This window comes from Ictalurus furcatus, chromosome 17 (assembly GCF_023375685.1).
Source record: "Ictalurus furcatus strain D&B chromosome 17, Billie_1.0, whole genome shotgun sequence".
Taxonomy (NCBI): Eukaryota; Metazoa; Chordata; class Actinopteri; order Siluriformes; family Ictaluridae; genus Ictalurus; species Ictalurus furcatus.
The window spans coordinates 18,018,001-18,162,179 of NC_071271.1; the positions used below are offsets into that span (position 1 = coordinate 18,018,001).

The window sequence follows — 144,179 nt, forward strand, 5'->3', positions numbered from 1 at the left end:
GTTTATTTATTTATGAGCATTTATTTTTAAAATAAATAATAATAATCAATTAAAAATAATGACATTTTTTATTAGTTTTTATAGACAGTTCATTAAATTAAAATCCACAATTCATGAAATAAATCATGTGTGAAGATAATTAGAACATGTGGAAATAAAAACATGTTAACTACTTGTGAAAAATGTAAGTGCGTAAAAACAACCACGTGTAAATTTCATGCCATTATTCATTAATTATTCATTATTCTATGAAGTGAGGCTGTGTCTGGTCTGATTTCACTAAGTAAGACTTAGTGTCTGGGTTTGAAACTCTTTCAAAGAAATAAAAGACAAAAGGTTAAAGGGATTGGAAGCTCGGTTGTGCAGCAGGTAGCGCTGCCGTTTCATAGACCGAGGGTTACCTGCTCAATCCTGAGCTTGGGGTACTGTCTGTGTGGAGGTCCTGTGGAGGTTCTCTGTGTGTCTGGGTTTCTTCCAGCATCTCTGTTTTTCTCTGTTTGCCCTTATGTGTGAATGCGTGTGTGTGTGTGTGTGTGTGTGTGTGTGTGTGTGTGTGTGTGTGTGTGTGTGTGTGTGTGTGTGTATAGCGCCCTGTTATGGCCTGCCGTCCCATCCAGGGTGTATTTCTGCCTCATGCTTCTGGGTACCAATCTGTCCCTGACCAGGATAAAGAAAGTGACTTACTTAAAGTTAGTGAGTGAGGTTAAAGGTTATTGAAATGACACATACTGTATTAAATAATAGTCAGCACTAAAATATGTTTTTGCAGCTGAGTCAGAACTTTTGAACACTGTTACTGTTTTGTTAACTGTTAATGCTTTCTGAGGCTTGACTCCTTTATTACACATGCATTCATCATTAAAGGAAAAATATTGTGGATAAAATGCCTGGTTAGTCACACAAGGGGGGAAATATGCCAGTGTATATTTCACACTTCCAACTGATTCACAAACTGATTCTCTAACAAACGCCTTTAAATGAACCTTTTGGTTGAATATTTTAATCTACACTGCTGAAAAACCCATTTTTGTAAAATGGCAGATTCAAGACTGGTACTGACTATAGTAGTAATCATATACTGTAGAATGTATGGATAGTAGAAAAGAGCGTATAGAAATAAAGAAGAACATGTAAAACAATTTTGGGGTTAAATTCCAGTGGTTTTTATTATTTTCTGCAGATCCTTTTCCAAAACCAGTTGCATGCACAGTCATCACCGGAGGTGTAGATTGCTTGAATAACTGTCTTTAACACTTTATGGTGAATATTTACAGTCAGCAGTACTTCAGCAATAATCCCCTGCTGTGTAAATCATCTCTATAGCGAGGAAAGAGGGTACGGAATATTGCCAAACTGAGTGTTAACACTCATGCTTTCCTTCTGGCTTTCATGTCCTCTTCTACTTCTCTCCTGTTCTGAAATAATAGCTAAAGAATACAAGGACAAAGAGAGGGCACTACAGGTCAAAATCACAAGGTTGGAGATGAACTTCCTGAGTTGTGGCTGTACATTTATCTAGCTGTATATTATACTGGGTCTGTCATGTGGATGTGGTCAGTAGTGGCAGCGTGGGTTTTCTGACCCAGCCTCCCTCTCACATTACAGCTCTATTTATAACACCCCCCCTTGCATGGGCTCCCCGCCCAGCCTGCATCTGGAAGCCCCAGCCCAAATCATAGCCCCAACTCTGAGCAATGGCAGGAAGCTCCTACCACTCCCATCTCCTCTGCACTCTCCTCCAGGCCGTCATCTGAGCTCCTGCTCCTGCTCAGCTCAGCTGCTGCTGCTGTTTATTCAACGCCGCCTGGCAGCTCGCGCCCGCCGCACGCTCTGGATTATCACACACACATGGGCGTGCTTAGATGCACACACACACACACATGCACACACATGTACATATACTTCTTGAGCTTTTTTCCAGGACATCTTTTATGAAGGAGTGGGAATTGGTTTATTAATTTTTGACGTTTGCTGTGTTTGTTGTGCGGAGATAAAGTTCATTTTTCGCTTGCGATGGATCACACACTTTTTGGCTGCCTGCGTGGCCCCCACACTCCTCCTCAGGCCCTGCACCCGGCCTTCGCCCTGCACAGCCGCTCTGAGCACCTTTCGGCCTACCCTGACCTCTCATCCTCTTCCTCGTCCTCCTCTCCCTCTTGTGTGGTCAGCTGTTACCCGGGCGAGGATGGGCTCTTCGGAGGGCATGGGCACCAGCGTGGACTCCAAATTACCCAGCAACATCACCCTGTAACACCCCAACCACAGCAAGGCAGCTGGCACATACCCCAAATGTCCAGTGTGTCAAATAGCAATGTGCGCTTAGGCCTGGGAATGGCAGGGACGGACTCGGGCTCCTCAGATATGGCACCTGGTGGCCCGAGTCTCTGTGCCAGTACACCCAGTCTTGGTGGAGCTGTGCCCTCAGGGGTCTCCTGTCTGCCTGGTGGCGACTTTGGGCGTCATACGCTGTCTCCAGCAGAGGCAGAGAAGAGGAACGGAAAAAGAAGGAGTGATAGTTCAGGTATGAGACTGCATGAAGTCAGACTGTAAAACATTTAGCATAGTGTATATTAAAATATTAATTTTAATGATTGTGAAATGCTCAAAATTACACTATATACTCAGTACTGCTAAAATGTTATTATTTATGAATATATATATATATATATATATATATATATATATATATATATATATATATATATATATATATATAACTACTTTTTACATACGCAAATGTTTATCATAAAAAGAAACACAGGATTGGAAGCTTTTCCCTTTGTTACCTTTCCTTTCATGACTCAGTGGCTATTAACACATTGTAGCAGGCTGTGGGATTATTCAGAGTCGGTTCTGTAGTAACGTTTTTGGAAAATTAGTCTCCTGCTGCTCGGAAATGTGGAGCTGTATTTTTGCGAAAGAGACTTTTGTAGGTGTTGGCTGACACGCACAGAAGCAATTATTTTGACTAGAGCCAGGAGCAAAGGCCAGTCTATAACTCTGTGTGGGCATTCGACTGTTCGTATGTTTCACTTTACACACCATCTGTTTCGTCTCTGCGCTTTTTAGGGAGCAGAAAATTAGGCATACTATAAAAAAATTAAAATAAAATAAAAAATCACAGATAATCAGGGATTTCAAGGATTGCAAAGGAGAGAACAGCAGCACCTATAGAGAGATGAGAGAGGGTAGACTCAGAGTATGCAAAGTATTATCTAGATTTTTAAATTTTTTTATTTTATTTTGTGATGTCAGAATGGGAGAAGTAGAAAATATATTTAAGGTGCTTAGAGAAAATATCTATAAAAAAGTTAAGTAGTATCTAATAGGCTTTAATGTCACATATTTCAGTTGTAATTTTTTTCTCACATATTATTATTATTATTATTATTATAAAACAAAATATTTGAGCATTTATTTATTTATCTATTTATTTAGTTATTTTAGCATTTATTTCAGCAGTAAGTATGCGTCGAGTAGTTAATTTACAATGTTATTAATAGGACGTTAGGGCTTTTACATTCTTTTTTTTTTCAGCTCATAAGCCCCACCGAATGAAATGAAACAGCAGGTGTTTTCAGTAACAGTAAATTGTGATTACTGTTTATGTCAATCTGAAAATCGATACATAGAGCTAATATACATTACTAACATTTGAAACAGAGCAAATATGCATTAGAAACACTATTTGTACAGGCACAAAATGTAAGATTTAGACTTAAAAGACTTTTCTTTTAAATGAATCCACAACTCCTTTATGCTTAATGTCAATTATAATATGCAGTCTAAAATACACATAGAAATTTTAGCATAAAATATCAGTGTCTAGCTTGGACCTAATCTTTATTGATTGACAATATCCAACAATTTCCCTAATCTTCCTAAAATAATCATTTGACCAGTGGAGGTAATTTCCTTGCTACTAACCGAGCATATATGTCGATTTAAGTCTATGTAAATTCCATTTTATGTGAAGGACAGTCGTAAAAAAGCATTTCACTACACGTCGCACTATGTATGGTTGCGTGTGTGACAAATAAAATTTTTATTTGAATTTGTATGTATATATATATATATATATATATATATATATATATATATATATATATATATATATATATATACAGAGTATACTGTACATGTTTATTTGTATATCTAAGTCATAATAATTTCCTTTGGATTGATATATAATAACTAACTCTTCTGCGTTTATGGAACAAGTGCTCTTCTGGCCCTTTGTAGGTTTAATTAGGCATGCTGTACATAAACTGGCTGTAGGTGGAAGGACTCTAGTGAGCATTGATTGAGATTTCCCCTCTGAAATGACCTTCTTTGCTCTCCTGTAGTTCAGCATGTAGTACTGCAGAATTATTTGTGACAAATGGCTGCTCACATTATCAACTGTGATTTTCTGCTGCTTCTAATAGGACTCTGGGGAACTATATGTAGATTATGAGCACAACTGCATTTCTAATACTCACTATTCAATTCAAAGATGTGACAGCAGTCTAATTAAGATCACATCCAATTTAGATGCTGGGAACTATGTAATGCTTCACTTTCAATTCCTAGAAAATGCTTAAGTATTTTCATTGGTGGTTCACTTATATAATTTGACCTATAGAATTACACTTTATGAAGTCTAATGTCTTGAAGAAAAGTGCCTTAAATCAATTAAGATACTGCATTAATTTTTTGTGACTGAGTTTCATCTTCTATATGTGAGTTTATTCATTAAGACAGTCCAAAGAAAACAACAGCAAACTCCAATATTTTTCTTGTGGAGCTGTAATGGTTGGCTTGTCACTTTCACTCAGTAACACTACTGACCTCTTGTTTTTTAAAAACTGGGCCTTAACCCAGCCCCCAACCCCCTCACTCTCTCGCTTAGATTTTCAATATAAGGTGAAACCTTTTTTTTTGGCATCATGTATGTTTATTTATTCTGGTCACTTTTAAGCAAGTTTTGGGATTTTTCATAGACATATTTTATATTTTAATTTTATTTGTATTTATTATTATTATTATTATTATTATTATTATTATTATTATTATTATTATCATTTATTTATTTATTTACAAAAGAATACTTTATATTGTTTGTGCTGATATCTGCATACTATCATTTGCTAACTATAGACAAGAATAAACTGGAATAACTAAAATGTGACTTGGATATAACATGTAAAGCTTCCTACATGCTGAAAAGTAATTATGATCCATTCTGGCTGGGGGATAAATAAAAAAATAAATGATTTAAGGCTTGTACAAGCGAGTTTGTACTCAATGTCACCATATTATTAGGCCAGATAAACTATTTCCACATTGGGACATCTGGATGCATACTACAGTGTCAGAATTTCTTTAATAAATCTTTACTTCTTCACAACGGAATTCAGTGCTGGGCAGCTGATCCATATACAACACTAAACTAAAACAAATCTGGAAACAAATGACTATTTGACACATTTGTTTTCAGTTAACGTCTTGTATCTGAAATCAATCTCAGTAATAATGACACTTTGTGATGTAATTAATGACAAATAAATGATAAATCATTTCTAACTAATGTAGTGCAGAGAACTTCAAAAATCATCCAGACACGCAGACTGTCACAGCAAAAACACTGCATTTTTTTTCCAGCGCTGCTTGTGTTTTTGAAGTGAGATGAAAGTTAAGGCGCAGACCTAATTGCTGCGGTGTAGCCGCTGTATCGTAAAGCTGGGGAAAAGTTGCTTTAAGTTGTGGAGCTGTTCGCAAACAACTTCACATGTTAGTCTTTCTTCTTCCACAATGGCTGTGTTTAGCCCACAGTAACTGGCTTTCTCCAGGCCTCAATCAGAGGCAAACACAGCCAGACGCCCAGCAGCCAACGAAGTCCTTCTAAAATTACAGACCACTCCGAGCGCTTACAGAGGTCACAGAGAAATGTGACTGATGAAATGGGCCGTGCAGAATGGAAATGGTGTAAGAAATCAGTAGTTCCACAGTAGACTTTGCCGGATCTCTGTAGTAAGCCTGTAAAGTGCACTTCTGGCAGTCTTTTTCATAATTTCATGACCTTTGTCTGTCTAATTAGTTAGTTTCTGCTATAAGAAGAATGTGATCTTATTTGTTTGTTTGTTTGTTTGTTTATTGTTTTTTAGTACAAACATACAAAGGTGGTTGGATTTTGTTCAGTTTCATACATACTGTATAACATATTTTAAAAACTAACTTTTTCTACAAAATGAATAGTGCAAATTGCTCTGATTTTTAAATATAAATAACTAATGATTTTATACTGGACAAAAGCACATTTCCCCAATCTTCATAAACTTTTTTTTTTTTTTTTTAAATTGCACACTTTCACCATCTAGCCAAACGCAATAGGAAGTGCTGTTCACCCCAAAATAGTGTATATTTGAAATCAGTTCCTTTTGGAAATATGTGTGTGTTGAAATAGTAGAGTTGTTCCCATGGCTTGTGGATGGGGCCTCGTTAAAGTGGGCTCTATTTACAGCTGGGTTTAGGATTGCCAGTTGGATTAGCACAGACCGGAGGTTTTGTTGCCTTGATGTGCAATTTGCCACTGAGGCATAGCCTTAAAAACATACCGCAAGATCTAGTCATGAGAAGGACAAACAGTTCTCTGTTTCTACCAATAAAACAAACACCAAGAACTGAATTTCTTCATTGCGGTGTAAAAACAGCAGAGGTCAAAATTTCTTGGGACGACTTTTCGTCTTTCGCTCCGAGTTTTCCAGTCCAACGTTTGTCATAAGTACTAACTCAATAGCCAAATAATATAGAAGCTTAAAGCTTAAATGGTAATTCCACATATACATATGGGAGAGTGAAATGTAACAAAGAGAGAACGACAGAGACATTAACACAACTGAAATTTATTATAGCTTGTGAGTCATATAGGGAAGAAGCCTGTAAAATGTTGAGGTAAATAAAGTAAAGAACCATATTTTTACACGTTATCCAGACTTGTTTTATTCCATATTAAAACTTTAAAGGTCCCTAAATTCATTAAGAGGAAGACAAATGAACTCCACATTGGAAAAGGCTTTTGTTAAGAGTGAACACATTGTGAGAGGTCCAGCAGCCAGAATATGAACCATCACCATCGAGAACGTCAGTGCTATAAAACACTGCAGTGCTTGCCCTACTTTTATTAACGATGGCATTTTATGTCAACCACAATGTCACAAGGCAGAAATCCCTTTTTACACCAGTTTCTGAGAAGGTATTAATGCCTTGTGATATGGAAATGGAAACTCTATAGTCATTTAGCATCACTTGGAAATTCTGGTTTTTATATATCAAGTGGAAATATTTTTCTTCTCTTTTGCTTCTCTCCAGAGTCCCAGGATGGAAATTACAAATCGGACACAAGTAGCAAGCCCCGGAAGGAAAGGACCGCCTTCACTAAAGAACAGATCCGGGAGCTTGAGGCAGAATTCGCCCATCACAACTATTTGACCCGACTGAGGCGTTATGAAATAGCGGTAAACTTGGACCTTACGGAAAGGCAGGTATGACAACATGCAACCTCAAGCCTGAACATTCAGCATTCTGTCTAAAACTAAAGTGTTGGATTTAGTATTCAGTTTGCGTGCTTCTCCATGCTGCTGTATCTATGGACAGATATTATCACGGGGACTATCATATTCCAGATGTTTCAGCAAGGTCCCTTCATCAGGCTATAGTGAAGAAATGGAGGCAGGCTAAGGATATGCTCGTGTAGTTAGGCACTTCCTGCACAATCTCCCAAATTGTTCTGCGTAGGAAGACCTTCTGTGTAGCCAAATAAATATCGTGGGACAGTCTAATTGGTGTGAGGGAAACTGAGATATCCGAAAAGATCTGATCAAATATCATGGTTCTGAATCATTTAAACACTGATAGCTTCATTGTGCAAAACATTCAGAATTTAAACCCAGTCCCAATTATCCTTCCTTATCAAACATTAATGAATAAATCTTAAAGAAAAAAAAAAAAAACCTCTCTCCAAGTCTCAACGGCTCTTTAGCACAGCTCGTAGTGAGGGTTTGACATCTGAAGTCTCAGATTTAGGCACTTTTTCTGGGGTCACATTCCCTCAGCATAACATTAACCTTGCCACACGACGGAGTAAGCAAACCCCTTCTTGCTATGTGATCCCTGTGTGAACCAGCAACTACTGAAGTAGGCCATGAAATCTCTGGACAATTATCACTGTACTGCAGCCACTGAGGCTGAAGCTACTAATTACATAATAATAACAGCAAAATTAGTAATAATACCATGCGTTAGTCATAATATCTTTAAATATAATTGTAACAGCTAGTGTCCTAGCTTACTCAGATTACATTTTTGGAAGGACTGACTGCCTGATAGGATACTAAGAAGACGTAATAAGTACTCAAACCTGTCAGGAGTGACGTGGAGAGCTCTCCGTGCTGTGGGCAAAAGTGCAAAGCTTGCAGATGTATTTTAAGAACAGTCGTGACAGCAAGGGCCACAAGTGGCAAATCATATGGCAAGTTTTATCACAAGGAATACACACACCATTAACCCCAATGTTACCAAGATTATGTTTGATTCTAAAATATGTCATCAAAACAGCTAGGTTTGTTTTGTCTGTTAGCTTAGTATTTGCCTAAAGGAGACAAAACATCCCTCAACAGTGATCAATATTGAATGTTCTCATTTGGGTTTATTTGTGAAAACTGTCTGAGGAACCCATTAGGATCAATAGCACTGCATTTGCTGCCCAGGAGCAAACACCAACATTTGCGAAGTAGGATGACAGCCACATCACATGACTCATTTCATCCGCATCATGACCCACCAAAAATAAATTTTAGCACAGTCTGATCCGGCCCCTAGGCACCAACGTTCATGACCAGTGAAGCCTCCTTCACATAGTGGTGGCCATTTAAGAAACTGCTTACTCATCATCCCCGGAAATGTAAATGATTGCCCCCACTTGTCAAGAAAGGAAATAAGGGAAGCATTTGATACAACTGAACAGATGCACGCTGACAATTTATTATCGCTAATATGGAAACAGTCCATTTTGGGTAAGGTAGTACCTTACCAAGTGAGCCCCAACTGACCAGGGGCATCCATGAAAGTCTATTGAGATGACTTACATTGTCTCACATAAATATAATGTCCAACTTGGTATGCTAAATATTGTGTTTTTGGTCCATCTTTGCTGAAATGTCTAGACCCACACCAGTCACTGCCTAAATCTAGACGTCTAGCAGAAAGATCATTTTCAAGTCTTAGTCTTTTACTCTCACTGTTGTTTGTTTAAATAGCTTTAACAGACCACATTAGCAAATTTTGCATATCAACCTGCAGAAATAAATAGCACATACTCATGTGACCATGTTAAATAAGCAACTGTCCACTGACCAAATGTTACTAGCTTACTTGTGGTTGGTGAGTCATGGATGTTGTGTAGATAGCTCATACAGTACTATGCCAAAATGAAAACTCATCAGCAAACCATATGGCACAGCACACTGTTCAGCATTCACTCCTAGAATTTACTGAGTCTGGTGTGTATTTTCAGAGTTGTTTTTTTCCCCTCTCCAGGTGAAAGTATGGTTTCAGAACAGACGGATGAAGTGGAAGCGAGTGAAGGGTGGACAGCAGGGGGTGGTGGCAAGGGAGAAGGAACTGGTGCATGTGAAAAAGGGGACTTTGCTGCCTTCGGAGTTTTCAGGCATCGTCGGACTCCACCACAGAGCAGACTCACTGATTAACGAGGACAGCCATGATAGCGATCAGAGCTCTGAGCATGCTCAATTATGATATGAAGATGATGCCCCTGAAATGCAAAACTGGGGTCCTATCATACCCTAGTGCTATCACAGTTGCTATTTATGAAGAGGAGCCGCATATTGGGTCAGCAGTCCAGGACCTTTAATCTCCATTGGCTTCATTACAAACCACAACTGGAAGACCTAGAGGAGTAGAGGGAATGTCCCTATAAGGATTTTTGGTAGCTGATAGCTGAATGACAGTGCTCAAAATACATGCACATATGTACAAAGGACTGACATTTTTTTTTTTTAAAACAGACTTATGATTATGTAAAATATGTGCATGTGCTTTACTAAGAAAATCAACAACAAGAACAACAAAGTTCCTTGCTGTAAATGAACAGTTAAACAGTTTACAAGTGAAATATTGTAAGAGTTGGGAAGTATAAATACGTTACATGCCTACAGGGTTTCATTAAAAAAGGAATGTGGGACTTGTCAGTGTTAAAATGTTATTTCTAATTTGGTCAAAATGTTGAACATTCCATAAAACATGCCTTGTGTTACAAAGTGGGTCTATGCTTTGGTTTAAACCATCATTAATTTGTTTATACTGTATATTCGACAAGTCTCAATGTATACAAAATTAGGATTCAATCCAGATTGTGGAAGAAGTAAAAAAAAAACAAAAAAACAAAAAAAACGTTTATTTTAACTTTTAAATTTGTGTAAATATCAGTATGACTATTTTCTTACCACCCATCTCACATCTGCTATTTTCATCATAAATAAAAATGTTGTTGGCTTTTTTTTTCAGTCTGTAGTTTTGTCTGCAAACTTGGCCTAAACCATGATCAACAGCAAATGGATTTTGACTGCTTTGTGTGATCCTGTCTGTGCCTCATCATGGCTAATATATGCCAGGACGGAGAGTGTGGCTAACATGAATAAATCATTGAGGAAGCAGCAGTGCACTAGCTCTAGAGAGAATGCTAAACTCAGTGTCTCCGCTAGGCAGGGTCAGGACTTCTGCCAGAGGCCTAAAAGGAAGTGTGCAAATGGATCATATTCTATTACAAAAGTGCATTTCAGATATTGTTATGGGATCCAACTTGTCTCGCCACAATGTGAGCATGCATCCTAATTTGTAAAGAAAATCACAGTATCTAAACACAGGTTCGCCCACCAAGACATTGAATCGAGCGCGTCGGCCACAAGAACCACATGGATGTTTGGTGGTTTAGTTTCAATTAGCAGAAACTAAAAAAAATAAAATAAACAGAGAAGAAGAAAAGAAGAAAAATAAACAGTAAAGGCAAAGTGTGAAGGAAGTATCGCATGGAGCACTGCATAGATGCAAACAGTGAAGATTAAAACTGTATGGCTGTATAACTACTTATCAGCATGTTGGTCAATTCAAAATGTATCATTTAGGTTTGAGCTGTGGTACACTGTGCACTTTATGGCATGATTTTAGTCCTGTAACCCAGTCTTTTTTGTTTTGAGGAAGCGTTCCTTTAACCGGAAAAGTAATATTGTAAAAATGGTCTGAGCCAAAAAACAGGCCTACTCACTTAATGCTTCTCCGAAATGTGCCGAGATGTTCCTGCTGACGTGAATGAGGTACCTTAACAGGATATGCATTCTTTTTGTGACCTTGGGGACATGACCAGTGATGAGGTAATGACTCCAAATGGCCTTTTACTGTAGTTCTTGATTTTAGTGCACAATATAGTTGAAAAATAAATGATACTGCTTTCAAATTTTTTTCTTAAATGTTACGTTAGAAGTTATTTTAATTGAGTTCAACAGGTAATTCATTAACTTAACTTAATTTCATTTCATTTATGAAATAATATAAAAGGTCTCATGCAATGTATAATACTTGCAAATTCTGACACATAAGAATATAGACTGATTTATTACTAGAGTTTTTTGTTTTTATTTAATAACTCACTCACCTCTCTTGTTTTTCCTTTCTAGAATGTAACTGTGAATTGTCATACACTCTGTGTGTCGTGTGTGTGTGTGTGTGTGTGTGTTTGTGTGTGTGTGTGTGTGTGTGTGTCACACAAATCAGGTGAAACCAGAACAAAAAGAGCAGAAAGAAAATTGTTGGATATGAGGTAAAATCTGTCCAAATCAATTGGACTCCTGGAGTTTGTCAATATTCAGGACAGGGCGGTGGTAGTGGTAGCTCAGTTAGACTACTGGAGGAAGGTCATGAGTTAAAATCCCAGTACTACCAAGCTGCCACTGCTGGGCCCTTGTGAAAGGCCCTTAACCCTCAACTGCTCTGGATAAGGGTATCTGCCAAATACCATACATGTAAATTACATTCATGGTAGAGCTCATAGTTGGTCTATTGTTCTAGAACTACCGTCTTAACTGCTGAGCCACCACTGCCCACGTTTTCTTTTGTTCTACTGATGTGATTACAGTGGAGATCATCAACAGCTATCAACGACTATTAAAGTTATTATAGTTATAGTTGTATAGTATTTAGTTATAGTTCTAAGCTAAAAAAAAATGCCACTATTAAGATTTAGATGTTTAAGAAGTTAACTAATTTTATATACAGCAATTTAAAAACAACTAGAAAAGTTGCTAAGGTGTTAATAGGATCTGATACAAATGGTTTTGAATTGACATTATTCTTAGCCAGTGTTTGATGTTATAGTTTCTTTTCTTTTTTCTTTTCTTTTTTTTTACAGCCTGTCATAAATGATGCATATGCACTTTATGTAGGCCATCTGGAGTTACGCAATTCTTGTATAATATTAATCTTTTAAGAAGCGGAAGTTCAGATAGCAGAGTTCAATGTCAGAGTTACTTCTGATCCGTGTGTCCTTGAATATCTTGATAAACATGAGGATTTGATCACATCCTATCTCTCAGAGTCGCACTGCAAACATTCCCCCCGGAGGACAAAAGTCAGCTCGGTGTTTGTGAACACAGCAGCAGCTCACACTCACACACACACACACACACACACACACACACACACACACACACACACTGAAAACACAGCATGGCACAGGTGGAGGACATGGACGACACCATTGTGTCCTTCTCTCAGGGGACTCGCATGCTCTTCTACCTCATGTCCCCCAACGAGACGTTGTTTGCGGAAGTAGAGCAGGTTCCGCAATATGTCAAACAGGTAGGTTAAGTTTTCATACTACAACACCGGCTTGCACGCACGAATGCCATCGCCTTCTGCAGTATAAGGCCATTCTACCAGTTTCTTAAACTTTTTATAGTCAGCAACTCCTATAACTGTGAAATTAATTCACATTATAAACATAATCCAACTATTGAAATAGTTGTTTAAATGTGTTATTTACTCATTATTTAAATGTGTGCAATAATATTTGATCTATTCATTTGCCATTAGAGAACTTTCCACCCATAGAACACAGCAGTTACAAACTGACATTATTTATAGGTTTGGATTAAACCCATTCAATTCAAGGGACAAGCCAAACCAACTAATAACAACACAAACTTATTAATTATTATATAACTTTGATAACAATGGGTTATGATTTCCAGCACTAAAAATAAATAAATAAATTCACAGACCCCCTGGTTGTCCTTCATGGACCCCTGGGTGTCCCAAAGCCCCATGTTAGAATCACTGCTATAGAAAGTGTAATTTGACGTGATACAAAAGGAATAAAACACTTAAGGATTTGCTGTTATAGGAAAATAATCAACAATGGGGTGGCATAATGTAATTTAACATGAAACGGAGTTACTGTTACCACCTCAAAGGTGATTATTTTCCTACATCCACATATTATATTCCTTATCTTGCTTATACCTATAATCACTGGCCATTTTATCTGGTTCCCCTACCATATAGTCTAGGTGCATTTTCCAAGCAATTACTGATTGTAGTACCTCTATTGCTATGCAAAATATGTCCTTTCAACAGTGGACAGAGGACCAACACTGAGCAGATATTATTGAGTGGTGGGAGATTCTCTGTAAAGCAGTGACACTGACACAGTATTGTGTCTGGGTCTACACTGCAAACACCAGTGCTAAGGTCATCAAACTGACATAGTTAAATGGATAGAACACAGTGTACACATGAGAACATTTTGGCTCTGGTCTCATTGGTCTCCCTACAAGGTGGACCAGAAAGGTAGGTATCTAATGAAGTGGCCTGTAAAGTACACTAAAATACACAGGGCTCATTTAGCATTTAATACCGTAATTGCCTCCATTTTATACCAGAATTGATCTTGATTTCGATCAGTAATCATTGGACTACTGATCAGAAGGTTGTGAGATCAAATCTCAACACTGCTCATTCATGTATCATTGTATTAGTCTTTTTTATTTTTCATTTTTGTCTTTTGCATTTATAAATGGTAAATGGTCTGCACTTATATAGCACTTTTATCCAAAGAGCTTTACACTGTGTATCATTCACCCATTCACACACACACTCACACACCAATGGTAGCAGAGCTGCTATACAAGGCGCTAACTTGCCATCAGGAGCAACTTGGGGTTCAGTGTCCTGCGCAAGGACACTTCGGTATGTGAAGTCATGTGGGCCAACCCTACGATTAGTGGACACCCACTCCACCACCTGAGCCACAACCGCCCCTTAACATAATCATATTATGGTACATTGTGTTCTGTTTGAGAGCAAAAGAAATGTTTTTTTTGTTTGTTTTTTTTTTTTCAGGCTTAAAGACAAGTGCTTTTGTTTAAAGGCAGTGGTCTAGATATTATTGAAACACCCTGTTTTGGTCTACTCATGAAAACCAGAAAAAATCTGGCAACCTCATAGGTGTTAACTACACATAGTGATTTGCATAATCTGAAAGGTGCACCCAGAAAATTGACATACTGAGTCAGGTTCCAGAGTAACCGGACTCTGAATACTCATAACACCTAAGCAAATGTTGACATAACTTAACTTCAGTCTCCAGCTCTAAATATGGCCCACATTGCTTAAAAACCCCAGCAAGGCTGCTGCGTCTGATTCACTTGTACCAGCACCACTCACAGACACAAAGAGGTCACCTTTATATCAGTGCCTCTGCTGTGATGAGAATGGTCCACCACCCAAATAATATCTGGTCTAATGGAGGTCTGTCAGGAAAGACCTGAGAGACCTGGAAGCAACATACAGTGCTACATAAATGACTCAGTGAGCAAAAAAGTTTTGCCAGAATGGGTTTTTACTTTCCCTCTAATATTTGGTTCTTCAAATCATGTTAGGCTGCATTTGTTTCTAATTTGCAACTTCTGTACTGGTTTATGCTTTAGCATTCATTTGATAAATTACAGTTTAGGCTGGTTTATAGTGAATTGGGTGAGAAAATCAGTAACTCCCCCACACCTGGGCTCTCCATAATCACAGGTATTTGAATAAAGTCACTTGGGATATCACAGTGTTTGCACTAGGTATTATGAGAAATGAACCTGTTGAAATTTCCAAGAAAGTGGATCATAGGCCATTTCCAATGTGTTCACTCACATAGCAGTGTGTATGTGTGAGCTTTTACCTAGCTTATTTCATACATTTTATTCCAGTCATGGCAGATCTGACTGACCCTAACACCATTAATAGTAGTGTGAGCTCACACTGAACTTTGCTTAGGGCTGTAAATCCAGGGCTTTAATTTGCAGGAAATTATCTCAGAGCAAATATGATCGATGTTACATGTTAATCTCCAAGAAATCTTAAACAGAAGTGTTACTACTTTTGCTCTTTGGCTATTTAGCTATTTGAGGCCATCTAGTTGCTAAAGCATTTAAAATACTGCCAGTTCCATCTAAGCTGAAATCTGAATGCTGTGTAATGCTTTCTTGTATTAGTTGATTTGCATGAGAGGGCAGCAACATGATATGATAACATGGTAACGTGGCACTCTTAAATCACTAGACGTAAACTGATGATTATTACAGGAATATGATGCACGGGTAAAATAGCCATGTTACTAAGAAAACAAATATATATTTAAAAATGATAGATCCCTAAATATAGTAGTAAAACTATTACTACTTTACCATTATTAGTAAAAACAAAAAACAAACAAACAAACAAACAAACAAACAAACAAAAAAACAGCTACATCAAAAGAATGCGATTGTCTAAAATGGCCAAGAATGAATTGGCACCAACTTGAGTCATTTTCTGAAAAAAAAAAAGGTTTTAATTAAGGACTTTATCCTCCTTCTAGTCTTTGTAGTAGGACTGTATTTCTATTCTGAAGCTGTAGCAGAAAACTGGTGTGTGAAAATATGAAAACATTCTAAAAACGTTTCCTGTTCAGATTATAACTGATAAAAGAAACCTTATTATTCTAAAGATTCACTTCAGAGTGAAGTGTGAGCAGAACTGACTCAAATAGCTGACTTGTCTATTATCACTACTTTTATACTACCTGCAATTAAAAAAGACTTCATCAGCATGAGTAAATGGTGAGGACTAAGAAAATGACAATGTAAGATGTTTGACCTTCTACAGTAGTTTTCATTTACATGCATTTTTTGGCATTTATCAGATGCTAAGATACAAAGAGACTTACATTTATCTCATTTATGTAACGTAGCAGTTGAGGGATAAGGGCCTTGCTCAAGGGCCCAGCAGTGGCAGTTTTGGATCAGCATACAATTAAAAAAAACTAAAAGCAACCGTATCTTTGACAGTAGAAAATGCTTGAAATGAATCTGTATCTCAGCTGTAATTGCTGGCTGTGTGGACTAGTCGTAAATCATTACACCACATCTGGGCAATGTGAGTATGGGGTTTGAAATGAAACCGTTTCTGAGCGTCAGAACAAGAGCAGAGGATTCTCCCTGCAGTCCAAAACTTATCTGAGGTCTGCTGCAGTTGCTTTGCATACTATAACCATTTTTTAGCCTAAATTGTAATCAAATTCATTTTGTTTTCAGACATTAAGACTTCTTCTGTCTGGAACTGTTTATGTTACAGTCAAAATTCGCCTAGCAAATGCAAACTTGTGTACTTTCTCACATTTAAAGCCCCCTCACATTTTAATTGTGGGTGTGTTTTGGGTTTGGCTGTAACCAAGTCAACACATGTTTATAATTTGAGGTAGAAAGGTTAATCTTTCAATAGACCTATATAAACACTTGGGAATGGACAATTAACCACACAGCAGGGATCTGAATTGTTGTAATGTTGCCACAAACACACACTGATTAACTTTGCACACTATTGTTCAACGACTTTAATTTAATGCCTGTCTGCATGCATCTGTATGTTCACATGTGTGTGCATGGATTGGCTTTTATAAGACACAACGTGAAAAAGACATGTACGTCAGGTATTGTTGTATATCATTTTAACCACGGTCAGAATTTAGGAAATAAAATGAAACCTCCTGCTATTATAAAACACATTTTGATGGGAAATGTGATCAGATCTCAAAATGAAATCATTTGATATTTGTACTTTTAGTGTAAAATATCATCCCCAAAGCAGAGAGAAAGATTAAAAACCCTGACATCTGCTTCACAAATGTAATTTTCCTGACAAGATCAGCATTCACAGACAAAGCTTTCTATAAAACCATTAAGATTCACTCAACTATTTTCACAAGCCCAAAATATGTTACTGCCTGAATAAAAGAAACTATCACACCACCAAATAGAAGTGATCTATGGGATAAAATTTAAACTTTATGGGATAAAACCTCATGAGGACGAAAAACTATGAAATGTAGAAATGTGTCTCAAACAGTCAAAACTGTTTACTTTTTTATACTGACACTTTTGGGTCAATATAAAACTTTGGCTGTAATAATGCAATATGATGTAGCTTTAATAAGTGAAAATCCTGTTTGTACTAAACTCCAGATTGATACAGACAGACCTCTGTTTGCAGGTTGTGCGGTGCTGACTTGCAGTCCACAGCCAGATGTGGGGCTGCGTGTAATGTTGGGGGGTCCCAAGTGGTATATCGTGCCCTGGAGTGTTTTTATACACACACACACATACAGTCACACATTTGTAATTCTATGTTTGTGGGGTATTTCATTCATGTACACATGAATCTAACCTTAAACTCAGTAAACAAAAAAGTTACCTTTCATTTATTTAATGAAGTTGCAGATTTTGTAAATCAAATATTCCACAACTCTTCCATATTCCTATTATTATAGGAAAAATTGGTCCTCATAAAGAGACTTAAACATGGACACACACACACATTCAACATAAGAAAACAGTAAGAACAGTGCAGGCTGTATCTGCTGTACCTCACAGTGTGTGTGTGTGTGTGTGTGTGTGTGTGTGTGTGTGTGTGTGTGTGTGTGTGAGTGTGTGTGTGTGTGCATGCATATGTGTCTCACATTCCACAACGCAAAGAGGGACCTGACACGTTTTTCCGAGTTGAGCCAGTTTGCTCTCAGCACAGCTAACATTGCAGCAGGAAAGATTTGGAATGTGCTAGCTGGCTGACAGCTGGTTCCAGAAATTGCAAACAATAATCATTGTTTCAATTTATGAAACACACTTTATGTCCAGAAACACACCACTTTATTTAATATATTCATTAAACTCATTAGGGAGTTTTACTGTTTTATAATAATGCTTTAAAGTATAGCGTAGAATATCAAGTGCACTAAAATCCCACAATGCACAGCAGGTTAAATGAAGCCTAGGGAATGTAGAATACACATAATGCACTTATTATCCATTTACAATGCCACTCTCTGTATCTGTATCTGGATTTTAAGCTGAAGTGGGTGTGGCCTAATCCAGTGTTGTTGATTTTTTTTGGTGCTTTTCTTGATTATTTTTATTATTTAAAATATTTTTGTATGCCCTAAATCTATGCCACTAGGAACCCCAAAAACCTAGGACAAAAAGAGAATTAAAATGCCAGCAGTGTCAACATGGTGTGTGAATTCTGGCTCTAATAGTTCCTAAACCTCAGCAACTTCACTCGAAGTCATAATTTCATAACAAGAGGAATGTGTGGGAATGCATTTTAATCCCGTTTATGCAGTTATTATTTTTGTTTAATAAATAAGTAGCCTAATTTAAAGCATCACACTCCTGACCAGGCTGTTACTAAGGATGAATGAATGAATGCCTTATATTGTTGTTAATGAATGAACTTCGGACAAACTGATTAGTGTTACTTTATTACTCACAGACAGAAAAGTGACCATAACACACTACTAACTGAGTCAATATTAGGGGTTAGTGAGTAAGGACTGTATTTACATTTAAGTGTGCAGGTGAGAGACCTTGCTCGACTGATATTTTGCACATTGGTATTATTGAGAATTACTGAGGGACTTAAGCACTGCTTCGACAGTTCCCTTCACAGTGCGGTGTTTGTCCAGAAGTGAAAAGTATTTTGCTATAAAACTGTGGACATTTCTCTGGCATGAAGTCCACATGTGTGAAGTGGAATATTATTATAAGTTCATCATCTAAATTGTTGTAGACAAAATATTTATAGGTGGTTGATATTTCATGCTTTCAGCAATTTAAATACAATAGAAACTATGAAATGACATTTAGTGTCAATATTAAATAATAATAGTAATAGTATTATAGTAATAATATAAATAGTTCTATTAACAGTAAATAATTCTTTGGCAACTCCCACCAGCAGCTATACCATCTTTTCAGCAGTAGCATGAAAAGATTCAATGCTCAGATGAAACATGTGTTAGCACTTCCCAGATTAATAGCTGTTGTGCAATAGAGGAAATCTAGCCAGTGGACAGGCATGGGGAATGGCTAAACTGGGAGATAATGAGCTAATAAATAAATAAATAAAAAGTGCAATGATGTCTGAATTATTGTCGTTCCTTCCTGTGAACAGTGCTTGCAATTATTAAGTTCAATAAAGGCAAGAAATTGTTGTATAAATATTAAACATGAATATTGGGTCAGCCTGTCCTTTAATCTAGCCTATAAGCCTGTGGGACAGACATGCTCTAAATACACTTTGCAGTAATATTTTGATTTTAGGAGTGCATTTACCCACATTTTTAATTTAACACTATTCCTGGCTACATACAATTACTGTTGGTTTGCTGTAAATTTGACATAAAAAGATATCAGTAGAATAACATCAATTAAAATGTTAAAACATAAAATGACAATTTCTGATGTTTGTGTCATGTAGGCCACTCCATTCTTTGTTGGAATGATCTTATTGGAGGGACTGCTGGGTTGGCTGAAGACTGGAGACCTTCTCATCAAAATTAATGATGGGACCACATCTCTGTCAGCAGGCATGATGTCCCGACTGCCCGAGTGAGTTAGTCACATTGCTTTACCTGTACCTATACACCTATCGCTTTAGCTCAACTTTGTGCTACTTTATACTCTATAGCTTTGTGTCAAAGTGTGTGATTTTGCTATTTTTCAAAAAAAAAACCATAGTGAGGTTATTGAAAAATTGTTATTATTATCATTATTTATTTATTTATTTATTCTTTATTTATTTCAATATGTTCTTTTTTTGTCAAAGGCATTCTTAAAGGCTATCTGAAATAAAATATATAATGTAAAAAAAGTCTGAAAAATTTTAGAGGACATGTTTGCTAAAAAAGTATTAATTGTATGTATGGAGACATCCTATAGAATAAAATCAAATACACTACTGTGCATAAGTCTTAGGCACCTACATTTCAATACTTAGATGTTTATTTTATGCATTTTTGGGTCAGTAAAATGTTTTAGATTCTCAAACATCGCTTTTTCAACAACAACAAAAATGTTACAGACAATTTTTGTTGTTGCCTTATTATGAAATAGACAACTTTTCAGACAAAAAAAAAAAAAAAGAATGCTGGCTGTCAGGCTGTATGCTTACATACAAAAACAGAAGCATGTGTGACAGATAAAGTCTCCAGAATAACTGCATCAGACTCTCTAATATGCTTAGAAAAACTTAGCAACCAATTTTCTGCACAAAGTGTACCTCAGAGTACTGATGTATTTTTAAAGGCAAAGTCACACCAAATATTGCCATTCTTTAGTTTACTGGTATTTACTTCTCTTTATAATAGATTTTTTTTTATGTAGAAAACATTTAATTGCATCATTTTAAAAAATAAAAAAATGAATGATGTAATATTTGTATAATGAAATAAAAACAAAATGAAACTATACTTGTCAGATCAGAGGAAGTGTTTTCATTTGAAGTTGACTGTTGATGTTTGTCATGACTGTATTTTTTATTGTGAACAGCATAAATGCTGACTTCTTCACAAACTAATCTTTGTATTAATTTCATATTCTGTTTATCTCAGGCTCTTTATGAGAAGTCTGGAGGTTTCCAGTTACATATATGTTTGGAATAACTTCCACATATTGGAGTTACCTTGGGATTCAGCTTGGACATGGTGGCTAGCATTCCTAGGTGTGGACTTTGGATACTACTGGGTTCATCGATGCAGCCATGGTATGTCATGTAACTAAAGACCATACCTACTTTGATGACTGCAACATTGAAATACATTTTCCCCCAGATTATTATATTTGACTTCCAGTAGTGCAAACTCTTCCTATTTTTTCCTATCTTTATTCTGTTTCATAATTTTAAGCATGCTAAAATGTCTGATATTTCACTGCACTCTATACATAGCTAATAATAGTAGACCTAGTTAAATCCTAGACCCATATGCCAATTATTGCAATAGATTCCATCCATCCATCTTCTATACCACTTATCCTACTGGGTCACGGGGAACCTGGAAACTATCCCAGGGAGCATCGGGCACAAGGTGGGGTAAACCCTGGACAGGGTGCCAGTCCATCGCAGGGCACACTCACATACACATTCACACACTCACTCATACACTACAGACACTTTGGACATGCCAATAAGCCTACCATGCATGTCTTAGGATGGGGGGGGATGGAGTGCCCGGAGGAAACCTCCACAGCATGGGGAGAACATGCAAACTCTGCATACACAGGGCTGTGGTTGGAATCGAACCCCCAACCCATATAAATTTCAAATATAAAGTTCTACCAGTCTCTTCTTATGTCAAATTTGAAGCAAGCCAACAGTGACTTTAGACAGGCTGAACCAGTGTTATACTGAAAATGTGTTTAAAGTTAGTCCTACAAATATGATTAAACTATAAAACTTGCAAACATTTCTAGAAAATATACTTGAAGCATTTCTGTCTTATAGGCTTATCAGGTATGTTAAAGGATCATTCACAGGAATGAATGGCAATATATCAATGTTGAAATTAACAAAAACATGCAATGCCATACTAGAGAACAATTAAAGGAACTAAGTGCAGGAAATGACTTCAGGAATGTTAAGGAATGCTGAGGATATTAGGTGTTAGCCATTACAAATTCAATAAAACCATTGTCTATAAATCCATTATGTCGAAACTCATCTATAGATCTATTTTTACCACTACAACCATGTTTGGTGAATTTCCTTTAAGCGCATGTGATCTAGGCTTAAAGGTATGTTTAAGCGGAAAATACTCCTTTAAGTCGCCTTCAAAACAGGCAGCATTCCTGAGCCAATACCGCTGCCCATTACAACATTTCTGTTAAAGAGAAATATAATCATTATGTCAAAGGCGAGTTTACCGACCTCATTTCTTCCCGGTGTAGCTAATAGGGGTCACTGATCTCCCTTGTGAGGGTTAAGTGCATGTTTATGTAACATCAATTTAGGCTAGTTCAGATTTAATCATAATAACACACCAGTACATTATTAAAATCATGTCTCTCCAGACGTCACTGAGACAGAGTGGAGTGATGAGGTGCTTGTGGTTGTCATGTTGTGTTTTCCACTGTCCAGAGTGCTTGTTGGTGAAGTAAGAAATGTCATTTATATCAGCGGTCTCCTGTCTCCAATTTGTACATTTTTTGAAGTTGAAGGAAATTATTTGTCTAGCTTTCCTGTTCCATCATCCTTCCTGAATATCACAGGGTTGGACATAACTCCCACTAAAGACATAAAGGCCATGGCCTCCGCCTTTTATCTGTTTAATATCAGTGCATGGGATTATTTATAGACTATAGACTATAGCATAAGTGCATTAAAGCCACATGTTCACAATAACGCAGATGCAGATGGGACGTTACTGTATATGATGAAGTGTATGATAAACTCTATTACCCGAATGCTTTCTTATTAAGAAAAACATTGCACTAATTTCATTTATATACAGGAAAAAGGAGCTTTTTTTTTTTTTTTGTGAATGGACTTTATTGGTGTGTTATTTTAAGCAACCAATTCAATAGACACAAGTGTATGCCAGGTTTGCTAAAATCTAATCCTATGAGTGTAGTGTTGCCATTTTCTGACTTTGACACAAATGGCTTCAAACTGGTTTTCATACTCAATTTAGCCTCCGGTGAAGCATGGGAATATTTATCTAAAATCCTATTCTTTTTGCACATGCAGGCAATAAATCTTTATTTTGAGCAAAGCAACAGACAAAAAGCAGAAATATGACTATCATAAAACCACGCAGACCCCAATTAGTGCCATTGTGAAATATGAACACTTATTTTATTTATTTTAATGGGAATTTCATTTTCCTCCCTTCATGTAAAACACTTAAAAGTGGCCCTTATTTGTTTGGAAATGGAAAAGAAAGGAGGAAGTGCTTTTAAGTGAAACCCTCTCTTTTCTGATGCCATCAGTATTGAGAAGACATTACTGTAATATGAGCAGTACTCTAGGGTACAGTTGGGACTCAGTTTGTCATACAACCTTTCTGATAATCAGTTCTTAATGATAAACACCAAAATACAATGTAGATGCAAATTCAATACTGTTTAACATTAGGAGTCTAGGGTTCAACTCTGTATTTATGAGGTGTATATACAAAGCTTTTTATTCCTTAGAAACCACAGCAAGTTGCCAAAGATTGCAGTTTTTGAAAGCACAACAACATGTGTGTTGTTCAATTTGTAGTTATATTTAATGTTGTGAAATGTATGTGGAACACGTTAGTTCTTGTTATCTTGTTATAGAAGTTGTAAACAGTTATTTCCTCACCAGGCACACTTTTTGCTTAATTTTGAAGTCAATAAGACAAAGACTTGAGAAACTGCAAAAAAAGTTCTGAAGACTTTCCAGAGTGTGAAAAATTACAGCTTTACCCCTGACTGCTTTAAAGCAATGAAACTGGAGACTCCTTCCAAAAAAAGCTAAATAATCATCTCCTCGTTAAAAAAAAAAAAGAAAAAAAAAAAAGAAAAAAAAAATTCTCAATTTCAATGATTGCATACGTTATTTTGTGAATTGCATCTGCCATACAGGTCCCTGTGTAAGTTACTATTAAAAAGATAACATATTAGAATGAGTGCATTAATGGTGCTGTTATAGAAAATGAATCAACACCATCTGACTAACCAGAATCAAGAATTCAACAGTGCTGTGGTATAAACGATTTTAATGTAAAAATCTATGATCAGTCAAAATGTCAGTATGTTTATTGCATTTTCTATTTGTAGCTTTGGAATATCTGACAAGTTAATAAGTCATCTGTATTATTTTCCATCTGTTACATGATTTTCCAACTGCTCTCGGTGTATATTTCAAATGTTCTTTTTATTGGTGCTTTCCTTGTCGTCTTCTTCTGGAGCAGATCTGAGTCATACACCATTGCAGCTGCATGTCTGTCTGACCCATACACACTCTCTGGTCTGACCACACACTACCTCTGGTTGCATGCAAACCTAGAGCAGCACGCAGGACAAACAAGGTTTATAGCTTTGCCTGGAATCTTCTCAATGCTTTGTTGCATTTCAGGGTTGATTTGGTGCTTTGCCTTGTTTTCCCTGTCAGAATTTGGACAAATTAAAAAATGTTGTCAGAAAGACTCAGGGCCCCAAACTGCATGGCATTTACTCTGGATTGGGTCAGGAGAATTCAAATGGAGTTAAGTATGACTTGATGAGAGCTATGCTAGTTCTGGTTGTTCTCTCTCTTATGCGGCCTGACAGGGACCAGCTCTGCTTTCTGCCTACTTCTATTTCCAGAACGCTCTCTGGAGACCTCGGCACAGTGACCTGTCCAGAAGGAGCAATAAAAAGGAAAGCCAATGTAGAATGAAATGTTGTTGAAAATCAGAGAAAGATAAAAGTGGGAAAATAGGGGGAAGAATTACTACATCTTAAGTCTTCTTCAAAGCTTACTTAAAAGTGTTCTTTTGATGATAACATTTAGTGGAGACATCAGACGACGGACTGCAGAACCAATTCAAATCTTCTGGAAGTTTACATTCATTTTGAGTGTTGTGAGTTTGCAAGCTTTGGACTAAAGTTAGGTCTTCAAGGTGTTAGGATATGTGCCTTGTCACCTCACCATGACCAGGTTAAACCGCAAATAAATTTCACAAAACCATGATGTGATACTTTATTATTCATTAAAGTAAAAGCAATGTTCCTTTACCAGCATATTGCCCAATAAATGTGTTGAGTGAATGTTAGACACAGCTGTGATGTTACAGTGATCTGGCTTTTACCTCTGCCAACAACTTTTATCTTACACTACATGGCCAAAGTTTTATGGACACCTGACCATAACACACATATGTGAACCTTCCCCAAACTGTTGCCTCAAAGTTGGAAGCATGCAGTTGTCTAGAATGTCTTTGCATGCTGTAGCATTATGATTTCCTTTCACTCAAACTAAGACGCCCGAACCTGTTCCAGCATGACAATGACCCTGTACACAAATTGTGGGTAATAAAGATAGGGTTTACCAAGGTTGAAGTGGAAGAACTTCTTGGTGGACATCATTGCCCAACCTCTTGTGCTCTTGGGGCTGAATGTGCATAAATCCCCACAGCCACATTCCAAAATTTAGTGCAAAACCTTCCCAGAAGATTGGAGGTTTTTTTATAGCAGCAAAAGAGGAACAACTCAACATTAATGCCCATGGTTTTGGAATAGAATGTTCAATACTCAGGGGTCCGCATACTTTTGGCCATATAGGGTATGTGCTGAGCAATTTATTATTTAATAGCAGAATGCTTTTACAATGCCTTATAAAAAAAATGTTGTATAACAATTTATTATGGCCAATTCTCACAGAATCATTTTTCTGAAGTGTTTCTCTTTTACATGCCTCATTTGCATTTCATGAAATGGCCATCCTTCCATTATTCCAGTATTTTAATATATCTTCACCATATTTTGTTTCTCTAGGTTATATTGTCATACATATGAGTTTTTTTTTTTTTTAGTTTAAAAAGAAGGCACACTTGCTTTATTACCATTGGTTGCTTTTGACTTGTTTATGTTCTCTATCAGAGAGCATCATTCTGTGTTTGACCCACAATGATTACATCATAATGTCCAATGGTCATTAACACAAAAGTAGAGTGACAACAGGAATATAGGTCTCTGTAGTTGCTCTTTTCTTCCATTCTGTTTATTTTAGTCATTTTAGTTTCCGCTGTGTCATGGAAAAAATCTGTAGTGATTTGGTATACCAAACTTACAATAGGTCCACTTTCTCATCACAGAACAGTCAGAGTTTACAGCATGCCCAGGCTGCTGGATTGTCCAAATCAAGACACAAAACATGTCAATTAATTTTTAAAAATTTTATTCAGTAGTTTACCTGAGAATTAGGTCTGTGACAGGAAGAATATAAAGTTCCAGCTTGTAGAGAACCTTATACCAGGTTCCTTCACATAAGGTACAATCTTAGAAAAACATTTTGCATACTACCCTTACCCTTAAGGATTTTTAATAGAAACAAAATAAATAACAAAATAAAATCATTCACAATAGTTACCTTTTTCTAAGAATGCAAATCCTCACTTGTACACTTGGCTTATTTCTTGTCATTGAACAAAGTTATTTATTTCTAGGCATTTTTCTATTACAAATGCTGGAAATGTTTGATTAAAATCTTCCTGCATAAGATAACACCCTGTAATTTTGAGTGTGGGGAGATTTTTCCTAGCTGATATGACGGTGACAGCGATCCGTTAGCGACTGCAGACAGCAGCAATCACTAGAACAAACAAATCACGTCACTGGCACTGTGGGGCGTCCCGGAGGCCAGCAGGTCTGGATGTTATTGTTTTCAGAAGGAATCCTTGTGGTAGAAGGTGGCGGGGGTTAACCCTGGGTGACAGGGGCTTCATAAATCTTCTGCCGCCACTGGAAGTCCCCGTGTGCTCAGGTTGGAGGGCGTACAAAAGAATTAAGCCAGTCAGGATGTGGATTCTGGGCTTTGGACAAGTAAGGTGTACCTCTGGGACACTGAAATAATATCAACAATCAGCCACTTTTCTGCACGAATATGTGTGTGTGTGTGTGTGTGTATGTGAAACCTAGGCCAGCACAGTCTATGGGATGTATCTTGCTGAGTTGAAGGTTTAATGTCTCTGTAGACAGTGTAGAAAAGTCTGTTGGTCATATGCATGTGATTCCACAGTTATTTTTAAATACAGAGATCTTGTACATGCTGTCCAGATCATTAACTCAGTATCTCCTTCATAGCCTGGACAAGAAATACAATATAGAATGCTTTATTTCTATATTGCTGCATAAAGCTGATTAAGAAGCTTTAATGTTAACAGCGATGCATATATTTCAAAGACAAGATGCATCCGTAAGTGGCAACCTACGGGGTCCAAGCACCCTTTGTGCATCATCATCACATCATCATCTAAAATCCATTTAGAGTTTAACACAAATATGCAGAAAGTTCAGCTTGATCAGACCTATGGTTCCAGAAAAACAGTTCTATGAATTCAACCCTGCTCTCTATGGATGAGCATGCTTTACAGACATAAACAGCTGTCTAAGCTGTGCTATACCAGAATTAATTGGCATATGTTGCCCATGCCCACTCTGATGAGTAATTTGATACAAGTTTTCTGAAAATACACAAAAATCCTTGGACTGGTTTGCAAAAGTAAGTTTTGCATGTTATACAAATTAGCTCAAAATATGTAAGTGAGTTTTTCACAGTAAGACTTATGGTTCCTGAGATATGATCCAATATGTAAAATGATATGTAATCCAGAGGAAAAAAGAATAAGAAGAAGCAGAAGAAGAAAAGAAGAAGAAGAAGAATCCTGGTATAAACTTTGGTGCTTGGACCCCTAAATAATATGGGAAAAGATATTATTGGGAGATTATTTTCAGTATTATTTTGAGGCCTACATTTGCAGAAATTAACATTATTACCACTTCACACATTAACAAAAGGGACTCTAGCAGGATAACATCTTGTGATCATGAGACTTGAGGGATTTTTTTTAAGGAAAGTAAATTATTAGTATACAACCATAAAATGTTCTTTCTAATAATATATATGTTGGTGTCATTGTTGCAGATCTTGTAAAATTGTGTAAATAAAACAAACAAAACAACAACAATACGACAGTTGCTATTTATTTCATATTCATTTGGCTAGCTGCTTGGAAAAAAAAAAAAGGAAAATCTCAACACACCTTTCAGTTTAAGGCTTGGAAAATATTAAATTTGAAAGATACTTGAGCCTACTCCATAGTTAAAGTATGTGTAGGAAACATGATAACCAACTCCTTGTCCTTCTCAGAAGTGTATTTTTAGTCATAAGCAAGCTTTCAGCAATTTCACTGACAGCTCCTGCCCGGGACACAGGATATCACTGTAGTGCACGTGAAGCCTGCCGGCTACCAAATGAAACTACTTAAAATAATCCCACAACACAAATCTCTGTAGGTAGGCCCTTTACCTTATTGTGTGTATGCTGGCAGTTTGAAATTTATCACACCTTTAAACCATCCTCAACATCCAGCAGGTTCGGCTTGTAAGTGGAGACAGTGAGAAGTATTGCGGTGACAGGCGAGGGATTGGCTGGCCCAGCCGCCTGTTTGTGTTGGCATTTCTTATTAGCACTCGGCCTGTCCTTTCCAGCTTGCCTTTCACAGCCCATTGGCAGTGTGAGTGACGTGGCATGCAGTCTCTTGCCACTCTGCAGCAAAGCGCCTCATTTAGTACACCGCTGCTGTGTAGGGTGGCGCTGTGGAATACATGCTGGTGGTTTCTCACTGAAATCTCACAGCGGGTGTTCTTTATGTGAAACAGAACAAATAGTGTAGGGGAAATAGTAGGTTTTGGCTTTGTTTGTAAACCGTGAATGTTGGCCTTCTACAGACATGAAGCCTAGTAGTAAACCTGAAGGAATGTTCACTGGTCTATCTGAATTATATATATATATATATATATATATATATATATATATATATATATATATATATATATATATATATATATATATATATAAAATTTTGGAAAATAATTCTATACATTAGTACATAAAAAAAAAAAACTTATTACTTAACATGTTTTTATCCATTAATAGTCATTTATAGTTTATTTAATGTCAATTTAATTTAATAAAAAGGTATGCAGTTGTTCCTTCAGCAGCCACTTGTTATCTCTTTTGAAGTTAATAGAAAAAAACAAAACAACAACAACAAAAAACACTCACAACAAAGCAGCTTGTCATGTGATGTTACTGAGAAAGCCTCTGTCCTCTGTTCTGAAGACTTTCCCATTGTGGAAAACTTACTGACATTTGAGACTCCTTCCATAAATATTAAATAAATGTCTTCACTGTGAAGAACTTCACAATTTCAATGACTATACTTTTTTCTTTGTTAAATAACATGTTTTTTTTTTTCAATCTGTTTATTACATGTAGTTTATGTAAAGCGTGAATGAGCATCCCTGTGTCTGAACTGTTACTATAGAAATTATATATTAGATCTAATACGTTAATATAAACTTGTAGTTTGAGTTACAGCCAGATTTATTGGTAGAGCTACTGTTATAGAAAAATAATCGACACTTTTTGACCAATCACAGTTGAGAATTCAACAGCACTGTGGTATGAGTGCATACATCACAGTGCACTGAATTTTGCCACTTTGTATAATATCCATGTACTAATTCTACATTTTGTTTGGACTAAAATGGGACAAAATGTATATTTATAATTAAACCTCTCTCCGAGAAGAGCCATATACTTGTTAATGACTGTGCTTTACCTGAGCTTTAACTAAATATTAGCTTGAGCAGTCTTCAGCAAAAGACTGGCCCTAAAAACTGCTACCTCCTTGCTTCTGAGAGATATTGCCTTATAATGTATGCAAAACAAATTGAAAATTGATTGTACAGAGCTATATGACAGTCTGTGCAAGCCTGCATTAGGCTGGACACATCTGTTGGGTTTAACAGTACTGTAAATGAGATAAAAGTGATAAAAATATGATAAAATGTGCTAATGCACAAGAAAACATGCTGTGCTCAAGCTTTTAACTTTTATTATTTAAAGCTCACTGAATAGATAAAGAAAGTAAGTGTGCCTGAAGAAGGGTCAACAGGGATCTCAAATCGACAGCTACTTTCTGAGAAGCAGGCCGAGTCAGTCAACTGAAGTTCAACAGCAGAACAAAAACCAAAATCTGTAAGGCATCAACAACCATGTCGCAGCAGAGGAAGAGCGAGGCACAGGTGAACAACCTGAACCCAGCCCATTGCGACCTGCACCGGAAAAGATCCAGGGACAAAAACCGTTGATCAAGTGGCCAAAGTCCTGCAAACAGGCAATGTGGGAGGAGGTCAACACTGACCTCTGCAACATCTTAGAGATGCTCAAAAGCATCACCATGAAGAAGTTGGAGAGAATGGGGGAATTAATCTATTTTGAGTGGTAGAAAGGAGGAAAGCTACACTGACGATCCCCATTAAGTCCAGGAGGCAGAAGGAAATAGATCATCAGAGAGAGGAGGCAGCTGAAGAAGCAATGGAGAAAGGCCACAGAGGCGGAGAAGAAAGGTATAAACTTGTTGCAAGCAGGAATCCGGAGCAGGTTTGTGACACTGAGGAGAGCTGAGAACCTGGTAAAGAAGCGTAGAAAAAAGGCGCAGACAAGAACAAACTTCTACAAAGATCCCTTCAAAGGGTCTCTTCACAAAGGAGAAAAGTGGAAGTCTCTCAGTGTCCAAGGCAGACCTTTAAAAGCAACTGAAAGAGTTGTCGGGATACCTGCAAAGAAACCATTTCATTGATACATCCATCCAAAAAGCAAAGATATCAGGCTTCTCCGGCTGCTTGGAACACGCTAGCACCATCTGGCATCCAAGTTGCTTAGAAAGAGGGAACTGACCTTCATGTGGTGTTCCTGGACCTCACCAACACCTTTGGCTCAGTACCTCATAACCTCTTCTGGACAGCTTTCGACTTCTTCAGGGTTCCAGTAGCCCTCACAAGCCTTGTCAAGGCCTACTTCCAGGACATCCAGCTATGCTTGACAACATTAGTCTCAACCACAGTGTGGCAACATCTGGAACATCTCCCCACTGGCCTTCACCATGGCTATAGAAGTGATAATTAGAGCATCTCGATGGGTGGTGGGAGGACAGAGCTTGAGACCTGGCCTGAAGCTGCCGCCTGTCAGAGCATACATGGATGGCCTCACGGCACTCACGATGACCAAAGCTTGTACAGTACAGCTGTTGAGAAAGCTTCAAGAGAACATCGAGCTGGCTTGGATGACGATCAAGTCGAGCAAGTCCAGAAGAATCTCCATCATCAAGGGGAAGCAATCAGACCAATGCTATTACATAGGTGATAAAATGATTCCAACAGTCTCTGAGAAGCCTTGAAGAGTCTAGGTCGATGGTACAGCACATCCCTCAAAGACACAGAGCAAGTAGATCAGCTCAGGAAGGATGTCATCAGTGGACTGAAGAGCATCGACAGAACCACACTTTCTGGCAAGATGAAGCTCTACTGTATGCAATTTGGGCTCCTTCCATGCCTCATGTGGCCACTAAGCCAATATGCAGCTCCAATCTCGAAAGTGGAAAATCTGGAGAGACTGATAAACTCATACATAACTAAGTGGCTCAGTCTTCCTAGGTGCCTCAGCAGCTTAAGGCTCTACGACAAAGGAGTCCTAGAGCTACCCATTTCCAGTCACTCAGAGGAGTACAAATGCACCAAAGTAAGACTGGAGATGATCCTAACAGAGTCGAGTGATCCGTTTGTAGCCAAACTGCCCCCATCCTGGCTATTGGGAGGAACTGGACCCCAGCAGAAGCATCCGAGCAGGCATAGGCAGCGCTCTAGCACAGAGATGTCATGGGCTGATTCGAGCAAGGGAGGAGTGGTCTTGGCCTTGGGACCAGCACACCAATCTGGAACAATGTAACTCGCTCTCAGAGATGCAGGTTTGTGGTGCAGGAGATACGTCAGCAGGAGGAGGCAGCATGGTGCCTAAAGGCCATTGCTCAGGCAAGGCAAGGGCAGTGGACAAGATTGGAGGGAGAGGAGAAGAGAAAGATCTCCTGGAAAGAGCTGTGGGAAATGGAGACATTCAGAACGAGCTTCACCATCAAGGCTGCCTATGATGTCTGTCATCTTTCATGAATCTCACCCAGTGGTACGGAGAAAACCCCACATGCTCCTTCTGTTTGAGTCCAGCAACAATAAAGCACATCCTGGTGGGCTGCAAGACCAGCCTCACTCAAGGCTGATACACCTGGTGGCACAACCAGTTGCTATGATGTCTTGCAACAGTGCTGGACATTCAGCAGATGAGCATCAACACCATTCCCCCCTTCATCCCACCAGCCGGCAAAAGCATTTGTCTGGGAAGGTGAGGGTCAAGCCAGACTCACCTCTTCAAGACCAGATACTGTGGCTATGTGGTGCACGCGATAGGAAGATTGTGGCAGACTTAGGCCAGAGGCTCTGCTTCCCAACTGAGATCGTGTCAACCAACCTCAGACCAGACATTGTGCTATGGTCGTCCTCACTCCAACTTGTGTACATCATTGAGTTTGCAGTGCTCTGGATGGATGGAGTGGATGAAGCCTATGAGCGCAAGCAACAGGTAAACTGAGCTTGCACCCAATGCACAACATCGCGGCTTGAAGTAGGCTGCAGAGGGTTTGTGGCCACATCAATGTCAAGGCTACTCCGAGAGTTGGGCGTATGAGGGAGGCCCACCAGCAAGCAGTCAAAGATCTCTCCAGAACTACAGAAAACTATAGTCAGTGGCTCTGGATGAAGAGAAAGGACTCCACCTGGGCCCTCAAGTGAGTAGATGGCATCAAGGGACTGAGCTCGGGACACTGGGATTCATGGCTGAACCCTCTGGAGGTGTCATGTGTCATGGGCCTATCAACGAAACATAAAGGAAGGAGGGTGCCCACTTGATAACCCAGAAGATGCCAACACTCACTTGACCAAGCTTAGGAAGCATGTCTCACGTGTACAATTAAGGGATAATAACATCAAGTCCTACATAACAGACCAGTGTACAAATAATTTTGCTGAGCAATTTAAAGTAATTATAATAAGTTTGTCCTACAGTGTCTGACTCTTTATACAGGATTCACAGTGATGATCTGTAATTCTCAGACTGAAGAGATGAGAAACCAAACTGGAACAGTTTGGAGTTTATTATAGGTTTCTAGTAACAGTGTGTAGAAAATGACAGAAGTTTTCTCCTGTTCTGTAATCTGACTCTGTCACAGGTCACAATAACAAGATTTAACAGATACAGAGGCTTTCATCATCTCGCATTCACCTTTGATCCTTTGAATTTTAACATCAAACTTCAAGGGCACATCTTACATAAACCTTAAATTAAGTTCAATTTAGGGAACAGCAATGCTGAGTCAGCACTTTCCCTTCAGTACACCATTACAGCCTCACAGGAATGGTGCTGTTTGCACCTGGGTAAAAACAGTTCACCCCCCCCATTGAAAAAAAAAATAAAATAACAATATTCCACAAACCTAACAGAACTAACATACAGTATTTGGCACTCTATTTTTTTTAGTACAAACTTTGTTATAGATTTTTATTTTATGACTTCTACATTATCGAATCAGTACAAAAACATTTTAGATTTCCAAGCATTAGTTTTTAGCACAAAATTAAATGCTACAAAGAAAATGTTTGTATGTCAGTAATGAAGCAGTATATTATGTAAGAGACCACTTTTCAGACTAAAAAAAAAAACATAATGAAGGTTGCTGGATTTTGCTGCAAAAATAAGAAGCAAATGCGATAGTCAAAGTCTCCAGAAGAACCGTGGCTGGTTTTGCAAGATTACCAGTTCATTTCCTTATAAAACTGCACACACTGTATCTGAGAATACTATTTTTTTAAGCAAAGGGTCATCACACCATATATTGACTTTGTTTCATTTATTACTGTTTACTGTTCTTTATAGTATTTTTTTTAAATGTAGAAACATTTAATTAAATTATCTTTGAAAGCATAGTAAAACTAGTAAAAATTATCTTTGAAAGCAAAGACTTTTGCACAGTACTGTATTTAGCAACATTAGCTTAACTATTTAAATATGGCACTGCACAAATTTATGGTAGCTAAGTACAGTAGTTAGCTCAGCTAATATTACCACTTTAGTTTTTCTTTACACCAAAATAGGGTGGTAACCATAGTTTCATTGGCATGATAAAATCATGGTTTATTTATATTTTAGTACATTTTTAAAGTGTACTATGGGTGCATTAAGTAAACAGTACAATGAAGTTTACTACTTGATATACTATCTGTGTAATAGTTCTAGACTTTGTTTGGACTAAAATGGGACATACTGTATACTGGTAAGTAAACTTACTTCAGTTCAGAGCCATATACTTGAATGTTAATGACATATTTGCTTGAAAGTGTACTTGGAAGTAAGCTCCATTAAAAAAAAAAAAAAAAAAATCTAGTTAGTTCTCATCCTATCTATCACACAAAGCTGATCAATCTGAGAGAATGATATTGCTTCTTAAAAAACATGTAAAGCCATCACATTTTACTGAGAAAGGAAGGATCTTTTTTGTAAGGAACAACATGATTTAGCTTAAGATAGGTTTAGAGCAATACTGTTTATTTTTGGGTAGCTAGTTTGCTAGTGCTTGATTTTAATTACAAATTATAGTGTGCTGTAGGAAGAAAACCCTGCTGCTATGGTTACTATAACAGCCCATAATATAACCATAGTGAAACATAGTGAATTTTCTTAAGCGTTACAATATGCAAACTATAATATTATGTAAAGCAGTAGCCAAGTCTGAAAGCACGTTACCTAATTTCACATTTTATTGGATAAAGCAGTGTTCAAGTTTGAAAGGACGTTAGCTAATATTAGGATATTATATTTTGTAACTCAGTGGGCTAGTAATCTAGCTAACATTAGAGCATTATATTGTGTAAGTGAGTATCCAGGTTTAACAGAATCCTAGATAACAGTGGGATATTATATTGTGTAAATCAGTAACTATGTTAGAGAATATGCTAGTTAGCATTAAAATATTGTGTAAACAAATAATCTACATTGCTGGTAAACCAGCAGCCAAGTTTGAAAGTAAGTTAGCTATCATTTGGCCAACCAATACATAATTAAAGCTAATTGACCAGGTAGAAATTGATATTGACTACTTTGGCTACAAATAATACACATTTTCATTGTAAACTAGCAGCAAATATCCTCAATCTTAATTTAATTATGGTAATACAGCACAGAAAGTTTGTGAGACTATAAGCACTTTTCAAGTTACACAAGGACACTTTATAAAAAAAACACAATGGAAATTCACAATAAAAAAATTAAACTCTTGGAAACTATGTAGATGCAAAACCAAACATTTTCTGTTGCAACCAATCACTTGCACTTTTCATGACTATTTTTTTATAGGTCCATTTAGAAATCCATGCAGTGCTATGCAGCTTACATGCTTACCCTCACTGTCAGAGAGAAGAGGCAGTGTAAATGTGCAGGCCTCGGTGCTCAGATTAGATGAGAAAAGCTTTTCTGTGGCATGGGTTCTCATCATTAATGTGCTTCCCCTCTGAATACAGACTGCCAAACTATGCAGTGTCCAGCCGAGCCTCACGCACAAGGACACGGATTGCAATGAGGCCTAGCTGTACACACTTCCTACCAGTGACACCCAACATCAATCTTCTTTTCTTCCACCCCATAAGGGGAAACCGAGGACTCATACACTATCAAACAATGGCTGGATTATTTGCCAGTGTGTACTTTTTTGATAGCACATTCATCTGACACATGACAGAAGCAGGAGGTGGAAAGTATAATGTAATGGCTTTTGATTAGTCTGTCACTTTGTTAATGACTTGGCATGCTGGATGAGTGCAGCACATATTCTTCAACATGACTAGGACCAGGTGTAATGATCATTCGGCATTTTAGGAGGAAATCAGTGCAATCAATCAAAACACTCAACAGTCTAGACAGTGCCAAAATTTTTACCAGCCCCCCCCCCCCTATATCATTTTAGTGAAACACGCAGACACAAACACATGCTCTTAACTTGAAGCGCCACATGTAGCCTTGACAAGAGGCCTGGTGGCTCAGCATCAATGGCCTGATGAAATTTTCTGAATGGAAAATGCGCTGCTCTCCCCAGAGCTCATGCACTCCGGCTGCTCGTCTTGGCTTCATCCAGGTGATTTTGACATCTTGGCTCGGTGCCGCTGGCTGCTGTAGAGCAGAATGAGAGGAGAGGGAGTTATTCTTACGCCCTCACAACTCTCTGTTTGTTCAGCTGGAGTGCAGGGAACTCTACCGGCTCACCTTTTCAATGGAGCTTACGTTGAAGCAGAGCTTCTCATGTCTTATTCTGACAGTGTTAATACTGGAGGTGATATTTAAAATGTGTTAGACATCAACAATATAACATATGCCCCCCCCCCCCCCCCCAGGCTGTGTGTTAATATTTTGTGCAGGTAGAACTGGTGCTAGAAAGGTTGCAAGTAATTAAAATATTGTTACTGAATCATGCAGGTAAAAAGTGTTAATATTTCAATGTCGCACAATTGTGCCTCTGAAGCCACACCCTGAAAACACATGAGGTGTAACTTTCTGAATTAACAGGCAAATAGAGACACTTCCTTCTCCTGAATGGCTGGATGTTGGTGGTCCACATTATTTCATTCATTCATCTTCAGGAACTGCATATGCACACGCATTCACACAGGGGCAATTTTAGGATAGCTGTTTCAACACTGGCATGTTATTGCAAGAAGGAAGGAAACCTAAAGAACCCAGTGGAAACCAGTGTGGACATGAGGAGAACATACAAAAATCCACACAGACAGTAACCTGAGCTCAGGATCGAACAAGGGACCCTTGAGCTGTGTGGTGGAAAAGATACTCACTGTGCCAGCCTGTTTCTTGTGTCAATGATTGTTTGATTTTGTGCAATATTTTTCCTGAAAGTAAGTAAAACAGACACAGTGATTTGATGATAAATAAAGTCCAGTTGTATACTGAACCGCATGCCAGGTTTCATCTACAGTAGCACCCATAAAGTGTTTTTGCTTTGTCCCTCTCTGGAAATAGAACCCATACATGCCGCATCATGACGGGGATCAATGTATCCATTTTTGGCATTGCCATAGAAATCACTCATTTCTTGATTATTATAATTCTGTAAAACTTACCATTACTTGAAAGGAGTTACAGTTTCAGTAGGCTTTCACAAGGATAAGTCTTTGATCTTTCTTAGTTTTAGCACAAGAATAGTTTAATTTCAGTTAAACGTCTTTTTACAGCCCATTGTGCCATGTTAAAGCATTACAGAGCCATCTGGGTGGTCTCAGAACAGCTCATAAGATCCTTTGAAACTTAGCAGGCATGATTCTGTGGATCCAAGAATGAGGGCCAAATCAGAGCAATTAATGTTGTAGAAGCAACTACAAAATGGCGAATATAAACTGGTGTGTTGCAACTGAGCACTAGCTTTTGTATCCTTCACCAAAGCTTATTATCATAGTTTTTATCCAAAGCAAACACAAAAGCAGAAGTGGATATAGTTTGACTTTGAGTTTTCTCTCCTCTGTCATTCACAGTTAGGTGTTTTGACATGTGTTTGGTGAAAATGCATAATTGTGTGTGTGTGTGCGTGTGTGTGTGTGTGTGTGTGTGTGTGTGTGTGTTTTGTAGAGCTTAATATCCTGTGGGCTGCTCATCAAGTTCATCACAGCTCTGAGTACTACAACCTGACCACAGCGCTCCGGCAGTCTGTAACACAGCAATTTGCTTCATGGGTAACAATCACCATCTGATAGAGACTCTCCTTTAGAACCCATTGTAATTTTTGAAATGGCTCCCTATTTACTATATAGTGCACTATATGGGGTGTAGTAATTAGTAGTTTTGTTTGCATCATATTCTCCCCATTGTGCACTATATTGGTCCATCATAAATCCAGTTTAGAACTGATGCATACTACTTTTACACTAAGTTCAATGCATAGCAGTTTCAGTTTCTGTTTCATGACCATCAAGCTAACAGGTACTTGAGCATGTTGTATTTAACACAGATTTAATACAGATTTCTGTTCTTGGCTGACAGTAGTGGAACCTGGTGTGGTGTTCTGCTGTTATCTGCCTCAAATTTCAACAAGTCGTGCATTCTGAGATGCTTTTCTGCTCGCCACAATTGTAAGGAGTGGTTATTCGAGTTACTGTAGCCTTCCTGTCAGCTCAAAACAGTCTGGTCATTCTCCTCATCTTTCTCATCAACAAGACGTTTCCACCCGCTGAACTGCTGCTCACTAGATGCTTTTTGCATCACTCTGTGTTGTGTGTTATGCGTAAACACCCGAGGAGAACAGCAGTTTCTGAAATACCCTTTCATTCTCTCTAAGTGAATTTGATTTCTACTATCTTCTCTCAACTGCACTTTGAGCCCTAAAATATACATGGTGCAACTTTATCAAGGATGTCCTCAGTCCAAAACATGAGCTTCACATTCATAATCATGTGGAAACTTTCTTTGAATTTTTACATTGAATTTAGTGGTATAGTTCTGACTAGGTTTGTACAAAGTTTTACAAAGAAAAGTGAAATCTGTGTTAAATCTGTGAGGCTATATTAGCAGAGTGTATACTGGTCCTCAATTGAAGGTTGAATATTTTAATTTTATTAGTTTTTTAATAATGTATATAAGGAGCTGATTGTGTGTTCTCAGGTGTTCTACCTCCCCATGGCATTAATAATTCCACCGTCAGTCTTTGCTGTACACATTCAGTTTAACTTGCTCTACCAGTTTTGGATCCACACTGAGGTAAAGTGTTAATCTGTTCATCAATCACATTTAATCTGTTCATCAATCACATTTAAGACTTTAGCTTGGTGTATTTGTAACAAGTAGCCCCATGATATATAGTATGCCTAGTGTACATATATAGTGAAAAAGGCATATGATCCATAATTGAGACTAATTCTGGTTATTTACTTTAACCATCCCAATGCTTCATGCACCACAAAATACCTACTTTATGTATCACTTTCCAGGTTTGAAACTCCAGACCTATGTTCAATAAGAAATAATGAGCTTTTATGAAATAATCCAAACAGAAGCATAACCATACCCTTGCCATTTGAATGAACATTGGCCCATCGGTTTTACAGTTTGGGGGAGTCATTTGGGGAGTCGTTTAGCAGGAATGGATTTGGAATCATTTCCATCTTTTAGAGCACCATTAGTGAAAACAGTCTTCACATCCGCAAGTTCCTGAAGGATATAATTTATGCCTGTTTTATGAGCTTTTTTGATGTTATGTAATTTATTGGCATGAAATTCCCAGGCATAATCCAGCGTTAAAGCCTCGGCTAAGCGGCGAGCAACCTTTTTCATTCAAGATGAAATTCAGCTGGAGCCAGACCAGTCATTATAGTGAAATAATGACCCACTGAAAAATCATGTTCACTCGCACAATCCCTAGCTAAATCTAGACTTCAGCAGGTTTACATTTATCCATCAAAATCATTATTTCCTTCAAACACCTGAGGGCAAACTAAACACCTGTGTAATGTATAACTTTAGTAACTTTAGAGATTGAGTTATAATGGATTGGTGTGGTGGGAAATTAAGATACTGTATGTGTGTGCGCATATATATATATATATATATATATATATATATATACACACACACACACATATACATGCAAACATGCACTATAGGTGCATTTGGGGAAACTTATCAGCTTTTTGCCCTCTTTTTAAAGCCATTGTAATTCCCTCCAACTTTGTGTTTGCTTTACTTCTAATCTATATTGTTCTTTCCATGTGGAAATCTGGCTACTTCTCTCTTTCCATAGTTAGCGGAGCTTCGAGCGAGCTCATCAGACAAGAAAACACATAAAATTAATGATGTTTCGTGTCAGAATCCATTAGCAAGCACGTGAACCATGCAAACTTTTGGGTCCTGCACAATTCCTTCTCAGTAATATTGGCCAAAACAAAGACAAGGCAATCAATAGGAGAGATTAATCACATGTGTGAGGCTAAAACTCAGACACAGTTTACATCTCTGTTTAGCAACAGCTGGCACTGCACGATACCCCCAGGCTGGATGTTTTTTTTTGTTGTTGTCAATTGATTACATGACACTAAACAATCACGTTCTAGAGGCACTGTTTATTAATATATGACACAAAATTTAAAATTGCTTTTTTCATTAGTTCGTCAGGGATCTTGGTCCTCTGGAGTGGATCTTGAACACTCCGAGTCATCACAGAGTTCATCATGGTGAGTAACACCCACGGTAGACCACTTTTAAATATATACGTTATATAATTATATATAATTGTTTGCAATTATAAACAATATATATACCAAACAATGTTAGTTGTAGTGATTTGCTCGTAATTTATTCTGTTTGCATCATGATGCAGGGAGAAACCACTACTGTATTGACAAGAATTATGGAGGGACTCTCATTATTTGGGACCGGATGTTGGGTAAGAGTGTGTGTGTGTGTGTATGTGTGTGTGTGTGTGTGTGTGTGTGTGTGTGTGTGTGTGTGTGTATACAGTAGAGTAGAGGGCTTTTATTCTTATTCTAGATTATATGAATATACAGTAGAATGAAACAGTACACTATAAGACCTTGGTGCAGAATATTATAGGAAACTGACAACAGTGTGGTACAAGATAATCACCAGACAATATGCAGTGCAAATTAGAAATGTTACACTGCATATAGACAAGACAATAAATCTATGCTGAGGAAGTGAATCCAGTATGATACAGTAAATACAACAGTGTAACAATGTGGAACATACAGTACATACAGTAAACATAAATACAGTGTGAGTGTGGACATGTATTTCGCTTTTAGGGACCAACTTTTGCACACATAACCAGGTTGAAATTGTAAGGAAGAAAATGTAATTTAAAAACAACAACAACAACAAAAAGAAACATTAAAAATTAATTTTAGACATAAACATAGTTATTAAACTGTTATTAAGTCAATGTGTCTTTGTGTATGCAGTGCAAAAGACTGGCAGATACAGCACCCTTTATAGTTATAAACATTAAGATTAACATTAAAAACATATATATATATATATATATATATATATATATATATATATATATATATATATATATATATATATATATATGTTACAGCATCTGCCTTTCATATATGTTTAAAGCAGTACATGTGAGTGAAGTATTTATTAGTGTATTATAAATGTTCTCTTGTAGGAACCTTTGCTCCAGAAGATGATAAAGTCATCTATGGACTCACACACCCCATCAACACCTTTGACATTCTGTCTGTTGAGGTATGTTAGCCACAAATATATCTTGAGTTCTTGCCCAGCGAGGTCTATAGCTCAGAATTTCAGAGTGCTATGTTAAATGTAAATATGAGCTGTGCATTCTCTGCTGCTTTCACTCTTGTTTCCTCACCAGTGGGAAAGCCATACCATAACCATAACATTAGCAGTGCACTTTAAACAAGAGAGGCGAGAGTGTCGGCAAGAAACCATGTGCAAGTTGCCTTTGATTATTTTCTCTGCACTTTCTCTTGGAAGCAAATGACAAACGCAATCTTATCTGTGGCATGAAACACTTAGACACTGGTTTCAATGTTAAATGAAATAACAATAGTGTTTCTCATACATTTTTTGTTGGAAGAACTTAATAACACTTGGCTATAACTCACTCACTGACACAACATTTCACTCACAGGCCTTTACTACTCCACCAAAACTAATACAACAGACTAATACAAGCCTCCACCCAAATACAACATTGCTAGAAAAATATATGCTGTTAACAGATTTGAAACATATATGTTTTATAACATTATACTCCATAATGGTTAGATTACTGCAATCTTTTTTTTGAAGACTGGGGCTTTGGAACTGATTTATCAAAAGTAACACTTTACATTAAGGATCATTTAACTATTGTTTACTGTATTAGTTAATATATATATAAAATTAAGCCATAAGTAATGTTAGGAAAGTAAGTTAAGACATATTAACGGACATTTGTTTAAATTACACCTGTATAGACTAATGTTTATTCAATCCATGACTATTATAAGTCTACATACATGAGCAAAAAATAATTATAATAAAAAAAAATGCAGAATGTTGATAACATTCTGAATTTTTTGGGGTGTAAATATTAAAACTAAAAACTTTTTATCTTCACTTTTCAATTTTCAATTAAAGTATTTGTTCATGTTTGTGTTATCAATAACTCTACTAGTTTTTCCACTGTATATATTTTTTTAAATTCCTACTCAGTTATTTTGACTCCTTTTTACTTTTACTTTGAGACAATACTTTATTAAAGTACTTGAACAGAGTTCTCCAGAAAAAAACACTTCTGTTCAGTAGCAGTAGCACCAATAAACAGATTATTGGAAAATTGGATTTCTTGTAGTTATGAGATTACTTTGCTCATGTAAACAACTCACTGTGAGTTTTTGTTGCACATATGCTTCTGTATGATGAGTTTTTCAAATCATGAGGTTTTGTTTTTGCTCTGTTTTCTTTCTGAAGTTTGATTACTACACATATCTGTTGAAGCAGTTCTTCAGTGCTAATGGTATTAAACACAAGCTGTCGGTCATCTTTAGTGGACCAGGCTGGACACCAGGCAAACCGAGGCTTGGAGATCCTGAAGATCTACCCGAGGTTGGAAACATCTCTGTTTTCTCTCATCTCCTATATTTCTAATTATACAATAAGGTCTTGATTCTAACAACCTGTAAAAGCCCATAATTTAACTCATGATGGACAATCCATATAGAGTAAAATTCTGAATGTAGTTCTCTTTAGGTTTGTGAAGTAGCTTAACTCATATCATAACGCTGTTGAATTCTCAAATCTGATTGGTCAGAAGGTGTTGATTAATTTTCTATAACAGCGGCTCTGACAACAGTTCTGGTTACAAGGCAAAAGACAGATTTATATTATGTGCTTTTTCTAATACAGTAAATTATCGTTTCTGTAGTAACAATTTACACATGTACTTTAATGGTGGATGCTTCATTAAAACATACTTTAATTAACAAATATGTGAAATTGTTGATATGGTCAAGTTTTCTCTAAGGAAGGAGTCTTCAGTGTCAGCACTTTGTAAGTGGTGAAGCTGAAACTGGATTTTGTTTCACATGGGGCATTCTTCAAAACAGAGGATTTTGTGCTTTATAGTTTCTTGGTTCAAGACAAGCTTAATTTTTTTGTCTTTTTAAATTCAAAAGTGACTATTTATATCTGCTATAACATAATTTATAACAGGAACTCACTTGTTTAGTGGATGGTCCACAACATGAAACATAACTATAAACAGATAAAAATATATAATGTCATTCTTTAACAAATAAAAAATGGTCACTGTTGGAAAATTGCTCTTATATAAGCAGAGTAAAACATTTCGAGAGCTGCTGTTACTGGAAAATGATCAATTTCACGATGGTAACAGTAAACAGCTATGCAGCATGTTGGGCTGTAGTACACTAGCCTGTTTTTGATTAGTTAATTTCCCGTCATTTTTATTCCTGGCTTTATTACTGCTGGAGGGCAGCTAGATGGCAAGTTTACGCTTAAATTTGTATGAGAAATCTTGTTATTCTTGAACGTTTATATCTTGTTTGCCATCCATGGCCTACAATTTCAGTGACAGAAAAAAGTCGTGACAATGACTCTTAATATAAAATGACACACTTTACAAGTACAGCCCAGTGCCAAAAAAAGTCCCACATGCTTTTGAAGCACAATAAGCTCAATTTTCACATGTCTTTAAAAGCCAGGCCCACGACATGGGATTGAAGTCTCTCCATCAGGAGCTGCGGCGGTTTACTTTGAAACAGCAATGTGTGTGTGTGGCACATTTTTAGCCATTCTTACTTCACACATGAAACAAAGCCTCTTTTTTCCCCTACACTGCAATTAAAGCAGCTCTAAAGAGAGCCTGGTGATGGAGAGCATGTGGCGAGTGCCGGAGTTTGACTGAAATACCTTGAAAGGTGCTGGACTGCGAGAGCTGGGCCATGCCTGTTCATACTCCTGCAAAGGAGGGAGGGTCGTGCTGGAGGAGTTGAGTTTTGAGGGAAAACAGAGCAGTGGACTGCTGAAGCCAGTAGGTCAAACCCACATGCGGCTGCACATGAGAGAGTCTTAAGAATTCATATAAATGAATGTAAGATTATTATTATTCACTGCACATTCAGAATACATTTATGGCATTTATAACATATTAAAATATATGATAGTGTACACAAGTTTTAGATTACTACCTTTGTTGTTTCAAATCTTTTTAACATATATTAGAGGCAAATGATGTAGGCCTGTTGGATAATTAAGGAATAAATTATGAAGGGGTGTACACATTAAGAAAAATTCTCCATGACAGGGGTGTGATGTAACTCAGTGTTACTTTTACTTCTGCAGAGTGGATTATTTTTATGAACAGTCCCAAAGTTTTATTCCTGTTATACCAAAGCTATTTGCCACAATTTTTAATTATTAATAAATGGCCTGTCTTGGTTTTTAACCATTTATAGCTACATCTTATGTTATATAATGTCTGCAAGACCAGTTATAACAACTTATCTTATAACAGCTATAAACAATCATTCCCTCTCCAGTCTCTCTTTGTACTCTCGCTTAAAGTTAATAAGATTTTTAAAAAATCAGATGTCCAGATGTTTATGAGAAACCAGAAAGACAATGTTGTCTGTCCTGCAGACTTTCCCGTGTTGGAAAACTTACTGATTGGTGTAAAGTGCTGACACTGGAGACTCCTTCCATAAATGTTAAATAAACATTTCCTAAAAGAAAACATTTTCTTTGTTAAATAGCAACACATTTTGTTAATCCATTTATTATTAGATTTTTAGATTATAAGGAGCATCTGCCAGGCAAGTCAATGTGTAGCTGTTACTATAGAATCAATAATGTATTAGAAGGAGCACACTGATATAAACCTATCATTTAAATTACACCTGAAACTATTGTCAGAGCAGCTTTTATTTATAAAAAAAAAAAAAAAAAAAAGCAACACCTTCTGGCCAATCAGAATTGAGAATTCAACAATGCTGTGGTACAAATCTAAAATAGAAATACAGTAAAAACAGCATTGCCTTTTGTAACTTTTTTTTAACTTAGGCAATTAATGAAAGCCAGTCCACCTACTGCACATGCATGCTTTTGGGAGGTGGGAAGAGTCCTGATAAAAATTGCAGACCTGCTTTCCATCAATATGCATTATAGTCCCTTAAGATGTAGTAGAAGTAGATGAAGTAGAAGAATTCAAAAGTTTATACATTTATTTGAAAAGGTTTGTGATATGACTATTTATAAGCCATTGAACTGTGCCATGAAGACGAAAAGCTTGCTTGCTGCTGTGTTGTGAATAACTTTTACCAGAAGTCTTTGTGCAGCTGTTGATGAGTCATACACAATATTTAGGAGGAATTTTAGTTCACTTGTCAAAATATGCTCACTTGCATGTTTGAGGTGTTTCACTAAATGAGCCTGCTTTAGATCATGCACGGCAGTTTCACGGGACTGAGGTCAGAGTTAGTCATTTATAAATATGGACTTTCTTCTTGAAGCTACTGTGTTATTGATTTACTCCTGCATTTTAGACTTGGGCCTTGTTACCACTAAGCCTTTCAGACAGACAATGAAATTCTTCTGTAAATACAATTTGAAAGCATTGGTCATGTGGGATCTGCAATTAATCCCAAGCAGCTTCACACTGTTTTACCTCATCCATGATTCCCAAGCTTGTATGTTTGTAAGCAAGTGTTTCATTTTCCCCAAAGCAGTTCTATGTACATTTTCCAAAAACTTTACCTCATCTGTCCATAAAACTTTTTCCAAGTAGCGAGCTGGAACATCCAGGTGGTCTTCAGGGATTTCTTAGAGAGCATTGATTTCCTGTGTGGTTAAGTGCAAGCAATGCTAAGAGAGCTTAATAGGATTCTTGTTACTTGTTTAAGATTTCTACAGCATGTGCTTACAATGATCCTCAAGGTTGCAAGGAGAGAAATCACAATCTTGAACTACTGCTGGAGGTCCAAGTTTCTAAAAATTATTTTGTGACCCTTTCTAGTCTAATAAGCTTGAACCGATTTTTTTCTGATTTCCGCTGAAATCATTTTGATTAATCCAAATTGCACTTGCTGTGCAAGCTGGTAACAAAAATGATGTGTTTTTTTTTATAAATGGCTCTAGAGGTCAAACCCACACCTGAACCGACTGGAACATCTGGATCTAATTAACCTCCTTTCATTGGGCCTTACATCAATAACCCTGATTCTTTAAACCATTTGTTCAGCAGTAAGGCAAGTTCAAATGGTGTGTGTGTGTGTGTGTGTGTGTGTGTGTGTGTGTTCTTATACTGACTTTTTCAGAACATGTTTTAGAATGTTGTGCAGACATCCAGGAAATTTCAATGGTTTCCCAAACCTTTTTAAAAAAATTTTTTTTATAGGTACCACCAATTTAATGTAGGTGTTATTTAATGGACAGTCTTCGTGGAGATTGGGTGACATGGTGGTACAGTGGGTAATATTGCCACCTCACAGTTCTAGGGTGTCAGGTTTGCTCCTGAGTTTGGGTTACTGTCTTTGTGGAGTTATGCATGTTTCTTCCAGGTTCTCTGGTTTCGTCACACTGTCCAAAAACATGCAGATTGGTGGATTGCTACAGTGCCGCTGGTTGTAAATTAGTGTGAATGTGTGTGAATGGTGGGAATGACATCCCATCCTGGGTGAAATGCCCAGTGATACCCATGGTACACCGTGACCCAGACCTGAATAAAGTGGTTATTGAAGATGAGTGAATGAATGTTTATGGAACTGTGATAAAAACAGGTTTTGATATTCATTCTGAGGACTTAACTATAATTTAATAGCCAAACCTTAAATGAAAAGCATGTAATCAAAGCATTTCTCTACAAAGCTATCATTATTGTGACCATTATTGTCACATCAAAATACTGTATATTATGATATACAGAGCTGCTGAGTCACCCTGAGAATCCTGTAACAGTAATTCATAGTAGTCAACACTGTATCAGGGACATCAGGGGAATTGGCAAGACATTTGTATGAAAGTCATACAGATGTCTCAGATTCATCAAACCTTTGGTATGATAGAAGTCTTACTTTATAGTGACAGGCAAGAGTCAGTAACCAATCATGAGAGAGAGAGAGAATAGGAGTGTGGGAGTGTGAATGAATCAATCTAGTCAATGAGGACAATGGATTTAGGAGTGATGGAGCTTTAGTTTAGATTTTCTGACTGAACAGGTAAGGTACTGTATTTATTTGTTCTCTAATTTATTTGTTCTCTAAAGCTAGTGAATGATGGTGATGTGATTCATTTTTGTTGGGGAATTTGTATTGTTATGCAGTTGCGAAGTTGTTTTAGTTAATGATAATTACTGATGAGTGGATATTTAGTTGTGTTTGGTATGTTTCTGTTTATTTTAGTACTTTACTCTTGGTTATATGTGTATTACACTGATCTGTGTCTTGTAGTTACCGGATATTATAGTTTTTCTCTATAATGTTCAGTGGGCTAACTTACTACCACTATCCCCTATTATGATTTCTTGTTGAGAAAGTAACAGCTTTTTATCTTTTAGCTAATGCTAGTTAGCTAATTACCCAATACTCACTAAATGTGACAGTCATGCTGATCTGCACAATACAATTTTTATTCTCAAAAACTATGGTGTTTCTGTAATACCATAATTGCTGATCAGTAATTATTAATTTGTGAATATTTGGACTATGCCTCAAAACTGAATACTACCATACTAAATAACATGACAGGCATGCCACCAAGTTCACAAGATGCTAGTTGGAAGACAGCCTTAAATTTTTATTGAATAGTGATGAAGGACACAGAACTGATTAACTGTTACTGAAATACTATTCATATTTCATAAACATACTGCATCTTTTCAGATCACAGGAGAGGAAGTGCCGCACAATCCACATTGGTCATCTGCACTTCAAGCTTATGTGCATGTGCAGTTCCTTCTTGTGCTGGTCGTTTACAACAACTTATTTGCAACAGAACATGTAAGGAACTTAAATGTTTATCGTAGAAAGACATTTGGTCCTTGCCTTTGCTAAGGCTTTTATGCCCATGCAAATCTTTCATTGTCTTTAATGGTTCATTGAAAGCTTTTAATTTACTCAGTGCTTAATATTATAACACATGGCCTGTTATCAAACAACAGTCAAACTCTCCCTCTAATTACCTCGATTATATGGCCTTTCACTACAGTGCATGGACAGACATCGTTTAAGCAACCTTTGCGTATTATTTTCTATCTTACTCCACCTCCCTATCAAAAATGCAGACACTATGTTCCCCTATTGGTATCATTGGAAGTGTGTGTTCCCCAGGCATAGTTTTGGTTAGCCAAACTTCATGGACCCACCCTGCTTCCCTGCTGAAATGAAACAGCCAGTCTTCCTGTGATTCCTACCTCAGTGGTGTTCTCTCGACAGTGCCTTACTGTGAAATTTGTAGATCCCTCTTTCCCCCTCCCTTCCCTCCCATCACCAACCAATAAAACAGCTGCCGGTGGTCCAACAACCAATACAAATGTTCTGAGAGCCAATTCAACTATTTCCCATCGCCTAAAAAGCCTTCCTGTTGCATCCATCAGCCTTTCCAGAGAAAATAACTAAGTAATGCCCTTGGGTCAAGCAATAAATAATGTCAAAGTGTGTATTTATACCTCTATGTGCCATGCACATTTATTTGCACTGACAAGTGATGCTACAGCACAGCTTAGTGGTACTTCAAAGCTAGAAAAACATTTATTTTTAAGACTTGGCAAGTTACCTCTCAACTGCATCACCCATGTGAGACTATCATTCTTGCTAGTTGTTTGACTTGCTGTTAATTATTGAGGTTGCAGAAATTGACCACTGCTGAAACGTTAACTGCTTAACTCGGCAGAACCAACACAGTAGATTAGTTTGCACTTTGTTCTTCAGAAATTAATAGTAGTGAGGACAATAATGTTAGTAACTTAATCTTAGCCTTGGGAGGAGTAGAAACACTAACACAGTTCGACTGTTACTGCAGTGACTAAGAAAACACCCAGATGGTTTAATGTTTTCTGCACTTTGGCTTGGTGTTATTGTAGAAATAGGATAGTGGGACAAATTAGAAATTAGCATGTTGAAAGGATTTTAAAAACATAAGCCAGACCGTAGGAAACTGACTCACAGTGTTTTCACAAAGTTCCCTCTGAGACCTGGGCAATGTCACACATTGGTAATTCAAGAAACATCACAGTCCTATCAATGATCTTATGGAACCTAACCATCTGATGTGGTTCGTGCATGAGAAGTCCTCTCATGCTATTTTCAAATTACTGCTCAATTATCAAGCTCTTGCTGTACTTCATTTTGTTAAATGACATTTTTAAATATATTCAGAATTTAAACTTATTTTTTCATGGGAGACCTTCCTACATTAAATCAATTCTGATAGTACTAATATGGTAATTATGCATGAGTTCAGTTTGTGCTTTGGCAATCTAATATGCAAATTAATAGAGGATGATAGCAATAGAATAGCTAGTCACTATTATTAGAAATTTTCAAAATACAGAGTGTTATGTGTTGACAGGTTTGGCTAATGTTAAATAACTAATTGAGAATATGACAAAACCAAGATGAAATCCCACATATGTCTATCTGTGTAATCTAATATCATTAGCAGTTATGTAGTTGGTTTATTTGTGTTTATGTTAATTGTAGAGTATAGTTGCACATTATCAGTGAGCAAGTTAATAACTTCTTTCTGAGATATCGACAATGATTAATAATACTAATTAATTATTAAACTTATTTTAGATTATTTTCAGTGCTCTAACATTACACAAACTGTCTTTTAAGGGTCCAACAAAAGAAAGAAACACAGTAGCGCCAGCAAAATATATTACATACAGCATGGACAGCTCAGCTGCACTACATGTGGTGACTTCTAAATGAGAGTCTAAGCTTTGAGGACTTGTACTGTACCCAAGAGAGAAATATTTTTGAAGACTCTGCATATAAGGTTTAAAGAGCAAACATCCACCAAATGTCAACCATGTAACTATAGAATTTCTCATATAGTAGACGGAGGGCTCTGCACTGTAAGTTTAAAGGTCAAACAGAATAAGCTGCAGTTGTCTGTGCACCCATGCTGGCTGGTCTTCATAATACCTACCCTAATGAGATTTTCTCTGGCTAGTTTACTTTATAAGGGTCATGAACATAAACATGAGGAGGTTGTGGGTGGGATTCTGAAGTGAACCTGAGCAACTGAGTTGACATCCACTGGTTTTGTATTGAGACCATATTGTTCTTCTATTCTACTTTTGTTCTCTAGATGCTGTCTCAAACAACTGTGCTGCTTATCACTGGATACATATTACTCACACTTACCATCCTTGGGTATATAATGGACCAAAGGTACTGAGACTTTATTATATACAGTATGTTGCTTGGTCAATAATGGAGCTTCTTGGGAATAAAACATTTTGGAAAATGATGTGTATAATACAGCATTTTGATACTTGTTACTATTGATGTAAGTTATAGAGCTCTGTCAATGACAGCAACATGGCTATAGTAAGACATTACACTTTTCCATATGGTCATTAAAACGTAAGCATGCTATTTTTTTTCTTTGGATGTTTTAACACTTGGCCCGAAACCTTGTGTGTCCACTCAAAGATCGATTCTGGGTCCGTAAATAATTTTTTATACATCTGGATTCCTTCCAAAACAAAGTTCTGCTTATTAGTTTATTATCTGTACATTCCTTTTTTAAACAAAATGATAGATAATAGCTACAGCTCTTATTGTTCTAATTATTTTTTATTTAGTTTACTTTACATTTGGTCAAGTTTTGTGTACTCATTTGTGTTTCAGGGTCTTCGTTACTTTATGTAATCAGAAGGCATTCTGTCTTTGGGATAGAACCCCGAATTTTTTTTTTAAAACAGATACAAATACAGATATGAATAGGAGGCACACTATTCATATGAGTATTAGGTTTTTACTTTCATTCAGGCATAAGCAAGTAATTAGATATTAAGCTCAAACATAGACAGTTAACATGAATGTGCAGTGGTCCTTGTGATTAGTAACTGCCTGGTCTGGGTCATGGTGGTTTCAAATAGGTTAGTAATTTGTTTATATTTTGGGAAATAGGTCTAACTATATTCATTAGAAAGTATTACCAGCAGGTGCAAACAACAATAATAACTTCACAAACAGGATTAAAAACCTCATATTTTGAGTGATTTGAGGTTGATGAAGTGTCACAGCCAGAATTCACAAATCATACTGACATTGCTGGCATTTCTATCGCTGTGTAGAAAAAAAAAAGATGCAGATACACATGATGTAAATGGCAGAACAGTATTTTTAGGTAAACAATAGTGCTTTGCACTGGGGTTCAGTTTCACACTTTCCATGCAAATTCTCTAGTAAAAAGAACAACAGCCTTAGACTTAATACTGTATGTTGTTCTGTTTTTTACAGTCCTAATGCTGCTCTATGGGAGATGTCACGCTGCCTACTAATGTTGGCACTCAACAGGTTTGGTTATATCAGCTCCATGGTGCCTCTACTGGATCTTGCAACAGAGGTAACTGTCTTAACATTTTACACAAAATGGATGACACAACATAGACATTATCTCTGTGAATTCAGCACAACAGTGCACATATTATATACAGCATATAAACAGTGCTTAAACATAAGTTGTGTCACACTAGATTGCTTAATTAGTGTAACTGCAAGTGGCAGGAGCTGACTTAATGGTAAGTGTGGGCGTGGGTTTTGTGAGTGTGTGGCTCAGCTGTAAAGCAGTATAGATGAAGCATATCAACATAGCATGCAGCTGCCTATTCTGTCTGAGAGTGTGCATCTGTGGCCTGCTCAGAGTGTGTATGTGTGTGTGTGAGTGTGTGTGAGAGAGAGAAAATGCGGTGTGTAGTGGGCCCTGGTGTTAGTTCACAACCACAATGATGTATAACCCCAGATGCATGGCTCAATTGACCATAAAATTGCCATGTGTTCCTGACTCTCGCGACAGGGCTATGGATTGCGACTGACCCCTCATTACAACTCCAGCACCTCTAACCCTCCATCTCTCCCTCGCTTAATTTCTCTTTCCCAATCTCTCCATTTTGCTCCACCCCTGCTTAAAGTAGAGGCAACACTTCTGGAATCAATTAGCTCTGTCTGTGGCTAACTGGAGAGAGATGATGAGATTTACACATGAGAGTAAAATTGTTCGCTTTTTTTCTGTGTGTGTGTGTGTGTGTGTGTGACTGTACATCTGTAGACGTAGGTGCTAAAACGCCCACGATTCTGTTCCCCGTAGAGCTGCAAGGAATAAAAGAGTCTGAAAAAGTTCCCACATGTAGTATAGAGAAAACTATTGTTTATTTTGGTCCTGTCTGTGTGAAGACAAAAACAATGTTCGTTTACCAGCTTCAAAAAGTTGGGAGTTGATCTTTCTAAACAGTCAACACTGAAGTAACATAAAATAGAATACATAATATATGCTCAGGAGGAAGTATAATGAAATGGCAGAACATTGAATATGCATATACTGTATGTATGTGCAAGATTTTAAAAGACCTACACAGGACAGTACAATGTTACAGTGAAATTGTGCAGTGATACATTAATAATTACTATATTATTGTACAGTTGATACAATTGGGACGAACGGTATAGAGTGATTAAGTAAATTACTAAAGTGTTGTTGAGGGCTGTGGTTGACGAGGGCCGTAGGTTTTACTTTGATTAAAATAAATATTCTTGTTAACTAGCTGTATTGTGTTATGACTGTTTTGTGGCCAGAGATGTTCTACACCTTTAAGAAACATTTTGACTAGTTTCTACCCTCCCAGCAGCAAACAATTAAGCTGTTACCATTGGGCAAACAGTACCGCTACATACACTTTTAGGGTAGGGTATGGAAGAGACACTTCGAACCAGCTTTGTAAAAACCCCAAAACATCATTCATGGCACAAGCTACAGTAAAGGGTTTATGCCCAGTGTTTTCCAACATAGTGAGAAAATTTCCCTAGTAGTGAGCACAGATGGCCTATTAGTAATATTAACAACAGGTGTAACCCTGGTTTGTTTGACCTGAATTGGGTTATCAACACACTGGTTAAATAGTCAGTCAGATCCACTGCAGTATCATCTATAGCAGTGGTATTATAAGAAAATCATATAAAAAACTATAGATTTGGCCAGTTGTATGCCAACACATCCTGGATAACATCAGTCTGTGATCCAGAGCAGGCAGTGAATTATAAGTCTGTTCACAGACAGATCAACTTCTACTCTGCTGTTGGTGTTCCACATTACCTGAACTACCTTCTTGCTAATTTTCTAATACCTGGGCACAGGACTGATACAGTATGTCCCCTATCTGTCTTTATCTGCCTAGTAGGTGGCCAGCTCTAAAGACAGAATAGGTATGTGCATCTGTTTACTTTCAGAGCTTAGTAGCCCACCCTCAACATTTCTTGAGATTTGTGTCGTCTTGATGGTTGTTCATGACTGTGGTGTTGTCTGTTCACTACTAGTATGACCCCTTAAGGGGTCCTGAAAATTTTGCAGCACTAGCCATGCAGCTTTTCATTTAGACAATGTTAACATGCTGATATCAAGACTTGTTTTTCCCTATTCTATTACTCTTAAGCCTTAATAAACCTTAATATCAACCTGCAGTACATCCACTGCTCCTGCTGAGCTGCACTCCTGCTTCACTCTGCTCAATAGATGCTCCAGTGGTGGGCTATCAGCTCTCCCAACCAGGGTGGGCTCATTATTCAAGTTTAGGGAATAAGAAGTAACCAAGAAGGGTCTGTCAATAAGAAAGGTCTGTTTCTGTTTAAGTTCCTCAGAATTTTGCACTTCATTGCACTGTTGCATTGCCACTAACAGCTCTTGCATTTCTCTTAAGCCCAATGCCAACTCCTTCAGTATTTGTTCCAATGTTATGAAGGTGATCCCTCTTCTCTTTCCCAGGGGGCTGAGCAGCCAAGCCTTCTGTCCATTTCTGTTCCTGCTAACACAATGTAGCAAAGGATTACTTACCTGTTTCTTCCTAGAGGGAGCCACAGACTTGTCTGCTGTTTACATTGTACTCTGCTGTGAATTACAATGTCAGAGGAATGACAATGAATATTCAGTAGTATTTACATAACCCACAAGCTTCATCTATCACTATTGGCATTATGCTTTAGTGAGGACAAGGCTCTGTAAGTGCTTCCTCAACTGTTCAATCAGTCCCATGTAGGGTCATGGTGAAGAGTTGATGACTTTGCTACTGGTTCTCAGCAGTACTACTACACTAATGGTAAAGGAAGCTGCCCTGGTAATCTGGAACGAAACGTGTGTTCCAGAACAAAAGGAACCCAATATTTAACATATTTGATTGTTTTTAAGACCAGAAATTGAATATTTCACTATTTATATGGTACTGACCATAGGTCCGTACAGTGAGCCTTAGTCTAAAGCTTAAGCACATTTGAGGAAAAACACTGAAAAGTCATGTTAACTTTTGTCAACTACGTGAATGTGATTTTCAAAAAAAATTCTGAAAACTCTTCAACATAAATCACTGTTAGTAATATGTTTAACTAAAGGACATAATATTTCCAATGCTAATGTATCAGATTCTCAGATTCTCTGCACATATATACTGCATGCTTAAGCTTAAGCTTACGCTTAACTCTAAATCTTAAATTTTTCCAGGTTAGTTTCAGAACATAAGTTGACATGGTAACTGAACTTGATCTTTATTTAATCCTTGTGTCTGGAATGGAAAAAAGGCTTAATTACATTTGAGACAATGGAAATCTCAGCTAATATTATCTAAAATTCTGGAACATATTTCAGATATGCTTAAAGTCAGCCAAGTGTACAAAACTGTACAGGTCAGTGGTTCCACAGGACTGGAGTAAATAATAATAATAATAATAATAATAATAATAAAGCCTGCTATAAACTGTAAATCCATAATTTTTCTTCTTATGGCTTAATTAAAGAATATTAGTAATCATGAAATAAAAGCAATTCTTTGATTTGGCTGTCATATATCAGGACCACTACAGTAGAAGTCTTTCTTGTGATATATAGTGGCTTTTAAACCACAGGCTGGTATTCATTATTGAGAGAGCTCCTCATTAAAGCAGCAGGATTTGCCTATAAACTCAGGTGGCGAGGTCACACTCCCAGCACACAAGCACAGCCGTCTCTTACGCTCTTACAGTTACGCCCACACTGGCTCTTTTACACTTGTTTACAGTTACACACTTGCATTTTGAAGAGCCATGTGGATTCACCTGAATTGCGGATAAGTGATGTCACACATGGCTGAGGGTTCTGGATATGAGACATTCCAGATGTTGCATGCCTTGCAGTAATTAAGGGAGCTTCTCTTCAGACTGTGAGTGGTGAGCTCATAGCAATTTAAGAGGAGCGCTAATAAATATACACCTGTCTCTGAAAGGAGTCTTAACTTTGCATTGCTCTCAACAAGAGCACTTTCTACCCTTGCATTGCTCTCTCACACAGTATGCCATTGTGATCAATAAAACAGTGTATGATTGATCAGATATACTGTAGTTCTTTTCTAATAGATTTTGAGGCTCACAGACTTCACATATGCTGTATATATAATGTACTAAGGTGTAATGACTGGAAATATCAGTACATCAAAAGTATACCTCAGAGCTGGAAATCTTGCATTACAGGTTTGTACTGTTCCTTCCTGAGATCTTTCCATTTTATTATTATTATTTTTTTTTTTACAAATTAAAGATAATATTTATGCACCTCATTTCTCAAGAGAGGAACATAATTATACATTTTAAAGGGAAAAGGTTATGACAATATTATCAAGGTCACTCCATGTAAAAGCTCCACTCAGCACAGCATGGCCTTATCTTTCTATAGCACCTGACACACTTTGTACAAAAGTGGAACCTACAGGTTTAAGTATGTTCCACTGTTTGTCAGAATATGAAGTTTGCTTGAGACTGAATTGGGGAACACTATGAGCTTTCTCTTTCCATAGTGATATAATAATCCAGGAAGGAAGTGAAGTGCTGTGAAGTGAAGAACAATAAATGTAAAGCAAGTTTAATTGCAGTATAATGCACTAGACAATACAGTAGGATATCAGCTGTGCAATACAAAGTACTTCTAAAGCTCATGGAGATGAAATAAGTTAACATTCTAAACAATAGATATTTCAAATATGCAGTAACATTAATTGTGTTGTAAATTTGTAAATGACTGTAAATTATTTGTCATTAATGGTGTGTCCATTAAAAAAACTTTATTAAAAAAATAAGATATTACATTAAGATATTAAGATTATTAAGATATTTACTGCTTAATGGTATAGGCCTGATTGAACTTGTCTTAAGTAAGACAATGTGTGTCAATGTGTGTGACTGTTTGTCTTCATCAGACCCCTTAATGAGCCACAATGAAATACATTAACCAGAGCATGACAATAGGGATTCATACTTTTGACCTTGCTAATAAAAGTAACTCTCGATGGCACAATTTTATGTACACGGCTTTGATTAACGTATACTACCTTTAGATTGCATTAAAAGTTTATAAGAGTTATACAGCAAATTTATCCTGTTAGCAGAGAATGAAACACACTACAAGTGTACATTTTAGGGAGCAAATGTCCCTGCAACAACAGGAATATCTGACCATTTTGACCTTGTGGGAACATTTGTCTGGGTCCCATTTAAAAAAAAAAAAAAAATACGAAACACCTTTTATTTTTTTTTAAAAAACCTAAACAAAAAAAAAAACTAAAAGAGCTAAAATGTTTCCTTTTGGTTACTGAGGTTAAAGATGAGTTAGATTTAAATGTATTAATTGTTATATCAATTGAAGGTCTCCACAAGGAGAATAAGACAAAAAAGCATCTATGTGCATGTGTGTGAGAGTGAGAGCGTGCCTCAGGGAGCTCAGGCCACAGGTTTAGCTTGCTAAGCCGACCGCTGTAGGTCCCTTACAAGTCCCACAGGAGCCATCCATCTTTGTCCTTCTCTCAGGAATCCCACTGAAGTGGTTTACATAGCGTCTAGAGAGACGTGTATGTCGTGGCCGCGGCCTCCTTCATTACTGCATCAAAGTGCTGCGGGGCTAATTTGGCCCAGTGCAGCTCCTTCGGCCCGATTCATCCTCTCCAGACATGGCTTCAGAGAGCTCCTGCTCATGTGGGGGACTTTGAGAGCTTGATCCATATAATATAAAACTGAACTTAGCATTCAAAATAGTTACCACTTTCTTCTTAAAAAACAGTCTATGGTCTGGGAAGCTATAACTAGTGTATGCTATAAAGGTCCAGGGCTTTTATTTCTTACCCAGCTGACTGTGTGAGAGAGTGTCATTTCTACAATGCCTGATACGATATCGTGCATGATGCTGTGCTACTCTGAGTTTGATGAGTTTTAATCTTGATTACATCTGTACTAGTGTGAAGGGTGTCTCAATAGTTTATGATATGCAGGAGGCTCAAATTCTGTTTTGTTTTACTATAAATTAACTTAATGCTCCAAAGCAACACTCCAGTGTTTTTCCAACCTGATCTCTAGTCCCTTCATAGTTTATCTATTTTTGTTATAGAATGATTTCTTGAAATTTTCAAGCAAAATTCAGTGAAAATGAAGTTCTAAATCTGTAAAAATTGTATTGAGAAATGGGAATACATTTTAAAGGGCCTAATTTCTGGTTGTCTGTGGTGCATGGGATCCCACAGAACTTTCAGGAAAAACGTAATTAACCAGAATTAGTTTTACTGTTACTCCATTTTTTTAAAATTTTTTTTAAAGAAGAGTCTCTGTCTCATAGCAAGGAGCGATTGTTGGGTTGCACATGCACTACAGATGTGGTGATTAGGGATTAGGTTGGATTAGATTTATTTAATCCAACAGAGGAATCCACATTAATGTGTGTGTGTGTGTGTGTGTGTGTGTGTGTGTGTGTGTGTGTCTGAAAACAGTGTGTATGTTGGCCGTCCATGTGGACAGTATAGATGGAAACCTCCTATTATGAGCTGTATATCATCGAGCTGACAGCAGTGCTTCAGTCCTGTTTTCCTTTCAGTCAGCAGCTCCTCTAGAGACTCTGGACTGAACACAAAGTTCACTATCTACTCTACAATTCTTCCCTTGTCTTCTTTTTAATGTGTTTGTTTTGTATGGATGCATGTAAGTATTGAATATATGGCTATGAGAAGTTTTGCATGCACATAAACAACGGTCATAACTACAGCATTATTAGAGCAAATTAAATGGCATACTCCCTCTCCCTTGTCAATCACAGCGACACTAGCCAATAGTAGGCGTCTCTGAACTCATGTATGAGGAAGAGGGCAGATAGTGACTATCTTATGCTGCCCTGTCATGCAGCAGTTTGAATAGATTTGATTGGTTGATTTCATGTGTGGAATGCACGTGTTAGCCTTTACCCTTCCAGGTTGGTAGCTGGTGTATGATTGGGGAAGGCTGGATGATGGGTGAAAATTGGCAGGTGAACAAATTGGGGAGAGAAATAAGGGGGAAATTTAAAAAAAATGCTAAGAGAAAAATACAGGAAGCATATGTTGTTGTTTTTTTCTAATTATTAATGAGGAGTATATTTGTATGGTAATTTTTCGTATTCTACTTTAATTTCTAGATTTCTCTGCCATTTTATGTGGGTCAAAGGCAAAAATATTTTTTTTCAAAACAGCCAAAAATTAATTGCGTTGTTTTTAAATATATTTTATGTTTTAATGAAACTAATTGTAATGCAGGTCATCTTACTGCATGACAATTTTTGTCTTTAGAATTGTCTCTTTTTTCGTCCTGTAAACCCTTTTATTATACCAGTAAGAATAAAATGCTAAAATAATATCATACTACATTTACCCATAGTTAATTATTTTCTGTTGAAAAGCACATCTGTTTTCGACATCTTGACTTTAAAATTTGTATAACAAATTTGGTTGATAAAACTAATTTGAAACTAATGTTAATCTGTTTGTATTAAGTAAGATATTTCTTAGGTAACATATTTCTGAATATCATATCTTCTTGGACTCGCTGATTATCTGATTACAGCATGTTTTTTTTCCAATCACAAGCTGAGGTGAGGTTTTTTTTTTTTTTTGTAACTTGTAAGGCCATGCTGGGTGATTCAGGTAGTGAGGGGTCAGGAATCACAGGGACATTCCAAGCTCTGCGTCTCTGTCTCTCATTCTCTCTGAGGGAAACAGCTGGGGAGCTCAGAGGAAGCATTCTTTCCCATCAGAGGAGAGGAGTAGTGATGGACAGGATTCGCTTTTGGCCCGAGTTAAGAACGCGGATGCAGTTTATGGTCTAGAACACAGGGGAGGAGTGGTGGTTCCACCCGGGACACTTTTTGGCAGAACCCCCTGACTTCATTCCTCAGTGACCACCACCATTAACCTCCTGACACAGAGCTGTTGCATTATGGGAGATTCTTTGGCCTTGATGTTAACCTTTTGTTATTCTTTTTTCCCCTTCATGGCCTACTTTCACATGTTGGTTTTTACAGAAACACAGGAGTACACATTTTGAATGTAAGAGATTTGTAAGTTTATACAGTACCTACAGTGTTCTTCATGATGGTGACCAAAGTATAATCTTGAATGTGCTCTTTGTTTCATTTACAAGTTTAGAATTCTGTTAATCTATTTACACTGCAGGACAACTACAGACAACATGGTTGAATATTTCATGTTAACATTTTGCCAAGAGTTTGACCTAAAAATCTTTTCATGCAGGTTTTTGCTACTCTTTCTGCAATCTACTGGGCTCTGCAGTGTTTCACCAAACTGACTAACAAGGAGAAGAGTCACTGAATGTAAGCTAAATGGACAAACACTAAATGTATTTTGCTGTGCAGCATCCTAAGTTGTCTACAGTCTTTAATTAGAAGACCAACTACCTAACAAGTTAATTAAAAAGTATTGTGCATTGTGGAATGGGATTTATCAATTAATAGAAGTTTTTGCGTATAATACTAAATGCACAGAATTTTCTTATATATGCAATAAATAATAATAATAATAACAATAATAATAATAATAATAATAATAATAATAATAATAATAATAATAATACAGAAATATGTACTACTACTACTACTACTACTACTACTACTATAATCCCGTTTTTCATTTTTAAAAAAAAATAAAGTAGAATTTACATATAGAAGGATAAACAAAATACACTATATGGCCAAAACTATGTGGACACCTGACCATCACACCCATATTTGGTCTTTCCCTAAACTGTTGCCACAAATTTCGAAGCACACAACTGTATAGGAGGCCTTCTATGCTGTAGCAGTAAGATTTTCCTTCACTGGAACAAAACAGCTCAAACCTGCTGCAGCATGATAATGCCCCTGTGCACAATGCAAGGTCAAAAAGTTATGGTATGCCAAGATTGGAGTGGAAGAACTCTAGTGTCCTGCACAGATCCCTGACCTCAACTCCACTGGGTTGAACTGGAATGCTGACTGCACCCCAGGCCCCCTCACCCACTGCCTGACCTCATTATCTGGAGTGGACTGATTTATCTACATAAAATAAGGAAAACAAAATGAAATTATAATGACATAATGAATAAAACAATGTTATAGGCACATTTATATGAACTATTCCATTGACAGTTTGCTATCTTGTTTAACAAACATATATTTTACTACCTCTGTTTACTTTAATCATTTTAGCAAATTGATATTTAAAACCTATTTGTGATTTATGACTCAGTAAATCTGTCCATATTTAATAACCTGTCCTGTCCTAACTTTAGTTCATTTAGCTGAATATCTGATTTTTTGTTAGCTTTGTAAAAGATTTCTATCATAAAAGTATCAAAGAGTCATAAAGTACAGTCTTGTGTTTAAAAAAATCATCCCCATCATATGATGCTTTTTATAAATTAAAAGTTGTTAATAGGTGCATCATATTTAATCTGTTTTTACCCCCCTTTGGATAGCAGTGATAACATCTGAATTATATTGTACGATTTATTAAGATTGAATATTTCCCAGCCCCTGGGTGTTCTTTACCATGTAATGTAATTTCAATTACATTTGTTTACTACATCTTTGAAAATAAATTGTTGAACCTACTTTCATCGTTTCAAAGTTCACATGATCATGCAATTGTGTTACAGACCACAAGGTGGCATCAAAACTTCAGCACTTTCAGTACAAGATGGCTTGTAATTTATATTGGGGGGATAACTGAGCAAAACACAGTCAGTTGATTTACACACAGGACAGCACATGACAAAAATTTATAAACAGCAGTGCACTCATGTGTAAGACCAGTGTCCATCGTCCACATATATATACGCTGAAATAAATATAAAAATGGTCTGCACTTATATAGCGCTTTTATCCAAAGTGCTTTACATTGTGTCTCATTCACCCATTCACACACACACCATTGGTAGCAGAGCTGTCATGCAAGCCGCTAACTTGCCATCAGGAGCAACTTGGGGTTTAGTGTCTTGCCCAAGGACACTTCGGAATGTGGAGTCACGTGGGCCAGGAATCGAACCACCAACCCTACGATTAGTGGACAACCCGCTCTACCACCTGAGCCACAGCCACGCATTAAACCCTACTCTGATTCTTATTAGTGTGATAGTCTGACCTTTTCTGATTAACCCAATCATTATTCAAATAAATCTTCAAAATGTAGAATAAACTGTTATTTGAGACTAACTGAAAACATTCAGTGGAAGCACAATTAGAATACAGACAAACAATTGCATCATCGTTTTAACATGTTTTTCTTTTTACCAAGTTATTCACTGTGGTTACATCTATTGTAATATGATACATCTGTTGTAATAATTTTGGGAAGAACTTCATTGTTAGATTGGATGCTGAAAATTCCACAGATAAAATTCTGCCAAAGTCAGACTCAATGTCCTCATTTGGCAGGCATTTTTATTCAAAGTGGAGTACATGAGAGGATACAGTTTGCAGTGAACTACTGCAAGATGACATTTTCAGCAACTGAAAAACAAGTGTAAGATAAAAAAACAAAAACAAAGTGAGAGGTTATTGTTATTTACCATACTTCAACTTTGCACATGTCTTCTGACTTTCTAATTAGAACTACATACAAAAATATGTATTCATAAGCAAAGATATGTCTTTAAAAAACAACAGGAAAAGGGATATCAAAAGACATATACATATACAGTGCCTTCCACTAATATTGGCACCCTTACTATATATGCAACGCAAAGAAGGCTGTGAAAAATTGCCTTCATTGTTTAACCTTTTGATATTTTGTTTAAAAAAAAATTCACAAAATACTCTGCTCTCATGGATATCAAACAATTGCAAACGCAACACGGGTTTATGAAAAAAAATCTTTGTTAAATATAGATGTGCAACAATTATTGTCACCCTTTTAGTCAACACTTTGTGCTACCTCCCTTTGCCAAGATAACAGCTCTGAGTCTTCTCCTATAATGCTTGATGAAGTTAGAGAATACATGACAAGGGATCTGAGACCATTCTTCCATACAGAATCTCTCCTGATCCTTCACATTTCAAGGTACCACTCTAGTGGACTCTCCTCTTCAGTTCACCTCACAGGTTTTCTATGATTTGACCTCAAAAATTGTTATAGACCACTAGGTAATGTTTCAACATTTTATGCCATTTTTATTGCATATTACTCAACAGAAGGAAATCCCTGGAATGAGCTTTAACAGCTCTAATAGCATGTGTCTGTGCAGCCATAGGATGTTTTATCTGGTGTTACTTTCATTTCTCTGCTCCCGTTTTGCCCGTGACAGAAATACAGGATGCAGACAGAGAAAGCAATTGCTCATGCTGTGTAATTGTTATCAGTGTAGCAGATACAGTATGTATCTCAGACTGTTCTTTTTAGTTTAATTAGCCTCCCGATGTGGTTCTCATCTTCCACTCGGTTGCTTTTACAGGTGAAAATTATCCCTGCTTTTACTTCCATCTGCCTGTATATGCCTTTAATTCTGTCATTTTTAAACTGAGAATAAACTCTGACGAGTGCTGCAGTGTCCATGTCCTTAACCTTTATGTTCTGTTCACTACTTAGCACTGGACATCCGGTTGACCTAGAACAACACAATTCTGAATTTTATGTATTTTAAAGATCTTGATATTTTCATATATCTAATTATCTTATTTATCTTATTATAAAGAATATTTCAGGATATTTACAAACAAAAGCCAGAGATCCTGCAGATAGAAGTCGTGCATGCACAGACACTGAGGAAACTTTCACAAAGTGTTATATCAGTCATATTCACAAAGACCAAATTGACTTAACCACGTTCTGTATGTAATATAAATATGTTTTTTTTAATGTCATGCTGCTTAGAGAAATTGTACTAAGCACAAAAATTTGCTTCAAAAGTAGTTGTTCTTGTTCAATTAAAAAAATATATCAATATGAACTAAATAGAAAGTGAAGCTTAAAGAAATTGATAAATGTGTAATTATGAAAGTTATTCTCATTTTTTTATATTGTATTTTTTGTTTCTGTATTAAATGTCATTGTCTCTCATTGTAAATAAGGTCATGTTTTGTAAAAATATATATTCCAGTTAACACTAGTGTGAAAGTTATAGTAATGCTTATAGAAAATAATACATTTAGATTGAATATTTGATTCATTATGATTTGATTGAGTTCTATTTCATTTTCGTATTTGTCTAAGACTATTTTATTTTATTTATGGCAGTGTGCCCTTGTTTTAGTTCCAGTGCTGCCCCCACCAATGTCTTATTATTATTATTATTTTCCCCTAATGTGTGCACCTGTTCTATGTTCAGCCCTTATGTATACTCTGTTTTCTCCCTTCCTTTTTGTGAAGTCTTATTGATTATTTTTTGTTTTATGGATCCTCTCTCTCTCTCTCTCTCTCTCTCTCTCTCTCTCTCTCTCTCACACACACACACACACACACACACACACACACACACACACATTTGTGTGTAACTCATAACTCATAACACATAACTCATATTACAAGTTCCTGGACTTTATGAAAAATACAAACCTCATCCTGTACATTTTTAGTGTCTGTGTTTCCACTCCCATAAACTACTTTACTGTAGATGTAAGGGTGCCTAAAGGGTTTGCTGAGTTTGTGGGAGTGCAAACACAAGCATTAAAAATAATATATAGTATATTATAGTAAAGTACTTCTTTATGTATTAAAAGCCATCACAGCATAAAAAGGCATTTGTCGCTGTATTTTGATTGAGTGTGAGTGCAGTATGTCTGAGATCACTCTGAGGAGAACTCTAGCAGTGATTCTTTTCTTTGACCTCTTTGACTAATCCATATCTAACTGCATCACATCATCTCCACCCCATCCTGAATTTTGTTCTGTGCTTAAAGACTTGACCAAGTTACACTTTACTATTCTGCAGAAGATCGAGTGTCTTGCCACACTGGGGCAGTAATGCTCTTTAATTTAGAAACCTGCAATATCTATGTGTCCTCTAGATGGCATACAAGCTTTACTAATTTGGTTTTCATATCTAGATAGAATCTACATACATCACTTTATACCTGTATGGCATAAAGCTACTAAATCAGTCTTATAAGTTGTTTTAATATTCCATTATTTTGCATAAATTACATCAACATTACTTCAGGTTTCTATTAAACACAAGTTTGAATTTCATATACACTACATTTATCCCATTATTTTTTTCCACCCCAGGTTTTTCTATGTCTAGTATAAGACATCTTGCATTTTCTATGTGTTGTCTCAATGAAGTTTATGACACTGCTTAATTGTGGATTTTTATATATAGAACACACTAGGATATTTAAACTCAAAAACAAAAGTCATAGAGTTAACCTTACAATATTATAAATATTATAAAATAGATGTCCAAGCCTCCTTCTCCATCCCTCTGATGTATAGTATGTATGGAATCTAAAGCAAGAGTATGTTGTATTGGAATCTCTGTGTAATATTTTTATGGTAATAGTAGACGGTCGAAATAGAGGGCACTTCTGCTGCTCCTGTTTGTCTGTCAGCAGGAAACTCGCAATAAATGCTTTAACATGATCAGTGATTATTAATGAGTGTATTTATCAATTTGTTAGCAATCACTTAAAAATCATATATAGAGTCACACTGGATTCAGAAATGTTTAAACAGTGGTGCATGTGACAGAAAAAAATATGTTTGTTACTGAATTGGAGGTTTTTTAAAAGTATCATTTATGTTTGTTATTTTAAGTTGTTGATTTTTTTCTAAAGGGATAATATTTGTTATATATATTTCTTGCATGCCCATTTTCTCTGCACTCTAAAATTTTTTACATTTAAAAATGCATTGTTGTTTTTACATTAATTAATATATATTTTTTTTACATTAAGACTTTAAACATGCATGTAGTGCATGACTTTATTTTTTCACGTGATCACATACTATTCACCGGATGTCACGTGTTTACATGAATGCACGTGAAATTTCGGGGCATACCATGCTGAAATGCAGCTTTACATGTTTTTCCACATAAGATCATTTTAATTACACTAAAATATAAACAAGAAAAAAAATCATCCATTGTTCATTTTGAATAGGGCTGCAACAATAAATGCTCCAAAATTGTTTTTTTTTTCTAATAGATTATATTTTTTTATAATAGATACATAAATAGATTTCTACACGTACACATTATGTCTTTTTGAGAGTAGACTACAGTGTGCACGTACGCTGTGCAGCTCACACACACCATCATTATACATTAAACCAACACCAGTGCAAGAGAAGCAGCGATGTGCATCTGATTGTAGTATTTCTAACTCGACTTGCTTGGATCAGCAGTGAAGCATAGAGACTGAGAGCTCCTTTACACCGAATTGCATTACAAACAAATTCTCTGTGTATTCATTGTTAATTAACAGATTAGCTTAGTTTAAAGAGGTGCTTTACAACAATACAACTTAATCAGCTCTCTTTCTTTTTCTTTCGGTTGTCTCATCAGCTTTGCTCGTTCTCTCTTATTTAGACCTTCCAGCATACTTAAGTTGAAGAAACTCTAAAAGTAAGTGTGATAAATGCTTCAGATGTCTCACAGGACTTTACTGTGTCTGCTATCAGATGACTGGAGGGATCAGTGTTTCAGTTTATGCACATTCTTTATAACACAATTCACAAGCTATTGCAATCGTTGCTTCATAGTAAAGCATGAAAAGCTTATTGATCATATTCAGTCATTTAAACGGCTGATAAACAGATTGAAGTTTCAATCAGGTGCCACTCCCAGAGTGATTTGTTTACCTCAATATGATCATTTTAATATAAATATGAATGTGCAATGTGTTTTCCATGCTGGATTCAACACTGGCTTTTAGAGCAGGTAAGATATTTGTCTTTGGATTCATTTGTCTGTATTTTGTTTCCTCTCCTCTTTTAGCACACCTTCTTCTGTTGCAGTCCGACACTACACTCTCAGAAACATGGGTACTAAACTGTATCTTTCTTTGTCACTATTACAGTATCCTCACACGTAAACACACCTTTAGTGTGTATCTTTTACCTGGACAGGTGCATTTTGGGTACCTTTAAAGAATTACTCTAAAAGCTAATTAAAGGTGCTAATTAAAGAGTGGTCTTTAAAATGTAAGCTACATTCACGTTCAGTGTAATCGATACACACTAAAGGTACAAATAAATAAATTAAAAAAATCAGTGATGCTATCACAACAGCAAGGCAAAGGTATATTCCGAGAGTGTTGGCTGGGTCATAAATTGTATTAATATTGAATTTGCTATGCTCATGATGTGATCAGTAGATTGGGCATTTGATCTGTATGTAAAGTAAAAATATTTTATTAATAAAAAAATATAGACATTATATATATATATATATATATATATATATATATATATATATATAAAATCCCGTCACAATAAGGGTGCTTAAACCTCAGTATGACTGTGTACCTCTGGAGTATCACACACTCTGTTAGCTCTAGTGAGTGAATTGAATGAGACACATTTTTTCCACAGGGAGCTTTGGACAGCTTCATCAATTAAGGAAATCTCCAGATGTTTGTCACCTCTGACCTCCATCAGTTCGAGTCAGAAATTATTCTGGATCAGGAGACCTGACAGAAATACAGTATGACAATATTTGGACTTTACAGGTTCACAGATAAATCAATGTATAAATGAATGAGTTCTAGACCTAAAGATGAAAAACAATGTACAAATTGAAGGAGTTTCATACAGTCGATGTACATAATGTACAGTTCTGTTTGTCTGATGCTAATTAATTAATAACTCATTGAAACAATGCGTATAAGTCCTGCTGTGACAATGAAGCACATACATTACAGTTTGTGTGATTTGGAGTTTAGATCACAGTGGCCTGCTGATGATGCTGGAGTGACTGGATATCCATATGAAGTGTTGGGGAAAAAAAAAAGATAAATCATGTCTTGGGCCATCCATCTCAGCTGGTGGCGGCTAACCAGTGTAATAATCAGGATTATTATTTATAATTAGAGGAAGTAATGGATCACTCCTTGCTGGATTGGGGGAGGATTCATTAATTCACCTGGGCCTGCTGGGATTGTTTCGACGGCTCTCACTTTAAGTGCTTCATCTGTGTCACAGTCCACTGGAAGGTGTCCCTCACTCAGAATGAGCTTTGGACACAGACGTCCAACTGCCTCATCCTCCTCTTTCTTCCTCTAAAGCCCATATGAACTTTATATGATGTGAATTTTTTGAGTTTTTAGATACTATAAGTTTGTTCTTTTTGAGTTTTTACATAATATAAGTACTATAAGTTAGTTTTTCACATGTAGTGCATGGATCTTTGTTTATCTCACACCAATCTCAGAATTAATTTTTTTGTTTGTTTTTTTTTGTTTTGTTTTTTTTACATGAGATTGGCATTTTTCTTCATATGTGATATTTCTTATTTGTTGCATGATTCTTTTATTTTCATATTATTTGTTTACACAATTCCCCCCACACACATTTTACACAATTCATTTTCTTCACATCATTTTTCCCACATGATAATTTTATTGTCACATTAGATTGTTTTTTACACATGATCTATTTTGTTCATGTGTTTTTCCCCACAAGATTAATTAATTTAGACATGCCTAATTTATTTTCATGCAAATTTCATTTTATTCATATTTTATTATTTTTGTTGTTGTTGTTGTTGTTTTTTTTTTTTTCAACACCTACTTACACATTACTCAATAATTACTTGATAATTTGTGAAATGTATGCAATTTTTACATAAGTGTTCTAAATTATGGGTTGCTGACGAAAATACTACAGGGAATAGACTAAAAATACTATCTACTACAAATGTAGTATTGCAAAGTGCATCATGCTGATTTACATTAGTTGTCACTCAGCTGAACTTGCTATGTTAAAAATTAATGAGTGAATTTTAGACATAATTTTGAAAAGATGCTGTTCATCAGTCCCTGTAGCATGAGTTCAGAGAGCTTCATGGTTTTTTGTCAACTCTAAAATGGGAGGAACTGTGATGAAAATCAAGTTATAGTGCTTTCAAATTCCTAATCGTTGGAACTACTTAACAAAACATATGAGTAGTTATAAAAGTTAACGTTAGAGTTAGCATTTATAACTTTTCTTATCACTTCATTCATACCAAATCAAACAAAATTCAACCTCATCACACTCGCTCATTCCAACTCAGATCAGATTCCACTGAATATATTGTCAGGTCTTGTGAATTTGATCATTTGCAAGTACATTGGCTTTCTTTTGTTTTCCTGAAACTTCATTACCCAGAGTGTCAGCACGGTGGCTCTGTTGAACTGGTCGCCTTCTGACTCACACACAGAGCTAATTGGGTTTATTACTCATCACATTAACCCAGGTCCTGATTACTCTACTTCTTATTGCTTTACATTATGCACCTCAAATATGACCTGGCTGTATGATTGTTCTAATGAACACAGAAGTGGAAAAATAAAAGAAAACTGATCCTGGAGATGTTCATAGAAAGGCATTCACCTTAAAGCCTTAAAGAAAATTCTAGATACTGTACCTTGAATAAATGAGTCATTGTTCATTAACATGTTGATTGCTTGATGTTTTATATCTGTTAAAAGTTATATTATATTATATATATATATATATATATATATATATATATATATATATATATATATATATATATATATATATGTAATCTAGCTTAAAAACATCATATACACATAGGCATCGACTAAAAACATACAAAGTTAAAACATACAAAGTTTTTATCTAATAATATATTTTTTTAATTCAGCAAAACTGTATACCAAATTTGATTATGATGCATTCAAGTATACATTATTTTAAATCTGTTTTAGCAGATTAATTAAATTGAAGTATATCAGAATATCCTGTTTGCACACAATTTGCTTAATCTTTTTTTCACATATTTAATTAGCAAATTAGTAACCTATTGTCAAATATTACATGTTAATTGAGTGCTAATTATTATTGGTGATTTATTTAGTGCTCATATCACTTCAGTACTTTGATCAATACCCCAGAATGTGCCTTGAAGTCCCAATGTCCTAATGTGAAGTGTTATCAGCATGTTTGCACTGTAAAATATAGTTGTTTGTAATGAACTGATGCAATTATTATATTGTTATACAGTTAGTTATATAGAGAGCAATATAAAGTAGGATTAGGAGAACACGACATTTGGCACTAATAAACTGTTAATGTTGCCAAATAATTACTTTATATGCACATTTTTAGCTATGGACTTACATATAAGCAGTCTGTACAGGATTTCACTGAGTTTTTTGTGATTGTTGTGGCCAAAAATAGTTGATTTTGTGGCAGCTTTTTTCAAGATTTGAGATTTTTGTGCATTTTTTGCAGAAAACTACTTGAATTGGCGAAATTGCAATTGAGGAAATTTTTTTGCATGGTCTTTCGCAGTGATATTTGTTGGCAAATGAGACCTTTTAGCTGTACTCATGTTCGATGCACATGAATTGAAGAGGGCTTTGGCTGAACGTGCGTAGTGTTGACGTCACATGACACGTCTTGGCCCAAACCTGTGGAAAATCTCCTCCGAATATTGCGGTTTCCTTGATTTTGCATTAATTTCTGAAATTGTAAAATCCTGGAGGGACTGTGTAATATGTGATCCTCTGTAATAAGTAGAATAAAACATTTGGGGGTGTGCTGTTATAGCAAAATAAACAAAGATGGAGTGGTGTGATTGAGCGGAGTTATTCTTACCATACCAAAGTTGCTTATTTTCCAATAACAACATATCTAAAAGTGTCTTATTCCTCTTATACCATAGTGGTTTCCCAACAATTACCAATTTAATTGTTTAATGAATGATGCATTGTCCTTTTAAACTGCTCACAGTAACATTTAATATAGTGGAACACAGCTTGTCACGTGACTGAGAAACTGGAAAGTGCAAACTCCTCTGTCCTGAAGGCTTTCCTGCGCTGGGAAACTTAGACTGAGGTTTACGAAGCACTGACTCCTTCCATAAATGTTAAATAAACATTTCCTTACAGAAAAACATCAACATACTAACTGTTATACAGGTTCTTTGTTAAATAGCACCTTTTTAAAATGTATTTATTAGCCTTATGATCATGTAGAGCATCCAACATAAATGTCCCTGTAAATGAGTTGTTACCATAGAAACAATAATTTGTTAGATATAATGATATGATTTGCCCTGCACTACTGTTAGAGCTGCTGTATATAGAATGCAGTAGAAAATTAATCATCATCACTGTTAGCACCGAGACTTTTCTGTGGTATAAAGTATTATGAACACGGTCTTTAACTCAGTGAAAAGTCTTGAAAAATTATAGGAAAATTAATTCCTTTTTTCACAAGTGAATATAGAATTTCTACATAGTGGACTTATTACATCCTACTTTGTGTCTTTCAACATTATTATTTGACAAACACTATTCCAAGGTTTTCAGCCCTCATCTGCTTGCTGGTGCCCCTGCTTCTTTCTTTCTGATTTCCCACTGGTTAATAGTGTACATAAATGTTAAGTTGGGTGTGTTTCAATTCAGCCCAGTGTTTACAACAGAGTGTGTTTTCTGATGTTGTAGGGTATTAATACTGAATAACTCATGCAAGGGAGGCTCCTGTTCTTGGTGGTCCTGCTTTATGGATGGACTTTATTAGAGGGTAAGTTCCGACATCACTGTCGCTTGAGAAAACAAAGTGATGCAAGGATGTTTTCATTGCTAGCAGGCGGCTTGTAATACTAGTCGGATGTTAGTGAAAGCACAAGACTGCTCTCTGCATACCAACAATGGTGTCATGTACACACACACACACACACACACACACACACACACACACACGGCCAGGCAACTCTGCAAGTGATGGCTGAATTTGTCATTAGTATGCACAGGACATGGTTGCATTTAAGTGTACTGCTGTCGTAAGTATGAGAATATTTCATGCTAATCTGTTGTGAGTATTCAATTCAGATGACCAAGTAGAAAAGGAAAACAAATGCTTATTGAGAAGACAGAGTGACAAAATGGATGTCAGGAGAAAACTGACCGTCTGACTTATCTTTAAACCTTATACGCTATAAGCTTTTCCTCAGTGCTCACTCATGCTAACTTCGCATGAAAGTGACAGAAGAAGCTGAAATATTCAGTAAGTACTGCTTGTTACAGAGGAGTACACAAAAGTTATTCCGTATTTGACCTTGTGAGCCATTTTCATTGTCAACTATTGATTTTTGCTTGTTTTACGGTTTGTGAAGCTTTTACTAACCAAAAGTAGCCATGTATTGATGTGCTGCACAAAGAGACAGAGGACTTGTTGCACTCAAATTAACCCTGTGTCTGTGCTGATATTCCAGACGACCTTGGCTTAGCCTAACTTTGTTAATATTTGGTGAAATATACGTAATATGTCATGCAATAGCAAGGTGACTGGCTGTTATGACTTCCAGCCACAGAGCCACAGATCCCTGAACTGCCCCTGTCAATTACAGGCCTTCATAACATGATTATGGCAAATTAAGTGTTTGTTTCTTCATATTCAAACATCCCCAAAGTAGCCTTTCATGTGAGCAGTCGTCTGTTTGTAGTCTAATGTGGTTTTCCATGCCTGAATGTCCTAGTAGGAAAGTAATTGAGGCCCTATTTTGTGCACAATTCTGCCATGTAAGGCCTCTTCATTCAGTTAGTGCTGTTATTATTGTGAAGGAACGGAAGACGGTGGACAGAGCATCGTCTCAGCTGATGTGATTAGCGTTTGAGCAGGCTTTGCTTTTCAAGTGACTGGTGGAGTGGAAGACATGTTACCCTGCCAGATGTTCAGGGCTTTTAGACAGTTTTCCCCAAATGTTCGAGACATTTGTTGAAGTTTATGAACATGAAAACGTGAAAAATTGTCCATATACAGTACAGTTGAGTGAAAATCTCTACCTCTGTTTCATAATTTTCAGGTTCAAATCAAGTAAAAGGAAAAAAAAGAAAATAAATCAAGTACAACCATAAAACAATCAACAGAAATTCGGTTCAAAAGTTAAAATAAAACAAACAAACAAAAAAAAACAGTTGAATGGTATGGTGGCAATCCTATTGCAAACATTAAATTAAAAGGTCAGAGGATACAAAATGTCTTGGAGGTAGTTATAATGGTGTCATGTAAATACCGGAAAAGGGACTAGAGACTACGATTCCCATCAGCCACTGCACCTCACCTGACCATGTCACATGACTGTATGCACCTGTTCTCAATTACACACTCATCACTGTTCACCTGTATAAGCCTCATTCTGTTTCAGCCTCATTGCAGTATTTGCTCAGTTTCCGTTGTGTTTTGTCAATACCAAGCCTTGTTTCCCGTTTCACTATTCTGATTTAAAAAAAAAAAAAAAAAATGTTTTATTATAAATAAATATAACTTTATTTGTCCCCTGGTTTTTGTACTTTGGTTACTCTATGATCTATTGTTTGCTGATCACCTGACCCTTTGCCTGCCTTGACTTTGTTTCTGCCTTATGTATTGGATTTGTTTGCTGGACTTTCTTTAATAAAACTGCTCCAACTGCATTTCCATCTGTTTCCTCCTCTCCGTAGTGACAGACCGTTGTGAGAGATTACTTTGCCTACACCATGGATGCAGCAGGAGAGCAAAGGGAACATCATGCCAAGATAACCATGCCGGCACTTAACTCCACCCTTTTTTTCACGGGGGACTTGAATCCTCCTGAACCATATGATGGATTTTCTGTTTATCTGGAAAATTATCTCCTGCAGTGCCAATTCTATTTTGCAAGCTTGGTGGACCCCAAGCCTGAAGCAGTGGCTGGGGTTCATGATATCCCGGCTCACTGGCCCAGCCTGCCGGTGGGCGGAGCTCCTGATTACCACAAGATCCAGCGGCCATAGCAGTGTAGCCCAATTTGTTGGACTATTAAGAAAAGTGTTCGGGAGTCCTGAATTCACCCCGACCTTAATTTTTTGGGGACGGCTAGGCTGTCGGAGAAACCTGTCTTGCTATTCACCATGTACTATGAGAAGGCAGACAGGGTGGCTTCCACAGCCCAATTCCCGACCGAGGCTGACAGAGCAGCCACCACACCTTCAGAGCTCCAGAGCCTGAGACCCATGAAGTAGTCTCCCCTGCAGAGCTCCAGCCAGAGGTAAACATGACGACCTCAACTCCAGAGCTCTAGCCCAAAACCCACGAGGCGGTCTCTCCTGTAGAGCTCCATCCAGAGGTCAACGTGGTGACCTCTCATGCCAAGTTCCTGTGTGAGGCCAACGAGACGGCCTCCAAGCCATGCGTAAGATCTTTTCCCTCCCTCCCTCCCTCCCCTACTGCGGATCTTGCTCAGCCTGCTGATTCAATGTAGAACATCGCTCAGCCTCCCTGCTCAACAGAGGATGCCGCTCAGCCTCCCTGTTCGACTGAGGATGACACTCTGCGTCCCTTTTCGAATGTGGATGACGGTCCACCTCCCTGTTCAACTGAGATGTTGCTTCGCCTACCGGTTTTGCCAAGAGCTCTGCTTTGCCTCCCTGCTCCGCCTTGGATGTCACTATGCCACGCTTCTCTTCGGACATCGCTCTGCTTTCCTGCTCTGCTGAGGACGTTGCTCTGCCTCCATGTTCTGCAGAAGACATCACTCAGTTTCTCTGCTACATGCCGCATGTCGCTCCACGAAGGACATCGCTCCACCCTCATGCTTCGCAGAGAGCATCGCTCCCCCCTCTGGCCTCATGGAGAACTTTGCTCCTCCTTCTGACCTCATGGAGAGCATCGCTGCACCCTCTAGCTCCATGGTTAATGTCGCTCCCCCCTCAATAAACTCCAGGAGGAGCTACTGTATACTTATATTGAGACCACACTGTAAGCATATGGGTGGACTTCATTCAATGAATTATATGATTTTTGAGTACAATTGTTTGTACCAGAACTAATTTATGGGTTTCGAAGCAAAAGAGAATGCATCAATACATAAATCAATCACAATTTTTACAAGTTTTATTTGTACATAAATTTTGCAAAGTATATTAATTTTTCCTCTCAATTCACTATTATTGGCTATTTTGTCCAGATTCGTGACATATTACCCCATTTCAGTTTCAGGTTATAACACTACAAAATATGGAAAACTTCAAGGAGGTGAATACTTACACAACCACATAAATGTCCAAATTTGTAAAAATGTATATTTAGTGTAATATTCTTTGCTATAACCTTTATTTAATATATTTTTTAGTATTTACTACAGTCTTGTTCCCAATTAACACTTCATTTTTGTTTTAGCATCAGTTTGTTTTTCACCTTCGCCTGGAAAATTTCACAGCTAAAAATGAAAATAATTTGTTTTTTTGTTGTTGTTTTTTTTTTTTTTAGCAAAGGGAGTGAGTCAGTTCTCAGTGGTACTTCCCCATTAAATATTGTTTTTAGTGAGAGGCTAGACTTAATCATTTTCTAGCTAATCAGCCCTTTTTTTTTTTTTTTTTACTTTACTATTCTTCTATTTTGATGTCACAACTCTAAAAGGGTCAATTTGCTATGTTTGGAGAAACAGTGACATATTTATGATTTTCCAAGCTATGGCTATTAAATGCGTGCCTGCATTTTCCTAACAGCAAATAGGATGATTATGCTGCTGCAGAAAAGCCATATTAGCAGTTACATCACCTGAAAAGGATTGTCTGTTCAGATTATTTTTTAGATGACTTGCTCCATGTTTAGTCTGTCAAAAATTGCTTCAATTTTTTATCCATCAAAACAAAGCAGAGTGATGGAAAGGGAAGGTGTGCAAATTCAATGGTGCAGTAGGGACACATAATGTGCATCAGGGTTTATGTGGTTATGAAGGAGGTGAAAAATAGAAACTATTTTGGCTATTTGGTAGCTGTTGCCTCTGTTCATATGTTGGTTTGATGGATGGGTGACTACAACAGGAAGGTTTAAACAAAGGTGTGGCATTTAAATGCAATAAAATTAATGGAGTGAAAGTGATTTATGAGATTATTATGTTGCTACTATTAATTGTCTTTTTTTTTTTTTAATAAAATTTCCTTTCCACAAAATAGCTGTAATTACAGAATGGTTCCTATGTTCTTGATTGTAGTAGTTTTAGTTCGTTGCCATGGAACTCTGTCTTAATATTTCAGACTAAAGCCAGACTCGACTGTAATTCTAAATTAACAGGGATTGGAATTTTATAGTTTTGATTTTTAATAAAATGTATAGCTTTTTGCTTTTTATACTCTAACACTAATTTATCTTTCAATTCAAATCAAATTTGATGTTATTTATATAGTGTATTTAACAATATACACAAAGCAGCTTTACAGAAATCTGGATGTACTGTAGATTCAAATTTAGGTCCCTAGTCAGAGGTGACAGTGGTGAGGGAAAAACTCCCTGAGATGACATAAGGAAAAACCCTTGAGAGACTCAAAAGGGAACCCATCCCCTTCTCAGTGATATCCGATAGTGAGACTAAAAATCATTACACTTCCACAACTAGATACTATAAAGCCAAACTCTCACACTGTGAATATTGTATTATGATCTTTATGTATTATGGTCTTCACAGGAGACATTTTTTAGGTACAAATCTACAGTATCCAGATAAGATTATCCATTGAGGTAAGGTTCTGAGTATATGTGGCATTGTCGTTTAATTGACCTAACTTGACTCAAACTCTTGGGGCAGCCTTCCACAAACTTCTCACAATAATTTGCCAGAAATTTTGTCCATTCCTCCTGACAGAACTGGTGTAACACAGTCTGATTTTGGGGCCTCTTTGCTCACACACACTTTTTTTCACTTCGGTCCACAAATTTTCTTTGTGATTCATGTCAAAGTTTGACATGGCTACTCCAATACATTTACTTGCTGGAAGACACAAGTTGTGGCCAAGCAAGACTATCTGGCTGATGTCCTAAGGTGTTGCTTCAGTATTGGATACTCCCCCTTGTGCATTGAGCCATCTATTTTCTGAAGTGTGCCACTCCCTTTCCAGGTATAATTCACTCCCACAACTTGATGCTGCCACCCCCATGCTTCATAGTTGGGATTGTGTTCTTTGTTTGCTCCTGAAATAAATCTGTTGCTAGTTGATTGTTTTAAAATGCTTTCTGAAATGAACAAAGGAGATGCCCTAACTGACTGCCAAAAGAAATGGAGTTGTTAAAAATTGAGTTTGCATTGAATTTGTCTTTAGGTGTATGTACACATTTGGCCTCAACTGTAAACATTGTCAAAAAGCATCTTTACAGAAATCTGAATGTAGATTTAGATCAAGATATTGATTTCTTTGTGGATTTCAGATTCTAATTGAGAAAATCACTTTAAAGCTAAAACTAAAAACTAAAAACATGGTGGTGAGGTTATACCATTGGCTCACTGACATGACCAAGAATACAGAGGAAATATAACATCATTAAGAATGGATGGTTTATTTTGCATCTATTGTGTAACTGGATGATTCAGTTGCATGAAATTTGAATCAGTTGAATGAAAATTATATGTATTGCACAGGTACATATAAGAGACTCATGTCTCTTGTTGTCCCCTGGTTTATTCGACCTTTCACGATTGTCCCTAATTCTCTCACTACACCCTCACAGACCCAGTCTCTGCCTGAACACCAGTCTACTCCATTAATCATGCGAGACTACACTTTATGAATGGAGAAGTAAATAAGACTTTTAAGTAATAAGGCTAAATGAGGTAATCAAGAGAGCTGAGTGCTTTTTGAAATGCCAAGAGCGTCTATTACATTAACAAAGCCATTTTTCATCGTTGTGGTATGGTGTAGAGCTTCTCAAATTGACAATGAAATATGCTGTAGACATAACAAGGCTCTCGTCTTACAGAACCTGCGAGCAAGCATTTGCGTGTCGATGTGTCTTGAGCCATCGAAAATGTAATGATGCTTATTACACCTGCCGCATGTCAGCTATTAGCCAGAAATGTCAGGGGAAATGTGGTAATTGACATTTGCAGCTATGACGACTCACATTTTGGGACATTCGTGCATGTGGAGAAAAAGGTAACGAGCGATGCATGCCAGCACAAATGTTAGCCAAATAATGCTAATGCCTGATGCCAGATTGAGAGGAATGGTCACCTTATTAGTCAGAGGGCATTATCGCTTTAAGTTATCCATATGATTACAAAAGGTAGCAGAAAAAGTCAGTACATGACTCCTAAGTACCCAAATTGGTACCCAAATTTAATTATACTTAAAATATGAATCCTTTTCATTAATAAAATCTTTCTAATTTAAATAATACAGATTTATTTAAATTCTCTCTTATTTGCAGGTTTTACTGTATCATGGCACCTTCTGCACAATAATGAAATATAACAATGTTTTGAAAATTTCCAAGCACAAAATGGCTTAAACCTTGGCAGGATCAGCACTGCTCCTCCAGTTTCTCAGCATGGGTTCAACATATTCACTGTTACACATCACCTTAGTGGAATTTGAGTTTGAGAGTTGACAAATTTAGCGGTTGTCAGAGAATTAAAGGGATGTGAAAACCTCTGTGGATTTGAGTGTTATATTTTCTTAGCACATTTTATGTCAAAATATGCATTCCTTCAAAAAAAGGAAAAAACACAGTGAAACTGATAGGGATTACAGAACAAGTCGAGCTCATAATTACTTTGGAGATTATGCAAATGTGTGAGATCTCTTCAGTAATGATCTATGTGAACTCTGATAGCAAGTAGGCAATGCAATAACCAACACATGCAAAACATTTTGATAACAACGGGAAAAGCGTTGTAAACACTTTCACAGTTTGTACTTTTAAATCAGGCTATACATTATGTGAACGTCAGTCATTATAAGTGATATTTGCTATATTTATTAGAAATAAAGAAGAAACATGAGTGGCACAATCTGTAGCATGGTCACCTCATAGCTTCAGATAACCCATTTCAGTCCTGAGCTTGGGTTACGGTCTGTGTGGCCATGTCTGCATGGGTTTTTCTCCGGTTTCCTCCCACCTCCCAAAAAACCATCCAAGTATGTGCATTGGCCAGCCTGAATCTAAATAAGCCTGGCATAATCCCATTTGGGGTAAATAAAACAACAAATGTTGTCATACTGTAAAATTCGAGTTTGAATGGCCAGTGGAATTTATTGGTTATGAGCTCTTTATGTCAAATCAAAGCTGTTCCAGATAATAAGGCCTGTCTCATTTGACTGATCATCCTGTCCAGTAATATTGTGGATAATTAGGTACCATTTAAATATCAAAGTTGAATGATCTTCCTCTGTAAAAGAGCCTGTTGTCATTTCAGTGAGGAAGAGCAGGAGCTGAGGACAGGCCCCAATCACACAGGAGCTTCTGCCATAATGTCGGCTGTTTCCTAATGACTCCGAGCTCATGTCAAAGTCATTACTCTCCCAGCGACGGCCCATCTTCTGCCCGGACAAGCAGTAATTGGAATAACTGTTGAGCTATGAGGGCACATTACACATGTCCTTTTATTAATTTGGACGTGAGAGTTTTGCAGTGGTAATTATTGGGGTGGGGTATTCGTTACAGAATAGAGGTAGTGAATGACTGACTGACTTTCAGCTAATGCTGTAGTTCTCAGTGTGGAGTCTGCAGACGTCCAGGGGTCTTCGCTCTCCAGTCATGGCATTTTCTATTTATTTATTTATTTATTTATTTATTTATTTATTTATTTTTAATGTTTTTTTTTTTGTTGTTGTTGTTAATGATGATATGGATGGTTGGTAGGGATCACAATCAACTACTCTCACAGTTGTTCTAGTTTTCATGTAGTTGTTCAAAACTTGATTGATTGGTCTCTTGTATTGGTTTGTTATAAAGGTCAAAAGCAAAAATAAATCATGTGACCAAATATAAATCATGTGCTGGTAATACATGATACTATGGCAAAATTGATTCAGTGAAACTAATTTGGCACATGTGGATAGAAAGTGCAGGAATAAAAAAGCCCTACCGGCTCCAATAAATAAAAATAATGGAGCATGTTTGCCTAATGTGCCTAATATTTAACTAGTTGGATTATATTCCTAAAATAAATCTGAGCTCTGATCATGAAGAGTTCCATAATTTTTCTTCTATGCCGGAAGAATTCCCTGGATTAAAAAAAAAGTTAGCACACCACTGGGCTAAGGCACTGAAAGCATTTTTCTTCCTTTTTTGATGCTGTCATTAAATTGAGACTGAAATCAAAGACCAGACAGTACCTTTGCTTTCTTGTTTTTATTTATTGTGCGGTTTGTAAGAAAAGCGGGATACAAACGTGAAGATATGCCTGTCAATTTACCCTGTTGTGTTGGAAAGAAGGGAGTCTTGTGGGATCACACACATGCTTTTGCTCCTCACCTCACTATAACTTTCAAAGATGTTGAAGGCGGAAGCGATTGATTTTTTTTCGGCCTTCTCATAAACATTGCACTGTAGGCTAGCAGGGGGCCCTCTTCATGGCGGCTCTTTCAGATGAGAGCAAAGATGAAAAAATGGTCACTGTAGTATGGTTTAGGTTCAGAGAAGAGGAGGGTCGCTTGAACAAAATCAGAAATTTTCTTTTTATGCACTTTCTTTTTACTTTATATATTTATGCACTGACCTGAGATCAGACCTGAGAAATACTCCTTACTATTGGGCAGATTCAGTATATATTCAGTATAATAATATTGCAATTAAATATACTCTTAGTTCCTGACTCAGATGACAGTGATTTAATGAAAGTACTAGTTATTTTTGTTGTAAAACTGACTATTTGTGAATGTAATTAAATGTTCTATTTTTCAGGAGACTCTGCAACATACATAATGTATGCAGAAGCACACAAACAGTGCAGTAGTGATACAAGTGTCTGAACCCATAGTCTGGAGGGTCAGAGGAAGAAACAGAGCTCCGTCCAGTGCACATGGCTGGAGATTTGTTCAGAAGGCGGTTTGGTTAATTAACCTGTATGGAGACATTGCACTGTGTATAGGCCTGTTGTCAATACTCATCATTACTGACTGTAGCACTAGTGGAGAATCTGTTAACTTGCATACATATGCATGGAGTTAGAACTGTTTTTCAGTGTGGCGGAACATATAACAGAACTGCTGTTGACTGTTGGAGTGAGATGCTGTCATTACATTAACTAATTAATTAATTTATTTTACTTTCAACATGACCTTTGACATGATTTACACAAAATTAGGTTAAAATTTGAACATTTTTGATATTAAAATTTGAGCTTACAGTAAGTGTATAACATAGCATAACTTAAAACATCATTACAGACTATCATGATGCATTAAATCAATTACATAGAAATTACAATAATAAATAAGTAAATATGTATTAGACATAAACTGTTATTATAATAATAATGATAATACATTACAAGAAAGAAAAACTAATTATAACATAATATTACATATTGCCAGTAAAAAAGTTTATTTATTTATTTATTTATTTATTTATTTATTGCAATCCATCACACTTTGCATTCCATATTACACAGAAGAACCAACCTGTAAGATTTAACAGCAGGTAAATTACACCTCTGCTTTCCTTTTTTCCCCTTTATCTATCTCTCTCACTCACTTTTTACACCTCAACAACGCTGCATCTTAACTCATCCTGCTGCTTCAGCTGCCAACTAAATCTGTGAAGGCACCAGCATGTTTGCAGGGTTGTCACTCAGCTTCTGCCACACCAGTTCTCTCTCTTTCTCTCAAGGACCTCAGCAGCCTCCTTCATCTCTTCATTTGTTTAGTTTACACACAGGAAGGTTGCTGTTAAGGATCCTAGACCTTCATCAAAAAAAATAAAGTAACACACTTGGGTAGAAGCTAATTGTCTAAATTGTTTCAGAAATGAAAGCAAAATCTAAGATAAAACAAAGGCAACCTGAGTAAACACAAAATAAAAGCTCTTACCGAGTAACATACTATGCCAAAATTGAAAGAAATTACAGAAATGATGAGGAAGAAGGTGATTTAAATACATCAGTCTGGGGTTACAAAGATATTTCTAAGTCTCTGGGATTCCAAAGAATCACAGTGAGAGCCATTATCTCCAAATGGAAAAAACTCTGCACAGTAGTGAACCTTCCCAGAAGTGTCAGACCTTCCTAAATTCCTCCAGGAGCACAGTAACTACTCATCCAGGAAGTCACAAAAAAGCAAAGGACAACATCAGAGGACCTACAGGCCTCTCTTGCATCAATAAAGGTCACTGTTCATGACTCCACTATCAGAAAGACACTGGGCAAAAATGGCATTTTTTGGAAGAGTGGCGAGGTGAAAACCACTGCTAACCCAGAAGAACATTTAAGGCTTGTCTGAATTTTGTCAAAACACACCTTGATGATCCTCAAACCTTTTGGGAGAATGTTCTGTGGACTGATGAGTTGAAAGTGGAACTACTTGGAAGACCGGGGTCCCGTTACATCTGACGTAAACCAAACACAGAATTCCACAAAATGAACATCATACTGTTGGCTCAAATTTAGCCTATTACCCAAAAACACTTAAAATTCAACATAGAAGCCAATACTCACATCTACCTCTGAGCCCAGTTGGAGATAGAAAAAAATACACCAGCCGTGAGTGAGAAGAAGCAAGGGTCCAGCTTTATTGTTCCATTCCACCACACAAGATCCACACCGATGAGAATTCTCAGAAGTGATCCCAATACCCTGAGCTTAAGCTCCAGTATTTATACTGTATTTACACACTAAATAACCCAGATGTTTCAAGAAGACTATGATCTCACTACCAATAGGGTTAAAAAAGAGCTCATTTACCTTACTCTTATGTTCCATAAAAGGGCTATTTCACTTACACATAGAATTGAAACCAGGGGTTTTAATTTACACATAAAATCAGAACCCAGGCATTTCTAATAACCCAGAAAATAAAAACCCAGAGTTTTGAATTACACAGAGAATCAGAAACCAGAGTTTTCAGTTACCTAGGGCATCAGAAACTTCGTTTTTCATTTACCTAGGGAATCGAAACCAGAGAGTTTGAATAACCCGTAAAATAGAAAGTGGACAAGACTAAACAATCTAGAGTGACCTTGGTCTTACTGTTATCTCGCGGGGGGGGGGGGGGGCAGCTTGACTCAGCCACCCTTATAAATGGCTCCTCATGGTTCTTTCTTAAAATTAAGGCCTTCCTTGCGAGACAAGAACCCTCACCATTTGAGTCATGAGTAAGTTTACATTTTCCTGTATTTCTAGTTTATAATTTATTTTCATATTTGCACTATATTTCTTATTTTATATATATTTATACTACTTAAAAAGCGGTTTACTGTACTTCCAACTTCTTAATATCATTACAGTTCTACTGTCCTGCATATCCTACTATTCTGTTTTTTTATAGAGAGTTTCTCTATTACTATAAGATATTATTAAAGTTATTCATGTGTGTGTATGAGAAAGAGAGAGTGTGTGTGTATGTTGTGTCTACTTGCCCGCCCTTGACTGTACGAGCGTGTGTGTGTGTGTGTGTGTGTGTATTAGCCCTCCTCAGCTCAGCTCGTATACCTCTTTTTGACTTTTTTGACTACTACTGCTCTTAAAGATCTTTAAAGTGTAATTCCAATTTGTCAATGTCCGCCTAATCCCGCTTCTATGTGTCTAGGTGCCCGTCTTTTCTTCTTCTCCCCTTTGCTGGATGCTAGGTCTCCCTTATGTTTATTTTATGACATTTTTTATCCACAACAATACTTACGGTCAAGCATAGTCTGTAAGTTGAAACTCAAGCGCAACTGGATTATGCAGCAAGACACTGATCCAAAGCATAGGAGTAAGTCCGAGTCCTAGAACTAAGTGAAAGACTGATCTCCAGTTATCGAAAGCATTTCGTTGCAATTATTGCTGCTAAAGGTGGCACAACCACCTTTAGAGAAACTTTTGTGTGTGCATGAGAAACCTTTTGCGTGCGCATGAGAAACATTTCATGTGAGCACGAGAAACTTTTCTTAACATTTCTTAGTGATGCAAGCATCCCCATTCTCATGACTACACCTTTCAGATTAATTTTATGTTAGTTACTGAATGATTCATAGTAGGTAAAGAATAATACAGTATGCTTCAGGGCACAACTTAAAAAACATAATTCCCTTTAAGAAAAGGTTTCAAGTAGAACCAATTTAGAAAACTAGAACAATTACCAAAACAAAAACCCCTGAACTAACCAATTTTCCTAAGAGAATAGACATTTTGCAAAAATAAATAAGTAAATAAAAATAAAACAAAAACAGATATGAAATATTCAAACTCTTAGAAAAAAAATTCTTGGCCCACTCAGGAAACCTATGTTGAACCTTACAATGTAGGATTTCCTTATCAGAGGTTTCAAGTAGAACCCCATGAGGATACTAAGAACCGTTGTCTTTATTTAAGTCTGAGGGGTGGAAAAATCATAAATGTAATTGCCTACCAGACAAGTAAAATATCCAGTGTGCAGTGTGCAGGTTTTGGTCACCTGGAAAACCGAGTAGGCTAAAAATTAGTAGCTAGTATACAGTAATATAATAATGCATGGCAGGCAAGTTAATTAGGTATGTGCATTGATACAGACTAAGATAAATGAATGAGTTACAATTATGATTATCATTCTAACAAGTTTTCTAATGTAGCACATCGTATTTGCGCACTGGACAAAAAGTCAGGAAGTGGATGGATAACGTTGGGCTATGAGATGCTGATATGTTCTGGTATTGCATATAAAAGATATTTATCAAGCCTGACTAGTATCTTCATTTTCTGTTGACTGCAAGGCAACTGCATGTTGTGTTGGCAGGAGAGTTATATAACTCTCAGGTTTTGTGCTGCACTTTATTTTCCTTGGTTTCATCAGTGTTTCCACATACCTGTGTGTTCCTGATTCTGAAATGTTTGTCAACTGTGTGCGAAAATTTATCTGCTTAGTAAAAACCTGTTTTATCAACAGCCAGAGCATTGGGTGTAGTGCGGCAGGTGGTGGGATTTGGAATGACTAGCTCATCCTATAGTTACAGCACTAAGATGCCACTCTAATGTGAAGTGCATTAAATTGTAAATATAGCAATATACCAAATGAAAACTTGTTTTACAAGTCAATAAGGAGCATTTTTCCCTGGTTCTTAAATCTACTTGTCTGCCAGGCAACTATGAATAAAAATCTAATAGGCTGGACACAAAATCTGCTTGTCCATTCCTGAAGTGTGTATCTGTTCTGTCCGTTTAGACTTTCTGGGTTGCAATAGTAAAACAGAAGTTGCCGTCTTTTAATAATTTCATTGTGAAGCAGAACTACTGGATTGAGCTGTAACATCTGTGATTAGCTAAAGATGTGCTCACCTTCTAATGATGAACAAATCTGGTATCTATTCTGCCATTAACATTTCATGTCCCAATAAGTCAGCACTAGATATGAGGAGTAATTGCTGAGGTAATTGAATTTGCTTGGGTAGTTTAGCATCATTTGTCCATCATGGTGATGACACGAGAGAGCTCAGGAGAGTCTCCTTATAATCAGATTATAATTACAGTCACATATTCATATGTCTCAGCCAGGCCTATTGTGCAGCAGACAACATAATGGTAATGCCTCAGGATGGCTGACGGAAAGATAAAACCGAACAAACATACACATGTTCATGGGATTTTATTTGGAAAGATGGATGTTGCTGAAAATGTGCTGGAAACAATACAAAATCCATATGCATATCCTTAGTGAGCATAAAGATTTTGTTTTATATCAGTGTGTCTTTGAAAAATGATTGAGATATTTTAAGAAAATTATACCATCTGTTATTTGAATTTAATAAATAATTCACAGGAGGGAATGGGTTTAGGATCTCTCTATTACATACTTTCCTTTCTCTCTCAATAATGCATGAATGTAGTTTGGAAGGTATTGAAGATTTTGTAGAATTTTGTAGGATTTATCTAGGTATTCACATCAACTATAATGCTAGTATATCATTTTAATCAGAGAGCAAAACAGATGGAGTAAATGCATTGGGATTTGGGTGTAGATGATATATACCATTGAAGTACTGTTACTTTATTGTACTTAAAAAAAAAGGATTGGATATTAACATCGGTAAGCTGATTAACAACCTATGACACCTTTGTGTTGAACCAATTTCCTCATTTTCCCAGTTGTTCATAAGAACAGAGTATTTGTTTAGCTGATAATGAGTCCAGCTCACTGACATTTAAAGCTGTCATTTACAGGGTGACTAGAATGAATTAAGCTTAATTAGGTTTGTGCTCCTTCACACTTTTTTTCACTACAGCATGACTTCTTAATCCAATCCATCTCTTTATTTGATTTTATTCACATATTCACGTATTGTGTGTGTGTGTGTGTGTGTGTGTGTGTGTGTGTATATATATATATATATATATATATATGTGTGTGTGTGTGTGTGTGTGTGTGTGTGTGTGTGTGTGTGTGTACATACACACACACACACACACACATATACATATATATATATATATATATATATATATATATATATATACATATATATATATATATATATATATATATATATATATATATATATATATATATATATAAATTCACAGATATGATCAGCTTAATGAACACCCAAATAAGTTTTTAATTATGACATGGAAGGATTTTGTTGATGATGGACGCAGACCCTGAATCAGACTACCTTCTTGGTTTTTATTTGCACCTCGGGTGATTACCAGGAGGAAGGTGAGAAGATTTGACACTTTGCAGATAGATTAATTTACTGCTGCAGCCAGACCAGGGGGTGATAATGAGGTCGAGGATTAAAAGCGGGCGATCAGTCCACTGTTGGCAATGTGAAGCCTTGTTAAAGTACACTGTTCCTTTTTGTCACTGATCTGCCATGTAATTATAGACTAATCTCTGCCTCGGAGATGTGTCAAGTTAAAAAAAAAAATCTGTGAAAGGGACTTTCAGTTGTCCTTGTTTGTTTAAACTCTGCCAGTGTCTTATGTAAGCCTTTATCATTTGGTAAAGGTCTGAATTCACATGTGAACAATATGTACAATGAGCATATGCTTTGTAAAAAAAAAAATTGGTATTTTGAGTCAGTGGGCAAAGCACTTCATCCAAAACAATGGTCTGGGAAAGTGCAGATACTCTATAAAACTGGTGTCTTCCCTCATAATAGTCACCATGTCAGTCATAGTTACATTCAAGTACATGTTTCTTATATCAGTGGTATGATACTGACAAAAGAATAGCACTTAAACTCTCTCAGGCTATTTTTTGAAGCAGTTAACTGTTCAACATAGTCACCACTTAATGGCGACACATGCAGCCCGAGGCGTTCCCCTTAAATTATTCCCTATTTAACCTTTCCCTGAGTAGCAGGGTGGCTGAGCGGGAGCAGAGCGTTTAGCATAATGAGGGTGCTCATCAAAAGGCCATTGCACAAGCAGAGTCCATTTGACCCATTGTGTACACATTGTACACTCATACACGTACTTACACACACACACACACACACACACACACACACACACACACACACACACACACACACGCACGCGCGCGAGCGCACACACACGCACGCACACACAATTCCACAGGAGCCCTGAGCACAACCGGCACGCACACTGCTTCTCATTTCAGATGAAATCATTGGTCTAAGCAGCATGTCATCTATAATTAATGGCCACTTCTGAGTGTAATTTATTGAGATCTCACCTGTGGCCCTGTTCCCCATCCCAGCTGGACTCTATCCCCCACCTCCTCACATTTGCCCCCCACTTATGGCTTAAACAACCATCAACACCTATTCATGTGATAGAGAACTGTAAATGGATGACTTAAAGTGCTACACTAGGCAAGGCCAGAGCAAGGTAGGATTATTTTTATAGCATATTTCATACACAAAGGCAATTCAAAGTGGTTTCAAAGTACAATAAAAAATGAAGACAAAGACCATTAATGGATAAAAGAGAAATATGAAGATATTCATATTATAAAAAAGTTTAAATTAAAGTGTAAAAGACAATAAATTAGAAATTAAGAATATAAATTAAACGCTTAATTAAAAGATGATTTAAACAAATACATTAATGGAGAGAAATAAAAAAATTAGAATGAACTTCTAATGTGTGGTTATTTTTATACAGACAATCTATTAATCTGTAATACAGATTTTATTTAGATAATCTATATGTCTTTTAAATTGGATTTTATTTGTTAAAAAACAATGTTATGTGTGAAATGTGCTATGGTGATATGTGGCCACCCATATCGGCCAAATCATCTAGCCGATAATGTGCAGTTCGCCTGCATTAAGGCTAAGCAAAACGAGCAAGAAGTTGGGAGCATTTCTACTAAAGATGAAAACTTATGTATGTTCAGCAGGTTAGAGCTTTTGTTTATCTTTATACTTCAGTTTTAATGCGTGAATAAATATACTTCAAAATTCAAAATAATATGGGAGAGCACGGTGGCTTAGTAATTGGCACATTTCCTCGCACCACCAGGGTTGGGGGTTCAATTCCCGCCTCCGCCCTATGTGTCAGACTTTGCATATTCTCCCTGTGCTTCAGGGGTTTCTTCCGGGTTCGCTGTTTCCTTCCCCAGTCCAAAGACATGGGTTGTAGGCTGATTGGCATCTCTAAATTGTCTGTAGTGTGTGAAAGTAAGACAGCCTGAGTAAGCTAAGCGGTACATGCAATTACTCCTTGTAATGTGTTGATATGTACACTATGTCAATCCCACTCTACCTATCCATCAATAGAAAAGGACCACCATAAGATCAACGCTATTATGTGGCTGGTGGAACATTCTTAGCCCATCAGTGACACTGACGTGATAGTGTAGAAAAGTGCATCAGGTGGAACAGCGTTGCTTGGATTCTTAAATGCCTTAATTTCACTGCTGGGTAGATCCAGAAATCTCCAGCTAACAATGCTGCTTAGAAATGATGATGTGTAGAAGGCAGTTGCCAAAAATTGTGCATGGACAATTATGAGTTTTAGGGTATAACTGAAGGCCTAAAAGTGAACCAACACGCCAGGCGTATCTAATCAATATCCAATAAGTGCCAGTGATGTATGTGAAACACTCAAAAAACACCACACAATATCATATCAGTATTACTGCTGTAATGAGGATAATAAATCCACCACCCAAATGAAGTGAGAGCATAGAAGGTGGTCCTGTGGTGGTAAGGTAGAGGAGTGCTGACAAACTGTGCACAGTAATTAGTTACAGATATTATACACCTACAAAGTAGCATATATAGTCGGTGGACCTTGATAAAATTGCAGATGAGTCTCAGGTGTCCCTAATAAACTGGCATACTGTGTAACCATTAACCATGAATTATTAGTTTTATGGCTATAAATATGACAATGCAAGGTGATTGTGATGTTTGATTGTGATGTTTTGTTTCATAGTTGATTGTGATGTTTTGTTTCATATTACCACTGCCTTGGACTCTTAAAACACGAGATGCATTTAGACACAAAGTGAATAAAAGCATACTTCTCTGTTCAATCCTCATTAAACATTCTATTTTCATCAACCTTTTCTTTTTTTAAATAATCTATGTTGTCAGTTGGCTAATCAGACTAAATAGGGTAAATAAAATGAAAGATCTGTGAAATGTTTCCCCTTCCTGAGATAATGTCTCTAGCCATGGAGCTAGTCTGATGAGCTGCCATGAACAAATAATTTACAAAACTGCATGTGATTGTACAAGAAGCAGTGATAGTTTAGATTTAGAAAACTTGATATCACTGAATTACAGCTAGTTTACATTTGCAGTTTTGTAATTTATCGTCTCTGCTACAGTATCTTTTCAAGAACTCAGTTCAGCCCACTAAAATCATTTTCTGGGCCCGAATCTGGACCATGGTCCACCAGTTGATGAGCCCTGTTTACAACTAAGCTGCTATGCTTATAACTTTTGGAGACCAGCAACTCCATTTGAGGCCTCCATTATGTGTTGATCCTGATCCCCTGCTGCATTCTCCCCTCCTCCCCACTGCCTCTTTGGTAGCAGTAGCTTCACGTGGAGACGGTCTCCTGCAGGGCTGCCAGCTGTCAGCAAGCCTCTCCTTTATACACTCCAGCCATCAATATCCTCCCTCTGCTGGGGCAGCCTGATGTACACCTCCAGTACGCTGGACACAAAATGATTTAGTTTGAAGTGTCTGTTACAGTTGCAGGGCACTGGGGCTTTAATACAGCATTGTGTGTAAATAATGACTTCAAATGTTCTTCATATGTGTAATTAAAAAAATATAATGACTTTATTTGACCTCAGGGTTTTCCTTCAATTTTGATTTCCACTCCTTACATTGCTTGTGGTTCTTTCACGTTGTACAGATCAGCTCATCTGAGCCTTGTGGAAAGAAGCCCTCATGTCAATGCGGTATTTATCACTTTTGATAAAGAAGAAATTAGTGTGAAAATAAGGTCGTTGATCACAGGCGGTTAGATAAGGTGTCAAGGGAAAAAAATCAATATCTGAAGTGTAACTTGCCATGCACGAACATGGACAAGACAGCAAAAAGCAAAGTTGCCTCAGGTTGTCAATGTTACCGTGAAACTTCACCTCAAACCCATTATTAAATGCCACTTCAATCTTTGAATAGACTCTCAAACTCATCCAGTGAAGAAAAGTTACTTACAAGTACCATTTATGCCACAATCACTGCACAATTATGAGGTGTATGTTATGGTGTCTGTATTTTCTAATATCACATGTGTATTAGTCCTGAGTGTAATAACTCTATTGATAGTTTGTTCTGAAGATCTGATTGTACAGTATGTAGCTCCAGGGGTCTGTTCTTTGGATTGGAGCTCTTACCCTGTCCATCACCCCCTGTGTGTGTGGAGTGCAGTAAGAGAAGGGAACAGATGGGAATCCGATTGAAGAGATGGGTCGCTTCTAATTACCTAATGAGCAAAAGGATCAGCTTGATTTGTCGCTCTTGTTAGGTTAAGTGGAGAGAATTGACTGAGAAGCCAGTCTGCCATTTTGGCTCAAGTCTCTTTTCCATCTCCTTTTTATCTGTGCAACTGTAACCAGCAACTGGACCCACTGGTAGTGAAGCTAACATTGAGGGTTTATATATATATATATATATATATATATATATATATATATATATATATATATATATATATATATATATATATATATATCTGCAAGACATAAAAAATGGTTTGGTCTCATTAATTGTAGGAAGACAAACTCAATTTTTGAAATGCATTACTTTGAAGCAACTTTCATTTGGTTTTTGATGACCAATCCAAGAAAGGTAAATAAACTCTAATGTTAATAGTTATGAAGATGATGCATGCTTTTCTTTGAAAGTGTAGCTTCAGATCACTGTAGATTTAGACTTGATGCCACAATTATTGTGGAAAGAAAACTTTGTAAAAACACAGTTGAGAAAACGTGATCCTGCAAGATTGTTTTCATTACCAGTGTTTTGCCAATGGTGGAATGACTGTCCTTGGGAAATTTATTTTCCATTCTAGCATTAGGCATAACGTACAGTGGGGGAAATAAGTATTGGAGGCGTCAACATTTTTTTTTCAGTAAATATATTTCCAATGAGGCTATTCATTTTAAATTTTCACCAGACTTCAGTATTAACTCAGGAAATCAGGACATACAAAGAATTCACAATATTAAAATTCATAAATAAAGTTATGTGTAATAGTGGAATGACACAGGAAAAACGTATTGAACACGCTAAGAAAAAGCAATTCTCAAAGGCCAGGTAAGGCAAGGAACCAGCTGAAATCCATAAGTAATTATACCCCCTATCTGTGCAAATTAATATCAGCTGGGTTAGTAAATTGATGGTCTATAAAAAGGCTTTTCATTACCAAGGTGTCACACAAGAAACATCTCATGATGGGTAAAAGCAAAGAGCTCTCCCAAGACCTTCACAACCTTATTGTTGCAAAACATATTGATGGAATCGGATACAGACGTATTTCAAACATCTGAATCTTCCAGTAAAACCATTGGGGCCATTATCTGCAAGTGGAAGCAACATCACTCCATCATCAACCGGCCACGCACAGGAGCTCCTCGCAAGACTTCTGACCAGGGAATCAGTAGAATAGTCAGAAGAGTAGCTCAAGAGCCAAGGACAACTCGGAAAGAGCTCCAGAAACACTTAGAGGCAGCAGGTGCCATCTTCACAGAGAAAACAATAAGTAATGTACTCCACTGCTCACGCTCACCCACAAGAAACCATTATTAAAGAAAAGGCCTGTTGAAGCTCGTTTAAAGTTTGCTACAACTCGTTTGGACAAGCCTATGAAATACTGGGAGAGTGTAGTCTGGTTAGACGAGAGCAAAATTGAACTTTTTGGCTGTCATACTGCACACCATGTTTGGAGAAGAAATGGCATTGCACATCACCCTAAAAACACTATACCAACAGTGAAGTTTGGAGGTGGAAACATCACAGTGTGGGGCTGTTTTTCATCGCATGGTACTGGCAGACTTCATATAATTGAAGGAACGATGAATGGAGCCCTTTACTGGGAGATTCTTGAGAAGAATCTGCTGCCATCCACCAGGATGATAAAGATGCAAAGGAAACTCTCAATAGGTTTCAGAGAAAAAAATCAAGGTGTTAGACTGGCCCAGTCAATCACCTGACTTGACTCCAATTGAACAAGATGTAAAGACAATGTGTTTAGGTGAATAGGCCAAAATCACACCTGAATACTGTAGCCCATTAATTTCTTCATACAGGAAGCGTCTTGAAGCTGTCATTATAAACAAAGGTTTCTCCACTAAGTATTAAATACATTTCAATTAGCGTGTTCAGTACTTTTTACCTGTGTCATTCCTCTTTATTACACATAACTTTATTTATAGACTTTAATGTTGTGAATTCTTTATATCCCCAGATTTCTTGAGTTAATACTGATGTCTGGGGAAAATTTCAAGTGAATAACCTCATTGGAAATATATTTACTAAAAAAATGTTGACGCATCCAACACTTATTTCCCCCACTGTATGTCAATACATCACATGGCATGTTTCAGCTCTTTTTTGTGATCATTATGATCAATAAAGAAATCCAAATAAGCACCTCTATTAGGACTGTAACACACTGTTATTTGTCACATATACAGTTCATTGCAGTAGAGTGAAATACTTTTCTTCACATATCCTAGCTTGTTAGAACGCTGGGGTCAGAGTGCAGGGTTAGCCATGATAATGCACCCCTGGAGCAGAGAGGGTTAAGGACCTTGCTCAAGGGTCCAACAGTGGCAGCTTGGCAGTGCCAGGACTTGAACCTCCGACCTTCTGATCAATAACCCAGAGTTTTTGCTATAACAAATACCTAAGCAAAAAATAATACTTTTATGAGGCAATCACAAGATTTTAGACATCTATAAAGTGTCCTAAGTATATTATTGCTAGAGAATTGTAGTCAAAACCCCAATTTCTGTCCACGAGATGCATTTAGACACAAAGTGAATAAAAGCATACTTCTCTGTTCAATCCTCATTAAACATTCTATTTTCATCAACCTTTTCTTTTTTTAAATAATCTATGTTGTCAGTTGGCTAATCAGACTAAATAGGGTAAATAAAATGAAAGATCTGTGAAATGTTTCCCCTTCCTGAGATAATGTCTCTAGCCATGGAGCTAGTCTGATGAGCTGCCATGAACAAATAATTTACAAAACTGCATGTGATTGTACAAGAAGCAGTGATAGTTTAGATTTAGAAAACTTGATATCACTGAATTACAGCTAGTTTACATTTGCAGTTTTGTAATTTATCGTCTCTGCTACAGTATCTTTTCAAGAACTCAGTTCAGCCCACTAAAATCATTTTCTGGGCCCGAATCTGGACCAAAGCAAATATGGGCCAAATTTTGAGTCAATATTATATTTGTATATTCATACCTGTAAGCACAAACATCATTGGTGTCAGATTTGAAATTTATCTTTTGGTGCCCACATACTCTTCGCTCCAACTGCTGCCATACAGAGGACAGGTTGAGAGGAGGGTCTGTGAAACAAACCCCAACAGCTGTTGTAATTCATGTTTTGTGAGAGGTGTTTATGTACATTGTGTCTGAGTGTGCTGAACGCTGCTCGCAGTATGAGGGCCGTGTTTTTCATCGTCTCTGTGTGACCCCCCTCCCCCCACCCCCCTTATTGACCATGTTGCACATTATAAATCAAAGGCGGCCATGGCGCTCCTGCAAGTGGCTAATGAAGGCTCATTTTTAACATCGCTAAATGGTCCTGACAAAGAGTCTAATGAGGAAATCAATAATTTAGTGATTGTTGCTTTGCTTATACTAATACATCCCGCTTGTTGGGCTGGAATCCAGTGAAAGGCAGGCTATTTTTTACTGTGCCATTTCTGCGTATCAGCATGTTTTTTTGTTTTTTTTGTAGATTAATTTTCTGCAGTGGTCTTGTGACTGATGGGAAGACATTCTGCTTTAGAGATACTAAAAAGTCTCGTTCTGAATTAAACCAGATGACAAGGCAGTCACTTCCTTTCTAATTACAGAGATATAGATTGATTATAAAGCATCTGAGATACTTTTCAGGAGTGTAAAAATACATTTGCTTTACTTCTAAACTCATAAAGAGGACGTAAAGGTGCACCAAGAAATGTTTCAGGTTCAGAAATGTTTCAATATTCAGCTCTTTTTAATATTTTGTTTTAAAGTTTTTACATTCTTCACATCACATCCTAAGCAATCCTAAAGCGGTGGTCATTATGAAAATCTGTCTTTAATGGAAGGACCACTTACACTAACCTCTTTGGTCTTCCACTGGACTTAGAGCAAGTGGGGTCTGGCCCCTGTGCTTTAGTGGGATTCTCTTTGAATCTTCCGAGCTCTGAAGTTAAGCGCTTTTTTTAATCAATGATATGAGATGTAGTTTCTATCATAATCATATTACTGAACTGTCTGTAATTTTGTAATTACCTTATGGTTATGCAAATGTGAAGCATATTGTTTGTCTTACTCTTCATTCTCTGTTACCCTTCTTCTATCACCACATCCCTCACTCAAGTATCTCTCTGATGGATTTTGGACTGTGTCTGCATTTTCTTTAATGAATGTTTGCACTTATATAATACAGTAGATGCAGTAACATGCATATTTTGGCATAGCATAGTAAAAAGGCAGTCACACGTTCAAACAGCAACACCTAAGTTGCAAGTTGCTGGGTTATATTTGAATATAATGACAACTGCCTTTCTAGCTCGATGTATTTTGGTATGACAGAATAATATAATGGTGATGATGTGATGTAGACATGATGTAGTACAGTGCATTATAAAAAGTCAAATAAATTCGAGAGCTTCTAAAATATGCTCTGGAGGAGAACTCAGCATTTGGTGGAAATATGGATATTTATTACACTGCTACATAGTAAAGGTTTTAACAGTGGCTGTCATTACAGTGTAACAAGAGTTATCTCTGATAATTTTTTTTTTTTTTTTATCTGGCCCTTAAATAAAGTGAGGTTCTAATTTCTGCTAACAGGTTTTGTACGAATGTTTGTCATCAATATCATTACACTGACTTATTATATTTAACCGAGATATACAACATATCAGAACTACACTGAGCTACAGTACAAAGTCAGTTATTACATATTACAATGTTCTAATGCAACTAGGCCCAGACGTTTTTATAACACAACCTTATATCGTCATGTCACTTGACTTGACTATTATATAAACTCGATGGAATCAGTTTCTGCAGTGGCAGACACTTATTGAAATAAACGTTTATAAATGTTTATGTAGGTTTATGTCCAAGGTCACACAGGCTTCATGCAGGTGCCATGTGTTACCTAAAATCAGGTTATTATAATGAAAACAGAACTGATGTAAGGCATATATTAATAAGTAGTTTATTGTGACAGGCTTCAGCTTCTATTCACACTGACCATTAGCTCAATATAATTTACATGAACTAATACCATAGCATTTTATTATCTTAAATGACATGACCCATCAGTGTGTCTAATGATACCTACACATATTTCCTATCAGATTTACTGAAAAATTCATAGTATGTACTGCACAATATGCTGTTAAGATAAATGAATAATGGTACTGAATAATAAGATGAGAGTTAAAGGGATTAATTGTAATCCTACTTCGAAGATTGCACACAGATGTGTTCTTCATCTGCTATACTGAGCCCTGTATAGTCAAAAGTTTTTTTGAAGAAACCACCCTCACACAAATCACAAGCTTTACAATAAAAATGCAGATATAATCATTAGAACAGAAATAACTCTTACCGACAGTATATCTTGTCTTTCCCATATAGCACTTGTATTTGTAATAATTTCAATCTTTGGGACCATGATCAAACTCTCTTTTTAGTTACCTTGTCTTGATGCAGAGCTTCAGGTAATTATGTGTGAATGACCTGCTGGGTGTGATATTGAGTGATAATGAAGATGGGCCTTCACCCATCCATCTCTGCCTCTTCCTTTTGTCTGAAAGCTCTACACACTCCAGACCTCCATTACTTACAGGCTGGGAGCTTGCAGGACTCTGGCTGTGAGCAGACAACTCATCTGACCCTTCTGACCTCTGGAGCTCAGTTTACATTAGCTGCTGATCAAAGATCAACGTCATTCACTGAAGATCATTAATCACTTGGTGGAAATCAGACTTTGGTGACATATAAAAATGTGGCCAGAGGTTGTACATTATCATGACTTGGGTTCTGTGTTCTTCTATGTAGTCAAATCATGTTTGTACTGTTAATATATCTGCACAGTCTTGTGGTAATTAATGATTTGTATAATAACTCAATTATAAGGGCTAAGCAATTTATAATATAGCAATCTGAGGCGTATTAGAGTTTTCTTCAGAATATAATGAAATAATAGTTAGCCATGCTCATGAGGGTGGTAAGTGGTTCAGTGCACCTTTTTATGCTTTATGCTTGTAAATTGTGATATCATTTGTACTAAATTTAGAAATGCTTCATTAGGGACTAAAGATGCTCAGCATGAATTATTTTGGGTAAAAGACAAAAAAATAAAGAAGCCAACCACTATTACGGACTCCAAAGAGATTATGTTTGGAGTCCAAGGTAAAGCACGAATTGCAGTATTATATTCCGGGGGGAATATAACACCAATATGTTTTATTAAGTGGAAAAAAACAAAACATATCTTAAGGGACAAAAAAATTTCTCTAATGTTTACAGTCATTTGGATGTGGCTTCATCGGGGTCTTAATATGGGTGGAATGCATTTTGTAATCTACTGTATATTATTTTGAAAAGACTCACACACTTGCAGATCTGTAAGAATTTACTAAGAATTTACTAAGGTCCTATTAAGCCACATTCATATGTCTCAGTGAGTTGTGATGTTAGAGGCAACTGAATTAGATTAACTGAAGGCAACTTGGAGGTAACTATTCTTTCATGATTAATATTTTACCAGTGCCATGTTGAATCAAGGTGTGATACATTAGTTTGGTGATCAGGTGACCAGCTTCATCTCACTGTTTGGCATGGTCACTCACTTTTTAATGATCTGTGCAGACACTTGTGTCTTACATGCTGCTCACAACTTACACAGTGACTTCCTCAGCTGTAAGACTCCATGAGTGCTTAAATTACTGTTCCTCAGACACAACCTGATTATTTGAGTATTTGAGTACTTGTCATTGAAATATGAATACGACATTACATACAGAAAGGGCCTCATTTATCAAGCTGGATACGAATGTATGTAGTGTTAAACTGTTCATAGGAGCATTTACACAAGAAATTTGATAATAATGAAAATCCCAGTGGGGCAAGGTGGCTTAGTGTTTAACACGTTTGCCTCGCACCTCCGGGGTTGGGGGTTTGAATCCTGCTTCCGCCCTGTGTGCACAGAGTTTGCATGTTCTCCCCGTGCTTTGGGGGTTTACTCCAGGTATCCCGGTTTCCTCCCCTAGTCAAAAGGCATGCACTGTAGGCTGATTGGCATTTCCAAATGGGTGTGTGAATGTGTGCACTGTACAATGTGATGGGTTGGCACCCCATCACAGGGTGTCCCCCACCTTGTGCCTCAAGTTCTCTGGGATAGGCTCCATGCTCCATGCAACCTTGTGTAGGATAAGCGTGATGTAAAATGGATGGATGGCTGGATGAAAATCCCCTAATTTTGGAAAAACGTTTGCATCCCACTCGTGCTCCTGAGTGTATATAAATATACATGTAAGAAGGCTAACTACTGTAAACCTCTACTTGACTGACTTTTCATATAATTTGCATAGATTTATGGATTTTTATATATGTTTTATACTGTCGAGGTTAAATTGCTTATTTTTATTATGTTTATATTTAGCAGATACCCTCATCCTGAGACACTTACAGAAGTGGAACTATAGGGGTGGCTGTGGCTCAGGTGGTAGAGCGGGTTGTCCAATAATCGTAGGGTTGGCGGCTCGATTCCCGGCCCATATGACTCCACATGCTGAAGTGTCCTTGGGCAAGACACTGAACCCCAAGTTGCTCCCGACGGCAAGTTAGCGCATTGCATGGAAGCTCTGCTACCATTGGTGTGTGAGTGTGTCTGTGAATGGGTGAATGAGACACAGTGTAAAGCGTTTTGGATAAAAGTGCTATATAAGTGCGCTATTTACCATTTAACTATAGAGTGTATAATAAAAAAAGAGTGTATAATAATAAAAAGAAACACACACACACATCCTCATGCTAGTTTATTAAGTCAGGGAATAAGAAGACAAGAACATTTTTGTGAAAGCCAGCTGTTTTATATTATCTGCATTATTTAAAGAATATGAAAGTGAGCCAACACAAACCCAAAAAATAAGACAAATAAAACTAATCATTAATTATGACAAAAGGAAATTTCGGTTTGTCTTACAAGAACATTTACACAGAACTTTACTAAAATATTGATAAATGAGGCCCATTGTTTGCACGAGGATTTACTCTAGTTATGCGGTCTTAATAAAAATCCAGTTTAGAAAAATGTTCGTATCATACGCGAGCTCCTTCACAATTTAGTCGCTTCTTTACCATTTAGCTGTCGTTTTGTAGTTTTCAGCTCTTTTGTGTAGTTTTGTGGGCATCACTAAATGTGTTCGCTGTGTGTGCTTAATAATTTACAGGTGATTGTCATTTATCAATATGTGAGTACAAAGAAAATCAGTTTTACCAAAACTTTTCTAAATCTAGTAGGAAGTGTTTTTTTGCTCAGGTTGGCCTAAAAAATATTTACAACTTACAACTTGATATATGAGGTCCATTATTTTAAATGACTTATTTGTAATTTATTGGTGTGTTATGTTTGCTTTATGTATCATCATTAGCTCATTGGATCCAACGCTTCCAAATCTTGTTTAGTATCATTTACATAGTTTGAAAGTACACTTATTACAAAATATGAGCGCCCCAATTGCTTCATATAACTCATGAATCATGTTTTAAATGAACACACACCACAATGTAGACAGGTGTTAACAAGCAAGAATGGGATTGAGGACAATGCTAGCTGCCATATGTCATGAACCTAAATCTGTCAAACATCCGCTTTCTCATCTTACCTCTATTGCTCTGTTCTCCTTGTTTGACCAATTCTCTGAGTATTACCAGAGGATGACTGCAAACATGTCCATTTGATTTTGTGAGGCATCAGAGCAGCTTTGAGGGTTTGTTTTGGTTCACAGGAACTCTTCGGGACTCTTCGGGGAGCACTTCTACTCATAATATCACACTGGAATGGGAGACAAGACTGAGCCAAGTTCAGCTCTTCAGAACATCAGCAGTAGGCTCCCTCAGGAGAAATCTTTAAACGGACTGCCAGAGAATACTTTAGAAGTGAAATGATTGTGTTTTAGAGTGAATAGTTTTACTGTGTTGTTTTTCTCAGGCTCTAAGGATCTTATTCTATTATTCAGACTCATGATTTTATGAGAAAAAAAATCTCAAGAATTCATATGAATACAAATGTTGCTAGATTTTATTTAAATTCATATAATGAAGTCATAAGGAATAATTCTAACCTTTGTAGCTTTTCTTACCCACTGTGAAAGGTATGTGAATTGTTAAGAATTTCCCAAGCATGAGCAAAGTTGAAAAATCATTTGGGCCTTTCTCAAATCACTGAAAATACTGACCTTGCACCATTGAATTATCTACAGAACTCACAGTCACGCAGTCTATTAACCTCAGTACATATCCACATGATCATTTGTAGAGTGCATCTGGATCAATACAATACAGGTTCCAACTTCTTACTAACCCATTCATTAATCCCTCTCCACTGTCCTCCTCAGTTTAAAAGTATCAAATCCATTATTCTTCGATTTCTGTGCACTACAGTTCCTGGGCATCGCTGCAGGTCACCCAGCCCCTCGCCCCAGAGCTCTTTAATTTCAGTCAATACAAGTCAGGTGCTGATGAATGCACCCATTTGTATCATGCATGTTCACTATAATACCCTGCTGCACCCTCCATCTCTCTGCCATATCACTTCTAGTAAATAAGCTACAGCAAAACGTAATCAGAATGACCCATGTCCAAACTGCAAACACTGAAAAAGCTCAGGATAAATCAAAGAGCAGCTTGCTGAGTAGGCCAGTCACCTCGTCCCAACTCCTTTCCCTCCATTTGCTCTGGAGTAATGAAAATTGGATCAATTGATTTGCCGTGAAAACGTAAATACAACTCCACGATCAGGCACTTTAGTGGTGAAAGCGTCGGTTTGCTGAAGGTGCCTTCAAGGTGAGTGGCTTGGCCTTGTCAGATCAGAGGAGTGTGTATAAGCGAGTGCTAAAATGGGAGCGCATTAGTCCCCGAGGCTCTACTCTCAGCCAGGGGAGTGCCTGACCTTTCAGGAGATGCTGAGTGGCCCCACTGGTGACGCCAGGAGACAGGCTTCCTCAGGTGGAAGGGAATGGCGGCGCATTTGAATTATTCAATATGGATGCCAAGCATGCCGGGAGACTGATGTCCTCTGACACTTTCGCCCTTCTTTGTGCCTCGGCACAACGTCACACACCCTCCAGACCATTGCTTTGGTTGTGTCTGAAGCAGAGTGGGCAACTTCAATAATCTTCTCAGTGCTGTTGTAGCCACTGAAAGACAGGAATGGTTATATGTAGAGACTATTTACAAGAAGGAGAGAGGTGTGTGTGTGTGTGTGTGTGTGTGTGTGTGTGTGTGTGTGTGTGTGTGTTCATGCTTGTATGGAAAAAGTAAATAATGAAATTCTTTAACACCTTTACAGTTTTTAATACAGTTGAATTATTAGTATTAGTGCCATGTATGAAACAAAATGTACAGAATGGCAGTTAAATAGGAAAACTATTAAACAAATGTTCCACCAAAAATCTACTCTTCTATGTAGTAATTAGTCCTATTACTTCTTAAGTTGATTAAAATATTTAAGTTTAACTAATTTTATTAAATGAACTTTCTGAAGGGAATTCTATTATATCATGTATTCTCTTATATTATGCACTGCTATCAAATACCTATGATGAATGTATTCACTTAATTACCTCTTTGAATAAGCTGATCAACTGCCATCCTTTATTATAGCTGACACATGTATTTTCTATACCTTGAAAAGACTTATTTTTTGTAGCATGACTGTGTGCTGTGTGCTTTGTCTGAATCTGTCTAGCACCTGCAAAAGTAGAAACAGGCCCACGCACGGCTGCTTATCTATGTGTATAAATACTCCTGTTCTGCACAAATAAAACGGACGTCTCTGTGAACAGCATGTGTCTGTGTGTGTTCATTTAGACTCTCCAGGCCTGAACGCTCTGCGGTCAACCACACATAGCACAGAACTAAGAGTTAAAAGAAATAAAAGGCTGTAAGGCTGACGGAGGACTGAAGGACATAATATGAGATTCCTTATCTCTAACACTTTCTCACTGCATTGGCAGATTATTTGACTTTTCCCCAAGGCTTTATTTCTTAATAGAAGTAAATTGATTTGCCATTTGACAATTGATAAGATTACTTTACATCAGTAAAAATGTCTAGAATTAGATTAAATGATCTCATAATTTGAGTCAAAGAAATATTTGCATTTAAATTGCTATGTTTAAAATGTTGTTAGTTAAAATATAATGTTTTGCGGTATAATATTTGTGCTCAAGGTTTTATTAAATGGCTAGTTCAACGTACATCGTAATCATATTCTAAATCTCATCAACATTTTAAGTATGATTAAATTTGTTTAAAAGGATGATTAAATTGGAATATGAACAAAGTCACAAAAAAACTGTCACCTTTGCCATTGTATAACTGAATCATATGAATAGTTGTGAATTTGCAATGATCTCACTGCTTGATGCTTAACCAAAAACTGAACAGCAAATTTTGCCTGGCTGTGTATGAGAATAAATCACTGGTATGTGGTGTAGAAAAGTATGGAATACCCATATCTTTTCCTTGACATTGCCCATCACTGTCAGCACTAAATTCAGAAGCTCTTAGCACTTATGTGACAAGGTTTTCAAGCCTGACCCCTGAAAGAACTTGGGTTCATAAATGACACACCTGTATACACATGTACACACTCTCTTCAAAGCCAGTAAGGCCTCCATTCACAACCTGTCTCTATGACAACAGGCCATGATCATTTCATGGGTGTTATGTTGTTGTTGTTGCCTGGGGGTTGCTAGGAAAAAGTAACCAAGGGCCATTTGAATTGTGTTATGTAAACTAGATAAAGTTCTAGCTGGGAATTCAGGTGATATCTAACAACTATCAACAAATGTAATGTAGACCATGTGAAACAAAAAGTTACAGAATGGCATGTAAATAAGTGGCAAAAATACCAAGCAAATGTTCCAAAGATAAACATGTTTAATGGTGCATACAATAGTAAATTGGCATGCAATGATAATGTCAAAAAGTCCAGGCAGCAGGGTCAGAAATGATAAGAAATTGGGTGAAATGACACAACAGGTCAAGCCAAAGGGAAAAAAAAGAAAAAGAAAATCAAATAAACAAACTAGGTCATTAGCACAAACAAGGCTGAGCCATGAATAACTGAAACAGAGAAGTATTTCTATAGAGATAATGAGAACCAGGTGAGTATAATCAGAGGGTTGGTGAACTTGAGCCTAATCAGATGTCGGTTGTATGCGGCTGAGATCAGAGAGATAGGCTTGGTGGTAAGCAAGGGATTCTGGGAAATTAAGTTGCTGGAGTCTCGAGCACTAGTGACAGTAACCTCATGAAATAAATTATTATTATTTTCAAGACTTTATTTATTGATTAGCACAAAATTAGCTTTCAGTGGTATAAGTAAAGAATGAAACATAACAGGATGTGCTGTTATAAGAATTTAATTAACAACAGGGTAGTGTGTACCAGCCCCCAATATTTTTTTTTCCTATAACAGCATCTCCTGAAGAGTTTTATTCCTCTTATGCCACAGCAGTTTGCCAATGCTTACAATTTCTAATTTATTAATTAACATTACATCATACGTTTAACTATTTATAGTCACAGTTAATGTTGTAGAACATCCATAACATGTTAGTTCTGGTGATTCTATCGTGTTGAAAAAATGACTGACTCTTACAAAGTGCTTACACTGGAGACTGGCAGACCATAAAACATCACCATTTCAAAGATTATAACTCAATTAAATTATAATGTATTTGAACGAGTGCATTAATATAAACCTGTGATTTTCCTGTCAGAGTTGCTGTAATAGAAAATTAATCAACACTTTCTGACCAATCAGATTCAAGAATTCAATGACAATTTTGTGACAATTTTATGTACCTTTATTTAAAAAATAAAAAAAATTAAAAAAATTAAAAAAATAATAAAAAAAAAGTTATTGTGCTGTTGCTAGGTAACAGTAAGGGACCATTATTTAAAGTTTGTTATGTAAACCAGATATGGTTCTGGCTACAGTATTACAGTAATAATCAGGTGATATCTTAGAGATATAAACACATTTAATTTATACCATGTGAATTAAGGTTATTAATAAATAGTGTAGTCAGTATACATATACACCAATTTAACACCAATAACAGATATTGAGTATTAATAACAGATACCTTGCTATTGGATCAGTCAGCCGTAATGATTTCTAAGCAAGCCCTATTGATAAGAAAACAGCACAGGTAAGATAATCACACGTATAGCAAGAGTGAAATCTCTAACCCTCTCTAGTGACTATTTCTGGTGTTTATTTGTGTTTGTTTGTCTTGTTTGTAACTGTTGCTTGGCTATGGATAGTGGATGAGGTGTGTTTTGTGTGTGTGTGTGTGTGTGTGTGTGTGTGTGTGTGTGTGTGTGTGTGTGTGTGTGTGCGTGTGTGTGTGTGTGTGTAAGGAGGAGTGGAAGACTCAGAGGAGCTGTACGGAACAGATGGTCCCAGTGCGACACTGGACCTCCGACAGGGGAAAAAATCAATGCTCATAACTTCAAAACAAAAAAGAAATTAATAATTATATGGGAACACAAGATTGGTTTGCAGCAGTGTCGCAATCTAATTAATAGGTGTTTTGTTTGTGGCTTGTTGGTGTTTTTTCCCCCTCCCCTCCTTTTCTCCAACAGTGACAATTTATGGTTTTTAAGAGCGGAAGGCAGACTGTGAATCTTCCAAATCACGGCTGTCTGCTTTTTTCCTCTTTCTTCCACACTTCTCTGCCTCTACACCTCTACTCTGCTCTTTCTTGTCCTTCTAGTCAGAGTTTACCAACAAGCCTTCTTTTTTCATAGCAACTTTATATGGCTATGTGACATTCTGTGACATTCTGTCTTAAATAAGAATGAAACACAAAAGGACGTACAGGAAAATAATGAATGATGGGGTATTGTGATATGGCCCAGCAGGAAGTAGAGTTAGTGCTACAATAGAGTTGATGATTTTCCTATAACAGCATGTCCCAAAGTGTTTTATTCTTCTTAAACCACAACAATTTTAATTTCTGAAATTTATTAATAAATGACAAATGGATGTTTTAGCTGTTTATAGTTATATTTTTCTTTATGGAACTGCTGCCAAACAAATTCGTGTCATCACTTAAAGTGCTATGAAAATTTCTTAATTTCTTCTGTTTTTGTGTATATCTCATAAAACAAAGTCAACCTCAGTGAAAACACAATACAGTTCTTTTCCTTCTTATTATTTTTTATTGAAGCAAAAAAAAGTTTTCCAACACCTATCACCATTGTGAAAAACTAATTTCACCCTTAAACCTAAAATCTGGATGTACCAATTTTAGCAGCAATAAGTGCAATCAAATGCATCCTATAACTGGAGATCAGTCTTTCACTTACAGTACTTGTAGGACTAGGACTTACTCCTGTGTTTGGATCGCTGTCTTGCTGCATAATCTAGTTGCACTTGAGTTTCAACTTATAGACCGAAGACCGGATATTCTCCTTTAGGATTTTCTGGTTGAGAGCAGAATTCATGTTTCCCTCAGTTATTGCAAGTTGCCCAGGCCCTGAAGCAGCAAAGCATCCCCACACCATCACACTTCCACCACCATGCTTGACCGTAGGTATGATGATCTTTTTGTGGAATTCTGTTTGGTTTATGCCATATGTAATGGGACTCCTGTCTTCCAAACAGTTCCACTTTCGACTCCTGAATCCACAGGACATTCTCCCAAAAGATTTGAGAATCATCAAGGTGTGTTTTGGCAAAATTCAGACAAGCCTTAATGTTTTTCTGAGTTAGCAGTGGTTTTCACCTCGCCACTCTTCCGTGGATGCCATTTTTGCCCAGTGTCTTTCTGATAGTGAAATCATGAACAGTGACCTTTATTGATGTAAGAGAGGCCTGTAGGTCCTTTGATGTTGTCCTTGGCTCTTTTGTGACTTCCTGGTCGTTGCTGTGCTCTTGGAGGAATTTTGGAAGGTCGGCCACTTCTAGGAAGGTTCATTACTGTGCCAAGGTTTTCCATTTGGAGATAATGGCTCTCACTGTGGTCCATTGGAGTCCCAGAGCCTTTGCAATAGTTTTGTAACCCTTCCCAGACTGATGTCTTTCAATCACCTTCTTCCTCGTCATTTCTAGAATTTCATTTAATTTTGCCATAGTGTGTTACTGGGTAAGACCTTTTAACCAACATCATGCTGTTAAAAAAGTTCTATTTAAGTGTTGATTTGACTGAACATGGTTTGCAGTAATCAGGCCTGGTTGCATCTAGTCCATCTGAACCCCATTATGAATGCAGTTTCATATATTTGGGGAATTAGTAACAGGGGATAACTACAGGGGATAACATTTTTGGTATATAACATTATCATTTGGTAAATAACATTATCATTTAAAAACTCTGTTTTGTGTTTACTCAGGTTGTCTTTGCTTTATCTTAGATTTTGTTTTAATTCCCGAAACAATTTATGAGATATGCACAAAAACAGAATAAATCAGTATAAACAGCAGAATATAACAGAATAAAGCAGCACTGTATATAGAGCACAGTACTTATTTAACAAGAGATTATGCAAATAGAGCAAAACAGGTTAAAACTATTAAAATGAAATTTTGTGCTGTGTCTTGATTACAGTGTTTTAGATAATTTATTATTACCTTGAGGGCAATTAGCTTTATGCAGAACAAACATGAGTAAAAAAAAATAATAAAAAATGATAGACTGCAAATAAGAATGTTAAAAAGTAGATTATAAATAAGTATAATATTAGTATTATAAATACTACTAAATCCATTCTGCAATACTTTTATCAGCATTTGGCCTATATTTAACCATGCACACAGGTTATAACAGTGCACATTAAATAACTGTTACAAAGCTCCTCAAATTTAACCATAATTGAAGTATGATGTGAAAGTGCCCCTAAAACTATGAGTAAGATTAAAGATGTACATAAGTCAGTGATAATATACTCTACAGTGGTGGATCAGTTATTTGAGTCTTTATTTTAATTACTTCATGCAGCTGTTTTTTATTTTGAACACAAAGAGCATGATCCTGATTCTGATAACAAAATATTAGCGCACTGTAGATTAAGAGAAATATAATCAGTATTTCAATATTTGAATGTTCAAATATTTATGACAATATTAATAGTTTTCAAATGATATTATATAATAATAATAATAATAATAATAATAATAATAATAAGCTTTTAACTGCAAATGGTGTGTCTACATGTGTGCTTTATCTTTGTGTGTATAAGATGGAGATTTAAAACAAATGATGAGCAGTGATTGTATTTATTAGTTCTCAGATCACTCAGATGTGCTATGCCTTGTTTGATGACAGGACAAATACAACACTGCATCTTCATGCATTGTGGCTGTATATGTAATGTTCAGCCTCATATTTAATCTTCATTTACACCTGAGTAATTCAGTTCACACACAATTTCTCTGTGAAAATGTCTGTACTTTCTGCATGAATGAGCTAGTCACTCCTTACAGCTTGTGTCAAATCCATATAACTCACTTAGCAACTTCTCAGTTGTGGCATTCTGCTTGATTACTAACTTTTTTCCTCAAATCACATCACCTAATTTGCAAGAATTGGAGTTGTGTTTGATTTTAATTAAAGTTTTGCTTCTCTGAAAGCATCTTGGCTGAAGTGCAGTGTTCATTTACATGTGCTTCACTCTGTCTGCGACTGGGGGTGGGGGCTGAAAAACATAACAGCACGAGTAATTGGAGAAGCACTCATACCTGTTGATGAAAACTCTCACTAAAGTTTGGCACCGACCTCACTGGTGTTACTGATCTCCATGACAACCCAGTCAACACTTCATTTGTAGCAGTCAAATCTACCTGTACAAAATGCTCAGGAGGCGCTGCTGTCAACATTTTCTTTGCTCAACTGATTATGCTGATTAGTCTGCAGACATTGCGTGTACTTCTGTAGTTGTGGTTGTACTTATGATAATGCATAGCATTTAGTATTTTTTAATTGACAATTGTTGCGAATCTTTCAGGCAATGTTTAACTCCTTAAACTATCAGGATCTGTCTCTGTATCTACACTTAATAATTCTGAAATATTAATGATATGATTTAATATGAATAACTGAACAATATGCTTGGAATTTAAAGTCCCGGTAAGAATTTTGTGATTTGTGATTAACCCTTGTTTGTGTGAGCTTTAAAAACTCTGGTACGTTTGACCTAAATGGGATTTTGCACTGTATTTAAATCATACACCACAGAGTACAGCAGAGGAACACAGCAGAGAACGCTTACAGCCTGACTTACTAGAAGCCATCAACAACTCACGTTTACTCACAAACATTGAAACTGTGTTCAACTTTATCATCTTAATCACCTTAATATCATCTTAATCATAATTTCTGCAGTGCATTTTAGGAAACATGAACAACTGAAAATCACATTGGAAAAATGTTAGTATTGAACATGCGACAGGAAAGTCTTATAGCAACAAAAAAAATAAATGCCAATCAGGTTCACTTTTAGAAAAAAAGGAATTCTCATGGGTTTATTCGACAATTCTTATCTTTAAAAAAAAAAAAAAAAAACTTTTTTTAAATAGGGAAACACAATGTTGTAGCTCTCTACATTGAACCTTTAATAGTCCCCCAAGGGTGATAACTGAAATAGCCCTTAAGGCTTGGAAATGTTCCAGTACTGGACTACATTAGGTTACCAGGGAAAACGATCACACAATTCCAGTTTGCATTATATATCGTGATTTAATGATTAGGTTAAATGTACAGTATAGGTGCTTCTGTTCTTTGTGTGGATTATTTGCCTTTGTCCCTTTGGTGGATTATTTTATGATCCACAATAAGAACAAAATATAGTCTCCAAAACAAGTTTTTCGTGACTTTTAATTATGAAACTATGCAAGTAGATCCCTTTTGAGTTTCTTTTAGTTTGTCTCTATGAGCACGAATAGGTTTATGGTTAAATACAAGTAGGAATTTGCATTGCAGTTCCTCCACAATGCAGGGGCACGGTACAGTAGAGTATCAGGAAGCTTGCACAGCTTGACTTTTATTAACTGACTGATGAATAGGAGATGATTTCCCATTGCACTTGATCCACAGATCAGATGACAGCATCCAGAACTCTTTCCTTCTGTATCTGTTGGCATTGATCTTTAGGTGGATAAAGCCTGCTGATGACCCATTCAGGAGTCAGAAAGGAGTTTTATGTTTAAAGTGGCTGTGGCCAGAAGCATGCAATCCCATCAAGAAGAACAATTTAAAACCTGAGTGCATAATTTCTGACCTTCTAAATCAATATTGCTTCATTATTTGCAGTGCATAAAAACAGTCCTATTGTACATGAACAAAATACAAGTTACTATCCACGCAGTATGTTCCAATTTATACTCGGTTGCCCATTTATTAAAGACAGCACGATTTTTTTAGGTTAGGCAAAAATTAGGCACTGGATTTTGCAGTTGGTTCTAAGAATCTGCCCAGTTTTCTGACAATGTTTACATAACATTTATAAATGGTCCTACATCAAAAAATTTTGTTCAAATTACTGACCCTTCATCATTAAAGATGAATCTAAACAAGCATGGATTAGAGTGCCAGGAATGATGTACGAATGAATCTGTGTCTGATTGATGAAACTGTCCTTCCACCAAGCGGTAATTTAAGTACATGATGAATCTGCTTCAGTTTCATAAAAACAAGCTCCAGCACCTGGTCTTTTATTTACATATCATGTACAGTGGAACACTCCCCAATTTATATAATCCTCATAGACATCAAATTGACATTTATTCCTATTTAACAGCTTTATATACATCATATTTACATTTAACACACCCTAATATATGCAGGGGTTGCAACAATGAGTCACTGAAAAGGAAAGCATTCAGCAGGCAAAAACATCCAATACTCAACAAAGGAAGTAAATCAAGAAGGAGAAAAAAAAATCAGTGAAGCTCAGTTAGAGCTGCTTGTATCTGACAGGGAACATATAAAAATAATGTCTTTATTTTTATTATTAATAAAAAATAATATCTTTATTTTCAGCATCCTCAGAGGCTTACATTGTGTAAGCCTCTGAGGATGCTGAAAATAAAGATATTATTTTTATCTATCCTCAAATACTGCATGAAATGTGCACACAGAATAAAAACATGAAATATCAGTTGTTATTTTAATGGATGAAAGGATGGTTAAAAAATGTTGACCTTTCATTTTTACTGACATTAATGGTAGAGAAATTGACAAAATCATTAGACAGACAATACAGAGCATTCATTTTAAGTCAGACAACATAATACCTAGTTACTATGTTGAGACCAATATAACCACGTCAGTGGAGTGAATAGAATCTTTTACTCCAATCCAGACTGAATTTATTTCCCTGATTTCCTCCCCAAAATGATCAGTTTTTTATACTAGATCTGATACTGATGCATTGTCTTAAAAATACTACCAGAAGCACTCTGTTAAAAAAATCAACTTTTCAGCATTATCTATGTGGCTAAATCAGGTATCAAATCATTCATTTTAAAAACCTGACCTTGGCTCTTGTTGGTTGTTAAACTATAGGCCAATATCTAACCTCTCCTTTATCACCAAGAACCTACAGCGAAGTACATACTGCAGCAAAGTACATACTGCAGCGAAGTACATACTTTAATAAGTATCACATATTTCACCCAGGGTTTAGGCCTCATCAGCATATTAAAACAATGCTGGTTCTACTGGCCTTTGATCAGTGTTTCACTCTGATCAGTGTCCTTGCTTGTGTTAGTTGATCTTAGTGCAGCTTTTGATACCAGAGATTGCAATATTATTCTAGTAGAAGAATTTTGCTCTGGTTACAGGAACAGCTCTGTCCTGAGTCAGGTCTTATTTGAATGTCCACTAACAATAATTTGTAAATGGTGACTATGTTGGTAAAGTAAAGAAAACAAGGCTCTGTTCCAAGACCACTGCTTTCTCCTTATATACATACACACACACACACACACACACACACACACACACACATATATATATATATGTATATATATATATATATATATATATATATATATATATATATATATATATATATATATATATATTTCTCTGTCTACACTTATTTGGAAATATGATCTCAGCTTCCACTGCTATGCTGAAGACACACAGTTGTGTGTTTCAGCAAAGCCAGACAACAGACACCAGCTTAATAAAAAGGAGGAATGTACAAAGGACATTATAAAATTGATGCTGAGAAACAACCTCCTACTTAGTTTTGACAAAAGAGACGTACTTGTAATAGGGTCACAGGCAGACCTTAGAGTGATTATTGACTCTAGTCTATCATTTGAACTACCACAAGCCAGTACAGACTCTGTAATACTGCTGCCACTGACCTGATCTGTTTTGTCAATCTCATCTTCTTTTTTGCCATCATTTGTGAATAAGATCACAAGGTACTTAAACTCCTCCATTGGGGAGCATCCCACTGTTTCCTGGGATAGAAACATGGCCTCAGACATGGAGAAGCTGAATGCTGGATTGTCCATATATGGGATTAACACGAAATAAAAAAATATATAAAAAAACTATCATGGCACATAGTCACCATTCACAATGTATGCACAATCACTCTTGGATTTTCACTCTTTGGATTTAGAATTTTTTTTTTTTTTTGAGGATTTAATTAATGACTTTGTATGCACAAAGTCAAGAAAGAAGATGTTCTGCTAAAAGGTAAGGCTTATTTACTATTATTTCAGCGTAAATATGTGGCATTGTTGTTGATTTGGTATTTGTGGAACGGGTTTCTCTTTTAATTGGTTGCTCAGTTAGTGATGCTTGTAAAGTCAGTGTGAGTTTCGCAGTTGTGTTGTGTTTCGCTGCTGTGTGTCTCTGTGTTGCTGAATTCAGCTGTTGATATGTTGCTTGGAACAGTCTTTCTTGGGATTAGTTTGGTACATGTGTACAATCAATTTTTTAGACATACTCCGTAATAATTTTGCATGTAGTCCTAATACAGGGCAGTTATGATGGAAATAATGATATTCAGCATGACATGTTGACATGTGCACTGGGTTACAGTGTTTTTCAGACACTCTTTTCCTTGCTTTGCAATATCCCCAGTAGAGATCAATATTCTGCCTCAGTTATTCATGGTGTATGGTCTCTTATTCCCCTCCTAACAGTTTGTTAGAACATCTTTGAGGCCACACAAAAGTCTTTTTTTGCATGGCCTCTCCTAAGTCTTCCCATGTCCAAGCTTTTGCTTCTGCAACTGCTTTTGCTGCAGCCCTTCTGGCTCTCCTATATCTCTTGCATGAATCAGGAGATCCCTCTGAGAGCATTAATCAGAAGTCACCCTTGAAAGTTGAAAGTGTTTGTTATTGACAAGTTGTGGCTGGTACAGGATTATAACGTTTTCAGTGAATGCAGTTCAGATCCCAGAGGACTTTCCTGCCATCCAAGAATCTTTACCATTCCCAACATGACTGATTGAAGTCCACCAGTAGCACTATTGAGTAAGTAGGAGCTACCCTCTTGAGCACCTGCTCCAAGAAGGCTGAATATAAACTGCTGTTTGGTGCTTATGCAAAAACAAAAATCGGAGTGTGTTTGCTGAGACCCAAAATCATATTATAGCAACCCTCTTGTTCCTGGGAAAAACTCCAGTTTTTCCCAGGAAGCCTTCAGTATGTTTGTGAAGCCTTCAGTATGGGTCTGGTGAATATCCCCACAATGCAGAGTTCTCCAGTGGGGAGAGAAGCCCCCAATCAAGATGTTTAGTACCAGAGCCTGTACTGTCTGTGGATATAAGGCTGAAGCCTTGGATATAAGAGGCTAAAGCCTCTTAGCTACAACAAGGTCTTGATCATTTTCCATATTGTTAAGGCATTTCCCTCAAGTTTTCTTGTACTCTGACCAGACTTGCTTATATAGATACACCAAAGATTAAATTGATGAATAAGGAAAATATCAGTGGAATGTGCATCTGCTCATTTCATGATCATATTTGACAATATGCAACACTGATGAATTAAAGCCATTAACACTAACATCATAATTTTCATAATATTAGTTTTTGTTTAATTGGGAATGCTGTGTGAACACTGTCAAGTAAAACATTATCGCATATGTTTTAGAACATGTATCCAATTAAGTGTAGCCTATCTGATATACACATGTACTCTGTGCTTCATTAACAAGAAAAAACTACAGGTCCACCACTGACAAGATATTATTTAGCTGGTGGATCATTCGCAGAGATTAACATTGACATGGTTTCATTAATAGGTTGGCTAGTATCCATAGCATCAGTATGCCGGCTACAATCAGATAAATGTTGGTGTACCTGATAAAATGTCTAATGAGATTAAGTGTTTCTTTTGACATGGCACACAGAAAACTTTTGGCCTAACACTTACTGTTAATCTTGATGGTTATCATATTGTATCTATTTTTGGCTTAAGATTACAAATGTCCTGTTGGCTTTTCCTCTGAAGTGAAGATCTAAGAAGGCCTCTGTTTGAGGCATTTACTACCATTTACCTTCTTATTATCTTTGCAAATGTCTGTGGGCTTTTATCAGCAAAGCTCGAGGGTTAGTTGAAAGTATGGCTGATATTTACAGCTCTCTTGATGTTGATGTTGAATTATAATTGATGCTCTGCATAGCTCCCAATTAAATTTGCACTATAACATTAGCAAGTGTTGTGGAGTGAGAAAAAAAAAAAAACAGAAATGTAAAACAACTAATTTACAGCTGCAGTTGGCAGTTTATTACTTTTAATGGAACACTTCCTTGTGTGTGGCTGAGAAAATATTCAAACTTTATATAAGCCCTGATCATTAATGCATACCCATTCTGTTATGAGCAGGTTAAGAAATAAAGCACGTGTCACATAAAAAGATTCACAATTTATAGTCTACTGTGGATTAAATTTGATATGACCAAAGAGTATTTATACAGATATATTGTATGCAAATACTAATGCTAATACTTTGGTTAGTTAGAGGTTTAGGATTCACAAAATGTAACAAAGTGGTGAATGGCAATGCTTCAGTACTCATGGAACATTGTTAATTTTATTAATTTTACCTTTTCACATTCCATCACATGGACAGTTAGTGCTTGATGCATTTACCCCAACCCATGTCAGTTTGACACATGCACTTGAACCTTAGACCTTCCGAACAACAACACTCACCTTTCGATTTGATATTGCATGGAACTTTGTTATTGCATGGAACTTTGATTTGATATTTATCTTATGTCAATTGTACACCCCTAACTGACCTGTGCATTTTAAAACTCTAGTGGTACCTTGAATAACCTAAAGTGTCACTCTGTATCATCAAGTTCCTGTAATGGAATTCTCTCAGTCTATAACGGTGGTTCTCAAGTCCCACCGAGTGAAAGCACTTTGGCTGAAAAAAAAAAAAGACTGCAAATGTTATAGCTTAACATTATGGATAGTATGCATTTATAGTGTTAATATACACATGCTGTCCATCAACCATGTGAATAGTGTAGACCCAAGTACAACAAACCAACCACGTCCTAATAATCACACACTTGCCTTAAACTGAGCTGAGTTATTTGCTATCACACTATCACATACTGTTATTGGCAAAAAATGACAAAAGGATGTCGCAGAACTCATTTTCCTCAGCACATAGTTTATCATTCAACATGAGCATCAGTCTCATGTAAGAGTTTAAAAATGGATTTTTACATTAGAAGTGATTTGGATTTTTTGGGCATATTTTATGAAACTGATTATGGCGCAATGGTATTTTTTTTGCCAACCGGGTTGCATGTGATGATTTAGGCCTGCTGTTTAGCATCATGCAAACAGCAGGCCTAAATCATCACATGCAACCCGGTTGGCAAAAAAAATATACGCTTATGTTTAGCTATTTTACCCTCGTAGCACCAGTGCAAATCTAAAGAACTTCAGACATGAAATATACAGTATCTTGGCTGATCAATACTATTAAGGGAGAAAATTTTGTACATTTTTTAAAGCTTTTCCTTAAAAGTCCACACACATAAGGCATAGTGTGTGAATTCAGGTTGGAGGATTGATGGGTTTTGCTCTTTGCAGTTATTTGCTACTTTTAACAGTTCTTCAGATTGCACACCTGCAAACAGTGTTGCCATTAATTCAAACTTTTTCTCTGTTGCTTTCCCCTTCCTGGTGACTGTGTGTGCATTTATATGTTTCGACATTGGAGTGTGCATATAGCTTCCAAGACAAACTGTAAGAAAATACATACACACAGTGGGGAAAAGGTACAAAAAAAATGGCTTTCCTTATCAGTAGGGTGGTAGAATCAGGGGTATATCTTGTGTTCCTTTATTGTGTATTGTTTAGGTAGATATGTGCATGTAGTGTACCTTTCAAATGTGAAACTAACTATTGTATTATTTATGTACATAAAATATTTTGAAGATATGTCCCATCCACATCTAGAGGTAAAAAAAATAAAATAAAATAAAAAATAAAAAATGTTATATATTTTAAAGTTATATAAGAAGTACTCTTGGGGTGCCACTCTAGGAACATATCATAACCAAAATCCGATGATCACGACAGCCATTATTGTTCTGCTGTACATCTATGTAAATTCGGTCTACGTGATGTTAGAGGAGTGTAAACAGGACTGTGGAGGGCAGAAGGGGCGCTCCGGGGTTTGGCGGCGCGTCGCTCGGAGCCAATGAGAATGCGCAGCGGCGGCGCGGCTTTGAAGGGAGGCCGAGAACTCGCGGACCTGATCGCCGAAATCTGTGCAGAGAGAACGCCGAGACTCAGCACCTTTTCCCGTTTCAACTTGTGGATACAACACGCTGCGTTTTATAGAGGTGAGTGCGACATTTCCGCTACTATCGGTGAGTTTGGAAAGTCCGTAGCGACGCGTAAAATCTCCAGTGTTACATGAATACAGCTGCGCGCAACATAAACGCAAACGTTAGGCTTTTAATCCGTGTACCAAGAGTTAATCCAATCCTGAATATGTTAATTCAACCGTAATTGAAGTGTTAGTTTATCCTACCTGCTGCTCATACCTGCTGTATGAAATGAATCGGACAGATTAGATATTAAATACGCGCCGACGCTGAGAGACACTCCACGTTTGGAGCGCAGATCGCCAGATTACACGCTTGTATGCGTCTTGGTGAATGGAGCATCTGAAAGCGGACCTTCTCTGCGGGTTCGAGCACTTCATTCATGCTTTTTTTCCCCTCCCTTTCCACTAAAGCAGCTTCAAGCCGTTCTCTCAGAGCAGCTCAGGCGCTGATCGGACGGCGCACTGAACGCACAGCTCCAGATAACATCTCCACTCAGATCTCCCAGAGTCAGAGTCCAAACTGCTGCAGAATGGACACACTTTACGACCAGCGAGTGCCTTTCATTCATGCACATGTAAGTAGGCTGCAAGGTTGCATGTTGCCTGGTCTGCATCACAGATGCAGCACACAAAAGTAGGCTACTCATATTATATTTCATCGAACAGCTTACACGTGATGTGTTAGACCTTTAAAGTGAAAATCTTGCAAAATAAATAAATAAAATTAATAAACTTTGATTTCAATCCAAAATGAACACCACAGCCTGTGCGCCCTGGCTCATCTCTGATAAATGGATTTGTTTGTCTGTTCCTCAAATCCACAGGGAAAGGCATGCAGTAACAGACTGGCAAAAGACAAGAAAAGGAAATTCATTAACTCTGACCTGGCTTTGGACACTGAGGGTAAGCACAGAACATGTAGAGGGGGTGGCTGAAAGAGGCAATCTTCATTTCACGGGTTCTTAACATTTCACAAAATGCAATTTGCTTGTTTCCACCTGCACTCTGTGCTGTAAAATCTCAATTACAAACCACATGCCTCTGAAGAAGCTTCACAACATGCTCCCCCAGCTCTCAGACCCAGACTGAGGTGTGTGTTGTTGAACTAGAATAGCACAAACTGTAGTCTGAAGTGAAATAAGCGAAGATTGTCATTGTGGTCCTTTTTCTGATTGCATGTCTGTCCTTTGTCACAGAGCTTTTCCAAGATCTCAGCCAACTTCAGGAGACCTGGCTGGCAGAAGGTAAGCTTTTGTATATGTGTGTATGTGTGTGTGTGTGCTGTGTTAAAAGCTTGGCCTTGTTGAAGTTATCTATAGTTGGTTGGATGATCAACAAGCGCTTTTGTGTTAAAGATAGAGAAATAGAGGAGAGAGAGCGAAAAGGTGGGGGAGGGGAAAGCAATATGCCTCAAGTTACAATGCCTAATATGCAGTCCAATTAATGCGTGTGTGGCGAAGGCACCTCATGTGTCATGCATACATTAAAGAGGCAGAGGAGTCTAGAGGGAGACCGAAGAGCTTCTACTGCGAGTGTCATCACAAATTACCAGGAGAACTTGCGATCGCACTCACTCTCTTCTCCCCCGCTTTTGGCAAACGCTAAGGCAGCCGAGCCACCACCACCACCACCTCTTTCTCCCTCTCTCTCTCTCTCTCTCTCTCTCTCTCTCTCTTTCTCTCTCACACATGCACACTCTCTGCTTCTGTCTTTCTCTCCCTTACATCCTCTTATAGTGTCTATATATGAATCTTTCTAAAGAACTACAGTTATCAGTGCTGCGTGTTAAGAGTTTTTTCACTTTTTGGACAAATGGACAACTTTTGAAAATGCTCAGAAGGGGTGCAGCCTGAGCCGTAGCCTCCACAAGTTCTTTTTTTTTTTTTTTACTTTTCTGACTTGATTGATTTTTTTTCTGATGGAAAGACATGCTTGTTATGGTGTAACGGGATGCTTCAGGACTTGAGCGCCAGCGTCTTGTTTCCTTCTTGCTTGCAGCACCGGCCTTTAGGTTAGTGGTGTATGTTTTGTCCTGTGATATTTCTGGCAATTGAACATGTTTGTAGCTATTTGTGTTCAAAAAGGTTTAGTATATAATTCAGAAAAAAAATCTTAAGAGGTAAAAATTTTCAAATCTTTAGATAGGTAACTATAGTAGTACAGTATAGTATTGATTGCAGTTCATCTTAAATATGTATAATTGGAAAATGTCTGCATTTATTATCAGTTGACTAAAAGAATCTAACACTATTTGTGTGCATGTGTGTGTGTGTGTGTGTGTGTGTGTGTGTGTGTCTGTGTGTTTGTGTGTGCGTGAATGCGTTTTTTGCGAAAACTTTTGTATGATTTTGAGCACAAAATTGTTTAACAAAAATCATTCTGGACAAAAAAATTAGATGGCTGGTTTAGACCGTTCTTTACAACAATTTTAATAGAATTTTTAAGGGTTATTAAAGGATTAGACTTTATATTTGTAAGAATTCAATCATTTTTAATGATATATTTTTGTTTATTCATATTCACAGATTTGAGTTGTTTATTTTTTTTTTTTAAAACAATGCCTTATTTCTTGTACTCTTATTTTCTAGTACTGCCTTAAATATTTTAGAGAGGTTTATAATATATGAATATGCATCAGAATCCGCTAGAAGTTGTAGTTTGGATTTCTAATATCCTTCTAAGCAGTTTGACCCAGAAGGTCAACCTCATCTTTTATGTGCATATTTTAAATAAACAAAATAGATTGTCACATTAAAATTATGCAAAGTAGTTTTGTAAAACTTGGACCAGTGCTTTGCATTAGGGACATATTTCCACAGTCTACGTCTTTGTTGCTTAGGGTCTGTGTTGTACACGAAATAAGCAATTAACTTAATGTTCTTGTTTATGTTTATGATTTCACTTTTTAGCCATTTTGGCATTAAGAAATATAATTGGACATTTAATAATTAAGTCATGACATTTAGGTAAAAATAATAATAATTATACACGTTTATTATTAACTTTTATTATTGACTTGGTGAATTACAGTAATAGACTTTACAGTTATCACAAATGTTCAGTGTAATAAAAATGTGTATAAAGACATTATCATTACCATCAAACGGACTAAAATATGACCCGGCGCACACCTAAGTGTGAAAGAATCTCAATATTTGATAACCTTAGACCATCGTCATGTATTCTTTAACACGTTTAAAATCCTTGCAGTACTGCTGAAGAATTTTCGGATGAGAAACCCGCTTAGGAATAGATTTGAGGACACTTTGCTTTCCTCAGTGCCAGTGTGATTATAGAAATTCCACCTCAGGGCCTTTAAAAGAATAAGACATCATTTAAATATTTTAGTGCCTCAGGAAGGAAGATGGGGATTTAAAAAAAAAAAAAAAAAAAAAAAAGAACTGTCCACTGCTGTAGATATTATAGTGACGAACCCAATTCAGTCTGTCTTACATCAGTCAGCCACGGTGGCCAGAGGTTGTAGGCAAATTGTAGATAGATTTAATAGATGACTTCCTGTCCATTAGAACCAAAACGAAGAACTACTGGAATCATTTCAGAGATTTATCGTCTCAGGTAATTGAAAAGAAGAGGAAGACGTATGAGAGACCGACTGTATTTCCGACATGAGAGACTAAAGAGGTGATGGGGTGGTCATTTGACACGCATGTGTTATTTTCACCAGGGCAGCCAGCTATAAGTCCCTTTAAAAATTATAGACGAGTTTTTAATTTTTTTTTTATCTATGTCATACAGGGAAGCATCTTCTGAAAGGAAAGTAATAATTATAAATAATTTATCATTATGTCAAGTCAGTTGTAGGTTTGTGTCCTAAAGGTAGACTCTTATGCAGTGTCACTTTAATGTGAATTATACAGAGGACTTATAATAGTGTGTTTGCACCACTGTGCATCTGTGTGTAATGATCGAGCCACTCGAGGCCTGCATTTTCACTGTGTGTGTCTTTTTTTTTTTTTTTTCCTGTGAATGACGGCAGTGCTCCAACTCCCAGGCCGTCCTCAGTAGTGCTGCCTGGATCAGCTGTCTCATTCACAGGCTCTCTCATTCACCCTGCTGAGTCCTGCAGCTTTCTTCCTTCTCCCTGTCTCTTCATCTCCCTCTCATTTGCGTTAACCTATACTCTGTCTTTTGTGCCTCCTTTCTTCCTTATTTCATTCTAAGATAGTAAATAAATGGTAGACATGACTGTTAGCAGCACCCTTTTTCATTGTAAATTTGGACCAATCTGTCAGATGGGTGACAGTTTTGTAATGGTGATGTTGCTGTGCGTATTTGAAGTGCTCTTTGAGCTTTTAAACACCTTTATAACCACACAGGCTTGTACCATAAAGATAAGTCATCTGTCAACTGCTTTGCATGCAGCATATGTTAGAGTGGACACGAGTGTGTGCGTGTGCGTGTGCGTGTGTGTGTGTGTGTTAAGAAAAGCAAAAACTTAACTTATTGCCCTCATTAAACCAAATAAAAGTGCAGTACGTTTGTATATTTATATTTGTGTGCCCTGACATGTTACTGTTGGTGTGAAAATGGAAATCCATATTTATCACTCCAAAATGAACGTGCTAATAGGCTGGCGCTCAGAGGTCTCATACTGATTTTTGCCTCACAGGCTTTTACACCAGATCGGGCTAGTGGGAAACAGACACACACTCAAAGTGTAAAACGTGTGGAACATAAACATGAACAAGCCTGATTGCAGTCTGCACTGAAGGATTCATTATTTTAGCATTAGGCAGCAGTGGAGGAGAGATGCTTGGTTTGGAGGCGAGCCGACGCGGCAGGTACAGGTGCATTCACCAGTGGGGACGTGTCCCAATTAGGCGGTGTGAACAATGGGTGTTTTTTTGGGTGCATGGCTGTCCCCAAGTCTTGCCTCAAAGAGGAAAAAAAACACTCGTCAAAACAAAGAGAGCAGAAAACATTGTGGATTTATTCTAGATGGAAGATTTAGTGTTATGAGTATTTTGGTGCTCACTCAAAAATGCAATATTTCTTTCCATGTGATAATTTAACCCTCACTCATAGAATTTTTTTCTCAGAACATGACTGACAGAGATTTAGGATGTGTTTCACACGCAGGGCCCTGTTCTGTCCAGCAAATGAAGTCTAAATTAGATTATTGACATAATTAGAGGATATGTCTTCTTTGTTATAAATTAATAAATGTCCGCATGCGTAGGATTACGATTTTTGATTCATTACTGTTTAAATCATTGGAGCGTAATAGAGGAAATGACTTAAATACAGATTGTGTTAACTCTTCGAGTTAGCCACAGGCAAGGAGGAAAGAAACTAATCTGGTCCTGTTCTCATCTTTTTTTCTTTCTTTTCTCTGTTCAGCTCAAGTTCCGGACAACGATGAGCAGTTTGTGCCTGACTTCCAGGGTGAAAACTGTAAGTGTAGTGCGTTCTTATTTTGCTTTTCCAACTGTACCGTTCTAAAAGTTACTAAAGGTTTTACATGATTTCATGGTTGATAGTAAAATAGTCACTCAATGTTTTACGGGCAACGAAAGCTATTTGTAAAATCAGCTTATAAAAAAAAAAAAAACACAGTATAAGTGTTTGAAAACAGGTTTTATAAAACTGTCATATATATGTATTGCATTGTTTAGTATTCGTTTATTGCTATCTCTGTAAGTAGATGTAAGACTGAGTTGTAGGTTGTATGGTGCGTGTAGCAGCTAGCGCCGGTACTACTTTAAATGGCCATAGGAAGTAGACTTGGCTCGGGGCGATCAGCGGATTCAGTGCCAGTGTCGGAAGTGGCATGGACTGAGTGTGGCACAGTGGGGTATGAGGCCAGCTTATGTCTTAAAGAGAAGCCAAAACACACCGCCGCACTGAGAATGCTGAAAAAAAAAAAATAGAGGGCTTTGTCTTGTGACGGAAGTTCACCAAGCAGCACACAATACTCTTGCTTATGAGAGTACCGTAACCGGGTGTATTTCTCCTCATCACGAGTTAAATCAGGATTTTTTGGATCTATGTTTGGGTGTAAAGCATGAAAACAGTTAGGATTGTGAGATTACAATAACTGCATTTATAACAGCCAGGGATTTATTGTGTGACCTCACTTCAGAATAAAATATCGCTTCACCTAATATAATTCTGCACAGTGGTGGATACTGTGCACTTACTGTACTGAATCAGCTGGTGGTTTGTATATTTTTAAACACGCATCCACTTTGCGTCCCTGTGCACTGTAGTGCAGTGTCATTGAGCCGGCTCAGTGCTGTTAGCTGGCATTTGTGGATGCAGGCGAGGGAAGAGCAGGGCAGGAGAGGAGGGATGGGCAGATGGTGGGAGGGCGAGGGCGCGGTTGTGGCGCTCCTGAACAGGCAGCATAGCATGCAGCCCTCCCATATGTGTCAACGCTGGCACGGCCCTGCTTGCTCACTTTCCCTCAGCACACAACCACACAAAGCACAGGACTATAAAAGAGACTATATGAATCTGTGAATAAACTAGAAGGGTTTGAGAGAAGCTAAAACTAAATGCTGGGGAATGTAGATGTTTGGATTTGTAGGGAGTTTTTCTAAAAAATAAAAATAAAAATAAACAGATATGCAGTCTAGAAGTTCATATTACAACACTAATAAGAAAGGCTCAATCTTTTTTTACTCAGGTCATTCAGGAATGAACACAAACTAGGTAAAGACAATGTAACAGCTGGAAAAAACTGAATGAAAACAGAATAGTTTTCATTCTGTATCTGTAAGAACTTACGATTCCTCAGTTGACCTTTCACTGACTATATCATTATCCACCAATTTATTTAATAACATGCTTTTTAATAAATGTGAGATTTGCCTCAGTATAACTGTATTATTAAAACTATACATACAGCCCTTAATCATTAGTGTTAGTTAAATTTATCAACATGTTTGATGCTTTTCTGACTATTCTGTTCAAATATTGTAAGCAAGACACCTGTGTCAGGAAAACAAGCAATGCAAATTAAGAATTTGTTATATATTTGCCCACATGTGACTAAAATAATAATAATAATAATAATAATAATAATAATAATAATAATAATAATAATAATAATAACAACACATTATTATTATTATTATTATTATTATTATTATTATGTTATACATTATGACTATATTTTGTTTTCCATAACAGTGGGAAATGTGCAAATGTGAATGGGAAATCTTTCCATCTTTATAGTTCTTTAAACTATCATCCAAATTTGGAGGAAATGAATAATAGCAGCAAATGCCACAGACAAAATCATCGTAATGCCGTCCATTAAGAGAAATCAATGTGTCTGTAATTGCTGCAATCTTGAACGAGTCGCACGCATGACGTCCCCCGCTGAAAATAGGGTTCAGCTTCGCTGAAGAGCAAATACATTTTGTACTGATTTATATATTTTGTTCCTCAGACTAAAATCCATAATGAGGTATTTTACTGTACTTTAAGTGGTTCTTGTTTTGATCCATTGAAAAATGCATTGTTTAATCCATTGCCTGTCTGTTTTATCTATCCTTTAATTGTGTTTGGCAGTTTGTTACACAATACGTTGCTTGCTCATAAAAAATAATAATAATAATAATAATAATAAAAAGTAGATTTAATGTACATAGCTTGTGGAATTGAAACCTTGTGGCTGGTCAATTCAGAATCCATCATCATCAGCTGTAATAACGTATCTCCACCCTCATTACACCCTCATAATTATGGCGATGGAGCCACTGCTTAACGAGTGTTACTCTGTTCGACATTGTCAGAGGTCTTTATCTTGTGCCTTTTTAACCTCCGATCAATGATCGTAAAAGGTCAAATCTCACAGGGGGTTGGGAATTAGTCTCCGTGATTTTCCACTATGGTGAGGACAGCTGCTTGAGGATTTTTATTATAGACTCTCCAATCTTTATTTATCCATTATGGAATGGATGGATAGATAGTCGTAAAGCTGGATAGATAGATAGATAGATAGATAGATAGATAGATAGATAGATAGATAGATAGATAGATGTCCAGGTGCTTTGATAACTGATGAAAATTTATATTTTTCAGGTACAGCCCAATCCATCCTTAGTGAGTGGCAGCAGCAGTGCTGCATTACTTCTCAATACTGTACAGACTAAGAGCTGCTTTGCTAGGCTAACTGACTTAGCGTTGATCTTTTCTCAGAAGGACAGGAGATTCATCTGCAGTCGTTCAGCTCTTAACAGCCCTTTAAGGCATGAGAAATGGGAATGGTGTGGGAAGGCGAAGGGAGAGCGAGAGAGTGAGAGAGCCACATGATCAATGATATCCTTCTTGTCTGAGCGATATCTGCATACAGCTAAAAGAGAGCATGCGTTTACACTGGGTTACACCCACGCCAGGAAATGACATGTCTTTTAGACACAATGAAATAAATTGAATTATGTTTCATCTTGGGTTAACTTTTTTGTATCAATACATGTGCTTTAACAACTCATTAAATGGGTTTTCTCAGGGTGTTTCAGCACCTTGTTGGTAGCTGAAGCTCTTTTATCAGTGAATTTTTAATTACAGCATTATTTTCATTGGTTCATTCTCTCTTTCTCTCTATCACATGTACACAGTGGCATTCCACGGGCTGCAGTTGAGGATAAAGCGCGAGCCCCACAGCCCCTGTGTTAATCTGGGATCAGCCTGCAGTCAGGATAGACCCTTCAAGCTCCACTATGGAGAGAAATGCATGTACAACATCAGGTATGGTCAATTACACACACACACACACGCACACACACACACCCACACACACACACACACACACACACACACACATACACAATTCACCAATACAACATTCAGATAGGTTTCAGAATGAGGTCTATTTGATGTTGTTGTTTTTTGTTTTTTTTTTATAAGAACATAGCAAAGCATTATAGGACAATGAAAAGCACAAGACTGTAGCACTCCTTTAACCTATTATACTCCCTTAGATACTTCATCCATTAGCACATACACTTTCTATTTTTCACTGAAGTAACTGGAAAACAGATAATGCTTTAAGACAGAGACAGACAGACAGAGAGACATAATTTATAAACATCCCATTATCCTCACAATACGTAACTGCAGTATTAAATAACTTTGAATCTTCTTTTCCCTGTTTAATTGTCCTGCTGGCTTTTCTTGCTGTGGTTCATTTTTTCTTGATTAATTTCTTCAGCAGCCATAGAAACCCACAGTCCATGTCTGCATAGTCCTGTTCAAGCATAGCATGATTCACTTGTGTGTGTGCGTGCAGCATAATGTAGTCTATTGCTGTGTGTGTCGCATGTTGCAAATTTGTCTCCTATTTACTTAATATATATTGCACAGTACAAGCGTACAATCATATGTTGTTCATATCAGAGATCCCTGTGCTTCAAGTTTCCAGTCTGAGTGAAGTTATGTTTTCAATAGTAAAATAGTGCTGCAATATTCGTAATTTACACCAGCCCCCCCAATTTTTCATTCAGAAGAAATTGTGTTATGTGAAACAAAACAGCAGGTGCATCTAAAACCGAAAGGGCAACAAAAAAAAAAAGTGCAATTACTATATCACAATACATGTACCTAATTTTCTTTCCACTTGGACAACCATCCACATGAAACATGGTTGCCTGGTTACAGTAATCTTTCCATTGATTTGATGATACACTTATGACATTCCATGTTGTAAAGGGTGTAAATTGGACTCAAATGAACACAGTGCTGAAAAATACGACTAGCTTGATGACACCTGAGTTAAACTAGCGAGCTCAGTGCGAACGATGTTCTCTTTTGAGCTGAAGGATGAAATGGGAGAATTTGTGCATGTTATGTTTAAATGTGTCTGAATGGCACGTAATTGCATTTGCAAAGTCAAAGTTGAAGTGTTGATGTCAGCTGCAGATCTCATGTGCAAGGTAGTTAAACAAAGTTCTCCAACTAATGTACACAATTACATATATTTCCATCAGCTTATCCTGATAGAGCTTCTTTTCTGCAAATCCTTAGGGCTCTAACCAATCTCCTGTCATTCCCTGATGATCGCAGTGCCTACGAGCAAAAGCATGCAGCAGGAATGAAGGGCTCCAGTCCTGCAAATACGCCCTGCAGCACGCCCGTGTCCCCCCATCAGCACCATGTGTCTCCCAGTGCTGGCCTCACCCCTAAACCAGACAGAACATACCCCCAACTCAATGGCCCCCAGCCCCTCCCCGACACCACCTACAACATTGACCACAGGTATTTATGCAAATACTGTGCCAAAGCAGGCTTGAGCTTCTTATACATATAGGTCACAACAGACATATACCTGTACCTGTTACATAGAGTGTTTAAAGTGCCATAATGGTTAAATGCCATTGTGCACAGTCAATATTCAAGATTTATTGAAGCTTATTAAATACTGGAGAGATGTGTTTGATCTACAACAAGCAGTTTCTGATCCAAGGATTCTAAGATTAGTCAGTTTCTTATTAGAATTTCTGGGAACCACAGCAATAAATTCTTTATATGAATACAGCCCTCATTTCTATACTATATAAACCAGACAAAGGTATAACACTATCCTCTATGCATGTTATCACTTATTGGTAAAGATCTGAAAATAATTATTAAAGTACTACCCGAGAGGTTTTAGTCCATCATACCTTCTGCTATACGTTAAATATTACTAACAATTCAATCCAAAACAAACTCAAATCAGTTATAGTTTAGGTTGAAGTCAAGGCAAGTGAGTTTTATTGTCATTCCTCCATCTAAAATGTGATATCTTTAGCAGCATGGTACAACAAACAATACAGTTGCACAGTAAACAGAATGACCTAAAGTGCAAATACTAGACAGTGCAAGACAAGTGCAAAATTTATAATAAATTAATAAACTGGACAGTGTATGCTAACTAGACAGGACAACACAACAGTGCCGGATGGAAGAAATCAGTGTCAGAAAAGTGTAGCAGCAAGACTGACCATAAAAAAGTGCTTCACAGGGTTTTTTTTTTTTTTTTTAATCAGAGAAAGCATTTAACATAGCAAACTGAGGCTTTCACAATAACTGAAATAAAGATACTTTGCAAAACACTTATGGCAGAAGGTTATTATTAATTATTCAATGTCAAAAAAGTGGAAGGACAGTAAGAAAAAAATGTCATTGTCCTAAATAAGTGGGACGGTGGGAACAATGATGATTGTTTTTATTTTATTTCATTTCCACATGACGAGATCGGTGGGTTTGTAATGGATTTGTGTGTGAGCAGGTCAACAGTAAAGCACAAGACAGGAAGACATTAAAAATGCCACGTTAAATAATAATGTGATACAAGAGATGTAGAAGTATAACTTTATAATAACTCTGAATGAATCTGATGCAGTCTGAATTGAGTGCAAATATTCAGAAAAATGTTTTTTCTATTCCAAACTGAAATAGTATTCAGCAATGAGATGGGCTCTTTAGTAGCTGAGGGATAGAAGTTAGTTTTGTCTGCCCTAGGGACAGGGCTAAAATATGAGTTATGCTGGATGATTATTATTAATTATGAGATGATTGTTGTGGCCCTTTTTTGACTTTCACTGGAAAAAGTTTATGTAGAATATATGCTTTACTCATGCTTTATAACCAATCGATCGAATGCAGTGTTGCAATCACAAAATAGTGTTAAAAGCTCATTTTTAATTTAAATAAAATTTCCATTTTCCATGCTGACTTTGCTGCTGTTATGACTTTCCTCAGGTTCCGTCGTCAGCTGTCAGAGCCGTGTCATTCATTCCCTTCTCCGGCTGCGATGGGGCGAGATGGACGTCCCTTGTACCACAGACAAATGTCTGAACCCAGCATTCCCTTCCAGTCCCAAGGGTTTAAGCAGGAATACTCTGATCCACTGTTTGAGCATCCACTCATGGTGGGAGCGCCACTGCCTCAATCTTATCCCCCTTCTATGATGATAAAGCAAGAGCCACGAGATTTCACCTATGACTCAGGTGATTTACATAAAGGCAAAAGAGCACTTATTAATGTGTTATATGTTAAGGAATAAGATAGTAGATGTTCGAGTAAGATTTTCTCACACAGGGTCCATGTTAAATTAAGCAAACCCTATAGAAAAGATACAATACAGTATTGTGATTTTGGTCACATTTTATCCAAATCTTCCTTATCCCAATGTGTGTTTGTGTGTGTGTGTGTGTGTGTGTGTGTGTGTGTGTGTGTGTGTGTGTGCGTAATAGAGCACATTTCAGCTTATCCTCTGTTCTGGAGTGCATTTTTACAAATGAATTAATTATACATAGCTCACAGATGTTTAGCATTTGGTTAGCGGGAACAGTCAGCCTAAATTTGCTAATAACCTCCCCTCAGCCGAGTACTAACCTCCCCACAAGTATGACAGGAAAGAGTCTGAGACTGTTCCGGTAAATGTTTTTTCGGGTTTTTTTTTCTTTCTCTCTAAAGGCAGATCGTGGCTGTGTGAGGGATGGGGTGACTGATAGAATTAGTGCATTAGTAGAGAAAAGAGGTTCTGGTCTCATTTCCTGAGGGCCTGGCTGGAGCAGGGAGGAGAGAAGGGCCCCTATAATCTCTCCCCCAGGGCCCCCGGGCTATTGGCAGAGCTCTGGCATGAATGAAGTGGCGTTTGCTGTTCATTCATAAAAAAAAAAACGTAGAGGTACACTGGAGCAGACTGTCAGGAAGGAATGTAGCGTCTGGCCCTCAGCTGCTTCCTGTAGTGGTTATGTGAATCAGGACACATGCCCTAATCCCCTCTCCTGAGAAACAGACATGTCACGTTGCATTTTAGGGAAATAAAATTGAAACGTTGAGCCTAAAAATTTGAGCCTATACAAAACCAAACCTATATAATAACATTTCATTACAACTTCTTTACTTCGAGGGTGGGAAACGTATCTTTTGTGTTTTGTATCTTTGCCTTGTCATTTAGAAGAATTCAGTCCCATAAAAAGAGCGTGTTTGTTGTGTGCTGTAGCGAGGATGGGAGGGCAGTGGCTAATTTAATTAGCAGTAATTTCCTCGACAGGGCCATTACTTGGATGAGGCCTTGAAAGATCTTTATAGGCTTAAATGAACAGGGTTAGCTGTTTTATTGAGCTTTCACTTAGAAACCTTTGCTTTGATTAAGTTACATTACAAGATAACAAAATGAAAAATATAGTGCCAAACGCTCACAGTTTTTTTTTTTTTATGTGCCTATGTTGTACAGGTACTTTAATTTGTGGCATTGAAAATGTATTGCTATTCAATTCATTTCTTTATTTGCTTCTTTATGTGCTGAAGAAGTGCCTAGCTGCCACTCGGTTTACCTGAGACAAGAGGGTTATTTGGCTCATGCAAACAGAACTGAAGGTATTGTTTAAAGCTTCACATTAACATTTGTTATATCTAAAAGGAAATTAGGTCCCATACATAATAATAAGACACGTCTTGTTGCTGCAGGTTGCATGTTTGATAAAGGCACCAGGCATTTCTATGATGACACGTGTGTAGTACCAGAAAAGGCTGAAGGTAAGTTTTATTTTGCAACGAAATCATCATTGTAAGATCTCAGTCTATTATCCATTTCCTGATGTATGAGAAAATCAGATTTATTCACCAGTACAAAGCTTTATTTACTGAAGGATTCTAAGATGAATGCTTTTGCTGTTTGAGAAAATCTTTGTGTGTAACCGAAAGCTGTCGTTCACACACCATTTGCTTTTTTTCATGTGTTATAACAGCACATATTTTATCTAAATATAAATCTAAATATATGTACACACCTAACACAAAGCACTAATTGCTGCAATCTCTTCATGCCTAACACCTGATATTGACGACATCGAATCTGCAGTTTCTTATTGCCTGGAAAGTAGTAACCTGTACAGTTGTGATTAAACACACCCATGCAAACTAGTGGAACAGTGATGTCAGGGTGCGTGAGCATGGGTTCTGGCATGTTGTGCTTTCATCAACAAAGAGTTAGAATAACATCATTCAAAATTGATTCAATTAAAAATCAGTGTCCAAAACAATTACTGTTATCGGGTGTTACTATAATTACTGATGTAATGTCATAAATATCTTCTGGGTTTCAGCTTTACACAGGCAGTGAAATAATTTCTGAGAAAGGAATTTTGCATTTGCATTATTGTCATGCCAAATATAGCACAAAAAAGCAGTCAAATTCAACTATCTACAATACCATATAATTATCCTAAAAATTAATGAACACCTCACTCTCCGTAAAAGCATAGCCATTACAGCGGTGAATCTGTTTATTTGTTTGTTTGTTTGTTTGTTTGTTTGTTTATTTGTCCAGAGGGTACACTTTTGTATGTGTATCGTCAGGTGTCAGCACTTTTTCTTGTCTCAGTTGTTACTAACTCTAACTAATAAGAAATTAAAAGTTTATTTCAGTACAAATTGTTTCATTTTCTTTATTTTTTAATGGTTAAGTAATAATATTTTATAATAAGTTTTATAATGAATATATAAATAAGTGCCTTTCTATGTCATATTTACCAAAAAAAAAAAAAATAAATATATATATATATATATATATATATATATATATATATATATATATATATATATATATATATATATATAATAATTAGAAATATTTTTTGTGTATGTCCACTGTTTGGGTGTCAGCACTAAATATTGTGATTAATACTACATTATGATACTTATCGTATGATACTGTCCAACTCTATCTAATTACATGTCAATGTGACGTGATGTTTGCCATTATGATCTTCAGATTTGGAAAAAGGAGTATTATCATGCAATAAGATAAGATAAGATAAGATAAGAAAGATAAGAAAGATAAGATAAGATCAACTTTATTGATCCCACACTGGGGAAATTCCTTCGTTACAGCAGCTCAATTACACAAAAAACAGATAGGAAAGAATGCATATTAAATAGGAATAGAATTTTCAAAAATGTCTAATATATATATATATATATATATATATATATATATATATATATATATATATATACAATAGGAATAGAAAAATAAGAATAAAAGTAGTAAGAAAAATAATAATAATGGTAATATGTACACTATGAACACCTCAATATATGTACAAATGAATACAAATATGAATATATACACATGAGTAACACCTTGTTTATATACATTAATGGATAAATAGAGTATTGCACAGTTAACAATAGAGGGTGAGCAACAAATAATAATAAATGAATAAATGTTCAAATTGCAGAATTATTGTGAATGTGTAGGTTGATGCAAAACAGCAAGTCGTGCTACATTTTGTTGTTAATAAATATGGTTCGTGTATCTATATCTTGTTCTTGTCATTTTCTAGCTTTTAGGATCTTCTACATGAAAGATTATTTGAGATATTATTTCCTAGTATTGTGAATATTCTACATTATCTGTGACTAAATTCTAGTTTTCTTGTTAAAATGAAGCGAATCTGCATTGCTTTATTGTTGTCCACTATTACAACATGCTTTATTTTGGAGATTAAATGGCAGAAACATCCTGTATTCTGGGCTGTGAGATTTACTGTACTCCTCAGTGAAAACACTGTTGAAATCCTGACCTGATCAGCTGCTTCATGCCTGCAGGGGACATCAAACAGGAGGCAGGGCTTTACCGTGAGGGTCCAACCTATCAGAGGCGTGGCTCACTGCAGCTCTGGCAGTTCTTGGTGGCCCTGCTGGACGACCCCTCCAACTCCCACTTCATAGCGTGGACTGGCCGAGGAATGGAGTTCAAACTCATTGAACCTGAGGAGGTACTGCAATCAAAGTTGATCACAAAATATGATGTCCTATTAAGTGAAAATATGCTAAAGAGCTGTATGTAATATTTCTCATTAAGAGCTATTTAGTAAAATAAGTAAAAGATTATTAAGACTATTTCTAGACATTTTTAACGTCAAGTTTGAAAAGAGCTCATCTTGTGCTGTGGGCAGCAAACGTTACTTTATTTTCTAGAATTTAGTTTTAGAAAGAAGGTAAATTATCTGCCACCATTTCGAGCTTAAAATTTAAAGTATAGAAATAACCTTAATAATATTATATTTGTTTGATCACAATCTCATGATGAGAAAATGACAAATTGAACTATATTAATATATGTATGTATATATATATATATATATATATATATATATATATATGTGTGTGTGTGTGTGTGTGTGTGTGTGTGTGTGTGTGTGTGTGTGTATAATATGACTGTGAAATGCATTTTAACCCTTTGAACTATAAAGATGTACTTTCCTTATAATATGCTTTTAAAATAAATAAATTGAATGATAAACCAATAGTGTAAGAGATTAAATATCCCACTGTATATTATCATTCATTATGATTAGCCAAAATTATAAGCAATATAAACAATAGTTATTACATTGTTGTGGGAACCCTCCTGATGCCAGGTGTGCACACATGTGAAAGTGTAAATAAGGGATGAAGGCATGGAGGAAGAGATGTGACAGGGAATGGCTTAACTTTTTGTCATTTTGTAACTGACCATGTTACCCTATGAATTAAAAAGGACATACAGGCTCATGTTGGGTAAAAATACTCATGCTTTACTTGGATTAGAAAATAAAAAACTGATCACTCTGAACATAAACTGAACATAAAAGTTACGTTTCTTATTGTTATTTAAGTAATTATTCATGGTTCATTCGGTTATTCAGAAAATTGCATTTAAACATTGCATTAATGATACCTAACACTTTAATTACATTTCAATGAGATTAGTACTAGATAAGTCTGGTGTCAAATCAGGTCCTGCAGCACTAATATGCTGTGAGTTGCTTCATCACTTGATTACTTCATCCAACTGTCCAAATATAAGCCTAACCTTATTTAGCCAAATCAAGTTATTTTCACTCTTCCTTCAAACCACCATGTTAAATATTGAGTCTGAACTCATGGTCATGTCTTGATGGCCATAAAAAAGTTCAGGCCTTGTTTAATAGACAGCAAGCTTTTATGTCCATCCAAATGCAACGCGCAGCAGAGAGCTGACTGCTAAATATTTCGAAAGTGAAAGCTATGTTGACTGGCCGAGGTTTTTCAAGGAGACTAACAGTGCTGCGTTTGTGAGCTGCATCCAGCACATCAGAGCTCCCTTTAGCCTATGTGTGTGTGTGTGTGTGTGTGTGTGTGTGTCTGTGTGTGTGGAGGAAGCTGGCATAGGCCCATTGGGCAGCTGTAGGGGACAGGGGGCCAATTCATGCCATCAGGTGACCCAGGGCTGCAGGGTTTGACCAGGCAGGTGGACGACGTGAATGAAAAAAGGCCGACTGTGGCAGGTTCATGGAGAATAGAGGGAGGGAGATTTGAAAAAGAAGCAGGGGGCATACGGACAGGTGCCATAACATCTGCCATGCTTCACTCATCCTAATGAGCACATCTCTAATGATACATACAGTATGTCCACCTGAAGGAGTTTTAGAGACTAAAATAATATGTGTCGCATATAATTAGAGACTATTCCATGATAAAGACCGATTGCGGTTGAGAATTAATGAATTCTTCTTTTGTGCTTATGGCCATTTTTTATTCCGAAGGTGGCACGACGCTGGGGGATCCAAAAGAATCGCCCTGCCATGAACTACGACAAACTCAGCCGCTCGTTACGCTACTACTACGAGAAAGGGATCATGCAGAAGGTAAAGGATGTGACAGAGCTAATGCATTATGAAAAAATGTATTACGTTTTATGTAATATGTATTACCTTTTCTGCAAAAATCTATTAGAAAAGCTAGTAAATTATGTTCACGTCCATGTTCAAGCAGCACTATAAAGTGAAACTGATCTCCTCTTTTTTTTCTGGCTCTTTAGGTGGCAGGTGAGAGATACGTGTATAAGTTTGTGTGTGACCCCGAGGCCTTGTTCTCCATGGCCTTCCCTGACAATCAGCGGCCTGTGCTGAAGACCGACATGGAGAGGCAGATCAATGAAGAGGAGACAGTGCCACTGTCACACTACGACGAAAGCATGGCATACGTTCAGGACGGAGCCTACTGCAACCCGCACCCTTACAGCGAAGGCTACGTCTACTGATCATCGAGCACAGACTCTGCCACATTGGTCTCACCTTTTCAAATTCGTAAGAATTCACAACTAGTATGAAAAGATATGAACGTTTCAGTGGTGGAGGGGTTATCGCTCGTAGCTTTTCTTACAACTCCATTCAAATGAAATCCAACAACAACAAAAAAATCTCTCTCAGTCATTAGAATTCTTATGAATTTTGTGTGAGATCAGGACATCTTCGGATTCCTCTTTCTGTTGTCTCCATCATTCCCCGGGACAAAGAGTGCACTTTATGGACAGAGACGGGCAGCGTGTAAAACCTACTGTCCTAGTTACGGTAGTTGCTCCTTTGATGTTTGTTTCTTTTTTCAATAAATGGGGGGTGGGGGGGGGGGGGCATTTGAGCATGCCAGATTCACACAGGGCCAAGTCTAGAGAAATTGGCTGTTTCTGGAAATATGTGTTCATCTATTTAGACAGGTTTCTAGTCTGGAGTGTGTGGGTGAATAAATCTCAACCTCTTTTACTAAGACTCTCTTTAAATCATTTGTGTAGTGCTCATTTATTTTCATTACCCATCTACTTGGCGTCATGCTGAGTAGCAACTAATAATAATTCAGTGTATTTGTATCAGAATAAAGCCCATCAAACTCTCCACCATGAAATGAAACAAGCACACATTTGAGGTGATTCACTGTTCAGCAGGTGAGCAAGATCTCATAAAAGGCTCTCACCTGTAATTAAGAAATAAGATGATGAAGTACTACAACGGAGGAACTACAAATGTCTGTGTTATTTGTTTCTTTTGGACGATCGGGTCCATACTGAACATGCAGAAAATCGAGAAATAAACATTCCTGATGACTGATTGTTTAAGATTTGAAAACTGGTTTGACCCTATGTTGTCATTTAATTTCTTCCATATATATATATATATATATATATATATATATATATATATATATATATATATATATATATATAATTTACAGGGTATGTCAATCAATCCATTCTAATCCAAACTATTGTTTCATAATTTCACACATTCCTAGGCCATATCTATATCGTAATTATGTACATTTTAGCTTTCCTGTAGATTTTTTAAAAAAGAATTCCTAGTGAAAGGTTGGAGATAAATGTTTCATTTCTGACTCCTCCATAATCTCTGAACATATGAACATGTATATTCAGGTTATTACACATCGATGCTGCTTTTTCATGTGATTGGATACATGTAGTTGTTCCATAACAGATGGCAGCTATGCCCTGCAGTACACTCATTCATGTTTTTGTCTTTTTTACAGCAGGAAAAAAAAAAACATTAAAAGTCAGTGTTTATTGAATGTAAAAATATATTTAGCATTGAGGAGGAATGGCAATAGCTACACTTCTGTAATAAAACGGTGTTGAAATACAAATGAGTTGTCACTCCTCAAACAATCGAATTAATGTTTTAGTAATTTTGTCATTTTTTAGAACATTTTTGGGCTGTTAATTAATAATTTGGGCTGGTTAATAAACACAAACTCACACATAGAGGATTTAATCAGGACTCAATGTAAATACACACAGTGGTATTATATGTTTGAACTTTAGAAATGTTACTTAGCTAAAATGACAGCTTTAGGAAATGATTTTTAATGGGAAAATTTGGCATTCTATGTATACGAGCTTTGTTTTTTTTTTTTTCATGGTTAGAGATCTAACCACAATGCATTTGGTCAAAAGACATTCCTGAGAAAATCAATATCTAATTTAAACTTAAACCACATTAAATTTAAGGGAGCTTTCAGAATTCTGTTTTATTAAGTAAAAGTTTAGAAAGGCTGGTTTTATGTAGACCTACAGTTTGTAAAATCAAGAATTTGAGATGGATTTTTTTTCCAAATATGACAGTGAATGGAAAAAAAACCCCTCAATGCCACTCACTTATGATTGAATTAGATTCAAAGATATTGTCTGTGCTCAGTTTCTATCCAGCTCCATCTAGCTCTGTGTGTGTAACAGAAATCAAACACATGAGTTCTTTTAAATATTGTTTATTATGTTTATATATTTGTAACTTTCAAGTAGATATTTCCAGTTGTTATGTGCATGCCAATCAGCCTACCATGCATGTCTTTGGACTGGGAGAGGAAACCAGAGTACCCGGCAGAAACCCCCACGGCACGTAGAACACGCAAACTCCACACACACAGGGCCACGGTGGGAATCAAACCCCCGACCCTGGAGGTGTGAGGCAAACTTGCTAACCACTAAGCCACCATGCACCCACGATAATATACCTTGTTCAGCAAATACTCTATTTAAAAGACAGCCTTTGGGCCTATTACAAGTATTCCTGACAGGCTCACATGGAAAAACCCAGCTTACAAACCAGTGGTGTGTCCTACACCTCAGATCAAACCTGAGCTTTGCCTCTGTGGCTGTCAGCCCAGTGGGAATGGGAATGAAGTCTTAGCATGAGCTAATCCTTCACCAGTTGTAAGATTTTCAGTGGGCTAACTGATTAAGACACATTAATGGCATTATATAGACAAACATGAAGTTAAAAAAAATACTTAATAGAAGACTAAATTGGATGAAGATTGGGTAATGAACATAAGCAATGATTCATTTCAAGTGGGCATACAGTATATAGAACTTTCTGCATTAAAACATTATTTTTGAAGTTCTACAAAACCAAGAAAGAAGAAAATACAAATCTACCCTTGTGTTAGCACACCTTTTGAAAATGGCACTAATCCTCAAACTCAGGTGAAAAGGAGACAGATTAATTTGCCTTAGGGTTTAATGCCAAATATGGTTCTTCCTTCTTCTCCTTTGGAGACTGACACTAAAAGTCTTCTGTAAAAAAAAAAAAAATCACAATGGAATCACTCCTTTAAAAAAAAAAAAGCCTCAATTTTGTGCAAACATACAGTAGTTGAACACCATGGCCACAGACAGACATGCACATGTATTAGCACAAAGCTGTGGTCAAATTTGTCTGGTAAAATGATCGTCACGGTTCTCAAGAGGACACAAATGACGGTGGTTAATTCAAATATCTCAGATTAAAATATCATGCAAAACCTTCTCTGCCCTCAAAATCTGTCGCGTTTTAGTTTGTGGACCTTGAGGAGTTAAAAAGGGAATGCTGATGAAAGAAAGGTTTCATAATTTCTATTTACACAGATCACGGTCCCTGTTGATATAAATAAATAAATTATATATATATATATATATATATATATATATATATATATATATATATATATATATATATATATATATATATAATAAAAAGTGAGATAGATTTCTGATTTTTTTTTAAAGGCATTAATAAGCACAAACATTTCTCGTTTATAACTTTAATCCTTCCATAGTTCATGTAATAAGACACTGCACCAGATATATTGATGTAGATTTAATGACAGCTTTAGGATTGTTGGAGTTGAACTGCTAAGAAATGATAAACGATGAATCATTACATTAAATGTACACTAAATATTTTTTTTCTGGAGTGTATTGAAAGCTTTTCTCTGACTGTATCAATCTCTTCACTTAACTCTCCTTCCCTCATTGCTCCGGTTTGCTACCAGGGTCATAAAGTTAAATCCCTTATAGATGGTGTTTCCTTACCAAAATGGGAACACTGCTCTCTGGTCACTGTAATGCCACCATGCCTATTTCTTATAAGCAGTGTAATTTTTTTCCTCTGTTTATTGTGGCAAAATACAGGCCATACATTTTTAAAAATCAATCTTTTGTACATCCAACATTGCAGAAACTCTATCAACAGCTGAGTGCATAATCAATTCACCCAATCTCTTAAAATGTGTATTTAACAAACACTTTGACCATATGTTTCACTGGGCTGACAGTAATTCTGCCATTCTCCCCCCATTCTACAGTGAGCAAACGCCTGCTCGCTCTGTCAGCTCCATTAGTAGAGTGGCTGGTGTTAAGCCATTTAGCCCGGCACGGCGTGCCCATCCATCCACCTCCGTGTTTGCAGAGGCTCGAGTTGTCTCACTCTGCTTTACAGCATGCCATGTTTGCTCATAGGAAATGGTTTGTGTCCCAGTTGGCAGTGTTTGACAAGTGAAATGAAACCAAATGGGCCCTAGTGTAAGCAAATGTGTTTGGAGCACCTTAACAAGTTTTAATGCACGTAAGAAAACCTGAGAAAAAGCACTTACTGCACATCAATAGCCAGCCATTGACAGTGAAAATACATAAATCATTCACAGGGTAATCCACAGTGCAAAGTCAAATTATTAAGGTCAACTGAAGAAGCTTTGCGTAAGCTATACAACACAGAGATTAGACTTTGATTCATCTTAAAAGCATCAATACTGTGTAAATATATTTCTCAACCAGAACACATTTACAACCTAATCATCTCCACTCCGGCTTTCACACCTAATCTGTACAGGCTATGCGTTTTGTTGTGAATGTACCTCACGATCAAAAGGTCTTGCTTTTTAATAAACGCAACATTGTTGCTGTGAAGGCCTCCTCAGTGCATCCGTTGCTAGTACAAGCTTACATGTTGATCTCATATCGGATTTACACGCCAAGGCTTCGGTTGATAATTGCTCTCAGCAAGCCGATCAAAGACGGCAGAGTTGTTGCTGACTCCAGAGAGCAGCGTAGTGTTGGAGCAGTAATTGACGGCGAGCAGAGACGGATTCTAGGCATTGCCACTGGTTGACACTCATTACATTGCTGCCCGTTGCTCACTTGGCGGCTTTATGGCAGACGAAACCCCACAGGGTTGGGGCTTTATGGAGACATGCATGACACTGATGAATAGCTCTTGATGTGTGCTCATACAGTGGTGAAATTGGCTGTAGTGTATCTCTGTAGCCAAGGGTCACACGCATCCAGAGAGATCGTGATTGTGAATTGCATGGATTTGAAGTTTACATCTGCAGGATATTTTTAAAGAGCAAAATCTATGTAATGCATGTGAGTTCACTGAAACTGATTACTGAGGCACTACCGTCCTTTTCTGTTTGAATTTAATGCAAAGTAGATACTTTGGATTTGTTTTCGTTTTAGAATGTGCATTAAGTTATTTTGAAAAAAAAAAAAAGGTGCCAGATAATTGACAAAAAAATAAAAAATAAAAAGAAGTTGATTTAATTTTACATTAAATATACTGTAGATTTAGCAAATTTTGACAAGTACAGAAGGAATGAAAAAAAAATAAATCAAATAATAAAGAATCAATTGATTGTGATTTATATAACAGCACTGAATTTAATCTGATTGGTCAGATGGTAGTGCTGGCTGCAAGGCAAATCACAGGTTTATATTAAGTTCTAATAGGTTGTTGTTTCTAAGGAATCTACAGAAAGTGTCAGTACTTTCTAAGTTTTCCACCATGGGAAAGCTGAGTCTTCGGGAAAGAGGACTTTTACACTTTTTGATTTCTGCTTAACATGGTCTACTTACCTACAAGTGAGAATATCAAGAGCGGTCGGTGAGGGAAATACTGTTTATAGCTGCTATAATGTAAGTGATGACAGGAACTAACTTGTTTCATTCCACCACATTAAATGTAACGATAAAATGATCAATAGTATGTGTTCTTCTTTAATAAAATATATTGCTGTAGTATGAGGAATAAAACACTTCGGGATGTGGTGTTATAAAAACAATTTCTAACATAAAAACTTATTTCTTATATACTATGATCATATAATTGGGTATGTAGTTTAGATTAGATATTTTTGCATTAATAGTTGTATAGTAAATTCTAAGTATGGATCATTGTATTAGGAAAACCTGAACAGTATAATGGAAAACCGCTTTAATGTTCAATTCAAGTGTATGAAAGTAGTTTGCTAAAAAGATTAGCATTACAGAGTGGTGATTTAGCACGTAGGACAAACAGCACCTTATCAGTCATGTGCTCACTGCCAGCTGCCTGTGCCATCGTTTTGTACACAAAACAGGGTCTCGCACTTTTTGAATCTGTCCCAGCCAGTCAGGCTGCCACTGGCCCCCTTTGCCTCGCATCACACAGTGATGTTGGCGAATGAAAAGGCTCTTCACCTTCCACAATGTCGTCTGATCTGTGCCATCCTGTCAGGCGTACACAGGTCTGCCTAAGACCGTCCTCAGAGAGGTGGGCCAACCCATCTGTCACTCGAGAGAAAGAAAGAGGGAAAGAGAATAGGGGGTTAGTGGTGGATATGATGGTAGTGGGTGGGGGGGGGGGGGGTGGGAGAGATGAGTTCTGGAAATATGATACCTAAAAGTCTTTGTGCAACAAGATTGAGTAGTTTAAGAGAACCTTCATAAATTTCTGTAGATTTTCCCCAGGTATGAACCTTGGAACAGAAAATCCACTTCAACTGAAAAGATAATGAACTCTTGCTTATAAAAAGTTAAAACACTACAATTCATGCCGCTTTGCCCGTGTACTTTCCACAGATGAAGTGTGGTCATCTAAGAGCTTGGAAAATACACTAATAGGGGTGGCGTTGAGACTAATGTAACCGAGGTAAATTTAGGAAGGGACATTTATAACCAGCTCCTGAAATAGCCTTTAAAAAATAACCTAGAAACAGGTTCCTTGAATGATGACATTTCTTTCTCTCCTTTGCTTAGTTTCTACAGAGAAATTGGATCTCTCTGCTAACATATGTGTCAAATCTGATAAATAATGCATTTATTACAATGTAACCTAACTCCTTAATGACAAAAATGAATGAGTCTTACCCCTAAAGGCAACAGGATTGTAGTTGTAACATTTGAAGACAGACACAATTCACACCTCCCTTTTGAAATGGATAAAGGTGGATCACACCCAGTCCTCCTCGGGTTGATAAAGTAAATAAGTCAGTAAATAAATAAAAGCAGTCTCAAAATACACTCAAAAACACAACATGCTAACATTTTATTTTATGAAGGCTGGATCACCACAGCCTCATATTAGTGAAAATAGTCACACATCACACATCAGTTTTTATATTTATAGCACAGATAAAGCAATGGTTTATATACAAAATAATTATAAACACCAAAGACAGTAGGATAAGATTCCTCACTCTTGTAATTGCATGCCTCCCTATTAGTTTTACTGAATAACTGAATAATAATTTGGAACTTGAAGGTGTGAAACTTGAATACTGGAGGAAAGTGAGGCCTTTGTGGATTTAAGGATTTTAGCATTTCATAGACAAATACAGATATCTAATTGTTAATGCAATTAAATAATTGCTTACGAGTCTTAGATGCCAATTACTACTAGCTCCAAAATGAAGTCCAATAACTTGTAGAATAATTGGGTTTTATGAAACTGGACTTTAATAACCATTTACATTGATATTTACTACTTTGACAGACACAAAATGACCTAAAGTGAAGTATGAAATAAGGCATAATACAATCCAAGCATATAGTCGGTAGGGTTAACTGTAGGTCTCTGTAAGTCTTATTGCTAATGCAGAACTATAGCAGCTAATTTTTTGGGTTATTACAGGAGTCTGTAGCGCTACACGTTGACCCGTGATAGTCATAGAGAAAGATCATGTTAAGAAGCCTGGCCAAGTCAATTACAATAAAACGTCTGGAAATGCTAATCCAAGCAAAATAACACACACAGCACTCCAGATTCAAGCAAAACACTACCGGCTGATGTAGAGCCATGTCAGAACAAACCCTCATAAATTACAGCTCGCTGTTATGCAGCTTTAGAAAAAGGACACGTGGTGTGGTGTTAGGAGGACATTTATTTCATTATTTATTTTGCCTTAAAAACAGATGGTTCGTTGTGTGTGGAGCGGAAGTGTCTGTTAACTCGGTTGGCTCGTGATTGGTGGCAGGGATCCAACAACGATGCGCCGATCGAGGAGGGGTGTGAGCAACAGTGCCGTTTGCCATCTTCAGATGTGCTGTGAACAGAACAGAAGGAAGTCAGGTGGCGCCGGTGCGCTCGCTCTCCAACTCTGCCACCGGCCTCTGCTCAGGCGCGAGCTCAGGGTCTTGTGGATGTAGACATATGTAACTGTATAAACAGAGCAAGAAAGTGCTGATATCGACTCCTCCTTGTGAAAGTTAGCCAACATGCTTGTGATTAAACCTGCTGGGTGGCTAATGGGTTATTTGTTCGGCTTCTGCTCAGCTTCATTGGTGTATGGAGAGTGACAGCAAGCAACAGAGGCTAATGCTTTGCCATTGCTAAAGACCCAAGCTGCTGAAAAGAGACCAGTCTCATATTCTGCTGGCTCAGAATTCAGCCTTATGTTTCAGAGACAAGCTTTCACTGATTCAGTGAGCTGCATCTGGTATTACAGGAAAACTGTAATATGTGAATTTTTATATATTTACCTCAGATGTCTTTAGTTAAAATTCTATGAATAAACAGTCTTAAAGGAGTCTAGCATTTTGAAACTAAATTCCCCAAATCTATATTTTTACCACATTTGTAGTGCATGTGATACAGATGCTGAATGTGAATTATTTGGAATGAACAAATAATGCGCTCTGAACAGATACTAATATAGATACAAATAGGAGGTACATGTATTTACTTCTTTATTTGTTTATTAGAGAGCTTGCCAGAAAATTGGCATCTGGTTGAGACCAGACAAAAACGGTTTTTACTTTCATGTGGGGGAGTGTTTTATATGACGCTTGTGGGAAAAAGAAAGACAATACTCATTAATGTGGACAAGACTGATGCATTTATAGCAATGCTTTTACAGTAATCATTTGTTCATTCATTCATTCATTTGTTCATTCATAATAACTGCTTGCTCAAGGTCATGTGATCTCTCAATACAGTAATCATTCATTCGTTCATTCATTCATTCATTCATAATAACTTCTTGGTCAAGTTCAAGGAGCTTTAAATTTATTTTTTTTAAAAAAAAGAAAGAAAAGAAAAGAAAAGAAAAGAAAAGAAAAAGCCCTTTCGGGTTTAAACCATGACCACTTTGTATTTAATTTCAAATACAGATACTGATATTTGGGCCACTACATGGATGCATGTAAAGATACAGATTGTGAGATCTTTGTGTTACACCTCTAATGTGTGATTACCAAAGAAAAGAATTTTGACCTCATTCCTTGCACAAAGAAAATCAGAACAGAAAACCTTTTTCTTTTTAAGGCCAGTTGTTTGAGCAGTCAATGAACTATCCTGAGAAACATATTTTTATCAAATTATTTAATGAACTCATGAATGCTTTTTTGAAAATGGATGCGTAATTCATTCTTTTAGACATGGGGCTACTAGACATCTAAACATGGAAGCACCTCAATTTTGGACTGATCTCTCACTGACATAACAAACTCTTCATTAAAGAGCAATTACCTCGAATTTCTTTTTCTTTTGATTGTGCCTGTGTTTAAAAGATGGATAAAAGAATAGAAATGACACTCGCTCATGGCTGTCTCACTTTAAGAATGCTGTTTTAGACTGTAGTAGTTTTAAATTTGCATTATACAGTGATGTGTGTTATAAACATCTGTTGACAGAATTCAACAGCTGCCCTTAAGACTACTGTAATAGATCAGTTTTGAATGCTGTTATTTTCTCAGCACCAGGAAACATGATAATCTAACACATGCTATATATGTTGTAGATTAGGTTTATATATATATATATATATATATATATATATATATATATATATATATATATATATATATATATATATATATATAAAAAAAACCTCTAGAGTACAGCTTTTAAGAAAAAATACTACTACTACTACTACTACTACTACTACTATTAATAATAATAATAATAATAATAATAATAATAATAATAATAATAATAATAATAAGCCATAGTATTTAATACAAAAATTAACAATAGTATTCAATACAAATAAAAATGCAATAAGAAAAATAAATAAAAAACCTAATAGTTAAATATTTGGGAAAAGCTTGATCCTTTTCCAAATATTATTGAGTAATATTATTGTTAATTGTACTCTGAATGAAGTATCTGTCATGATAATACCTTACTGTTGATTAAAGAATTCACTTATATATCCTTAAATAATTGGACAAAGACTCTAAACAGCCAAACCCAGTTTTTCATTTTGGATTCATGATTAGCATTGTTAGATAGGAATGTGAACTACGAGTCCAAGCTAGAAAATAGTGCTTAAGACATTAATGCAATTCTAAGCTTTGAGCTTTGGTTTCAAGAGCTAACCTTCCCCCCATACTCTCCTGCTACAGCAGATCATTCATTGTCTGCCAAAAAGCAGTCCGTCACACATCCTTTTGACACAGTGTTGCACAATAAGCGCACTATCCAACACTTTCATCACAGTGCTATCAGCAGCATTCTGTGTTAAACTGCACAACATTAAAGATGAGCATAATTGTGAATATGTGGTAAAAGATGTGTGTGAAGTAACATGGCATCACAGCTTTAAAGCCGATTTAATAATTCAACACAGGGTCAACAGAGAAACCTACAACAAGCAATTCAGCAACAGCTTGAATTTATTCCAAATCACGACAAGTTATTTATAGCGATTGTATATTATATTTAACTCTTGGAGTCTCCAAAGAAACACTTCAAGTTGGAATCCCAGTTCAAACTCCCTCCTCAATATGGCTTTATTTGTGTGCATCTGGCTCAGCAAGACGCATACAGTTACAAACCTATATTTCCAGCTTTATTCTCACCTCGCCAAACGTGAAAATTGAAGGCAGAAGGATCGTGTGACGGGATTAATTAGACAAGGCCAAGTGAAGTCACACTCTTCATGGCAACACACTTGA

At 36.9% G+C, this 144,179-nt stretch overlaps 3 protein-coding genes across 5 annotated transcripts; all 3 read left to right on the forward strand.

Moving 5' to 3' along the window:
* Positions 1-1,630: 1,630 nt before the first annotated feature.
* On the forward strand, positions 1,631-10,576 carry meox2a (mesenchyme homeobox 2a). Its single transcript, XM_053647726.1, has 3 exons — positions 1,631-2,521; positions 7,351-7,523; positions 9,577-10,576. The coding sequence occupies exons 1-3, from the start codon at positions 2,014-2,016 to the stop codon at positions 9,793-9,795; spliced, it is 900 nt and encodes a 299-aa protein (XP_053503701.1). The 5' UTR covers positions 1,631-2,013; the 3' UTR covers positions 9,796-10,576.
* Positions 10,577-12,126: 1,550 nt separating this feature from the next.
* agmo (alkylglycerol monooxygenase) lies at positions 12,127-61,271 on the forward strand. The gene is made up of 13 exons (XM_053647173.1): positions 12,127-12,909; positions 19,888-20,018; positions 21,020-21,171; positions 37,711-37,814; positions 38,740-38,835; positions 40,238-40,304; positions 40,451-40,516; positions 41,270-41,349; positions 42,583-42,717; positions 48,009-48,125; positions 50,443-50,525; positions 51,603-51,708; positions 59,915-61,271. Exons 1-13 carry the CDS (start codon positions 12,778-12,780, stop codon positions 59,990-59,992), a joined length of 1,347 nt encoding a protein of 448 aa, XP_053503148.1. The 5' UTR covers positions 12,127-12,777; the 3' UTR covers positions 59,993-61,271.
* A 54,258-nt stretch (positions 61,272-115,529) lies between these two features.
* etv1 (ETS variant transcription factor 1) lies at positions 115,530-133,781 on the forward strand. Of its 3 annotated transcripts, XM_053647532.1 has the most exons (12): positions 115,530-116,004; positions 116,254-116,332; positions 116,626-116,673; positions 120,791-120,844; positions 124,018-124,147; positions 125,462-125,653; positions 127,142-127,389; positions 128,699-128,767; positions 128,858-128,926; positions 131,003-131,172; positions 132,964-133,065; positions 133,239-133,781. In XM_053647532.1, exons 1-12 carry the CDS (start codon positions 115,810-115,812, stop codon positions 133,458-133,460), a joined length of 1,578 nt encoding a protein of 525 aa, XP_053503507.1. In that variant the 5' UTR covers positions 115,530-115,809; the 3' UTR covers positions 133,461-133,781. The 3 variants fall into 3 exon arrangements, with proteins under 3 accessions (XP_053503507.1, XP_053503504.1, XP_053503506.1); XM_053647529.1 differs by lacking the exons at positions 115,530-116,004; positions 116,254-116,332; positions 116,626-116,673 and adding an exon at positions 116,696-117,440 and having other exon boundaries at positions 125,423-125,653; XM_053647531.1 differs by lacking the exons at positions 115,530-116,004; positions 116,254-116,332; positions 116,626-116,673 and adding an exon at positions 116,696-117,440.
* The last annotated feature ends 10,398 nt before the right edge of the window (positions 133,782-144,179 follow it).

Bases quoted from the DNA above. Each gene is read 5' to 3' on its own strand.
- meox2a (XM_053647726.1), top strand. From the start codon at position 2,014: ATGGATCACACACTTTTTGGCTGCCTGCGTGGCCCCCACACTCCTCCT. The intron at 2,522-7,350 runs GTATGAGACTGC...GCTTCTCTCCAG, and splicing joins AAGAAGGAGTGATAGTTCAG to AGTCCCAGGATGGAAATTAC. The intron at 7,524-9,576 runs GTATGACAACAT...TCCCCTCTCCAG, and splicing joins TGGACCTTACGGAAAGGCAG to GTGAAAGTATGGTTTCAGAA.
- agmo (XM_053647173.1), top strand. From the start codon at position 12,778: ATGGCACAGGTGGAGGACATGGACGACACCATTGTGTCCTTCTCTCAG. The intron at 42,718-48,008 runs GTTGGAAACATC...GCATCTTTTCAG, and splicing joins ATCCTGAAGATCTACCCGAG to ATCACAGGAGAGGAAGTGCC. The intron at 48,126-50,442 runs GTAAGGAACTTA...TTTGTTCTCTAG, and splicing joins ACTTATTTGCAACAGAACAT to ATGCTGTCTCAAACAACTGT.
- etv1 (XM_053647532.1), top strand. From the start codon at position 115,810: ATGCTTTTTTTCCCCTCCCTTTCCACTAAAGCAGCTTCAAGCCGTTCT. The intron at 124,148-125,461 runs GTATGGTCAATT...TGATGATCGCAG, and splicing joins AAATGCATGTACAACATCAG to TGCCTACGAGCAAAAGCATG. The intron at 131,173-132,963 runs GTACTGCAATCA...TTTATTCCGAAG, and splicing joins AACTCATTGAACCTGAGGAG to GTGGCACGACGCTGGGGGAT.